Here is a 144,179-nt window from a genome sequence, read left to right on the forward strand (position 1 = left end):
AAATTTCGGAACCAATTGTTTCATTATCTTCAGCTAAACTATCAGCTCCTCTGTTTACAAAGTCTTTGGATAGAGTTAAATTTGGAAAGCAAAAAACAGACAGCGATCAAACTACAAATCTAGAGGACAGCAAGGAGGTTAAGGACGCGGAGAAGAATGGTGGATCTAGCCATGTGTGTAGTGTGAAAGAGGTGAAGAACTTAGAAACTCGATGCCCTTCGAATCCGTTTTCAAAGTTACCTAATATTCAGGAAGGAAAGAAGGTTGAAGAAGCGACGCGATCTCAGTCCGAAGGTCCATCAAATAAGTCCTCAAATGAGGAAGCAAAGAAGGTTGTAGGAGAAGTAACAGGGAAACAATGTCAGCGACCCAGTAATCCATTTTTGAAGTCTAAAGTGAAGTAAAAGTTATTTGTTAGTTTTACTGGAAGCAAGGTCTGGTTCAGGCAAGAAAGGTGAAACGGGCATATCCTATGAATTCCCATCCTAGGAGTTGTTTTGATTAATGGTATAACAGCAAGTGACATATTGTCCGTTAAATTAAAGCAGACATTGTTTCCTTGGCTAACTAGCATCTCATAAATGTGATTATGTAATTTTCAGATATGCTTATTGATACCATGTAAAAACCTTGTCACTGCTAAATATCCAGACATGAAAGACAAAATAGAATATCTCACAACTTGAGAAAGAAGACAAGGAGTCAGTGAAGAGAACAAGTTTTTATGTGCAACAATCGCTATGCCATAAGCTTCAACCTAATGGTTTTACAATGCTGACATAAAGTTAAGGTTGGGCTAACTCCTAACATTCACCTTGCATTTCTTATTCTTTTACTCTTGTTGAACTTCGTCCTTCGTACACAACGCTGTCGTAGAACAGTCAAGAATGCAGAGGTAAGAGGCTTAGTGAGCATTAGTAGGCATCACCCTCTCACATACAAAATACGAAGCTTCCATCTCTACATGTTTGGTTTTAGCATGTAGACTAGGATTGGCTATGACGTCCAATATTATTGGTTAATTATTTAATTATTACTTTTAGAAAGATAAGCTTTTAAGATTTTTTTCTTAAATTAAAAGTATTTAGAGAGAGATTAAGAATCTTTCTTTATTTAGAGTGCTTGTTTTAATTTACTTAAACTAAGTTTTTTTATTCAAATAGTTAAACATATGTTAGGTCAAGAGGTTGATCGCTAATAATAAATTTATTTCAGAATTTATTCTAACATTCAAATGCTTAAGATTCTCTCTTGACAAGCCTATGGTTTGAAATTTTTTTCGATAAGTTTCACTTGTTCATTTAATCATGAATTTTAAAACCCTCTTTTAGCTTAAAACACACATCACATCATATTTAAACTAAATGGCAAATCAAGCACTTATGGTAACTCAAAAGAGGTTTTATTTACAAATCAAATTTACATATCTCATATTCAATTTAAGTCCTTGGATACATGTCATAATTCATGGACAATCTACAACAAGTATAGATACAATCCACCCTAAAACCTTAAACCACGATGGGATGCATCCAAGCCGACCCGGCAAGATCTTTAACCTACACGCTTTAAATATGAACTTAATAAATATACAAGGATAATCTAACTTATCATATATCGCTTTTGAACCCCTTAGTCATATCTATAACAAAATTTACTCATATCACATTTTAAGGTTGTAAGCGAATTCATATTCATGATTCTCATTGAGGGTACCAATATTATTTAATCCAAATTTTATTGCCTTTATAGCCTTCGCCTCCTAAAATATTTGCGCGTGAGTTCCACTTGTGGTCCTTAGTTCATTATGCAAGTCATATATTTCTTTGCTCGGGCATACAAAATCATAAGTTTTAATCTCAATATTATGTTTTATGACTCATAATTTAATCTTGTTAAACACATAATCATTTATTGGCTTATCCCAAATTTCATTGGTGCCACAAATTGTCAGAACTTAGTATCACTATAGCTCAAGCATATATTCAATTTTATTTCAAATTATATTTAATCTTAACCATCAAATTCTGATACATACACGAAGGTGAAATTTATTAAATTCTATTCATCGAAATTGTCACTTTTCAAGTTTAAAAAATTAGTCGATTTGCGATGACTTTTTGAATGGGATCTAAGAATTTTTGGGTTGATTTGTCTTTGTAGAGTTTGAAGATCTATCTCTTATCTTCAAAATCCACTTTGAATCACTTGATTTTGAGTTCGGGAGCTCAAGTTATAACTATTTTAGTGAAGACTGCGCGAGCAAATTTTCTAGACGGGATTATTTTTGGGATTTTAATTCGAGTTTAAATCATATTGAGTTAGATTTTGTTGCTTAATGTTTATTATATACGAGCCCAATATTTTATTTACTAGGTTTTATTATTTTATTATTTATTTATTCCAAATTTTGGATATTTTTTAAGTATTTTAAATTGTTTAGGAGCTTTATGTTTCTTAGTCAACAACATAATTTAATTTAAAACTATTTCTTGTTCAGATTAATTAGAGTTTTAGTATAGTTGAGAGTTTTAATTGGATGTACTTAGTTAGCCTATATAAATGTCTATTCATTATTCATTAGAGACAATTGTTTTTATTAATAACGTTTTCAACTCTAGAAGTTAGTTGTTTTGTTCAAGATTTTTTTATTTTATTTTTAGAATTAATTTTCTTCTCAAATTTCTTGAAGGAGTCATGAGAATTGATTCTTCATCTTTCAAACTGCTAATGAATTATTTCTTAGAGGGTTGATTAAAGCTATTACTTGGGTTTGTTGAGGTTTATGCCTTAAAGGGTTCAATTGGACACTTATCCATCATATCCATCGGTTTATTTGATCCATCTTCTAATTTTTTTTTCATTCTATCTTTTTTATTTAGTTATTATTTTGAATATTTATTCTCTATTCTTAAATTTCTTATTTTTTTTTAATTTCTTTGTTTTTCTTGTTTTCCTAAATCTGTTTGGTTTCTTCTTTTCAAGTCAAATCCGAATATTTCTTTCTTGAGTCGAGCAACTTGAACACGATCTTGGTCTATTGTTTTTATCATTTGGTATCAGATTTGAGCATTTTTGAGTTGTTTCCTTGTGCTCTATAAAGTGTTTTTTTTATCTATTTTACTTAAACAACCTCTAAAAAAAACCATGTTCAAAATCATGTTCAAGTTGTTCGAGTCGAGAAAGAAAGATTTGGATCTGATTTGAAAAGAAGAAAAGATAGAATAAAAAAAGTGGAAGATGGACTGAATGAACTGATGGATATGATGGATAGATGGATAAGTGTTCAATTGAACCCTTTGAGGTATAAACCCTAACAAACTCAATTAATGACTCTTATCAACCATCTAAGAAATAATGCCTTGGCAAATTGAAGGATGAAGAATGAATTCCCACGACTCTTTGAAGAAAATCGAGAAGAAAACTACTTCTAAAAATCACAAGAAAGAGATCTTGTACAAAGCAACTAACTTCCAGAGTTGAAAACTTTATTAATGTAAACAATTGTGTCTCTAATGAATAATGAAGAAACCTTTATATAGGCTAATTAAGTACATCCAATAAAACACCCAACTATACTGAAACCCTAATTAATTTAAACAAGAAATAGTTTTAAACTAAACTTTCTTGTTTACTAAAAAACATAAAACTTCTAAACAACTTAAAATACTTCAAATATATCTAAAATTCAGAATAAATAAATAATAAAATAATAGAACCTAATAAATACAATATTGGGATCATATATAATAAAAATAAGTCTAAAAATTAAACCCAATATGATTTAAACTTGATTTAAAAGCTCGAAACTTGTAATTGTCGTAATAATCCCGTTCAGAAATTCTACTTATGTAGTCTTCACTAAAACAGTCATAACTTGAGCTCCCGATGTAACACCCCAAACCCAGCCTAGACGTTATGGTCGAATCTGGCGTGCCACATCACAGTGTCTTTCGAAAATAGGATTTGTTGGTAAAAATTCGTTTTCAAATAAAAAAAACCTCTTTGTTAGTGTTTAACAAATCATTTAGTCAAAAAGTTTTCCTTGTTATCTGCTATTGTTATAAAATGCTGATCTAAAATCGCGGAAGTTTTTGAAAACTTTAATGTTTAGATTTCATATTTTTGAAAGTAGTAATTATTTTGAGAATTCGTCTTCTTCTAAACTAGCAGTTTAAAATAAGTAAGCAAAAGCCCAGTTAAAAATTTAAACAAACATAAATAGCCTTATTACATAAACAAAACCCAACACAAACTTTAAACTTAAAATAAAAGCAAGTGTAAAACAGCTGCAGTTGAGTGGCCACCTCCGAGTCCCTCGCAGCACCAAATTACCTATGGCTGAGGATTACTTGTATAGTTAAACAGAGGGGTGAGTTTACGAAAACTCAGTGTGTAATCCCTTAACAAGCAAACAATCAATTAAACAGTAGATAAATACAGTTTGGACCTGAGCCCGTTACAGTAATAGTCCAGTTCAGTATGGGCCTAAGCCCTTTCTCGTAATAATAAACGATTGGGCTTGAGCCCATCACAATGCCAGTAATCAGTAGGGACTTTACTGAATTTCAGTAATAGTATCAGTGGGGCTTTGGCCCATAACAGTAACAGATATCAGTCATGCAGTGAACAATATGTAATACCATTAATCAGTGCAGATATGCTGTTAGAAATCCTACCCAATCCAGCCTCTACACACCACTCCGTCTCGCCAAACACACCATGTGGGGATAAAATCGACCCACCTAGCCAGACACACCAAGATTAGCACCGGTTGCGACACTAAACAGTATTGCAGTAAAGCTACCAGTAAAAATAAATGGCATATAGCCATCAGTCTTGGGCGACCCGTGCAACCTTATTAGTACGATACACTTACTCCAAATATAACAACCCATCCCCATGCGATATATTGTGACATAATATCATACGTGTATGCAAAATGTCATGCTCAATCATAGTCATACATATCATAGAGCAAATCAGTCATACATAACATAAGGCCATAACCGTCATTTCATCTCCTAGGGGTATAACAGTCATTTTATCCTGAGGGTATTTCGGTCATTTTACCCTAAGAGGGTATTCCCATCATTTTACCTTATGGGGGTATTTAGGTCATTTTACCTTATAGGGATATTTCAGTTATTCGGTCATTTTACCCTATGGGGGTGTTTCAGTCATTTTATCCTATGGAGGTATTTCAGTCATTTTACCCTATAGGGGTATTTTGGTTATTTTACCTATTTTAGGGTCTTAGTGTAGATATCGACCTCTCGAAAGGTCTGCAGTTGCCTCGAGCAACTCAGGTAACCTAAATGGTCATAACAGCGTAAATGGGACCAAGACCCATTACTCGGCCCAAGTAGACACACATGCTCGTGCGGCCCGTTTATCCCAAATTTCGCCACGGCTATGAGATCTACATAGCCCAATCCAGTATTTTCCAAAAATTACAGATTTCAACCGTGTGGGGCTCATGAGCCCATTGAGCCCACATGGCCTATTTCGGCCCAAAGTAGCCCATTACGGCCAAAGCCCATGAAAATGCTCATGGAAGCCTCTACAGTCTATCGCCCATGGTTCGTGGATTTGGCTTATCACATGAGCGATGGTCTCAAATGCCGTATTTTTGGCTTTTCAGCTTTTGCCGTTCTACAGTTACAGTAGGGTGTTTACACACTTGATTGTGAAAATGCACCAAGATCCACAAGCACCAAAACCTACATTCATACAAAGGTTCCCATTAGTCGCTGAACAATAGGGTTAATCTTCCCCTTTTGACACCTTTAACCAAAACAAAAATTAACACTTGCCTCGATTGTCAAATATGGCTTAGCCCACTTATACCACTGACGAAGGTTAACTACAATTTCTTTGACGGATATCTGCATTACAACGGATTCATTAAACAGGATTGTATACTCATGTGGTTTAAAACCACACATGATATTTTACGGATCCACAGAAAAAACTCGGCCTACACTTTAGAATGCTAGACCACATATTTACCTTTGATCGAGTGATGGGAGAAAGGTTTTGACAACTTTAATATTACTTGATACTCCTTCGCTCCTCGAGGAATTCAAATCGTCAGAGAATAGTTTTCAAGTGAAAAACAAAATTGAAGAGATGAAAAGAGAGAGAAGGGCAATATTCGACAAACAGTCGATCAAAAGGGTTAAAGGAAGAATAGCAATTCGGACGAAAGATGCACACGAAACTTCTTCAACACTATTCGGTCTAGGTTTGGAAAAGTAGAGGAGAGAAAAGAAGCAACAAAGAGAAGAGCGAAGAGAGAAGAGAATTCGGTAGAGGAGGGAACCAAAAAGCTATTCGGTCAAAACAAAAAAAATAAAAGGAAATAGTAACAAAAGAAAACCCGAGAGGTACACGAAATCTTAGCAAAAATTTGGCACCAAAAGCAAAAAGGGGGAAAATATTTACACAAATCGAAATGAAAAGTATACCAAAATGAGTAGTATACCCCTCTGGTCGAATTTCCTGAGTATCAAAGTCCACTTTCGGCACACATCTCCTCAACCCTCACTTCCCTTGATTTTCTCCTAATATCTCTTCCCCTTATCCCTCCTTGAATTACTCCACCGATTTCTCCTCAACTCCCCCAACAACCCCATTCAAACTCCCCTTAGCTGTGTTTCAGTCTAACTCCACTACCTATACAACTCAAGCAAAAAAATAAATACTCCATTGCATAACCCAAGACTTGAACCTCAGATCTCATAGTTACACAACACACCACCTTGCCACTAGACCACAAGCTCTTTTTGTGTCATAAAACAATCACTATTATTTATAAGGCCTATATGCCAGTGTCCAGATTCATTTAAAAGTAAAACTAAAAATTTTGCAAAAGCCAATACTTGAACCCAGGCTTCTCAAACACTCCCAAACACACCCAAATCAATTAACCACTGAAGCAAACAAGTATTTGTGTCACTTCCTTGCACAACTAAATATTTATGTGTAGTCTCCTAACTGTTCCTTTGTTCAAAACCTATTTATTTTAGGCCCAAAATTCGGGGTGTTACACCCAAAATCGAAATCAAGTGATTCAAAGTGTGTTTGAAGATAAAAGATAGATCTTCGAACGCTATGAAGACATCTCAACCCAAAAATTACTAGATGTCATCCAAAAAGTCATCGCAAGTCAACTAATTTTCCAAACTTGAAAGTTGATAGCTTTGGTGAATGGAATTTAAGAAATTTTACGCCATTCGTGCATGTATTAGAATCTTATCATTAAGATTTTAAATTTTTTTTGCTTTTAGTAAACTCTAGAAAAGAGACTTTTAATACATGGGGCTCCTCCATAACACATCCCCCTAAACACACTAGAAAGCACCAAAGTGCTAAGCCTCCAAAACACACCAAAGATCACCAAACTGCTAAGCTCGAAGGCAACAGAGAGTGCACATAAAAGGTGCAAAGCCCAAAGGCAATAAAACTCCAGATGGAACTAAAATCCTGCCATAACAGAACTTCATATCTAATCCCTATTGGCATTGATAAGTGCCAAAAGTAACATGTTTTAATCTCATTCTTAATGCAATTTTGGGTGATTATTCAACGTTAATGGTGAACTTTATGCTCCTAATCTTTTAAATTCATATTTTTATGCTTAATAGAGCACTTGGGGGCAAAAGGAGCGAAAAACAAGCAAAAATAAAAAAATTGGAGCATGTTACAAGAGCTACACAAGCTGACCCATTCCACACGGTTGCGTGACCCACACAGACTACCACACGGCCATGTGGTAGGCCATGTTGGTTGCGGGAATTTACACTCTGAACATCGAAAAAATGCGATTTTTAGGTTTTTTGGGCATTTTAAGACGCATATATGATAAAAATAAGAAGATAGGAGAGAGTCGTCATAGAATATTTAAGAAAACAACTCAAAAAACACCATTGAAACTGATTCTGAAATAGATTTTCATCAAGATTAAAGATTCCTATTTGATTCTTAAAGAGATTATTGTGAGTTTCTTTATTTTTTCTGTTATATTGTGTCTTGGATGTTTTTATTTACAAGAATGAACTAATTTTCTAAGTACCTAGGGGAAATGAACCCTATGATGGATTCTACCATTTGATTTTTACTTTACGCAATAAATTCTCAGATGTTGTTCTCAATTATGTGTGCTTAATTCTTGGTTTAATATTTCTAGATTATTGATCCATGTTTGATGTGCTTAAATAAATGAGGAATAGACCCTGTTTAAGAGTAGATCTTATGTAATTGAGTGGAGTTGCATGCAATCCTAGACATAGGACGACATGAATCTACCAAATTAAAGCCAAATCTAATAGGGGAATCCGTAGATCGAGTTAATGCGATAATAAGGATTTTAATTAGAAATAAATTTCAATTAATCAACCAAGAGTCAGTTGGTCTTACTCTCGAAAGAGATATTAGCATAATTTAGGGATTTCTATAGATCAAGATACTAAGTAAAGAAATTACGTGATTTAGATTGATAATGACAGATGAAATCCAGGTGAATTCTTTCCTGGGTATTGTTTTGCTTCTTGGTTGTTAATCATTTATTTCTTGATTTATTCTTTGTCGTGTTTATTAGTTAATTAAATTAGTTAATTTTAGTTTTTAATCAATTACTTGAATTTATCAGTTAAATAATAGAAAGATGATAATTACTAGTACTTTTAGTCTTCATAGGAATAGTATCTGTGCTCATCGTAGTTATACTATTAATTGATAGGTGCACTTGCATTAGTTAAATTTTTAGTTAGTTTACGGCGTATCAGGCTTGTTAATCGTATCTCAAATATTACACTAAGTTTACTAGGGAATATTAAGTTTAGAAGTAACTTATTACTAAGACATCCCACACCTGAGTCGGTTATCAAGTTTGAATGTGAGACGTCACATTACATTGTCGAAGCAACTTAGACAATCACAACTCATTGATCGGAACAATTAACTAATAACATAACATAATGCATTCTTATTTGAATTATACATTTCAAACATAAGCAGTAGATGGATTTCATTCTTATTTAAATGATTACAAAGGTATAAGGGGTCAAATTTAGAGTTAGGACACGAATCCAAACTCATCTATGTCTTGAAACATGAGGGTCATGTCTCAAGACATGAAAATTTTAATTTTTGATTCAATGTTTAAGTGTCTCGAGACTTAGGCTATAGTGTTTAGAGACAAGTCTCAAGACACGGCTCCCTTATTTTAGGTCACTAGCTTTGATGTTTGGATGTCTCGAGACTTGCTTGATAAGTCTTGAGACCTAAACCAATGAAATGTACTAGATAGGCCATTTTGATATTGAGGTCCCGAGACATGTTCTTGATGTCTCGAGACACTAATGTAGAAATGCCTAAAATGAGAATTTTAATGCAATCTAACATCAACCACATCATAAAAAAACTTTAGAAAACATTCTAAGAACCCATGAACCAATAAACCTCAACCACACATAACTAAATACAAGATTTAACCATTAAAATCATGCAAAATCATTCACTACTCAAGCATTAAAATTCAACTCTTGAAATATTTTAGGCACTTACTAGCCAAACATACCAAATTCACATCCAGTCACAATACTCAACCTAGATGCATGTCATTAACTAAATACATACATACAAAAGGGTACATGTAACAGCCTGATTTTGACCCTAATCGGAACAGTAGTTTCAGGACCAAAAATATGAATCTGAAAAATATTTCAATATTATTTTCTGTGTTAAATATGTGTGAAATTATATGTGTGAAAGTTTCGTGAAATAATTTTATTGTTTGTGTGCTTAATTTGAGAAAATACTTAATCGCGTAAAGTAAAAATTTGAGGGTTAAATATGAAAGTGCTTAATTGTTGTTGTCTTTATACAATGGAGGTTTTATGTGGAAATTAGGCCATTTTAATGTTAGTGGGTGGCAATGGTCAAAATTAGCCTTATATTATATGTTATAAATATTTATTACTAAAAGTTAATTTTGTAACTTAGTTAATAAATTAAGTTATAATAAAATAAAACATAAAAGATGGCTATTTTCATCTTTGTTGGCCGAATGGAGAAAAGAAAGAAACCGTCCATGTTTTCTTTAGGTTTCGGCATTATCTACCTTGATTCAAGGTATGTTTTACTTTACTTTTTCATAATTTTTATGTTTTTGAGATCCTTGCTTCGTGTTCTTCAAAACTCATGCCTTAATTTTGTGAATTGATGGTGATTTTGAAATGTTCCATTGATGAATGTTTGAGATTTTTGTTGTTTGATGATGAAATATTAAATATATGTTTTAAATTATCATGTTTTGTCTTTGGATTTTTGATGAATTTGAGTAAATTGGACTAAATTGTGAAATAAATGAAATATATGGAATTAGATGAGCTAGAGTGGTATTCGGCAAAGCATGTGTATTATGAAATTTTGTGTATTTTGTGTTTTATGCAATAGGGACTAAATTGTAAAAAGTGTAAAGTGTCAGGGAAAAATTGTAAATTTCTCATTTATGTGTTTTTGGATTAAATTGAATTGAATTATGTTTAAATAAGTTTAATTTGAATATGTTTAGATCATGAACCAAAGAAAATGGATTTGGATCGGGGAAAAACAAAAATAATCGAATAGTCGTCTATTTCGTCCGTCGATATCCGAGGTAAGTTTATAAGAAAATAAACGTTGTTAATTTTAATTAAATGTGAATTATATGTGCTGAAGTGAATATGTGAATAAATATATGTATTAGTCGAATGTGTACAAGCTTGGCAGCTATGTTTATTAATTCGTTTCGACTGAGTTACGACGTCCGAAAACCCCGTATGAGCCTTAGGAATAGTTAGGATACATATGTCATGACATAGGATTTCGATATGTGTTTTCGTGAAAGACCACGTCTGGGACGTTGGCATCGACTTGTGTTTACGTGTAAGACCATGTCTGGGACATTGGCATCGTATTTGATTTGTGTAAGACCATGTCTGGGACAGTGGCATCGATATGTGATTACATGTAAGACCACGTCTGGGACGTTGGCATTGTACGACTCTTCCGACTATCTGAGTATCCTTTTTAATTCCGAATGGTTCAACAGACAAAGATAAGTTGTGTACGAATGTATATATCAGGCTAAGTGACCAGGTATGTGATAGTTGATTACCTATTTGAAAATAAGGTAAGTTGTATACTTGAATTGATGATATGAAGTTATGTGAAATATGAATTATGTGATTGTATATTTGAATATATATGTATTCAGCCTTTGATGTATATGTGCATTGAGGAAAGTGATGATTGGTTATATTAATGTTCAATTGATTATTCGGTAAAAAAGGAAGTTATTACAGATTATATAAGTTTTGATATATAAGTTGATAAATTGAATTATATGTGAAATTATAATGGTTTATTACTAATTTTCTAGCTTAATTTACGTAAATGGTTAAATGTTTATTTGCTTATGACTTACTAAGCTTCAATAGCTTACTGTGTGTAATTGCTTTCAATTTTATAGATTTTGAAGTTGGTTAAGAGCACGGGGATCGTCAGAGAAGTCTATCACACTATCGACTATTTTCGGTATTTTACTAAGTTTGAATTTAAACTTATGGCATGTATAGTCTAGTTAATATGTTTGATTTTTGGGTTGTAAATATGAGCCATGCGAAAATGTCTTATTTATTTTGTTAAGCATGGTTTTTATGCTTTAGATCAAGTGATAGATATGTTGATTTTGGTATTTCGGCTATGACATATTTATTATGTGAATTATGTTTGATATGTTTTGTTAAGAAGGTGGTAAAAAATTCAGCATAGGTGAGCTTAGTTAAAGCATATAAGTGAAGTGAGTTTGGTATATATATGTTATGGTGTTTTAGTCATGTGCTTCGGTAATGAGGTAAATGATATTCAAGCTTAATTAATCTTGGTTATGTGTTATATATATATATATGATATGTGTGATATGTTTGGCTTTGGTCTTGGTGTTTCGGCTATGGTTTATTTATAAGTAAATATATGTGAATCTTGTTTGATATGCTTTGTTAAGGTATTGTTACGTAATTTAGTAAGTAAGTGAACTCGGTTATGGCATATAGGTGAAATGCTAAGTAAATCATAGATGAAATGACAGTTAAATTTGGTTTGTAAGAGTATATTTGCATTAATAAATTGATTTGAAAGAAACTAGTAATGTGCATATGTATGTACGGTTATAAGGTATGGAAGAATATGTGTATATTTGGTCATGATCTAGACCTGTTTTGGAAGTGTGTTTTATGCTATAAATTGGTGTATGGATATAGATTTGGAAAATGTGAATTGATATGTATAGTTTTATTATTTGAATCGATATGGTTTGATTAGGAAATGGCATATTTTGACTTATGATTTAATGGCTAAATCTTGTACAATTTATGAGGTTATTTATGGATGCCAATTTGTTATGAAATAAATTAGGAATGTGGAGTATTTAATAAAGGTACGATTTGCTTATGCAAGTGGACTTAATATTCGATTTTATATTTGTAAAATTATATGAATTGTATGGATTTTTGGATATGGCTAAAATGGTGTATTCATATGCGCAAACTTGTAATAGATAAATATGCATGTTTTTGGTATTTTAAATGATATATATATATAAATGATTTTAAAGTAGACTTAAAATTTATGAATAAGATACATACAAATTTGGGTAATGATAGTTAAGTGAGTAATACAAGTTTGAATTTAGCTTTTATAAATTTATTAGATTAGTCGATTAAAGGATAATTTGATTTGTATTGAGCGTGTATAGTTTATGATTGAATGATTTCATTGAAATGGTCATATGTGTATAATATAATGACATCAAAGGTATGTACGTCCATAATATAATGTTACTAATGTTGTATATGTGATTGGACATTAAGTTGTATACATATTGATTTCATTATGTACATATACAGAAGTTATGAAATGCAATGTTTGATATTTAAATAGTGAAATTATGTACGGACATATTTTCTGTATATGAAAAGTAAAGATATATGCTTGAATATGATTTAATTATGAAAATGTCATTAATACGATGGATTTAGGGAAATCGAATATTGAAAGTATTATATAATTTAATATGACTCTGATGTATACAAGTCTGGTTCGAATTTGTTAATTATAAAATATGTTCGATTGAGCTTTGATGTATGTTTAAATTGAATTAGTTTGAATTTTGAAATGTGTTTATTTGTGATAAATGCTTAGTAAGGTATGATTGATTTGAATTGTAATTATCATTTATATATTTGAATTTAAAATAAGTGAATTGAGGATATTCAAGTTTGATAATGTTATAAATGTATCGTTATTCTTTGGTGTATGAAAGGTGATAAATGACTGTGCTAAATTGTGTCTTGTTCGGTAATGCCTCGTAACCCTAATTCGATGACGGATACGGGTTAGGAGTGTTACATTTTATTTGGTATCAAAGCTATAGTTTAGTCGGTTCTAGGACTACCATAGCGTATGTGAGTCTAGCTATACATGCCATATTTAATCTGTGATGGTGTGATATCTTCCAACTCTGATGAAAATTTGTTTTGATGAGATAGATAAGTTTTCCAACTGAGCTAATTCTGATAGTACAGAAGTAAATACTCAAATATTTGAGTGGAAATGTGTTGGTGATGAGTTGAGACTCATAAAGGTAAGGATCAAATTGTATGAAAATTGTTATTGATAAATGTTGTAATTATATGAGCATATGAGATATGGTATTTGAGTTATGATTGTTATCTGAAATGCTCTGGTTGTGAATTAGTGATTTGAGTTGACATAAGAACAATGTGTTAAGAATAAAAGTGATTAAAAGAAAAAGTGTATTAAATGTTTTGAGAATGTGAATTTTAAAAATGAATTGGCTATTTGTGATAATATATGTTATGTGCATGTATGCGTAAATTAAATTTGAGGCTTTACTATCCTCATCCCCTTATCAGTGAAAGGTTATAATGAAATCTGTAATATTTGGATTGAATAAGCTCACAAGTGTGGAGTTATAGAAGTTCGTGTTTGAAAGATTAGTAATATGGTCAGAAAAGAGAATGAATCAGCAAATAAAGACAATACTAAAAGAGATATTGGATAGTTCTAAAGACTATTCAGATTATGCAGATTCATTGGTAAATAAGAAGTTAATTCCGACTAAATGACGTATTCAGGTATGTTATCTAAAGAAAGTATTAATTGGAAGTTTTCCTAATCGATTTCTGTTAGTGATAGGATAATGTGAAAAATTTCTGATGACAGAATTAGATAGTGGATTAATGATTGAATTGTTAGTGATAGGATAATGTTTATAGTTGGGCAGTTACTATGATTCTTTCTGGGTATTCTATGTGTACATTTATCTTCATAAGTATATGTGACTGTTTAAATTCAGAAACAAAATTCTTATCCTGTGAGAACACTAACTAAATGTACTATTAGATGAAAGCATGGTTGATCTGTTTGGTTGATACGAAAGTCGGTGGTAAAATCTGTATGAGATCAATATTCTGTTTCTATTGGTTATCGTTCTATTGAATATATGCGAAGATTATATTGCTTTTGTTACTGTCTATTTCAGTATTTAAGAATAACATCGTTTTTTCTGGACATTTTCTGGGATATCATTGGAATCTTATATCATTCTATATGGGTTGTAATTTATTTAGATATCCTGTGTGACTCCATATGCTGAAATTTCGCTATTCCAATTTTCTTATGATTCCACGTGATTATCTGCAAAAGATCTCTATTTGACAGAGAGGACTATGTCTATTATTTTTATCTTCTATTAACTAGATGCAAGTATAAGTACAAGTATGCGGATTAATCCCCTAACACTCCTCAATAAGCACTGAAGTGTTGATCAGGCATAAACGCACTGTTCCTCCAAACACTCCACAGAATGAATCACACCATAGTGCCAGAAAGAATTCGCACCAAAGTGCTAGAATGAATTACATTGTGGTGCCAGAATGCTCCCACCGACAACATATACAAATCCTATGGCATGTCAAGTATACCCTGACTATGTCTAGCATCGTTTAATAGGGCGATCCTCATTATTGTTTATCATCCATGTAAAATCTAATTCCAAAACATAATTATAGTTTCACTCTTACTATATGTCATAAGTGCATTCACCAATATATGTATCATTCCATGAATTTACTATCAAAATCATTAAGCTTATCATAAAATCATTATAATTCTTATCATGGAATATGCTAATTTTATACATCTGCATCATCTCAACTTCTACCGATATAACATCATAACTATTTCATGGCATAGAATCCATTCATCTCAATACCTGTGATGATAACATTACAACTTATATAGATTTCAAAAACTATCACTATTATTCTATAATTCAGATCAAACTTCATATTAATTCCATTCACATGTACATGTACTATTTATGTATAATATGTATATTTCTTTTCATTATCTGCTATATTAACATATTAACATGTATCATTCTTTATAGTCAAGTGAAACAACTTAACAATCAATTTTGATTCCAACAAGGTATCGGGCATAATTACTTACGTTGTCATAAACTGTGCTTGAGATTATCTCTTAGCATTTATACTAACAATTGACATAAAATCACAATATGAGCAGAAACACACTTGATATTTATATTTTATATTAAACCCACGAACTTAATATTAATTAAAAACATGAATTGAATATACATATGTAAATATATATACATTAAGTTAGCACAAACCAAATTAACTATCTAACACCCGAATTTCTCTTTTCCCTTCAACGTTCTGACCTCATCTCAGCTACATTCAATATTCATTTACGAAAAAGTGTTAATTTCACAACTAATTAAAACATAACCAAAACCAAAAATATTTGTATGCTTTACAAATAAGTCCATCTTTAACTTTTATATCTAAAATGCTTGAATCTCGTTATTTACTCGATTGAATCAAAATCTGACTTCGTATTTATTCTCTAGGGACCTCAAACTATCAATATATAACATTAACATTTAACAACTTTTATTATTTGCAATTTGGTCCCTAATAACATAATCATGGCTTCCTTTACAATCACTAAATTTTAACTTAATCACAACTTTACCCGCTTTAATTCCAACATGTAAGACATATAATCCAACTTTAATAAACAATCTTCATGATTTCCAACTCAATTTACCTAAGTTTTCATTAATGGTAACTTCATCAAACTCCAATAATCTAAAAATTCAACTAATGGTTTGGTTGGACCAAGCTTAATATATTGGAACTCTATAAACATCATTCAACAATAAGTTTTCTTACTCCTAATCTATGGCTGATTATGAAGAACACAAACCAAACTTTGCTCTCTTCTTGGTTTCAATTAGAGAAGAAAACAAGAATGGATTCTTTTTTTAATTCTTCACTCTCTCACTATAACATGTAATGGATATTAACTCAAGTATATAAATAATAATTACACTAATCTAATGGCTATTATTTACGCTTGATGTTATTAACGAAAATTGATGGATATGATCACATTAATCCACTATCCATTAACTTATTATGGTTTATTAACACTTAGGTTCCTAGTAAATTCACACATTAAGGGCTTCTTGAATCTTTAATCACTTTCTTTCATTTTACTCGCCCTGCAATTTAGTTCATGTACTATACACTTATCAACTTATTCGATATAATTACTAATTAATTCCATTTCTAATTGTCCTATTCGACTTATTAATTTTCTCGGTTTAACTTTTCGGATGAATCAGCTTAACAAATTCAATCTAGAAATTGACTTGTTTTACATCGATGAAAATTGGGTCGTTACAATTACAGTTAAGACCATTAACATTTTTTATCAAGTAGGTAGAAATATTATAAGAGTTTCAAAGATTGTTTAGACAAGCTAAACCCATATAATGGAACACTAAGTGCCTTGCATATATACATATTCCATGAATATCATCTTAGGTCTTAAATGCACATTCATGGTTCTCATTATGTTTCAAATGAATAATTCATAAACATTTCTTTCTTTTACCAACATTTTCATGGCAAATTCTGAGATTAATCTTTATGGCCTCACATGAAACCAAATTTCCATTTATAAGCAATACAAACATTGTCACATACCAAAGCTATTTAATGAAAAAAATTAGTTATGACAACTTATTAAACATTTAATTAGTTTAGGTGAAATTGTACATGTTTTTCCTTATTATCAACAATTTTCAAATAATTCACAATTACCAAGTCATATTTATCATTCAATTCATGGCAACCAAAGTTCATAGCACATCATTCATTAGTACGACACATGTAGCTAAATTTCACTAAACAACAATAACACAAATCACTCATTTTCAATCTTTCAAGCCATGAAATTTACACACATTCATTACTTAATCAATTTCATATTCATTGCACAATCTTATCTTTTTCCTAAATTGGTTAGTATAGGAAAGTAAGAATATCCAAGGGTAATTACCTTTTGGATGCAAATTTACTCAAAACTAAGCTTCCAAAGACATGATTCCATCTTTATCCTAGCTTGAAATATCAATATCCATCATTTTCTCATTTTCCACACACAAAGACGTAATTAAAAATTAGTATCTAAGCTCTCGATGCCTTCTCATAACAATTCATGACAAATAGAAAGTTAAGAAAGGTGGAGAACACCATTATCAACCTTTATGAAACTTTCTCTCTACCTTCAATTTTTCTTTCTCAAGAACCATCAAAACCCTTGCTAAAGATGATGCATTTGATGGTGGATTCAAGCTTATTAAGGAGTTTTCTTGTAGGTTTTAGCAAAAACTCAAAATGGGTGTTGAGACTTTTGAAGATATTTAGAGAAAATAGGCAGAAAATGGAGAATGGAAGAAAGCTTCCATGGAGAGAGAGTTGCCAATTGTAACAAGCTAGTCGGATGGGTTTTCTCATCCTTTTCCCTTTTAACCGATTAAAAAAAATACTATGCTAAGTCAAAGTAACACTTTTTTTTAAATGTGTGGTGCACAACTCATCTCAGTACATAATTCTCAATAAATTGTCCAATTAATTCCAAATTCCAAATATCTTATCAAAATAATATTTATAATATCTACTTCTTGAGGATTGACCAAAATGTCATCTTAATTGACAAAATTATCATTGTATCCTATTTTACCATTTTTGCTCAAATCTTCATAACGGATAGTCATATACCAATTATCATAATTCACATTTAATGCTTAATAATACATCTTGTATGGTGGAAATTAAACTTTTATTCTCTTCTCAACTAAATGAAATATTTATTATTTAGAGTCTGTATTTTTCAATCTTCCCAATTTGGTCTCAAAAGTGATTTTCATCACACCATTATAGTTTCCAACTTTTTATTAAGCCAATTAATCAATACTAACTCACTTTTTCTCATTTTGGTCAAAATTTCAATTTAGTCCTCAAGCTTTTTGAAATTTTTAATTGAGTCCTTTTTGCCACATTTTTGCTTCTAAAATTCTTTTCATTGATTCTCATTTCCAACATCAACTTTGCTTTGATAAGAATTATTTATATGACTTATTTTTCAAATTTCCTCGCAGTTTCACTATATCCAATTTAGGAATAGTGTCATGTGTCTTATCAAAATTTTTGGGGTGTTAAAGGAAAAGCCATATTGAGTCAAATGTTTTTCTTACAAATCGTCCACTGACTAGATCCATAACTTGGGACTATAATAGGATACTAGAGCCACACCAGGCTTTAAGAATTTCTCTCAACTAAATGCCAATTTCCTTAAGCATGACAACCAATCATATTACTTCAAATGTAGTGTTCGTTACGCTCATATACTTAGCCTTTGCAATAGACTTAGCTATCTTTTTTTTTTTGCTTCTTAGAACTCCATTACACAAGTTTGCTACCAAAATAAACATATTAGCTTGACATCGACCTATGGTTGTCTAGATTAATCCCCTAGTCAACATTAAAGAAAGCCATCAAAGTTAATGATTGTGTTGGCATGAACACAAGTCAATCATCAACAGTTCCCTTTAAATTCTTTAGAATCCTTTTGATTGATTTCTAATGTGTGTTCAAAGGTGCTTGCATTAGCAACCTTATTAACACTAAATGAGATATCATGTCTTTTATGACATATGTATTGTAAAGCTCATATACTACTTTTTATAGCCTATGATATCTTCAATGGGTCCTCTTTCATACTTATTAAACATAGTTGTTGTCATTATCGGTGTGGAGGCAGACTTTTCCCCTTTTCAAATTTTTTTATCTTCGTGACCAAGTACAAGTTGTAATCGTGGAAAATTCATGTAAAAACATAAATAGGTGAAATTTAAGGGTTTTTAGGTTTTTCTAGTTTTACTTTATTTTATAGTTTTTTAGCTATTTAGCCTTTTAGTTCTTTTGTTTTTTAGAGTGATTGTGTTGAAGATTTGCTTGTGAATTCAATTAACTCTTGGATCAGATTATTGAAGAGACTCTCGCTTCAATCAAATAAATTTAATTTTTTTCCTTTATTTTTTCCTTTTGTGTTGATTATGTTTTGTTTGGCGTTAATTTGAATTTCACTATCAACTAATTGCTCTAAGAGGTGAAGAAATTGTAAGTTATTAGATTAATATTTGAAATAGGTTAAATAAGGTTTTATATTATGACTAGATTAATTATTCAATTCATTTTTCATAATTAACCTATGTGACAGCTAGGTTAAAAAAATAAACAGGGGGAGAGTGTAGGAGATATTGGCTTAACCTTAACAATCTAATTGAATAGTTGCCCAACTCACTATTATCTGTGAGGCTACTTAATAAGAAATACAATAACTTAGGTAGTGGGGGATCGATGATAGTGACGTCAAACAAATTAATTAGTCCCTTTAAGCTATACACCAACTTAGGAATTCTCTAGATGTTTGTAAGCTATACACCAACTCAAAATACTTGCACAATGATGACCATCTTAGTTATGAACCCTAGATCCATTGATAACTGAAATATATTATTAAGTTGCATTAACTGAAGATTTCTTCACTACTACATCTCTATGAAGTTTCTTTAACAGTTACCTTTGCTTTGCTTTGATTGTTTTAGTTAAATTATTAATTTAAATTAGATTAATTTGGTGAAAATTCTTTTTCTTTAATTTGGTTAATCTTAGTTTTAGATTTAGTAATTAATTTAATTCTTAAGTTGTGATAGTTATTTATTCGATTAGATTTCTAATCTCTCTATGGGTTCATTTCTTGAAATACTTCCTTCAATGTAATTATTTCATTGTAATTTTTTATTTTCCAGTGATCTCATATACTTGCAAGTAGTTAAGGAAAGTGGTAACGATTTTGAATTTTAAAATTACTTATTTTGTTACTAATTTCATCACCACTTTTCACATATTAACGAAGAAAAAATCAATTAAAAATTTTGCCACGTGTCACAATTTGATTCATCCAAGATGACACATGTTTTTAACGAAGTTGTAGTCTAGGGATCAAAATGTGACAAAATGAAAGGTTAAATTATGCTATTAGTCCTTGTACTTTATGAAAGTTGTTGATTTAGTCCATGTATTTTAATTTGGTAATTTTTAGTCTCTAAAAATTTAAAAATTTCAATCCTTACCAAATGATAGCTGTTAAATTCAATAAATTTTTGTTACTTCTAAAATTTGATGGGCCGAACATATTATTATATTTGTAATATGCTTGCTATTTCTACATATTACTCACTAAAAATCTAGTTAATGAATTAATAACTGCCATTTGTGTTAAGACTAAAATTTCAAAATTCGAAAAGGATAGACTTAGAATGTTCCAATTGGAGAATGTTGGAAAAGTACAAGACTAGTAACTGACGTGTGTTTTTCGTACTAACTAAAATTTACGACAAAGGCAAGCACACCTATCGAACAATAGTATAGTTACGATGAGTAGAGATATCGTATCCACGAGAACTAAAATTATTAGTAATTACCATTTTTTTATTTAGCCGACAATTTGGAGTGATGAGTTTTAATCTAAAATTACTAAACTAATTTAACTAAGAACGCAACAGATAACGAATCAGGAAAGAATCCACCTAGACTCCTATTATTATTAATCTGATTTAAACGATTTATTCACTTGATGTCCTGATCCGTAGAAATCCCTAAATTATGTTAAAATCTCTTTCGAGAGTAGAAGCAACTGACTCTAGGTTGATTAATTGAAATCTCTTCCTCATTAAAACCCCTATTGTCACATTAACTCGATCTATGGGTTCTCCTATTAGATTTTGACTCTAATCCAATAGATATATGTCGTCCTATTTCTAGGATTGCTTGCAACTCCACTCAATTATGCTAGATCTACTCTTAAACAGGGATTTTTGCTCCACTAAATTAAGTACATTAAACATGAATTAATATCCTAGAAATATTAAAACAAGAAATAAAAACACATAATTGAGAACAAGAATCAAGTATTTATCGTGTAAAACATAAATTAAATAATAGAATTCGTCATGAGTTTCATCCTTCCTAGGTATCTAGGGAATTAGTTCATAATTATGAATAAAAACATCTCAAAGTCAGAAAAACCACAAGAAACAAAGAAACTCATAAAAACTTCAGAAGAAATTAAAAGGATGTCTTCGATCTTGATGGAAATCTGCTTCGGAAGTGGCTCTAATGGTGTTCCTTGAGTGTTTTCTTCGATCTTCTCTGATGGCTCTTATATCTCTTCTTCTATTTTGTATTTATAGACTTTAGAATGCTTTGAAAGCCTAAAAATTGTGTTTTTCCTCGTGTTTGGGAAGCAAGGTGCGAAATCAATAAGGGCTGGCACATGGGCGTGCGTCCAGCCTGTGTGGCTCACAGAGGTGTGTGCCTAGCCCGTGTGGCTCTTGAAATTTGCTCTTTTCTTTTGATTGTCACTCGTTTTTTGCTCCTTCTGCTCCCAAATTCACCAATTTGATTCAAAGGATTAGGAGCATCAAATTCACCAATTTGCATAAATAATAAAAAAACGCATTAAAAATGGGATTAAAATATGTTAGTTTTATCATTTATCAAATACTCCCACACTAAAGCGTTTTCTTATCCTCAAGCAAAATTCTCAACTCACATTAAAATTAATCTTTCTCAACTTGTAATTCTCATCTATAATGTTTTGAAAAAATTTACAAATAATCATGCATTGGCAAGTCAACTAAAAGAGTACTAAATATTCAAACAATCCAAGTTGAAAATTTTTAAAGCACGAAAACATAAGTATCTCCCATTATCTAAGTAAGTTACCTTTAATTCAAAATTGACAAGAATTGACATCCTCACTAAAGATTCACTCAAATCACTCAAAGTGTTTAAGGTTCAAGAATAAGCACTCAACAGTCAGACAAGAAATATCATTACCATAAGCTTGCTTGAAAATCAAATCTCCACCACTATAAAATGATATGACACACCAATCAAAAGGTTTTTTTAGAGGTTGTAATAGGGCTTAGGTTAAGGGTGTGGAGAAAAAGGCTAAAAAAGTTGTTTATAATCGAGATCGAGTTGATAAATTACCAAACTAGAAAAAATAAAAAAAATTGTTGAATTAAAAACAAGCGCATCAATCAAGAACTATTCAAGAACAAAATGAGCTTCTTTTCAAAATATGAATTTAATTGTTCAATCTCAATCAACAAATAACTAATTAATAATCAATATATTATTTTTTATTTTTTATTTTTTTCAAGAACAATAAGAAATAATTCAGCAAATCAAACAGAAACACATAGCTAGGTAACTAACCAAATCAAATATCGACAAAAAGGGACTCAAAAAAAAGGAAAAAAAAACACAAAAAAAAACTGAGTCATGGGTTAAAATTAAGGGTTTAATCAAGAAACGGTATGTTAGGCTCAACGGGGTTCAATAAGGGTTATTTACAAAGGGTAGGCTTTTTATGGGATAAGTGGGTTAAAACCTAAGTGCTTTTATCATCTCAGTTTATCAAATCAAATGTGTGGTCTCGATATGCATAATCGAAGCAAGTTCTAGAATAACAAATCAAGTCGACACACTCATAACCAATAAGAGAATGAGCATGAAAAATGTATGCTCTAAAGGCTCAAAATCTCACAAAAAATTATGGTTTTGATGTCAAACTTTGCAAATTTCAAACTTGAAGATAATACATCAATTCAAGGAAACAACTTAAAATTTTTAATTCTAAAAATAACTTATCATGCTTGATTCTCTCATGTCTTAAAGTTTAAATCAACCAATGCAAAAATTTCTACAAATTAATCTAAACACATCAACAAAAATCCCAAATCGAAAAAAATTCATTCTAATAGAAGTATGAGAAAATTACTTAAATACAAGACATAATTCAGGGATTTTCTAATAATTACATGAATAATCTCCCCACACTTAAGATGTTCATTTTCTTCAATGTACAAACAGATATAAGCACAATAAAAGCAGAATATCATAAGAGAGGGAGAAAACTAAAACTGCCCTGAATATTGGATGAAATTGCCAGAACGGTGAAAGACGGAATTGTAGGCAAACATAAATGTAGTGCATGATTCCGAGCAAACTAATAAGAAAATAAACACAAATAGTGAATAAGATTAAAAGGTTACAACTCAATTAGAAACAACCATCAAAACAAAAATATAGTTTAAAAGATAATAAACGAAATAAGCCTAAGAAAATAAAAATAAAACAACTAAAAATAAAAATAAACATAAACATAAACATAAAATAAAACTAAAACTAAAACTAAAACTAAAAAGAAAACAAATAAAATCAATGATCCTTAACGTTAGAGGCATCCGTATCGTGAGTCGTCGGCGCTAAAGAGGAAATGTAGAGGTGTTGACAGATCTGCTGCAAGGTCGCATCAATATTGTTGAACCGCTAAAAGCAGTGCTGCTCGAAGCAAGTGAACTACTCAGAGATGTCCGCTAATGTGGTAGCAGATGTAGTAGGACGGTGACGCTAAGATGGAGAATGAGGTGGATCCTCGTGGTGGAAAGGTTATCATCAATGAAGTCTGCATGCTCATCATGAGGGTTAGAATGAGATAATCGGTATTGAGGATGATCCACTCCACGAAGTCGCTCGATCATCCTCATGTGGCTCATATTGGATAATCCCTGCAAGGACATCTGCCCAACTAGTGTAAGGGAGGAGGACTGCTTCGGTGTGTCGAGGAGACCGTAGTGACGTGCGAGTCGAGTCACATAAGGGCCTAAGTAGATAGGACCCGTCCTACTGCGCTCTGTCTGATGGCGGACAACTAGGGCGATGAAATAAGCAAGATCAAAGGTACGCCCCATGGCCATGCTCCACAAATAATATGTGTCGGTTGTATCGACGAATTCGATGCTCTCTCTCCTACTAGTAAATATGCGAGCCAATATAGCATGAATGTAGCGTAAGGCTGGAGGAAGAGAAGTCGTCTTCGAACGAATCAGGTCATAAGGCATCGTACTCACCGTGAGATCTACCCAGCAAAGAGATGGCGAGTAATGGATGTGCCAGTATAATCGGAGAAACCCTTCGGCACCCATGAACTCCTCAATGTATAGTCCCAATGCAGCTCCGAACTCTAGGATGCTAATATAACGCTTCGTGCCGCCGAGTCTAAAGGTAATAGTGTCCGACTCAACTTGTGTCGACATCATTTGTTGTAATAGGAATGTCGAACAGAACTCGAGAGTAAGCTCCAAGAATGTGGGCTCAATGATAAAGAAAAACCGGTCCCAATGGGCTATAGCAAAGGGGGCAGAAACTATATCAACTAATTGGACCTGCTCTAATGCGGCCCAATCAATGCAATGGCCTAATCTGACTAGTCTCTGTCGAAGATGCTGATATAGGTCCTCTTGAGGACCCTGTGAGAACCAGAGGCATGGATGTCGTGCCTCGGCGGAAGCGCCCGATGAAGAGGTTACGCCAGGAGTCTTTCGCTTTTACGAAGTGGGGACAGTGACCTTAGATTTGCTGTGTGTGTTCTTCACGGTGCACCTGAAAGATAGAATAATCCAATATGAGAAAAAAACAATAACATAAATAGCACCATTAAATAAACAGATGCGCCGACAAATCAATGTGCAATTAAAATACAAGACTAGCAATCCTCTTATCAAAATGCAATCTTCCTAAATAGAAAATTTACTCCTAAAATAATAAGTACTAATACCTCATCATGCAAAAACTATAAACTTAAGCTACAATGATTCCAACTAGAAATAATAAAAACAATAATGAAAGAATAATAAATAAAATAAACTAAATGAGAAACTAAAAGACAAATAATGAAATAATCATAATAATAATAGTAAAAAATAATAATAAGATAATAATAGTAATAATAAACAGATAAAAAGACACAACTAAAATAATAATAAAAGGAATACGAAAATTAATAATAACAATAGAAACAATAAAACTAAGTCAAAAAAAACTAAACAGGCAAATTAATAATAAAATTATTAAAAAGAATAAAATAAAAATTAAGCATAGGAATAAAATAAATAAATAAAATTAAAATAATAAAATAAAATAAAATAAAAAATAGGGCAAGGAGCAAATGGTGAGTGATTGTGGCGCACGTGGCGGTGGTCGACAGGGGAGGAACAAATAGTGTCGGCGGGCGAAGGGTTGGTGCGCTGAAGAGAAAGAAGGAAAAGGGCTTGGTTAAGGAGGCAGGGTGCGGTGAGGGGAGGGTTGTGGCGCCAAGTGAAAGGGGTGAGAGGGAAGGGTCGGTTTGTCGGAGGTATGGGAAGGAGGGGAGAGGAGGTTTGGTTAGGCGTCGGGGTTGTGAGGAGTGAAAGGATGGTGCGCTGCGAGGAAGGGGGTTGGTTACGAAGGGGGAAGAGGCTAGGGGTGGTGGTATTTTGTGGAAAGAGAGGAGAGACAAGGGGGAAAATGAGAAGGTGGCTCATAGAGGAAAAAGAAAAGGGTTTGGTTAGGGGGAGGACTGTGATGGGAAAGAGGAAAAGGAAGGGAAAAAAGAAGGACCAGAGAGACATGACGTGAGAGAAGGCGAATGGGGGTGATGAACAATGGGGAAATGGATGGACTAAAGGGTGGAAAGTCAGACGACGTCTAGGGTGGTTTGGGAGAAGAAGACAAAGTATAAAGAAATTAGGGTTTTTAGGGGTAACAAAAGAGACGATAGTGTTTAAGCCCGTTTTGGGCCACAACTCGTGTGGGGCTTCACCAACCCGTGTGTAATTCAAAATTTTAGCCTAGTCTTCACACGACCTTAGACACGTCCGTCTGTCTAGGCTGTGTGGCACACATGGTCGTGTGTCAGGTTGTGTGTGGTTTCCCTCGCTTCTCCCACACCCGTGTGCGAGCCTGTGTGGGGCACATAGTCTCACACACGCCCATGTCTCGTACCCGTGTAACTTTCTAACTTGAAATTAAATTTGAAAAATTAGCTCCAGTACTCACACGACTTTGTTTCCAGGCTGTGTGGACCATTTTAGGTCGTGTAAACGTCGAATTTTGGAAAAATTAAGTCCCAGTACTCATATGGCCATGTCTTCACATTGTGTAACTTTCTGTCAATTGCTTTAATATGCATGCGGCCAAGGACACGCCCATGTTTCTAGGCTGTGTGGGTTGCACGGCCATGTCGCTAGGCCGTGTGACGCATTGTCGATTCCCCTATTGTGCACACGGCCTGGACACACAGGTTAAAAACATATTTTTTCTTTTTAATTAATTTTAGAATAGCATGCAATAAAATTAAAAGAATTAGCAGAAGTTAAGCACTCGGTTTGCCTCCCGAGAAGCGTTTATTTAGAGTCTAAGCTCGACTTAACTTGTATTCGCGTAGTAACGGTGGTTCGCGAAACTGAAGCTCCTCTTTCTTGCTATCAATTCTATTACCGAAATAAGGTTTGAGGCGAGTATTGTTTACCTTAAACGTGTCAAACTCAAAATGAATTACCTCGACTGTACCGTATAGAAAGACATTTAGTACTATAAATAGGGTTGATCCATTTGACTTGAGCTCCGAAAGAGCGATTCGTGGATCTATTTTGTCCAGCAGTAATTTCTCCCCAACTTTAAATTGGTTTATTCCATCCATATACTCATCATGGCGTCACTTTGGCTCTTCATCGTACTTTTTCAGTTTCTCCTTGACATGTGTTTGTCATTCATCTAGTTCATTGAGTGGTAGCATTCGCTCTCCGTATGTTGTTCGATTTCTGTCACTTTGATTGTAACATGGCTCCATCATGTTTTCTTAAGGGATTTCTTGTAAAGAAGGTTAAGCCACTTGGTTACTCACATTAACAGAATATTTAAAATCATCTCGATCACTAAATGTTCTCATAGAATTGTGTGCTTGGAGAATAATTTTCTCATCACCTACACGAAGTACAAGTTCACCCATATGAACATCTATTATAGTCCTAGCAGTTGTTAAAAAATGTCATCTTAAAGTTAAAAGTGTCTCACTACCATCATCTATGTCTACCACAAAAGTCAATGGGGAATATGAATTTATTGATTTTAACAATCACATCCTCAATAACACCCTTAGGGTATCTAATGGTTCTATCCGCTAATTGAATACTCATCCTAGTTTGTTTGTGTTTCCCAAGACCTAGTTGTTTAAACATTTCGTAGGGATTGACATTAATATTAGCTCCTAAATTAGCCCAAGCATTATCAATATTTAAACTACCAATGAGACTAGGAATAGTAAAACTCGCTAGATCTTTGAGTTTGTTTGGTAGTTTATTTTGTAAGATGGCCGAGCAAACTGCATTGAGCTCAACAGTCGACAAATCGTCTAACTTTCATTTTCTTTCCAACAACTCCTTTAGAAATTTAATATAATTTGGCATCTGCGAAAGAGCTTCAACAAATGATAATATGTAATTTTTTAAGAGCTTGAGAAATTTACCAAATTGTTCATTCATGTGGTCTCTCTTTGACGCGTTAAGATATGACACGCAAGGTTTATATTCCTTGACAACTGGCTTTTCCTCTTTCCTATCTTTCATAGCCTTCTCATTATTCACCACAATTTCTTGCCTTAGTTCTTGTTCAAATTCAACTAACCGTTCTTCGTGGCTTTTGCTCTGTCCTAGCCTCTCCCTTGGGTTAGTTTCAGTATTGCTAGGCAAGGTACCTTGTGTTCTTTCCGAAATTAACTTAGCAAGATGATCTATTTGGTTCTCGAGCCCTTGAATTGATGCTTGTTGATTTTTTAATGCTGCTTCAGTGTTTTGAAAACGTGTTTCCAACACCGAGATAAACTTCGTCAATATCTCCTCAAGGTTTGACTTCTTATCTTGCCGATAAGGTGGTTGTTGGAAGCCTAGAGGGGGTTGTGCTCTCTGATTTCCTTGACCACCTTAAGAGAAATTGTGATGGTTCCTCCAACCTACATTATAGTTTACTAAACGGGTTATTTTGAGGCCTAAAATTATTACCTATATAATTGATTTGCTCGTTCTCTGTGCTAGGATCGAAGGGTAAACATTCTAGATTGTTTGTTCCACCTCCATTTGTATCACATTGCATCACCAGATGTACCTGCATATGTACCTGTGTAGAAAGATATAAACCATCAATTTTCTTATTTAATACCTCTATCTGGTTTGATAACATGGTGACTACATCTAAATTAAAAACACCAGTTGCTTTCATTAGTTTCTTCCTCATGACTTGCCACTGATAATTATTTAGTGCCATCTCCTTTATAAATTTATAAGCTGCCTCAAGTATTTTATGGTTAAGTGTACCACCAGCTGTTGCGTCAATTAACTGTCTCGTTCAGGGATTCAAACCATTGTAGAATGTTTGAACTTGTAGCTATAAGGGTAACCCCATGGTGAGGGCACTATCTCAATTGATCCTTATAACTCTCACATGCATCATGTAAAGTCTTCAAAATCGATCTGCACAAAGGTAGAGATGTCATTCCTCAACTTGGTTGTTTTAGCCGATGGGAAGTATTTTAGTAAAAATTTCTCGGTCATTTGAGCCCATGTAGTGATGAAATCATGTTGTAAAGAGTTCAACCACTATTTAGCTTTGTTCCTCAACGAGAAAGGGAATAACCGTAAACGAATGGCGTCTTCGTGTTGTACCATCTGAGTATTGGCCAAATGAGTATTTGAATCTTTGTGTTGCAAACTATCGAACTGAACAAACTGTTGTACCATCTGAATAGTGTTCGTTTTCAGTTCAAAATTATTTGCAGCAATGGTGGGTCTCACAATACTCGATTCAACCCTAGTTTAAATGGGCTTGCCATAATCATACATAATAGATTAACAGGAGCAGGAGCTACAGGAGGTAGTTGAATATTCTGATTATCACCCATCTCCTCAATAATAATAATATCCTCTTGTTTGTCTACTAAATTCTGTCAACTCTACCTTGCTTCTCTACGGTTTCTGCGAGTAGTACTTTTAATTTCAGTATCGAAGAGTAATGGTCCCGGCGGGTTTCTCCTAACCACAAACCAAAAGAACCTGCCAGAATCAAAGAAAAAAATAGAATGTAAAAATTAAACTAAAAACAAAAATATATAAAAATAAAATAAAATTGGCTAAATTAATAAAAATAAAGTGTTCCTAATATTTTAGTCCCTGGAAATGGCGCTAAAAACTTGATGAGTGTTTTTCGTACTAACTAAATTTTACGACAAAGGCAAGCGCACCTATCGAACAATAGTATAGCTACGGTGAGTAAAGATATTGTATTGACGATGACTAAAATTATTAGTAATTACAGTTTTCTTATTATTTAGCTGACAATTTGGAGTGATGAGTTTTAATCTAAAATTACTAAACTAATTGAACTAAGAATGCAACAGAGAAAAAATCAGGAAAATAATCGAAAGATAACCAATGAGAGAGACAATACCCAAGAAAGAATCCACCTAGACTCCTTCTATTATTATTAATTTGATTTAAACGATTGATTCACTTAGTGTCTTGATCTAGAGAAATACCTAAATTATGCTAATATCTCTTTCGAGAGTAGAAGCAACTGACTCAAGGTTGATTAATTGAAACCTCTTTCTAAGTAAAACCCCTATTGTAGCATTAACTCGATTTATAGGTTCCCCTATTAGATTTTGATTCTAATCCAGTAGATTTATGTCGTCCTATTTTTAGGATTGCATGCAACACCACTCAATTATGCTAGATCTACTCTTAAATAGGGGCTTTTGCTCTATTGAATTAAGCTCATTAAACATGAATTAAAATCCTAGAAATATTAAAACAAGAAATAAGCACATATAATTGAGAACAAGAATCAAGTATTTATCATGTAAACAGAAATTAAATAATAGAATTCGTCATGGGTTTTATCCTCCCTATGTATCTAGGGAATTAGTTCATAATTCTAAATAAAAACATCACAAAGTCAGAAAAACCACAAGAAACAAAGAAACTCATAAAAACTTTAGAAGAAATTAAAAGGAGGTCTTCGATCTTGATGGAAATCTGCTTCGGAAGTGGCTCCAATTGTGTTCCTTGAGTGTTTTCTTCGATCTTTTCTGATGGCTCTCATATCTCTTCTTTTATTTGACATTTATAAACTTTAAATGCTCAGAAAGCCTAAAAATTGTGTTTTTCCGCGTGTTTGGGAAGCAAGGTGCGAAATTGACACAGGCTGCACATAGGCGTGTACCCAGCCTGTGTGGCTCCTGAAATCTGCTCTTTCTCTCCAATTATCGCTCATTTTTCGCTCCTCCTAAATGCTCACTTAAGTATAAGAACATGAATTCAAAGGATTAGGAGCATCAAATTCACCAATTTGCATAAATAATCATCCAAAAATACATTAAGAATGAGATTAAAATATGTTAGTCATATCATTTGTCAGTAACTTAAATTTTAAAGTTTAAAAGCACAAAGAGTAAATTTGATAATTCAAAAACAAAAATTGATCATATTAAAGTAAAGGGACTAAGTCCATAAATTTCACAAAGTACAAAGACTAATAATAGAATTTTAACTCAAATTATAGTTGAAGGGCCATTTTATTATTAAAACATAAAAAAGGAAAACTAGCTACTGTATGCATAGTGTTATACTTTTTTTCATTTCCTTTCCCATAGATTAAAAAAAAAAGGAAAACAATTTAAAGTAGTGTTTTAGAAATAAATTTTTGGCATTTGATCCATAACAGCGGATTTAATGAAAAGTTTGTGTAAAAAGAATAGATTATAAGACAAGAATGTAATTTCCTTACCTAGAACAACTCCTGTTTAATGTTACCTCTCTCGCCATTAGAATGATGCCGAAAACGTAAGATATTACAATATTCAATTCAATCCTGTTTTTTTAATTTTATTTTTCTGGTTCTCTTCACTTACAAAAAAAAAAATCATAGCGTTGGTAACTTTCCTTCACTTTCATGACCTAGAAGATGACCTCGTTCGGGACAACCATTATCACCATCACCACGAACAAACCCTCACCCTTGATTCCCTTCCTTATTGGTCTCGTGATTTCCACTTCTTCTCTTCCCCCGAAGCCGATCTCCCTCACCCACACGACGGCGTTTCGCTCCCCGATTCCCTTATTGTCAACGGCCCCGATCTGTTCGATCGCCGCGAGAACCAAGTCAACTTCGTCATCGATCTCTTCCACCAATGCGTCGAACAATCTCAGGTTAGTTCCGATAATACCCCCAATAACAATTCCAATTCTGGTAACGGAAATGATAATAATACTAGCAATAATGATGCCGCTGATTTGGTTTCTGATGCTTTGAGTGATTCCAGTTTCGGTGTTATTGAGGGAAATCATGAGCTTGATTTAAGGTTGGACTTAGGTTTTAATTCTATGGATACTCATGTGAGTGATGTTGAGATTGATATTGGTGGCGGTGAATATAAGAACAACCATTTCTTTGTGGAAATGAGGGTTTCAGGGTTGAGTGCTAGTGAGGTCGCTTCTAATTTTAGTGGCATTGACAGGTTTGGGGATAGCATGTGGATTGTTGGGTTTAGATCAGATTCGGAGGGTGATGATGAGGATGAGAATGATAACCGAGCGCTCACATTTGATTTGAATTCTGGGGATGATTATAGTATTGATGATCATGTTAACGATTGTTGTGATGTTGGTGCTAATGATGATGTGAGTGTTAGTATTCCACTTTTCTGGGATTCGCTTCAGTTGGAGGATCGTTGGGAGACCATTGAAGATTTTGAATGGGAGGAAATGGATGGTAGGGTTGATTACAATGCTGGAATGGAATAAAGTTGTAATTTAATTATTTTATTGAATGGAATGGAATAAAGTTGTAATAGTATTTTTGTGTTTGGTTGAATAGAATAGATTTGTAATAACATTAGGAAAAAAGCTAAATGACCATAGTACCCTTAGTAGAATTATCTTTAGATAGATGATTACTGTTATTAAATTTTAAGAACATTATTATTAATTATAAGTTAATAAAAATAAAAATAAATAATTTAATCTTATTTTAATATAATTATTATTACATATAATTTAATAAAAATAATATATAATTTAATAACATTCTTAATATAATTATTTTTATATTAAATTATATTAAAAGATTTTTTATTTTTATATTAAATTATATTAAAATATTTAATTTACTACCTTTTAAAATAATACACTATTATTTGAATTGGAAACAAAATTGTTTGTTTGTCAAAATAATAAACTACATTTTATTTTTCCTTTTCCAACTAAAAGAAAAAAATGTTTGTTTGTCTACATTATAGAATTGGAAAAGGTGATGTTAATGAGACAACTTTGCATTAATGATTTCTTTAAAGGAAAGAATTAAAAAAATTATACTAAATGATACAACCCCTAAGGCCCAAGATTTGACTTCTCTTCATTTCTTCTAACAAATGAAGAATTTCTCAAAATAATAGATCACAAACAAATAAACAAAAGGTCCATTAGAAAATAAAAACCCTATTCTCAGCCTCACTTCCTCAAGACCAAACTCCATCTTTATCTCTATTGCTTGAATCCATTCATTACTCCAACCCCAAACACTCAAATGCACATGCCATTGCAAAAACTGTTAAAGAATAAAAAAAGAACAATTGCTCATTAGAAGCTTCAGTGATGAATTTAAACCTTGCAAACTGTTTTGGGTCCCAATTGCGGAGTATTAGATGCCTATGATCCACTTCAAAAGTTCTAAGAGCAAAAGGGATTCACATAACTACTAACAAAGGACAATCAATTCAACATTGAAAAGATGCATAAAAGATTAAAAATTACAACCATGTGCAATTTGCAGCTAGTTATATAGAGATGTAAGATAATATGTATTGGATACAATAAGGAAAATAAATAAGAGGAGCAAGCTAAATACGGCCCATACCTAACTAATCTCCAACTCTTTCTTTGTCTTACATGGAGTTTTAAGGAAAAAACACACTTTTTCTTACACAAGAAAATACACTCCAAAAGGACAACACAAGATATGTCATCTTTACTCTCTTTTAACCACTTTCACAATTAATTGTTTTGAAGCCTTCTGTGGGTCTTTAAACTTTTTTTGCAATATCAATGGCTTCTTGATTACTCATCACCTGGATTAAGCATATGAAAAAGGAAAAATAAATCCTATAAAACTATTTCCAACTCAATAAGGAGACATCAAAGTAAAGTGTTTTACCTTCCAAAAACCATCACTTGCAAGAATTAAAATATTTGTTTTGTTATCTATGTTGGTCCATTGAATGTGGGGATCTGATCGTAGATGCGATTTAAGGCTCTTGTCACTAGAAGCATGTGAAACTGCCAGTTGCCCATTAACTCTAGGAACACCTCTTGATAGCATGCACAAACAACAAATTTAACAATATTATCATATTAGCAAATTAGAAATGCAGGGTCTACTTTACGTAAGGAATATGATGCATATAAATCAACCAAATTAGAACCAAGACCTTAATTCCACTCAATAGTCTAATCTTGAAGTTTTCAAGCATCGATTTCATTCTTAGTATCTCCACCATGTAGGGCCAACAAATAAGAATCAAAATGATAAAACATATACAACATAGTGGTGACTGGCACTTTCCTTTTTGGTTAGTAAGACCAAGATTTTGAATGTAATGGAATAGGACATTTCAAATTTGTAGTGTCTTTAACATGCCTGATGCATTTGTACTTCATAACAAACACAAAGACATGCCTTAATAGACCATTAAGTTGTTATACAAAAAGGATCAGAAACATAAAACAGAGTGCAGAACTTCACCAGTGATTGATATGTGAAAAAGGAAAGACAAAACATTTTATTGTTTACTACAAAGTTAGAAAAGCTAATAGAGATGATCTCTCCCTATGATTGCAAAGAGGCTAAGAGCTAAATACAAGCATTAAGTATTAGAAGCTGCAAGACCACTTAAAAACACTAAGCAAATATGACCAAAAACATTCGTTTTTGTTTGAAAAGGACGAAACATCTCTGAAGTTGTTAGTCTAAAGAATACAATGAACAATTCAAAACCATGAACCACCATAACATGTAAACATAAACAAACAGGAAACAAAAAGGTAAAATAAAAAAGCTTCTTCCAAGATAAGGGAGATCAAAATTAAGATAAAGTGACCATAACCATATGAATTGTAGGTTTGTTCTTGTTTGAAATTAAAAGTTGCCAGAATATAAAGGTCTTTTCCCTTTTAAGTGTACAAGAAAAAACACCATTCAATCAAGAAAATCAAAGATGTGCAACTTTAGACCACTATTATTAAATTGAGTCATCAACAAAATGAAACTAAATTAAAATTGTTACCCTCTAAAAGTAGATACTTGTTTATTTTCATGAATATGTAAATTGATGCTTGTGCATGCAAATGCAAAAGGTAGTAGATTTATTTTACAACTTTACCACAACCAGAAGTTATTAACCATGATATTAAATTGATATACAAGAAATTAAAAAAAAAAACCAACACATCATAAACAAATAAATAACAAAGAAAACCAAACAAAATTTTCACAAATGCAACAAAAGCTTTTTTTTTTTAATTTTCATGGACAATGTTCAACAATTTTCACGTATATGCTTGCAAAGCATTTGTGAATTTGACAATATAAACAAAATATCTACTCTATCTGAAGTTACTGAATTATGGGATACTTTAACAAAAAAAAAAACATATTGTGTAGAATAATATGCCATCTTTGGCTGCAAAAGAAAAGAGAAAGAAACTTTATGAATGCAAAAATTTGGCACACAAAAATGGAAATATGATTTTTAGTAAAAGAAGTATATGCTTTAAACTTCTTGATGTTGGTCTTTGAAAAATCAAGATTTATAAATTACACCTCACCAAGTTTACATGAAATCACCATAAAAAAACCATTGTCATAGTAGAAATCCTTATTTATTAAATAATTACCATCAGAAAGTAAATATATTAAACCCAGAAAGACTTTCATAAACTAAATATAATAAAAACCCACAAGCGCAATTATACAATTATTTGATTGAAATCAACTTTAAAAGCAGTAATCCATATACACAGTAAAAAAATAGTGAGATTAGAAATTTGGGTTAGAATTAGAACTTACCAAATCTTGGATCCTGCGAGACCACCTGAAAAATGCATCACTTCTTTTGTTCAATGGATTAAACTATTGAGAATTTTGTAAATATATTGAAGAGAAAAAAGTTCTGGTTTGCAGCACAGAAAGGGTTGGGAGGAAATAGAATTAAAAGAAAGGGTTTAAATTAAGTGAAAAAGAGACGAAGTTGGAAATTTGTTGAATAATTATAGTGGAGGAGGGAAGAAGCATGGAAAAAGAAAAGAAAAGAAATTCAAACGTGGGAAAGAAGGGAGGATGGTGCTAATTTGTTAATTCACCCATTTCCTAAATCACCATTCAATGGGAAGAGTACCGAATGCTATTTTGTATTTGATGATTATTGTTATTGTTATTAAATTTTAATAAGATTATTAATATAAATAATAAATAATTTAATCATATTGTAACATAATTATTATTAAATATAATTTAATAAAAAATATAATTTAATAAAATTCTTAATATTAAATATTCTTATATGAATTTACTAAAATCATAATATATAATACTATAAAATATAATTTAAAATAATTATTAGTAAATATAATTTAATAAAAATATATAATTTAATAAAATTCTTAATATTAAATATTTTTATATGAATTTACTAAAATTATAATATATAATACTATAAAATATAATTTAAAATAATTATTATTAAATATAATTTAATAAAAATATATAATTTAATAAAATTCTTAATAATAAATATTCTTATATGAATTTACTAAAATCATAATATATAATACTATAAAATATAATTTAAAATAATCATTATTAAATATAATTTAATAAAAATATATAATTTAATAAAATTTAAAATAATTATTCTTATATGAATTTACTAAAATCATAATATATAATACTATAAAAATAATATATAATCTACTTTATTATTTTTAAACTGCAATACATATTTAATGTGCTAAAATATTATTAGTGAAACAAATAATTTAATTATTCTACAATAAAAAATATTAGCAGTAATAAATAACTTGAGAATTATATTTTGCATAAACATAACATTCATATATTAACAAAAGGTTACATGAAATTCATGAAATTCTATGTCATAATCCATATGTTATACAGTTTACAACATAAAAAAGTTAGAACATTGTAATGACATACCATCCCAAATATTACAAACAGAAAAAGTTATGAAATTATCATCAACAGAACCATGATTTTTAATGGTCAGCAAGAAATTTTCTGACCCATTCCAACCACACATCAGAAGATAAACTAAAGAAAATGGGCATTTGTGTTGGATGATCTGAAATTTTGCTCAATGCTCGATAGCGCTCATCCACAGTTAAACCTTCTATTTCACATAAGGTTGGATATAAATTTATAGCTTTTTCTTTGATGATTTGGAATTCTTCTGACTTTTGTTGAACTACCATATCGGAGGCAATACTCCTACTGATTTGTTCGCCAATGGCCCGCATGTTTTCAGCCAATAAAGTGGCAGCATCATGAAATGAAGAAAAAATATGATCACTTGCATCAGAATTCTTTTTTTCTTCTTTGAAGATGTGGAACCCCCTTGGTTTCTATCTGGTTGCGGTTCCGTAGCAGAAACATCCATGTCATCCAAAGAGACATCAGCTTCACAGTCATAGAATTCGTTTATTTCTTCATTAATATCTGTAGTATGTACATCCTGAACATTTATTTCTTCAATAACATCAGCGGCTGTTTGAGCATCTTTCCCAGTCGCTCGATCTCTTGCGTAGATGGCAGTAAGTTGGTCGTAGTAAGAGAAACTACGATGTCTGAATTGACCGGCTTCTTTATGACTCTATAAAAATGAGGAAATCATATTAGTTATAAGTTTTGTAAAAATAAGATAATAAAGACTTGAAATAATTCTTACATTTAAATAAGAGTTCCAAACCGCATCTTCAGCAACAACGAGCTGCCTATGCTCATCCCAACCAAAACCGCTATTGTTTTGGCCATTAAGCATATCATACACGATTGACCAATCCCTTTTTAGTAACCTAATCCTCGATTCAATATTAGGTCTAGCCTTCAACATTGCATTGGGTAAAGCCTTTTCTAACATTTTTTCCAACTCGTTTAAATAACCGACTTTGAACCCCGTATCAGCATTAAAGGTTCCAACATTGTGCAAGTCCACCATACAGGAAACCAATGCTGCATCTTCTTCTAGAACCCATTTTCTTTTGGTTCCTCGAGAAGCTTGGAAAGAAACATTTGATTCTAAAACACCTGACATAATTATCTTAAGAAAAAAAACAAATTAAAATTAAGTTTAATATCATGAATCAAAAGGTGAACACTTTATAAAATTAAAATTAAGTTCAATATCATGAATCAAAAGCACAACACTTTATAAAATTATAACACATGATGAATGAAAAGAAATTAAATTATAATTCAACAAGTTTAGTACAATACAAAAAACAATTCAAACACCACCAAAGTTTCACAAACTAGATACATAAAATAACATAAACAAATTAACTCAAACTCATTTTGTCCTTAAACCTAATTAATTTCTAGATGCTTGCCATTCATCGAACGTTTGGTTGGCTAGTTCCATCCTTCAAGTAGCCCATGCATCCGAAGGATGAATATTTACAATATTCGGTTGATCGTCATCTACCACATTACTAGGTAATCCTTCTCCCACCTCTGCTTCAATAGGATTAATACTCATATGGGTTCGAATAAAATTATGGAGCAAACAACATGCAATAATGATTCTATTGTGCACCCTTACGGGATAGAATGATGGACTCTTAAGTATTCCCCATCTAAGTTTTAATAACCCAAAGCATCTTTTAATAACATTACGTGTTGAGGCATGTTTCATATTAAAAAATTCTTCCGGAGTACTTGGCTGATAACCCTGACGCCACTCATTCAAATGATATCGTTGTCCTCTAAAAGGTGCAAGAAATCCCTCACAATTTGTGTATCCAGCATCAACTAGATAATAACAACCTATAATTTTTTTAAAAATGATTAATTCCTCAAAAAAGTTTGATCTTAATGAATAATTTAAAATCCTCTAACTTTCCACTTTACCATGAGGAACTTTTAGTGTAACACCTCTAACCCTTATCCGTCGTCGGATTAGGGTTACAATGCATTACTACATAAGATACAACTTTCAAACAATTCCGAATTTCATATAATCATAATTGTATTTAAATAAACATGTCACAAAGCCATACAAGAAAATGTACATTAAAATCTTAAGTAAGAATTATGAATTATCACATCGATTCAATAAAAATTCCTGAATAATTAAATTCCTTATGTTCAGCTGTTCACATCAATTTATATTCACACCTTGCCAGTTACCATGTACTCTATTCGACTAACCTATTTAAACTCATTTAAAAGACAAATATACGTCATTATAAAAGAACAAAGCTTGCGCCTAAACTCCTAATGAGCCATTTCCAAATAACCATATTTCAATATCATCACCAGGCTAAGAAATACATGTTCGGTCATTATAATACATTACCTATAACATATTTATACTTTATTGACATTCATCAATTCGCATACTTATCAATTTAAATATGAACATCAAACCGAATCATATAATCACTTATATTTTCAAACCAAATATATTTTAAAAGCACCACATGAATTTACGATATTTCTAAGTACCTAATTATTACATAGCATAATTAAAATTCAACTAACATGTCAAAACTCATAATTAAATATCACCTTAATAATTCATTCGATTGCAAACTCAATTCATGCTCCAATATAATCAATTTCCATATAAAAATTTTACTCATCAAATATCCATTCAAAATCACATAAACTCAACTTAAACAAAATGATCATGGATAACTCATTTTTTTATTCTCTTAAAAAAAAACAAACCGAACCTGTATAACCAAGATATACCCAAACATATTATCAATACAACCCAAGTCAAGTTATCCTACACTTCCAAAATTTAATAACATGCAACTCAATTAATTACCAATTCCATACATTCCACTCATATTATATATCATCTCATTCACCATATTATCAACAAAACATAGCTACCGTATTTTACATGTAAATAAGCCATAACCAAAATTATAAAGTTAAACACTTAATCAAGAACCCATAAGACAAAAACCAAAACAAATACTAATGATTAAAGACAAGCCATTTTTCGCATGGCTATATACATACAAGTTCCAAAATCAATTATTTTATCCAGACTATACATGCCATAAGCTCAAACTTTAACTTAGTAAAATACCAAAGAAAACAGTCGATAGTGTGATAGGCTTGCTGATGATCCCTGAGCTCGTACACGATTCCAAAATCTATAAAATCGAGGTAAACAAAAACACACATAATAAGCTATTAAAGCTTAGTAAGTCATAAGCAGAAATTCATATATATATTTTTATATTAATACTTATTCTATCATTAAGTTAAAATAAACCAAAGATCCTAATATTTTGTATCATATAACGCTTTAAATAAAATCACATTAAATTTTCATATAAACAAACCATGTGGCCAAATACACATAAATATTTAGCAAAGCCAAATATTCAATAAATCATTATGCCAAAATATATTTATACTCAAATGGTTAACTCATACTTTATATTTCATTTGAAACTATTATAAATTTAAAAATAATCAACTTACCTTAACACTAATTAATCAAATGGCTAACACATACCTGAATAATTTAGCTTTCTTAACACATTTATTTGCTTTTACTATTGCTCACATAAGATTTATAGAACATAGAGCCTTGTATAAAACACCGGCATAAAGCCTGCTAGGCACAAAGCCTGATACATTTCACCGGCACAAAGCCTGCTAGACATAAAGTCTGATATAATTCATCGGCACTGAGCCTGCTAGGCATAAAGCCTGATGTAATTCACCGACATCAAGTCTGCTAGGCATTAAGCCTGAAAATCTCAAATACAAGGATGATCTTATGTATAATTCTTTATGTTTACATAAGTTTTACTCACTAATTGTATCTTCGTAAGAATTGAATTATATTCAATTCTTCATAGCAAACAAACATTCGATCACATATGTATAATTTACAACATTAAAATTCAGCTCAAAGGATTTGTAGCCTATATTCGAACCACATATGTATGTGAAATTCATACATTAAATTCAGCTCAAGAACTTGAAATATATATCTATTCGAACCATATGTATGTAAAATTCATACATTAAATTCAACTCAAAGAACTTATATCATACATTCAAACTTTATATATATAATTCATAACTTTAAATTCAATTCATGAAATTAAATCTTACATTCGAACTACATATCCATGTAAATTCTACTATTAGTTTCATATCATTGAACTTAAAGCATACTTTAATTAATATACATGTAATTTATACCGTTAATTTTAACCTCCCAAAATCAATTTCTATGTTCGGCTTTCACATAGAAAAATCATCAAGTTTTATTCAATTTATATACTATTAGTACCATCTTACTAAATGTATGATAGATATATTTATATAAATTCCAATTTAATAACATTTAAATTGCTATTAGACTTACCTCGGTTAACAACGAACACAGTCGACTACTCGACTACTTTTGACTTCCCCCGATCCAATTCCGTTTTCTTCGTTTCTCGATCTAAACATATTAAAATTAACTCTTTTATTCAATAATTCATTTAGTTTAGTCCAAAAACACACAAATGGGCAAATTACCAATTTGCCCTTGACATTTCACACTTTTTACAATTTAGTCTCTATTTCAAAAAAATATAAAATTAACAAACTTTCATTGTACCATAGCTTAGCCGAATATTCAATAAGCTCATGTAAGTCCATGCATGAGATATATTTCACATTTTAGTCCCTCAATTTACACTTTTCTTAATTTAGTCCTTAATACACATTTTTATTAAAAATTACTAATTAAAACATGAAAAATCTAACAACATATATTTATTTTCCATCATCCAATAACAAAAACAACAAACTCTCTTCAATGGCATATCACAAAATACACAACCAATTCAACAATTCAAGCATGAGCTTTAAAGATAACTTAGCAACGATCTCAAAAACGTAAAAATTATCAAAAACTAAAATCAAACTAACCTTGAATTGAAATCCCTAAGATGGCCGAATGTTAAAGCTTGAAGAACAAAGTTTCATTCTTTTGTTTTCGGTCATAAGAAGATGAAAAATAATGAATTATATTTTGATATAATTTAACATATATTAACATATTACTAGTTTACTTATTTAACCTTTGTTTATAAATTTTTATACCTTATAATACAAGGTCATTCTTGACCAATATCACCCACTTACTTAATAGTGGGCTAATAACCTATTAAGGACTCCATATTAAAAAGGCATTAGCAATTTAACACTTTACACATTAACTAGCCTTTTTATTTTTTTACGCGATCAAGTCCTTTTTCTTTAATTAAGCACTCAAACCATAATATTAATTCACGAAACTTCCACACATGCAAATTCACACAAAATATACACCAAATAAAATACTAAAATATATATATTTTTTTAGACTCGGATGTGTGGTCCCGAAACTACTATTCCGATTAGAGTCGAAACCGGGTTGTTACATTTAGTCCATGTCTCCTACTAATGGCATCTCGAAGAACCCGTCCATCAGCAACAGAACCCTCCCAACCAGGAAGAACATAAACAAATTGCATATCAGATGTACAAACACCTAGCATATTTGTTGTTATGTCACCTTTTCGCGTTCGATATCTAGGTTTATCAACTGTTGGAACCCTAATCTTGATGTGGGTTCCATCAAGAGCACCTAAGCAATTCTATATCACATGTTATAAAACCTTAAGTTAGGATACTAAATTTAAATCTAAATCAACTAAATTATGTACAAGCTATATATAAAACTCAGTCCAATACTTTAAACCATTTCCACATTTTGTTTGAAGAATTAGCTGTAATTGGCTCTACCTTTTTAAATAACACATCTTGTAAGCGTATGATAGCATTTAAAACACTATGAAATGATCTGCTAACAGTTTCCTCAGACCTATTAAAGTAATGCTTGATAACTCGATTTTTAAGGTGATGGGAAATGATATGTAAAAACATTGCCACTTGCTCATCAACAAGTATGTTCCTTAACGACTTCAATCCCCCTAACATTTGTAACATCTCACATAGTTAAAAAAAGGAAATTCTATTCATCCTAACTTGTTCAATACAGGTCTCGTCACTAGCATATATAAGCCTTTTTACATAATCTCGTTTTGCATAAAAATCTAAAATATAGGACCTAATCCTTGGTCTATAAGTATGTAGGCTATGGCTGGCACCCAATGTAAGTAAGAACCAACTCGCAATTCTACAGATTTGCAACCATATTGTCAATGCAATACCAATTCTTTTACGCCTCACACTTTGTGTAATTAAAGGCAGATGAGCCATTACTGCAAGATATTAATATGTTATATATCTTCAAATCGTAGTAAAAGGGTCACATTTCTCCAATCATAATTTCAATAACAGTAAAATAAAATAAAATAATTTAATTGCCAAAGAACTTACAGTGATTGTGTGAATACAAGATGCTGAACTGTGGGTGGAGGAAGCAATCAAGCAAGCCAAAGAAGAAGAGGAAGCAATAACACACTATCAAAGAAAAATGAACAATACAAATTTAGAATCTTTACGAAGCAAAAAATAGAAATTAAAATTATCTTTGCAACTTGAAAATCATTTATTTATCAAATTAGTTGTCATAATATAAAAGCACTTTAGGCCTCAATAATACAATCACAGATGGCATGCCTTAGTCTATTAACCAAAACCTTATGTAGAATTAGACTATCCTTGTGAGGTGAACAAATTTTGAAAATAGTCTAGAGCAATTTGCATAAATTCTTCGTCTTCAAAATCTTTGACCATATTATTATGTTGATGCTTTGTAGGTATATATATAATTGAGCTAAAATTAAAATTTCATCTATATATTGAATTAAAATTAAAATCATATTTATACAATTGCTCCAAAATAAAATTTTTAAATCACATTCTACATCAAATTAAAATTTAATGTAATTTTAAGATTGTTTGAAATTTTGTTGTCACTAGCATTTATTCTTAATATTCATTACAGTTAATTAAAACAATATTTTGTTAATTAAAACAATTAAAGACTTTGTAATTATTAAACCGTATTTAATAATTAAATATATAATTTAATTATTTTTATTTTAATAAATTGGAAAATTAAAAATAAAAAATATTAAAAATAAAAAATTTAATTTAATTTAATTAATTTGTAAATATATAATTTAATTAGTTTTATGCATTTAATTATTTTTATTTTAACAAATGAATTATTTAATAAATTGGAATATTAAAAATAAAAAATATCCAAACTTTACTTGAATTAAAAAAATAAACAAATGCATTATTTAGTAAATTAAAAAACAATTGCATAAAACCAATCCATAACAATAAAATTAAAACTTGAATAATAATTGAAAAATAATAGTTAAAATTAAAAATAATAAAAATAAACTGTTTTGCACTAACTATTACAATAGTCACTCAAAACTGATTTGCACTAACTATTACACCACCTTAGTCAACTAAACAAATAATCAAACAAGAAATGAAACAAACAAGCTAGTCGAAACACTAGTTGCGCATATTCTCAGTAGAAATCAACTCTTAAAACTTGATCAATCCCAATTAATCATCTGCTAATACTTCCATGCTTATCAAACAGTTTACTAGTGTTTACATTCTTGATTAAAACATATTACTAGTAACCAACAAAGAAATTAGAGCTGTTACGTTTTCATTGAATAGTCATAAGAGCCCTGGCCCTAATGGATATATGACTACTTCAAAATTGGTTAAATGTTGGCTGCTTTTAATGTCACTTTGGTGCTTAAATGCCTTAACCCAATATCTATAAAAGAGTTTTGACCAATATCATACCATTTTGTATTTTATGTGTATAACCATGATTCATGCTAATAGAATTCAAGCTCATCTTCCAAAGGTTGTTAACAAGAACCAAAATGGTTTTTCATCCCTAACATACAGGTGAACAGCCATATGGAGGTAGGATCTTCCAAATATATAGGAAAGTAATAGAAAAAAATTTAGCATGCCTGTGCTGGAAATACAAGTGATGACAGAAATTAAGGGTAAGTTTTGATATTATCACTGAAGATCATGTCTGAGCATCATGGAATTCCCCATGACCAACCTCTTCATCAATCCAAATAACTTGTACACACAAATAAACAAGTCACATATAAATGCTTTATTACATGTGATTCAGTTTAAATCATTAACTAATTGCAGGTAAATGATTCTCATGGATGCTAAAAACAGAGACTTTAATCTTTTCGTAAATTCTACAAGGAAACCTCTCAAAGTCTAAACCACCCGGCATGGACTTTGATGTTAATATGTCTGCTTTATGCCCAAAATAAGAGGCAAATATAAACTATCATTTCGTATATTATAAGATACCAATAAAAAAACTAGTCATTTACAAGGTACACAATACAAAGAACAGACGAGCATGCAAATTCTGAAATTCAATCTCAATCTGCTTTGGGCAAAACCCAAATGTTATACATTTAAAGACCTTAGAAAGTAGAGAGAACCAATCAAATAATCATGAAGAAAACACCAAATGCCGAGTATATAAATACTAAATGAGTAGATTAATCCAGGACACAAAAATAAAAAAATTTGATCTTTTTTTATCAGCCAAGGGGTTGACAAGGAGTGAATTTGCAATTGTGATTCTAACTTAATTGGCTTAGCTTCCATTGATAAGGCAGTGACACTCGGGGTTAATGAGGACTGAATTCGTAATGGTGATTCTATCTTATTTGGCTTAGCTTCCTTTGGTAAGATAGCAACACTCGAAACTTGCATGAGTAGAAAGACAATAGACTATATTAACCCAACCGGTGTAATCAACTAAGCTTCAAGTGTCATTTTCCCTTATTTGGAAAACAAACAATCATAGCTGAGTTGAAATTCTACATTACCTGAAGCCTCAACCTACAGTCTCTACCAATTTCTTAACTCATTCAACCTATGTTACTTGGATTCGTGTGTGTGAGTCAGATTGGGTATATTCCGACAGGAGTATGCCCATTCCCCTCAAAGTTTTTCCATGTATTTGAATAGTCATTGAAGGATTATATCCCCATACCCATATCCCGATATTTGTCGGATACAAATGCTTCTAACAAAATGAAGAATCTGAGCAACATAGAATCTAACAAAAACCATCTTCATTCTACTTGAAGACCAACAAGCATCAGTCGTAAGAGTTAGCTCTTTCCTAGCTACCTTCTAAATAGCCTTAACTTAGCAACACAAACTTTGTCAAAATGTTTAATTGACAACAAAAGTATCAGTTTCATAAAAGAATAAAGGGAAACCAAAGTGCCTTATCAACAGAATCAGTCAAACATGCAATAGAATAAACAAGTAATAGAACCACATTGAAAAAATTTTCATCTGTTCAATCGAACATGCAATAGAATCAGTCAAAGAAAAGCCGAATGAAAATCATAAGAAAGGAATCAAAATTAGGAGAACAACAAACAAATATTCCAGATTTGAGCAAAAGCAAAACTACCTGTAAAATAAACAGGGAAAGAGTGCTACCTGCTAAAAGAGTGATGGTAATGACCTGTCACCCAAAACTGAAGAGTTAGAAAATAGAAAAAATAAAAATGAAATCGGTTTTACAAAAAAGAAAAGAAAAGAAAAACAGGGAAAGAGTGTGAGCATTTTTCGTTCTTGATAAAATAGAGAAAAGAAAAGAAACGTAAATAGAAGAAAAGAAAAATACGAGAAGAAGAAGCAGAAATCGATGGAAGGGAAAAAAATTACCTCTGCAATATCGATGGAAGAAGAAGCAGAAATCGATGAGGGCAGAAAATGGAATAAAAAATAAGAAACGCTGAATGGGGGAATGACTATTACAGCCAATGGGGGTAATACGGACGGAACTGATTCGAGCTGTAATAACATTACAACCAACCAAACGCCTGTTTGGTGGTGGGCCCGCAAAATAGGGTTTCCCCCAACCAAACATGTCCTGAATAAAGTCGTATGGAATAGGATTGTAATAGCTTATTACAACCAACCAAACAATGATTCGATGATGTACCCACTGAATTAGGAAGTAATACATTGTTATTGCTTCCAACCAAACATAGTGTTATACTCTTCTTCGTTTCCTTTCCCATAAATTAAAAAAAAAAAGGAAAACTATTTAAAGCCGTGTTTTAGAAATAAATTCGTGGCATTTGATCCGTGACAGCGGATTTAATGAAAAGTTTGTGTAAAAAGCATAGATTATAGGACAAGAATGTAATTTCCTTACCTAGAACAACTCCCGTTTAACGTTACCTCTCTCGCCATTAGAATGATGCCGAAAACGTAAGATATTAAGTTCAATCCTTTTGTTTAATTTTATTTTTCTGGTTCTCCTCACTTACAAAAAAAAAAAAAAAATTCATGGCGTCTGTGACTTTCCTTCACCTTCACGACCCAGAAGACGACCTCGTTCGGGACAACCATCATCACCACCACCACGAACAAACCCTCACCCTTGATTCCCTCCCTTATTGGTCTCGTGATTTCCACTTCTTCTCTTCCCCCGACGCCGATCTCCCTCACCCAGACGACGACGTTTCGCTCCCCGATTCCCTCATTGTCAACGGCCCCGATCTGTTCGACAGCCGCGAGAACCAAGTCAACTTCGTCATCGATCTCTTCCACCAACGCGTCGAACAATCTCAGGTTAGTTCCGGTAATACCCCCAATAGCAATTCCAATTCTGGTAACGGAAATGGTAATAATACTAGCAATAATGATGCTGCTGATTTGGTTTCTGATGCTTTGAGCGAATCCGGTTTCGGTGTTATTGAGGGAAATCATGAGCTGGATTTAGGGTTGGCGTTAGGGTTTGATTCCATGGATACTCATTCGAGTGATGTTGAGATTGATATTGGTGGCGGTGAATATGAGGACGACCATTTCTTTGTGGAAAGGAGGGTTTCAGGGTTGAGTGCTAGTGAGGCCGCTTCTAATTTTAGTAGCGTTGACAGGTTTGGGGATAGCATGCGGATTATTGGGTTTAGATCAGATTCGGAGGATGATGATGAGAATGAGAATGATAACCGGACGCTCACAATTGACTTGAATTCCGGGGATGATTATGGTATTGATGATCATGTTAACGATTGTTATGATGTTGGTGCTGATGATGATGTGAGTGTTAGTATTCCACTTTTCTGGGATTCGCTTCAGTTGGAGGATCGTCGGGAGACCATTGAAGATTTCGAGTGGGAGGAAGTGGATGGTAGGGTTGATGAGAGGGATGTTTTAAGCGTGTTTGTTGATGGTGATGATGATGTGAATTCTGTTTCGCTTTCCATTTCCCCTATGATAGCACCTGAAGATGCGGTTAGTTTCGAGAGGGCAGCTGGGTTGGAAACTTTGGAGTGGGAGGTTCTGTTGAATGCTAATAATTTGGAAACAACCCCCGAAATGGGTGAGAACGCTGACCCATTTTTTGCTGATCGTGATGACTATATTGATACTGCTGAATATGAGATGCTGTTCGGACAGTTTGCTGAGAATGAGAATGCATTTATTGGGAAGCCTCCGGCTTCGAAATCTGTAGTTGAGAATCTTCCTTGTGTGGTCGTGACTCAGGAGGATGTTGTGAATAACAATGCGCTTTGTGCGGTTTGTAAGGATGAGGTTAACCTTGGTGAAAAGATGAAGCAGCTGCCATGTGCTCATCGCTATCATGGAGATTGTATTATACCTTGGCTGGGAATAAGGAATACCTGCCCTGTTTGTCGTCATGAGTTGCCAACAGATGATGCTGACTATGAAAGGAGAAGGTCCATAAGAGCTGGACGTGCACTTTAAGGGTAATGTATGGTCTGGAGTGATTTTGAAGCTTTGTTTAGCATTAGGTTGTTAAGAATGTAGATATTGTTTTTGGGAAGTGTCAATATGGATTTTTAGGATCTTGTCATTCTTCACAAGCCTCATAAGTATTCTATATGTTCTTTTAATCCTTTTCGTGGTATAAGAATGTTCAATGACTTGATTATACCTTCAGGGTTCTTTTGGTTGGAATAATTATCTATTATCATTTTGCTTCAATCCTGTTTTATTCGACCCTAACTACCTCAGATACATGATTGTTTAGGAATTAGGGATTTTGTGTTATTTCTTATTATTTTAGCTATTACCATAGTTCACATGATCGTTCATGAACCAAGTTTGCTGGAGTATATCGGATGATTTTTGTAGGTGATCAGCTGAAGAATTGCATGGCTTGTTGTTAGTTAGTCTGTCATACATGATCAAAATGGGTATTTTATAACTCAATGAGAGAAAACAAAAGATTTCGGTGGTGTGGTATCGAGAAGTCGCAAAAGAGAATAGGGGTTGGGATTATAGAACTCGTTATAATGCTTGAACATGATTGATCTCATTGTTTTTATTGGTTGTAGTAACTCTCCGGGTTTTTAAGTATAGTGAATCTTTTAAGTTGGTTTCAGTAATGCACTCTTTATGCCTGATATGTTTACTTCATTAAGTTGCAGCAAGTTTATCTTGCATTTGTGACCTTTATTGATTGGGAATGCCATCTTGAATTGTGATGAAGTCCTTACAAAGGATGTGCGAGTATGATGAAGAAAGGAGAATGATAATAGATGCTCATAATCAAATCCCAAACTTAGTAATTCAACGTTGTAAGAACCAATTCAACTAACATTTGGGTTTTTGCATAAGTCCTAGATTCATGTTGTATTGCGATTTTGAAAATTTATTCCAGAAGTGCTGCGAAAAATTATTATAGGTTGAGACAACTTGGAGTTGCAGCGAAGTGACGTGAAAAGGTTGCTTAGACATCCTAGGCTAGTTTCACTTGTTTGAAGCAACTTCATATTTCTTGTTGTGCTCTTGGCTCCACTTGATGGGGTCATGGATGAGAAAACTTTCGGCTGTTCTGTTGGAAATGACTCTCTACAATTAGTGAAATATTATTTTTATTAATAAAAATTATTATTTTGATTTATATTTAAACTTTTAACTATAATAATATGTTTTATATTTTACCTTATTTTAAAAAATAAAAAATATATTTTTTTATTTCAATCTACGAATATGATGGATTCCTCATCCTCACTTGATTTATTAATAAAACTAAGGCTTAATTCTTCTTATTTGTATTGTTTTTAATCAATTTTTCATTTTATTTTAGCCCGTTACCCTAGTCCGTTTGTTCCTTAAAAAAATGAAAAATGAAAAATTAATTAAAATCCAAAAAATGTTAAAAATCAGAAAATTATAACAACTAAAAAGAATCATAATCTATTTTCTAAAATTATAAAATATATATTTTTTTAAAATTATAAGTATCCGAAAGTTTTTTAAAAAATTATTAAAAATTTAAAAAAATCTAAAAACTTAGAAATTTTTTTAAAAAAATCAAATCAAATCAAAATAAATCATAATATACTTTTTAGAGGTGATCATGGGTTGCGCTACCCGGCCCAGCCCGATGACCCTCTCGAAAAATAGGAGGATTCGTGTAAAAATATAGGCCCGAAATATGGGTTTGGGCAAAAAAGTAACGGGCCAGGTTTCGGGTAAAACTTGTTGGCCCGGGCCCGGCCCGGCCCGAATTATATATTAAATATATATATTTTATTGTTAATTAAATATACTTTTTAATCAAATACATATATTAAATATATATTTTTTCGGTGATGTAAAATTTTATATGGGTCGGAACGGGCTCGGGCTTAACAATTTTCTTTTGGGCCGGGCTTGGACAAATTTTTAGGCCCATATTTCGGGTCGAGACAGGCCCGAGCCTAGAAAACGGGCCTAAAATTTTGTCTGGGCTTGGCCCGAACCCGACCTGACCCGGCCCATGATCACCTCTACTATTTTTGAAAACTATAATTTTTTTTTAAATTATGAGTATGCGAAACTTAAAAAATACCATAAAATTATTTAAAAGACGGGATTAAATGTCTAATTCATTTGCTGATTTATCTATTTTTAACATTCTAATTCCATACATTACAATTTTACACAATAACATAACTTTTAATTAATCATTTCTTTATCGAACCATACGAATTGAAAACTTCTTATACTAGTGGTACTATATAACTACATCTATCCAATTTTTAAAGAATTTTATTGTAGCTTTTACTGAAAAACTCAAAATTCCTTAAAAATATAAAAAATTCATAAAATCCCTAAAATTTTCAAAAAAATATCATAAAATTTTTAGATTTTTCTAGAAAAACCTAGAAATCCAAACCTTTTATTAATTTATTAAAATTTTAAATAAATTTAAAATTTCGCATACTTATAATTTTAAAAATATTTTTTTATAATTTTCAAAAATAGATTATCATTTTTTATAAAAATTTTCTAATTTTTAAGGTTTTCTTTTTGGTTTTTAATGACTTTTTTTTTTAATTTTCTTATATATTTTTTAAAATTTAAGATTTCTCCTTTGACACATGGCAGCGTGCCATTGGTTGATTTAAATTTTTTTAACGGAAAATATATACAAGGGTGATGGGAATATAAGGGCTAAACTGAAAACGAAAATAGAGTGTAGAGGGCAAGCTGATAAAAAGAGATAGTACAGGTACCAAAATGATAGTTGAACTATATTACAGGAGCCAAAAGAGGCATTAAACCTTTAAATTTTGGATGGATTAGTTGTGGGTTTGAAAACTAAAGTGGCTTTATCAGCAGTTGGAATAATGTTGTATACAATAACACAAATAAAGGGCATATCAGAAAGCTACTTCCGATTCATATTTCATTCCCATTTCACTTGGACAACAATCACATCACTGACAGGATAGGATTCCAACAACTTTGAGGTGAGGTGAATTCATTTCACTTCGTGCTTAATTTTCTGGATTCAAACTTCTTCTCGGCTTTAATTTCTCCAACCACTCTTGCTTTAATTAGTACCCCTGTATCTGAATGTTTGTTTTGGTTTAATATTATGATACTAGATAAGTTTTTACTTGAAAACTTTTGATCTAATGCTCTACATATTGCACATAAACTAGAAACCATCGGTTTTTACATTTGCCCAAAGCTTAAAAACATATCAAAAATGGAGTTGTCAAGCAAAAAACTCAAATAGACCCAAGGGTGAAACTCAATGGTGGGAGTGAGGTGCTGGGTTAGATCGATTAATGCGCATTTTATCACCATTTGGTAAAGACCAAGATGTGATGACACAACTTCAACAAGATGGAAATATTTCGGAAACCTCAATACAAATTGAAAAGATTTCGGATACTGCTCCAATCAATGGATGGCGTAGTTGGAATTCCTACAGCACGACCACGGATACAGGTTTGCAGCAGCTGAAATTGTTTGCAAGTATCAAAACTGAAAAACTTGGGAGGCAAGGCAAATGACTAAAAGCCATTTTTTAATCTCTTAGCTCTCATTGCCTCCTGACAAAACCAAGGGAAAGCACAGCATAAAGATATCATAGAGAGGGGAACGAGCTATATCAAATGGCTTAGAAAGAGGATCAATGAACTTTGTGCCTTAAGATATGGGTTAAAGAAGCTTCCGAGTGGCTTTTTCGAGCTATAACGACTATAGCTTGAACGTCTTGTGGAAATTCAAACGGATTCGAATGGAGTTGATGTTATACAGCATCATGGCTTGGAGGGGCAAGGTTTCACCATTTCAAAGGTGCTTGATGATTTTTCATGTTCTTCTACCACAATTGATTCATAACATCAGATCCAAGGTTGCACCCATTTGAAATTCACTTGATCAAAAGATTTCATTCTCTCTCTAATGTCCCTTACAATTGGCCAAAATTTTCAATTACCACAACCTCTAACTCTGTTAATATCTTCAATCACTATTTTGGCATCAGACTCCACCTCTATTTTCCTAAAACCCATATGTTCAGCCCTCTCTTAACAGCAAACGCCTCAGTTTTAATGCTAGATGAAGCCATAACCAGCTCATTATATTCATCCATCAAACTCCCTTGGCAATTACGAATCACAATACCAATACCATGACTGCCATTAGAATAGCAACTACCTCTATCACAATTAATCTTCACCCAGGTTTCTTCCATCTTCCTATATTTTCCTTTTTCTGATCAGCACTCTCCAACTTTCTTTCACTATCAACAATCATCATTCTTTCCTGCACTGTCTATTTTATTCTACAGACAACTTTCTCAAGCTCAGACATTTTTTCTTGCCTAATTACTCTGCACCTCTCCTTCCATATAATCCAGTAAGTGTAGGCAATTAAAACAAACAACTTAGTTCCATCCGCTTTTGTACTCAAAACCATTTTCCTAATATCAAGCAACCAAGAATCAAAACAAGTTACCTGATCCTTCTGCACCTTGTAATTTATATCAAGACCAAACCATATAGCTCTGGTCCGGTCACACTGCTGCAAAACATGTTCAATGGTTTTCTCCTGCTCTCTACAAATTTGACTGAGAGACTCTGTTACAATCTTCCTTCTACCTAAAATCTTATTCTTAGCTACAACCTTAGAACAAACTCCCCACACAATCTTTGTATTTTTATTTAACAAAAATAAAATAAATATATTTATATGAATTCAGGACCTGATTTAATAATTGAAAAATTGTTTATAAGTTTGAACCAAAGTCACAGCCAATGCATTTAAAGTTTTGTTGGGTAATCTTTTCTCGTATGTTATTGATAGGAGTGTTTGGGTATTTATACATGTTACAGATGTTATTACAGCTCATGATAGTATCCCACTATTTTGTCTTGACTCCGCTCCTCTAGTAATGACATTCTTTACAAACTACAAGTTTGCTAGGCACATGTCTACGGAGCACGCGGTCCTTTCTATTCCTGGGACTGACATTTTAGGTGAGCTCCGTACCTATTGAACACGTGTTTAGAAGGCCTGCGGAGCATGCAGCCCCTTTTTGTGAGCTCCCTAGGTCCCTGCGAGCTGGATCTATGGCCTTACATTGCGAGCTAAGTCTGTGAGCTCGCTTTGCAAGCAAGGCCTGCGAGCTCGCCTTGCTGTCCTCTCGTGGCTTGCTTTGCACTTTATCTTCTGGTGGGACCTATCTAGGTCATGGGTTGAAGACCAGGATCCCTAGTAGGGCTCGGGTCGGTAAGTACTAATGTATAACAGTCTATTCCCCCTTTAGCAGGCCTAATGGGTGCTACAAAGTGGTGCGCCTTAGGTCTATCATGTCAAGTTTTAATGCAACTTCCTGATTCAAAAGTTATATTCCATTCCTTTAGACCTATCTAATTTCTTGTACATTAGTACATTTAGTGGCGTGTTAGGACATTTTAGTAGTATTTTTATCATTTGTATTAAGAGTTTAAACTGTGTTTACATGTTAAATACTTTTAATTGCGTGTGAAAGGGTTGTGTTTGGTGGTTTGACAAGTGCAGAATATGGAGAAAGAAATAAATGAGTGAAGGTTTACCGGGGCAAAATGTTGGACAGTTTGCCACATTGTATGCCGTAGTAATTCAGGAAGATGACCAAGTCAACACTCAATGCATACCAGTCTTAGCCCAACTCTGCTTGTACTAGAAAAATTTGCCTAAAGAAGAGGAGAGGATATCGTGGGTTGTTGGAGCTATCCTAGGAAGAAATTTTTATAAAAAGCTAAAGGAGGAAACCCTAAAAGGTGAGGAGATCCGGAGGCAACAATAGAGGGTAGCGGTTGAGTAGAGACGGAAAAAAGAAGCTGAAGGCAGTCCTCTCAGCCACCACATGACACTGTGTTGTTGGATTGTGGATTGGTTTGGTGACAACCATATTCCTAAGTTCTTCCATTATTTATTAATCCGTTCACCTTTGAATTGAATTGATAAAAGCGATGTTGGATGTTTTTTTGAACTTGAATTTTAATCGCCAACCCATGAAATTAAATCTCATAGGTTTGAGATTATATGATGAAACTTTTATTTTCTTTAATGGTTGAAACATATATTTGATTTAATCCACTGTTTCATTCAATTGCTTTTATTTCCTAATTTTATGCGTACATTCCCTAGACATAGATGAGTTTGCAGTATGCCCATAAACTAAATCTAATTATGAAAAAGTTGGATTAGTTGGATTGAAATTGAATGATACAAGTGGGTATTCGATTGAATACCTACAGTAGACTCTAGACATAGAGAAGCGTTTGTATAGAATGAAGACAAAATAGTGCAGGGTGCCGTGCTAAGACCTATAGACAGAGACCAGGTAACTTGAGATCTTGTTTTCGAAAGAAACAGGTCACTTTAGGTCTCTTCTAAGCAGTAGGTTAAGTATGATTTTGCTGAGGCATTATTGAAAGTAAGGGCAAATTCTTAGTAATCCCAACCTTCCAATCAACATCGTAGACCTTCTATCCTTTATTGTAGTATCTTTGCCATAACACTTTTACTTATTTATTTATTCGTTTGCATTTTATTCACCTAATTATTCTTGTAATTTCCAGTGCATTTTTACTCTTTCTTTGTCTTAACATTTTCCAATATTAGTCAGTATACATTTTGTACTTATCCTTATTATTTTAATTTACCACTGTGTACTTAATTCGGTTTTGCCATAATATTAATCATTATCATTACTTGACCATTGCTATACCTAATCCGATCCCTGTGGAGACGATCTCACTTATCACTTTATTACTTGCTTCGACGTGTATACTTGCACAATTCACATAGCATATTCACATGCAACAAGTTTTTGGCGCCGTTGCCGGGGATCGAAAATTTGGTGTAATTTGGTTTGGTTATTTTAATTAATTTGATTAGTTTATTTAACTTAGTTTAATTTAATTTCTATAGGTTTGCCATCAGTGCATGAGAAGAGGCATTCATGCTAATAAAAAATATCTTTTTGACCCAGAGATTGAAAGAACTTTACGAAGAAGGCAAAAAGAACTGCGAAAATTGGCTAGGAACAGGAATGATCCTAGCCTCAATGATAATTCGAATGGTCAAGATGTTAATCCTCCTATTCGTAGGGTGATACTTGGTCTGAATGATAATTTGAATGGTCAAGGTGCCAATCCTCATGTTCGTGGGGTGATAGATCGAGATAGACCAATTCGAGAACATGTTGTGCCAATTTTTGATGACCTGAATCCAGGGATAATCAGACCACAAATACAGGCTCAACAGTTTGAGCTGAAACTAGAAATGTTTCAGATGTTACAGACAGTAGAATAATTTGGTGGACTGTGTTGGAATGCCATCACCCCTACGGAGTAGCGGAAAAATATAACATCCGGTGATCCTAACCATGGATCCATTTGTAAGGAACGAATCGAGGTGAAAAAGGGTTTCGAAATTACCGAATGGTGATTCTGAGTAGACAGCGATACCTCGACAATGAGTAATCTGATCTACTATCTAACCAAGTCGTAATCTTTGATGACTCCGACCTCTATGTAATCCACCCAGTTGACTATGAACGGAAAGAATCCCCAAACAGTTTTGGAGAAGACTTTGCTTTGACGACTGCTAGACTCACCAAGCAAAGAAAAACGAGATTTTATATCTTATTGTTTTTTTAGGGTTTCTCAAAATTAAATAAATATAATAATGTTTAAAAAACCAAAAATTATAATTACATTAATTATAATAAAGATTTCGGTAAACTATATTTATTTATATACGAACCAAAATCATATTCTCATTATGTGTACAACAACCTTGTACATATAGTGTGTTCAATATTTGATTACCCAATTAAATTAATTCTATAATTAATTTAATTCATGCGACAACCAAACACAATACCAATTATGTTTTATTCTGTTCATTTCAACTATAAGATGTGACCCTGTAGGTTCTTGTAACATTAGCAGTAATGTTAGAATGATTCCAATGTTACAAACAATGAGTGGCACCTAGCAATGCATCATTGCTACCTAAGTCACAAGAAATCATGATTCGACATAACCTTTTTATGATTAATCTTTTCATGCACTAATCCTTAAGTCTTTTATCTCTGGATTGAACACAAGTCATGGAATAGTCACACTTGTATAGTCCATTCCATGTTCCTTGATATCTTAAGTAGACTATGATATACAAATAAGTATGACATCTCATATCAGCTTATTTGAGCATGGCCATGCATTTCTAGTCTCACTCAATCAAGTGGCCTAAGATATTACTCCCATTATGTAGGAGGGACTTATCCTATATTGATCAACCATATCCCTCTACATAGATTGTGGTATATCCAACATCAGCCTTTATAGAACAACAAATTACGGTGTACGTTTGACTGTATCAAAATATACAACTCACGATGTTGGGATTATGATGATCTCAAGTCTGAGGATCATATACATATTAATCACTATGAGTAATGTCATGACAATTACATAATAATCCAAGAAACATACTTATAACGGGTCAGTCCAATATGTTGTTCACTAGCACACATATTCATGCATCGATTCTGTCACTCCATATCAATGACAACTCTTTATCATTAATCAACTACATGTTAGTCTTAATGTGTTATCATTGTCCTATCCAACAATAATACTTGACTAAGGACCTTTTAAGAATAATCATATTATTCTCAAGACATTATTATAAAACAGTTTATTTATACACACAGAAAAGAAACTGAAATAATAATGGTAACGCCTTATATTAATAAACATGATAAATCAAGTATGTTATTACAACCATCTCATGATTGATCTTTGGGCATACTCTAACAGACTGCCCACTAAAGATCCAAGACTGCATGTACAACTTTTTCTAGAGGTTTGTGACTCGTTTAGACAATTGGGTATTCCTAAAGACACTCTACGACTTAAACTTTTTCCATATACTTTAAGATATCGTACGAGAAAGCATGGTTGAATGCTTTAAATTCGAGACCGCAAGGAGCATTACCAAGTGATACCGAGAATTTGAGATCCAAGGGAAAGATTAGTGCATGGCCATCACTCTTAGAAGCGGAACTTAGCTTGATGACATTGCTCAAGATGCCACGGCAGAAGAGGATGATTCGAAAAACAACCGGGTAAAGATCTTAGAGTCATCTGAAAAACATACTGAACCTAAAAATGATAAGCAACAAAATACTGTGACAGAATCAGAACATGTTGTCAATAAGAATGTGACAACAAAACAATATCAGCAACCTGAATTACGATCACATTTACATTTTCCTCAGCTATTTCATAATTCCAAGTAGGATATTCAATTTAAAAGAGTTTTGGAGGTTTTGAAGCAACTCTATATCAACATACCACTAGTTGAGGCTTTGGAGCAAATGCCCAACTACGTGAAATTTATGAAAGATATATTGTTAAAGAAGTGCAGATTGAGAGAATTTGAGACTGTCGCTCTCACTGAAGGGTGCACAACAATGTTGACGAATAAATTACCTCTGAAGTTGAAGGACCCAGGGAGTTTCACTATCCCATATTTAATTGGAAATCATTATGTTGGTAAGGCGTTATGTGATCTAAGAGTAAGTATAAATCTAATGTCTATGTCTATTTTCAGGAAGCTAGGAATTAGAAAAGTAAGACGTACTACGGTTACGTTGCAATTGGCTGACTAATCCTACGCGCATCCAGAAGGTAAAATTGAAGATGTGTTGGTAAGAATAGATAAATTTATCTTTCCTGTGAATTTTCTTATTTTAGAATGTGAAGCTGACCAATAAGTGTCAATTATTTTTAGAAGACCTTTTCTTGCTAATGGTAAGACTTTAATTGATGTACAGAAAGGTGAATTGACCATGAGGGTAAATGATTAGCAGGTTACCTTCAATATGTTTACTACTTTGATATGTGCTGATGTTAATGATGAATGCCACGCCATTGGGTTGATAGAAACAATAGTGGAGGAATTCACCAGATATTGCCACATCAATTTTAGTAGTGACGAAGAGTCAATTGAGTAGAGTGATACAGTAAGTTTTGAGGAATTTAGTGAATTTATGAAAGCCAAGCAGATAGTAGATAGATCAGGGAAGAGGTTTAAACCCTTGGATTTATCAAATTGACCTTTCAATCCTCCTAAACCTTTTATAGAGGAACCTCCTATACTGGAGTTAAAACCTTTGCCGCAGCATTTGAAGTATGCATATTTGGGCAAAAATAGTACTTTGTCGGTAGTAATTTCTGTGGAGCTGACACCCGAGCAATAGGCAAGGTTGTTAGAAGTTTTTTGGCAATTTAGGAAGGCATTGTGATGGACCCTGGCTGATATAAAGGGAATTAGCCCTGCATTCTGCATGCAGAAGATTTTTTTAAAGGATTGTCCTAGCAATTTCATTGAACAGCAGAGAAGACTGAATCCGATCATGAAAGAAATTGTTAAGAAAAATATTATTAAGTGGCTTGACGCTGACATCATTTACCCAATTTCAGACAGCTCATGGGTGAGTCCTGTGCAATGTGTACCTAAGAAAGGAGGTGTCATAGTGGTAAGTAATGACAACAATGAGCTTATACCAACTCACACTGTCACGGGATGAAGAGTATGTGTAGATTACCGCAAGCTTAACAAGGCAACTAGTAAGGACCATTTTCCCTTACCATTCATTAATCAAATGTTGGATAGATTAGCTAAGAAATTTTTTTACTATTTTTTGGATGATTATTCAAGATATAATTAGATTGTCATAGCCCTCAATAACCAAGAGAAAACAATTTTCACATGTCCATATAGTACTTTGGCATTCAGACGAATGTCATTCAAGTTATGTAATGCCCCAACAACTTTTCAATGTTGTATGATGACCATATTCTCTAACATAGTGGAAAATTTTCTTAAAGTCTTCATGGATGATTTTTTGTGTGTTTAGAATGATTTTAAACATTGTTTGAAAATCTAGAATTAGTTTTATGCCATTGTGAAGAAACAAATCTTATTTTAAATTAGGAGAAATGTCATTTCGTGGTTCGTGAAAGAAATTTCCTGGGGCATAAGATATCATAGAGAGGAATTGAAGTAGACAAAGCAAGAATTGAAGTGATAGAAAAATTACCACCTCCCACCAGTGTCAAGGGCATTAAAAGTTTTTTAGGTCGTGTAGGTTTTTATAGAAGATTCATTAAGGATTTTTCAAAGATATCTAAACCCTTGTGCACTTTGTTGGAGCAAAATAAACCTTTTAATTTTGATAAACATTGTTTGGTAGCCTTTAAAGAGTTAAAGAAAAAACTTATAGCAGCACAAATTGTAGTAGCTTCGAAATGGGCATTGCCTTTTGAACCCATGTGTGACGCTAGCAATTATGCTGTGAGAGCCATGTTGGGGAAAATAAAAGACAAAATGCTATGGGAAATATACTATGCTAGCAGAACTTTATCGGAAGCACAACTAAACTACATCACCATGAAAAATGAGTTATTGGCCGTGGTGTTCGCGTTCGATAATTTTCGTTCTTATCTAGTTGGTATAAAGGTCATAGTCTACACAGATCAATCTATTATTAAGCATCTAATAAATAAGAAAGATGCTAAGCCGAGGTTGATTAGGTGGATATTGTTGTTGTAGAAGTTTGACTTGAAAGTTATAGATCGGAAAGGGATTGAGAATCAAGTGGTTGATCACTTCTCGAGGTTAGAATATGGAAGTGAAGGTGATCATGATACAATTATTAAAGAAGAATTTCCAGAAGAGCAGCTGTTAGTTGCCATGGTATTACCTTGGTATGCTGACATAGTGAACTATTTAGTGAGTGGTGTGTTGCCACCCAATCTCAATAGTCAGAAAAGAAGAAAATTTCTTCATAATGCCAAGCACTATTATTGGGATGAATCTTTCTTATTTAAACATTGTGCTGATCAAATAATTAGGAAATGTATTCTTGATGACGAAGTACATAGCATTCTACAACATTTTCATTTAGCTCCATACGGAGGACATTTAGGAGGGATGAGGACTGTTGCCAAAGTACTTCAGTCAAGATTTTATTGGCTAAGTTTATTCAAGGATGATCATGAATTCTATCAGTCATGCGACCATTGTCAGAGAACATGAAATTTATCTAGGAGACACGAAATGCCATTGCAAAGTATATTGGAGATTGAGTTGTTTAATGTATGGGGAATAGACTTTATGAGTCCATTTTCACCGTCAGTGGGCAAGATGTACATACTATTAGCAGGGGACTATGTCTCTAAGTGGGTCGAGGTTGTTATCCTTCCTACTAATGATGTAAGGTCAGTAATGAAGTTTTTATACAATAATATTTTTACAAGAGTTAGTATACCTAGAGCCATTATTAGTGATGAGAGGTCTCATTTTGATTGTAAGTTGGTAGCTAACGCTTTGCAACGATATGGGGTGAAATATAAGATTGCTATAGCATATCACCCCAAAATAAATGGACAAGTTGAAATTTTGAATAAAGAAATTAAGAAAACTTTAAAAAAAGTGGTGAATCCTACTAATAAGGATTAGTTTACCAGATTAGATGAAGCTTTGTGGGCGTATCGCATAGCGTATAAAACGCCATTGGGGATGTAACCTTTTAAGCTTGTCTATGGCAAGCCATGTCACCTTTCTGTTGAACTTAAGCACAAAGCATTTTGGGCTATTAAGAAGCTGAACATGGATTGGGTTGCTGCTAGCCATAAAAGGTTGTTAGAATTGAATGAAATAGAAGAGTTCCAAGCACAAGCATATGTGAATGCTAAGTTGTACAAGGAAAATGCCAAGTGTTGGCACGATAAAAGAATCATGCCGCAACAATTTGAATCAGGACAACAGGTGTTGTTATTTAACTCAAGGCTCAAATTGTTTCCTGGTAAATTAAAGTCTTGCTGGTCAGGTCCTTTTGAAGTAGCCTAAGTGTATCCTCATGGAGTTGTTAATACCAAAGATTTGAAAATGGGGGCCACATTTAGAGTTAATGGGCAATGCTTAAAACACTATTAGGGTGCCCATGAGGATTGAGACAAGCACTCCATTGATCTCTGAGATGTTTGATCTAACAAATTCTTTTATCTATTTTTTCTTTAATTGCTTTACTTTTATTTTTAATACTTATTTAATACTATTTCCATTTCTATTTTTATTTTTGAATTGTTTTTTTTCAGAGACAAAATAAAGAATGTGAACTGAGCAGGTGCGATAGTAAGTGAAGTTTGCCGAAGTATTGTGACAAATTGAGAAATGGGTAACGTGAGGATGACCGATCAGATAAGACCAAAGGGAGAGATTTTTTTTTTGTTAGCTGGGCCAATTTTTATTACTTGACGAGCCCATGGAAGAGCAGTTAAACTTTTTGTTTATGATTAGGGCACTTCACATTCTCCCCCAAAATCCTCTTAATTTTCTTTTTTCTTCCTCCACGTTACACAACTTCCTTAGCACATTTCACTTTTGCTGAACTGTTATCACTATCTCTCTTATTTTTCTCCCCTCAACTACTCACGTCTATTAAGTTTCCCTTAACGTTTTCTTTTTTATTACTTTTTCTCTTCAATCTCTCTTGCCTTTTCTTCCACTACGTTCTCTAAGATTTCTTCCAGTTTTCTATAATTGCTTGCGTCAAAATTGGCTCCAAAACTACTGAATTATCAAGGGCTGGTGCTATTCAGGCAAAGATATTTTTTAACAGTATCACAACCATGAGATACAATAGCAACATTGCGAAACGCTTTTTTTGTTTTGAGCTAGGGTTCTTATTTAAAGATAAGCCATATATGAGATATGATGAATCTGTGTCCTCCATAGTAGAAAAACATGGGTGGAATATTTTTTGTTTGCACCTCAAGGATGTTTTAGAAAATATTGCTTGAGAATTTTATGCCCATGTCAACTTTCTAGATTCCTCTTTTATCTACATAAGAGGTATTTCCGTTCCTTTTGATGAAGATCATATTAATGCACAGTTTGGTGTTGTAGGTATATAGGACGAACACATGCCGTTTGCTGAAAGTATTACTATTGAAGGTTTAGCCCAGGTATTGGAGGATTTATGTATCGAAGTGTAACACCCCAAACCCGGTCTAAATGTTATGACCGAATCTGGCGATGTCACATTGTAACACCCCTTACTTGTATTCGACGCCGGAATAGGGTACGAGGCATTACTAGAAGACATACATTTGCATACGTATTAAACTTAGTTACAAAATTTCATCCGAATTAAAAATTTTAAATTATTAACGTTCTTTTATAATTCTTTACAACATATCCTCGAAATATTATATTCATAACAAATAGGGAAACGTTAAGGAAACCCGATATTTACACATGTAATTCAAAGCTTCATTTCTATTTCATTCAATTCACAATTTCTCATGTTCACAATTCAAATCAATTTCTCAATCCAATATATATATTTCAATCATCTAAGAATATAATTAAAGTTACACGAACTTACCAGGCTAAATTGCAGAAATATCAAAATTCAGGGACATTTTAGTAATTTTCTTTTTTCCTCGAATTTCTACTCAATCTTGATATAAATTAATATTTCATTCAATTTATTAATTTAAATAATAAGACAATTAATTTCATGCAATTTGGTCACTTTTTGACATTTTTACAAATTTACCCTTAAAATATTACTTTTATTCAATTTAGTCCCTGAACCTAAAACATGCAAATTAGCCATTTTTAATGAAAACTCATGCTAGTTGAATAATCATATATTTTCCTCCTCCTCCTCTCCATTCCACATCCTTAATGTATATAACATGCTTATATGTAACATTATCTATAATTTCACTATTTATTTATTTGTTCATTCAAAGTTGTCCACTTGAGTCATAGTCACAAAATTATTTATATCTTGAGCTAAAGAACTCCGAATGAAGGTCCGTAAATTTTATATAAAACTAGACTCATATATATTTTTACCATAAAATTTTCAGAATTTTTGGTTTAGCCAATAAGTACAGTTTATTCTTTAAATTCATCCCTATTCTGCTATCTGATAGTTTTGACCCTTCTTCACTAAAAATTAATTATCTCCTCGTACAAGATTCAGATAATGTTCTCGTCTATTTCTATTGAAAATAGACTCATTAAATATTTTAAACATATAAATTTAAGCCCCTAATCATTTTTATCCAATTTGTTTATGATTTTTCAAATTCAGAATAGGGGAACCCAAAATCATTCTGACATTATCTCACAAAATTTATTATAACTCATGATTTACAATTCCATTGCTTACACCATTTCTTCTATGAGAAACTAGACTAAATAAGCTTTAATTCCATTTTTTTCATCTTCTAATTAAATTTTCATGATTTATGGTGATTTTTTAAAATTAGACTACTGCTACTGAACAAAGCTATTTTAGTGCAAAATGTTGATTACTAGGTGTATAACTCCCTTATTCCCTTTCTCTATAATATTTTCCATCGCTTTCACTTATTTTTCTTCACTAATATATCAAGAACATAAGACCTTATGTAAGAAAACTCTACTATAACATTATTTCCATGCTTTTTCAATAATATCAAACTTAAAAATATATTGAAATCTTGATGTTCCTACCTTGTGCTATTGATTTCAATCTTTAACTTGATTTTCTCTCTCCTCCAGCTTCTATTTCTTGAATCTAACTTGATATTCTAGCTCCCCATTTTCTCCTTGCTGTTTTCTCTCTTGGAAGCTATGGAAATTCTTTTGATTTCTAAGTGAAAATGGTAAATTTTTGGTGGAAGGACCAAATTGTAAAGAAAGTAAAACTTTCTTTCTTTTCCTCTCTTCTCACGTTGGTTGCATGGAAGAAGATGAAGATTCTTCATCTTTCCTTCCATATATATACTAAATAGAATAATAATAAAATAATAAAATATCATTTAAAAATTAAATTAAAATATTAATAAACTAATATTTATTTAATTAATCTAAAATATCACCAACATCATCATTGCCTTCTAGATTTCTCTCTCTTCTAATTGACCATTTTGCCCTTCATAATCTTTAAAAATTCCATCATTGAGTCATCATTTAATTTGATACAATTGTGATTTAATCCTTCAAAATTCTTCATCTTTTCAATTTGGTCCAACTTCATCCATTTTCCTTAGTTTCTAGATTATTCCACCCTTAAAATATTTACACTATTGGTCCTTCAAATTTTTCGTATTTACACTTTAACCACTCAAATTTTGAGTATTTACTCTTGGGAAACAAAACTTTTCTCACTTTTGCGATTTAATCATTTCTTGAATTAATAAGTCATAATATAATTCCCAATGTTGCCATAACTCAAAATTTCCCTTTTTGTCACTTTATTTTCTTATTTTACTATCAAGGATACCTACTTTCTTACTGTAGTAATTTTCGGGATATTACACGAAGGAACATGATGGACTATTTCCAGTCAGGAGTGTTATATTGTTAAAAGGGATTTGTTGAAGCCTATTGGGAAAATTTGGTATCATTTCCTGAGGAGTCGACTTATGTTGTCTACACACAATACAACTGTTTCGAAAGAAATAATGCTTTTGCTGCACTCCATTATAAAAGGGAGAAAGATTAATGTTGGGAGAATCATTTTTCAAGAAGTACATTGGTGTGCTGAGAAGAATACTGGTAGTTTGAACTTTCCCTTACTTATTACTACTCTATGTCGAACTGTCTGAGTCCCTCTCAATGTGGAGAAAGATATCACCCTTAACAAGGGTGGGCTAACCAGAACCATCTTTTCCAAGATCTAAGGCATTGATGTTGTCAGGGCAACTTATCATAGCCATGCCAACACTTCTTTTGCTGCGCATACTTTCACAATAGCACCTCCAGTTTCTTGTAGCTCCCTTGAACAGCAAATAGTGTATTCCTTGAAGCAGTTAGAGCAGAGGATGTCCCTTTTTGAAACCCAACAGTTTCACTTGCTGATAAGATGACACAGGCTCAATAGCAGCAAGCTGAATATTGGGCTTATGCGAGGAGTAGAGATTTGGCTCTAAGGAAATCCCTGTAAAAGAATTTTACAAAGCCAATGCTAGAATTTTACCTTGCTCCCGTTTGCTGGTGCTGCCAAGGAGCGAACTCAAGTTGCTGCTGAAGCATCCACTCAACCTGCTGTTAGGGCACCTACACAAATTTTTGCGGAATATCTCGAAAAGATGACATCCCTAAATGTTGAGAAGGAGGAAGAAAGAGAAAAGGATGATATTGCCACCACCAAAGGGAAATACCCTGTTCCACCTTCGTCACCAGCTCCCGTATTTACATAGGACCGTGACATTGATTGCTTGATCGATGAACTCACAGAAATTGAAAAGGAAAGGGAAGAGATGAACACTAAAAAGAGGAAATGACGGTACAAAGTTAATGCTCGAAAATCCACTCGTCGGGCAGAATGAAGAATCTACATGCTAGTCCAAGCCAACTAAGTTTTTTTTTCTTTCTTTATGCATATTGCATTTCATACTTTTGCTATGGCATTTGCTGTAAAAATTTCTCTTTTGATTTTTCTCTTATATATCTGATTATGCATTGAGGACAATGCATCCCTTAGGTTTGGGGGTGTGTTGTGCATTTAGGTTGTATGTTATATTTAGTATGTATGATCATTTTAGTATAGTCATTTTAGTTTAGTTGAATCTATTTTGCCATGACAATGTAACTATTACGTATTGTTTGCCTATGAGGAGTACAATCTGTACTTATGATGTTCCTTGATGAGCTAAGATTCTTCAATACACCTAGAACATGTGACAGTGGATTAGGTGAATTTAGCCTAGGATTGGTTGCTTGAAAATTAATTTCTAAAAATGAAATGTCTTATACTTAGTTTTTTTGGGTTGTAGTGAGTCTCTTCCAATGAACTTAGGGACTTTTGAAGCCAATATTCAGTGATTTTACCTTGGCATAATTAAATAAAGGACAGTAGGCACTCCAATTCTTAGAATTGCCGAGTAAGTTAGCACTAGTTTATTTTCTCGATCATGTTCATTAGAAAGGTGAGTTTGAGTAAGAGTGGGTAATAGAAAGTAAATAAATTAGGGGCACTCCAGTAAATAAATTAGGGGCACTTCGCTGCAGTAATAGACTGAGTAGCTAAGGAGATAGTTGTTTACTCCATCCATCTTCTAAGTCAAAAGCTTTAACTTCAAGAGTGATTTCTGTTTAAATTGTGACATGATTGAGTACTAGGTAATTCGATGTATGATCAATTGTTATTATCAAGTCAAAGAATTTTGCGACATGCTAAATCCCCTAATATACAAATATTTAATTAAAAACACACAAATGTAAATGGTTTATACAAGTATGATTAGAGCAAGAGTGACTTGAGTGTAGATAACAAATGAACTGAGTAAGTTAGGAGATATTTTGCTATGGCCAGAACATACATGGAACTTAGAAAATCTTATTTTTAGGGAGTAATTTTCTGCACTACCTTTGTTAAATCAAACCTTTGAAAAACTTGAACAGGTTTTTAACAAGAGAAGATGGCTGAGAACTGATGTATATATTGGTCTTCGAATAGATTGATAGTACAAGATGGGTATATATATTGGCAATATATATTGCTGCTTACATGCATTTATGCATATTTTGCTTGAGGATAAGCAATAACTCAGGTTTGGGAGTGTGATAACTCTTGAAAAGAGTTATATTTCATTCTTTTAGACAGAGCTAATTGCTTGTACTTAGGTACATTTAGTGGCATGTTAGGACATTTTAGTAGTATTTTTATCATTTGCATTAGGAGCTTAAACTGTGTTTACATGTTAGATACTTTTAATTGCGTGTGCAAGGGTTGTGCTTGGTGGTTTAATAGGTGTAGGATGTGAAGAAAGAAATAAAGGAGTGAAGGTTTTCTGGGGAAAAAGTTTAGATAGTTTGCCACCTTGTAAGCCATGGCAATTCAGCAAGATAAACAAGTTAACACTCAACGCATACCAGTTTCAGCCTAACTCTACTTGTACCAAAAAAATCTACCTAAAACAGAGGAGAGGATATGGTGAGCTGTTGGAGCTATCCTAGGAAGAAATGCTTATAAAAAGCCAAAGGAGGAAACCCTAAAGGTTGTGGAGATTTAGAGGCAATAATAAAGGGTAGCAGCTGAGTAGAGACAGAAAGAGTAAGCTAAAGGTAGTCCCTCTCGGCCATTACATGATATTGTGCTGCTGGATTGTGGATTGGTTTGGCGACATCCATCTTACTTAGTTCTTCCAATTTTTCTTAATCTATTCTCTCTTGAATTGAATTGATCAAAGAGATGTTAGGTGTTCTTTTGAACTTGAATTTTAATCACCAACCCATGAATTAAATCTCATAGGGTTGGGATTACATAATGAAACTTTTATTTTCTTTAATGGTTGAAGCATATATTTTATTTAATCTACTTTTTCATTCAATTTCTTTTATTTCCTAATTTTATGTGTACATTCCCTAGACATAGATGAGAATGCAGAATGCTCATAAACTAAATCTAATTCTAAAAAGGTTGGATTAGTTGAACTAAAATTGAATGATACAAGTGGGTATTCGACCAAATACCTGCAACAGGCTCTAAACATAAAGAAGCTTTTGTATAGAATGAAGACAAAATAGTGTAAGTTGCCGTGCTAAGGCCTATAGACACATGCTAGGTAACTTGAGATCTTGCTCTCAAAAGAAGTAGGTCACTTTAGGTCTCTATTGAGCAATAGGTTAAGTATGATTTTGCTGAGGCATTATCGAAAGTAAGGGCAAATTCTTAGTAATCCCAACCTTCCAATCAACATCGTACACCTTCTATCCTTTGCCGTAGTATCTTTACCATAACATTCTTGCTTATTTATTTATTTGCTCACATTTTATTCATGTAATTATTCTCATAGTTGCCATTGCATTTTTACTCTTGATTTGCCTTAACATTTTCCAATAGTAGTCAGTATACATTTTGTACTTATCCTTATTAATTTAATTTACCACTGCATACTTAACTCGTTTTTGCCATAAAATTAATCATTATTATAACTTAATCTTCCAGTGGGACCTATCTGGGTCATGGGTTTGAGACCCGGATCCCTAGTAGGGCTCGGGTCAATAAACAATAAATTTTTTTCTAATTTTTCATTTTTTTAAATTCAACCAATCATGTTTGTTCATTTATAGAAAAATAAAAATGAAAATAAACGGAGTTTTAATCTCTCCCTTGATGTTTTGTTTTTCCTGTGTTAAATATGACTCCTATTTCAGTCAAATTTGAGAAATAATCTTCTAGTTAAACTCTATTTATTTATTTCAATTAAACTTTGATTAGTCTAGATTATTTTATTATTATTTGACCCATAAATTTAGCTATAAATAGGCTTTTTTATAACTTTAGAAAATACACTCATTAGAGATTAGAACTCACAACACATTTAGAGAATTTTTTGTTTACGTTTTGATGGTTCTTTGTTTTCGAGTTTTTTAGGGTTTAACTTTTATCTCCATCTTTTGTACTCTTCATTCTTTTTCCATTATAGTATAATTATCTTTACCTGTGGTTTTTTATCATCTTTGGAAGGGTTTTTCCACGTTAAATTTGTGTATTCAATTTCTCAATTTCTTTCGCTATCTTTACTTGTTTGTTGCTTAATTGGGGTTGATCCTCAACAAGTGGTATTAGAGCAAGTTCAATTTTCGTAGATCAGCCCGTTCAGAGATGGCAACAATAAGGTTTGACATTGAGAAGTTTGATGGTGTCACAAATTTCAATCTATGACAAGTTCGGATGATAACAATTCTAGTTCAAACCGACCTGAAAAAGGTTGTTATTAGGAAAAAGTCTGAGAATCTAAATCAAACAAAATGGGAAGAGCTTGATGAAAAGGTCTTGTCTGGAATCCAGTTGTGCCTCGCGAATACTGTATTGCAGGTGGTATTGATGGAAAACACCTCATCCGCCTTTTAGAAAATGTTAGAAACTCTTTATTCAACTAAGTCTTTGTCTAACCGTTTAGTGTTGAAACAACGTTTATTTATGTTTCGCATGAACGAAGGTGAGCTTCTTAGAGATCACATTAGTCAATTCATTACTCTTTTAATTTATTTAAAGAACGTTGAGGCTGAGATTGACAATGAAGATCAGGCTATGCTATTATTGTGCTTTTTACCCCATTCACACAAGTCTTTCAGGGAGACCCTAATTTATGGCAGAGACACTCTCGTTAAAAAATGCGAAGGGTCATTTATTGAGTAGAGACAAACTCGATAACGAGTTTGGTTCAGATAGCAAGGAAGATAAGCAAGCTTCCATTTTGGTAGCATCAAAGAAGCGAGATAAAAGGTGTCGCTATTGTAAAAAGTTAGGTCACGTCAAAGTAGATTGTTATAAACTGTGAAATAAAAGAACTACTGAGAGTAATAAGGAATATGTAGCTAGTGCTAATTTGGCCAATGAAAGCGGTGATGATTTTTTGTTAGTGTCAACGAGCGATAACTCCAAGCTTACGTCCGAGTGGATCCTAGATTCGGGATGTTGTTTCCACATGTGTCCCAATAGAGAATGGTTCTCTACATACAGTTTGGTTGAAGGTGGAGTTGTGTGCATGGGAAACGATTCATCTAGTAAGGTAATTGGTATTGGTATTGTTAAAATTAGAATGCACGATGGGATGATTAGGACACTTTCAGATGTCAGGTATGTACCTGATTTATGAAAGAATCTCATCTCATTGAGTATTTTAGACTTGAAAGGATGCACAATCAACATCGAGTCAAGCAGCATTAAGGTATCTCATGGAGCTTTCATTTTGTTAAAAGGTAAAAAGACTGGCAGTCTTTATATTCTGGAAGGTTCTACAATGACCGGTAAAATCAGACGTCCCTCGTCCATTACGGAGTCAAAGTCAACTCGTTTGGAGCAAAGGCAACTTGGTCATAGGAGGGAAAAATGTATGACTGTTTCGTTGAAGAGAGGTTCTCTTTTTTATGTAGGTTTTGAAAAGTTAGGGCACTGTGTTCGTGAAGATCAGACCTAGGTTAGTTTTGATTTGGCAGTCTACAAGTTGAAGGCTAGAAGTCTTCTAGTTTCTAAGCACAAATTGGACTCAGTTAATTCCCTGCATAGTTCAAGATTAGCCCGTGGCGAGCTTTGGCAAAGATGACGTTGTGGAAACATGAGTCAAGGTGGAAATTTGTTAAGTATGACTCCTATTTCAGTCAAATTTGAGAAATAATCTTCTAGTTAAACTTTGTTTATTTTTTTCAATCAAAATTTGATTAGTTTAGATTTTTTTATTTGACCTATGAATTTAGCCTATAAATAGGCTCTTTTACAACTTTAGAAAATACACCCATTATAGATTATAACTCATAACACATTTAGAGAATTTTGTGTTTACGTTTTGAGGGTTCTTTGTTTTCGAATTTTTCGGGGTTTAGTTTTTATCTCCATCTTCTGTACTCTTCGTTCTTTTGCCATTATAGTATAATTATTTTTGCCCGTGGTTTTTTATCCTCTTTGGAGGGGTTTTTCCACGTTAAATTTGTTTGTTCAATATCTCAATTTCTTCCGCTATCTTTACTTGTTCGTTGCTTAATCGGATCAATCCCCAACATCTTGTTTTCTACGCAAGATTTCCTAGTTAATGGGGTGTCTTTCACTCAACTGAAATTCAAGAATTGGCTATGGAAACTCATGGTTGGCAACAACTTTCAAAATCCCCTCTTTTCTCTTTTTAGGTGCTGCACAGATTGGTTTTAAATTTTTTTATTTTTTTAAACGTTGTTTAATAAATTGAAAAATTAAATATTAAAAATTTAAGTTGATTTAATTTAAGTTTAGTATATGAATTAAAAGTAAGCATGAGATGTTTGATAAATATAATTTTTAAAAATTTAAATGTAATGTATTTAAAAGAATAATGTTAAAAGAAAATAAATAACTAAAAAAATTACTAAGTGATAAATAGCTGTTATCTGCTTATCATTTTCAACATTTTTTTATTCTTATTTTTTTATTATGGGTTATCAAATATGTTAAATTAATTTTAAGTTAGATTAATAGGTTATCAGCTAATTAAAAAGTCTTGAAAATCCATTTCTTTGCATTCAAGGGTTTAGATCTTCCTGGCTATCACTGCTCTTCCCCACTATTTAAGTTTGTTCATGGTTTAATTGGTCTTGGTGGTCCTTGAAAAATCTTTCTTTCCTTAAAAATAAATTTGCTCAATTGTTAAGCCGCATTTAAGCACCGCTAAAATTATTTTACAGAGTTTACTTTATTCTAACTCCAATAAAATTTATTTTGCTACTCGTTCTCAAAAAATTCCAAGTCATTAATTTTTCTATAGCAACGTATGTATGACAAAGCAAATTTTGAGGCGGTAAAAAAAAATAAAAAATCAAAAGTTCAACTTCTTCCTTATTCCTCCAATAGAAATGAAAATATTGAATATTTTAGTGAAAAACAAACTTGCATTTGAATCAAAGGATTGAAGTTGAAATAGCATTAAGACTTTGATGATTTCTGAAAAACCATTCGTGAAAATGATGATGCCTCCAACAACAATTCCAAACTTGGAATTTTGTGGGAAAATTCTCCTCCATGAAATCTTATTTACCCATTAATTTTGCTAATCTTACAATCTAGTCCGTTTAACTCTAGCCAATTTAATGAATCACATGCTCAGATCTCTTGGTTTAACGATTTTAAAAAAATCATACCAAAAACTGAATCAGGGCTTTACAAGTTTGTTCTTTCCTACAAGTTCATCACTATCCTTAAAAGTCTTTTGTGATTTTGATTGGGTTAGTTGTGTAGACACAAGCAGCTCAATCAAAATTCTCTTCTTAGATGGAAGGCTAAAAAATACGGTGTTCTTCCATTTGGTGCTTCACTTTACATTTCAAATTGTAGCAAATCCAAGAATGAACCAAATATATTAAAATTGATTGTGAGAGAGTTACCATACCATTGATTGTTACATCGTTCCTTGACATTATATCTAAATTGGGTAATATTCAACATTGCGAGAGACTGTTAATTGATAAATCTATTTAATTTTTATAATTTAAATTATCCTACCATTTAATCAAATTTTATTAGGATCAATTAATTTAAATATTGTTAGCCGATAAATTTAAATTTGTATTTTAAACTATTATTAACATAAGTTAGCTGCTTATTCATTCCTTTCTACTTTTATATATGCTTTCCTATAGATCCAATTTCTCTACAAAAAGCAACCATATGTCAATAATAGGCACATGGACAAGTGTCAGACAGATACCTCATTAAGGCATTTTTTATTATAATAGTTTTTTTGAAAAATACTCGATAGGATTTTATTCAAAATGTAAAAAAACAACATAACCTAAAGATAAAGAAGCCAAGCTAAAACTTGTGCAAATACTAAATTGGCCCAAACACAAACAGCGCGTCTTGGCCCACCACTACAAAAACAAAACCCAAAAAAGATTAGATATTTTCCAGTCAGATACACCAACTAGCACCCGTTTCCGAGATAATTTCTATCTTATCGATTCAGACGGTCTAGTTTCCAAAAATCCACAGCTTTCCAAAATCAAACCCTATCAGTTGCCACTTTCTCTTCCAGAACATTCTCACAACAACCATCCCTCAGTCAAGTTCTCTTGGTCTCCTTTTACCCATGGCTTCAACGACGAAATCTAGAACTCCTCCTTCCAGGTAATCTTCTCTATCCCTCTTTTAACTTTCAGTGGCCAGAGAATGAGCAAGAGTATTCGCTGATCTAGGCACATGCTTAAAATAGATCCTTTGAAATCCTCCTTTCATCTGTTGAATTTTTCGAATGATAGCTTCTACTTCTGATTTGTCTTGGTGATCTGTTTTACATTTTTTTATTATTGTCATTGCATCACCCTCCACTATCACTATTGGGAGCCTTAACTGAAGTCCTAGTAACAGCGCCTGGAAACATGCATGGCCCTCCATTGCAAACGGGGACGCAATTGCCCTATGGAGAATCGTTTTGGAGGCAACAATCTCACAGAATGAGTTTCTAGCAACAACCCCCGAACCCGGTCTGGCTTGGGTTTGATTGAAGGAGGCATTGAAGTTGATTTTGATAAACGAGTCTAGTAGAGGATTCCACTCCTCATTTCCTTTAAGTCTGGTAATCTTTTTGTCTTTTAACCCTTCGAGTTCTCGGATATATCGAACTACCCACTCGGCAATTTCCTTTCCAGTGGACTGTTTCCTTTCATGCAGTAATTGATTCCTGTTTGTCCAGATAGCCCATATGGAGCAACAGAACGTCCTACATTGTTTGTCCGGACACTTAAAAATCCAGGTAACCCACTCCCAATAATTCGTAACTGAGTTTGATAAAATCCAATTAAGATTTAAAAGTTCCCATACCTCCACTGTTGTAGGGCATTCTTGGAAAATACGGATAAAGTCCTCCACTTTTTCACTGTATCTGGGACAAAGTGCATCCACCACCAACCTTCTAGAAAATAGATTAGCTAATGTAGGAAGAAAATACCAAGAAGTTTTCCGAAGCATAATTTTTATTTTAGAGGGGACCTGTAATTTCCATAATTTTTTGTAGAAATTTGTGCTATCATCTTGTGCAGAATTTGTAGTTGAGAAGAAAGCATTTCCATGTAATAGTTTATAGGCGCTTTGAACGGAAAATTCCCCAGATGACTCACCCCTCAACACCAGTAAGGCCTCGTTCTTCTCCACGTTTAGGACTTTTTCAATAAAAAGTCCTCTTAAACGGAATGAAGAACAGCCTCCTTTCAGGTAAAATTTTCACCATCAGAAAAGGGCTTCTCTCTAGATGAAGCTAAAAATTTCTCTTTTTCTTCAGCTTGAACTGCTTTTGGATGATAATTGACCAAATTAACCTGTCTTCTCCCCCAAACGTTTTTTCCCCTCTGCTGGTTCCCCAAACGTTCTTTCCCCTCTGCTGGTGAAATTGGAGCTTTATACCTAATTTTTCCCCCATTTTCGGCTTTCAAAGCTATTTCCTATTCTTTGTTCCTCTTCCCGCAGGTGAGAGTTTCTTTTCTTCTTCTTCTTCTGTTTAATTAGTTCCTCTTCTGTTTAATCTCTGTCTAAGAACCTATGGGGTTTTTCGACCTTAACATTCCATACACGGATTCCACGCCACTTAGCAAGGCGAATTCCACCGTCGCCAAATGATCGCCTACAACCGTACGATCAGGGGCGTCATGTCTGATCGCGATCGGTGCTCGATTCCTCTTCTTGGTCTTTCCTCTCTCCTCAATGTTGCCCCCTTTCTCTCCTCTTCCATAAGCTTTCTCCGAGACCTCCTTGGGGTCCCTCGCTCCTCTCCATTCTGCCAGTACACGCGCCTCACCGTCTGCATTGATACCGCGTCGCAGTCACAAGCTTTAAATTCGGGAAATCCAATATTGAAGACGTACGACATTGTTGCCGTTAGGCCGTTGAACCAAAAATGCATTTGATCATGCTTGCGAAAAAGCCGAGGTCATTAATTGATTCAAATTTCAATGGAGAAAATTTTAAAGATATAGGTTTTAACTTTTTTTTTTGTGATTTAGGTGGATATAATTTCAATTGATTTCTCAGAGAAGTTGCCGTTTCGATTGAAATTGCCTATAGTTAAAGCTGCTATTAAGGTTTGTTATTGACTTGATTTCTATACTCGTTCAAAATTGAAAATTTGATTTGTTTTAATGAATAATTTCATCTTGGGGTCTCGCAGCGTGGGATATATTTTGAAATAACATATTCTGATCTTATTGTGGATGTTCATCAAAGGAGGCAAATCCTATCCAATGCTAAGGTGAGGAATTCAGAGCTTGTTGCATTGTTTTTGAACGGTTGTTTCTTTCTTTCTTTCTTTTTTTTTTGCTGTGTTCTAATAATTCTTGTGTTTTAGCGCATTAAAATATAAATTTATAGCTGATGAAATGGTGATGAACTAGGATATGAACAATTGGTGAGTAGCAGAAATTGAGAGATTCAGTTATGATTTTTTAGTTGCTTTATAAGATGCAATTTTGGTTGTTCTAGATAGTAGTGGATGCTGTCAATGTGAACTAATTATCTGTAGCATACTTTCCAGTTGCTGTTGGATTGGACTCAAGGAAAAAATGTCATACTTTCTAGTGCTGCACCTTCTGTATGTGAAGTTAGAGGGCCTAATGATGTTGCAAACTTAGCATCTTTGCTTGGTCTCTCTATGGAACGAGCTAAAGTAGCTATTTCCAAAAATTGTAGGTATGCTAATTCACAGAACTTTTTAGTTTTTGCGAGGGCCGTAGTTAATGTCTTATTCTGTGTGGACCTCCTTTTGTTTCATCTTTCAAGAGCCTTTTGACCAATGCTTTGAGAAGAAAGCACTTTTTCAAGGAGGTTATCAGAGTTGAAGCAGTGTCCTCCAGTATAAATCTTTGGAACTTGGAAATTAGCAATCAAAGTTCCAATATTGTCAATGTAAAGCCTGCAAACATGGAGGATCTAACTAGTAAGCCTATTCTATTTTGGTACTTTAGTCTGTTGCTTTCACTTCTTAAAGCATATGCAAGTTCAATGCTGTTCAATATATTTGCAAAAGTAATGGTTATTGTAATGTCTATCATTGCAGAGGTTATAACATCAGCAGAGCTTCACCCTACCCACTGTAATATGCTAGCATATAGTAGTTCAAAGGGCTCAATTCGCCTCATTGATTTGCGGCAATCAACTTTGTGTGATTCTCATCCTTATTGATTCTCATCCTTATTGCAAGTGTTTTACCCTTTTTAGTTTCTTTTGTTGAATTTACTGAGATTTGCACCAAAATTGAACTTTTGTTATTATCCTAAAGTTTAGATTTAAACAAAATATGTTCTGTGAAAGTGAGGCTATTTCATGTATTTGGTGGGTCTTCAGAGAATCATATCTCTTTACTTATATTTAACTTATATTTAGATATGTATTGGACGCAAATAGGATATATTTCAGTTTCAGTTATGTTGTGCTTTATACAATATTATTTATAATTATACTTGTAAAACTTCTTAAAAAAATATTGGCCACAGGTATTTCAAACCATCAAGGTCTTCCTGTTGATATTGTGCTTAAAAGTCTCGGCTAAATATTAGATAAATTTTGTAGCATTGAAGTTTTGTTTGTAGCAAATAACTCTAATCATAGATCAATGCATTTCAATTGTTGATGTCTTAAATTGCATTCCTTTGTTTGATTTGGATCTAGAATATAATTTAGGGTTAATGACAGTGAATTAAACAATTCGAGTGGTTTTGAAATGGAATTAATAAGAGATACTATAGCTTCTAGTTTAATGAATCCACTTTAAATTGTAAATATTATTGTAAAATTTTTAGTATTTATATTTGGTATATAAATATTATCCCTTTTTAAAATTTTAATCCAAATATATGTAATATTTTAATTTGTTAGGTTTATGTTTTCTATGTTATGTTAATATCTAATATGAGTTATATATTCAAATATATTTTAAAATAAAATAACACAAATCTGTTAAAAGCATTAATTAAAAATAAAAAATAATTTTTATAGTAATATAATTGTGTCAATATCTAACTACAAATATTTAATTATTATATTTAAATATTTAAATATTTAAATATAATTTATATATTCTAATTAAATTTAATAAATAATTAATATTAATTACTTAGAAATATTTAAAATTAATATTATATATTAAAATATTAACAATAAGTTTAATAAATTAATTTTTATATTTTTGTTAAAATATCATAATATTAACTAATTTGAACATTATTTAAATATATATTTGTTACTTTATAATGTCATGTCAAAAATGGACATTTTATTCTTCAAAAGCACCTTTTGACAGCAATACCAAACACTCAAATTTTTCAAAAGCACTTCTCAAAAGTACTTTTCTACAACACTTTTCAAAAGCACTTTTCAAAAGTAATGAAGAACTAACCCTAAGTCATCATAAACTTCTTGTGCTAAAGGAATTCGAAGGATCCTTGTTGCAACTTCTTCTGAAAAGGTACTATTTATTAGATTTGGTTTCCATTTTCTATCAATATTGTCTATTAAGTCTGATACCTAAACTAATTCCTCATTGATAATTGACTCATGTATTTTGTAACAGGCAGAACCTGGAAGCTACGCATCACTTGGAATAGAAATTCTTTCACCTAAACCCACTCTCCAACATAGCCCATTTTGCAAGAGTCCCTTAGTTGCCCAAACGCATTTCTAGGTAAACGAAGGAAAATCACCAAACCGTGTATGCAAAAAGTTTGACTTTGGAAAATATTTCGCCTTTAATGCTCAGGCTAAAAGAGAACCGGGATAATTAATAATGCACCAACCCTGCTTAGCTAACAATGTGATATTAATCTTGTTAAATTGCAAAATCCCATCCCCCCATAATCTTTTGAATCACATAAATTTTCCCAACCACATCAATTAATGCCTTTTTTATCAAGACCTTTCTGCCACCAATATTGTAACACCCTAAGTGTAGCCTAGGCATTATGGCCTAGTATGGAGAGTTACAACAACAATTTCTGAAAAGTCCAACTTAAATTACTTAGAATTCAAATAGTCCAAAAACATTTAAATAGATCTAAGAAACCATAAAAATCTAATCTCTAAAAACAACAATCTGAAAGGGTTGCAATAGTACAAATCCAGATAATACAGTAAAATAACCAAAACGGACAATGATCGAGCTCCTAATACGCCGACTTGCCCATGACTGGGGGTTACCTGAAATTCAAACAAACATATAAAATGACCTACAAGTTTAGTGTGTAACATATGTAATCAATTAAGCAGAATGATATCATACATGTTTTTGGGATTTCATTATTTAGACCATTCTTAGAAGAAACGAAAACACAAATAGAGTATGTAGATGTAGAACATATCAAATACAGATTCAGAGTCTTACTTCCATCTACTACACATCATCTCTGTCTATCCTTACACACCATATAGGGTATCAAGTACCCACTTATCCCTACACACCGCATAGTGACTATGTGTCATATTTAAGAGTAATTGCAAACTAGTTGCCATATCAGAGTGCGTTAAGTCACTAGAACATATATATATGTGGCTTAGCCACCAGAATTGATAGATAATTAAATTGCCTACACTTCCTCCTTTAACACAAATCTCACCCCAATGCAAATGCAAAATTAATAGATATCAGGGTCGTATATGTAGTGATACAGATTCAAATCGTATCCGACTAATACAGATTATACTTTACTCAACAGACATCACATCAGATATATATAACAAATTATACAATAACAAAACACCAGATATCAAATTTTACAGCTTAATTCAAATTATACGGGTCCTACGAAAGACCTACGTTCGATTTGAAAGACGTTTATGGCCATAAGGAAAATTTTAAAATTTTGGGCCATTCGTCCATGTGGATTCACAAGGCATACATGGCTGGTCTGTGTAGCCCACACGGCCTGGCACACAGCTGTGTAGCTCATATCAGTGCCTCACATGGATTGTCACATTGTCGTGTGACTCAAGTAAAAGAGTTACACGGTCTGGCACAAGGCTTGACACGCTTGTGGGACTCCAGTCAGAGAGTTACTCGGTCTAGCGCACAGCTTGACACACATCTGTGTGACTCAAGCCAGAGAGTTACACGGCTTGACACACAGCCTAGCACATGGTTGTGTGACATCGACAACCCCAATTTTGGCTTTCGCCGTTCGCTAATTTGTCAGATTTTTGTTACACACTTGATACGGTGTTGACGTAGAAACAATAGAGATGATTTTGGAACCTAAAAACTACATTACATTGACCAATCAGACGAATTAATCACACTGATTCGCTAAACTAACAATCGAAACCGAAACTACGTCGAAAAATGTCGAATCAAAATTTCGAAACGAAAATTAATGCTTAATCTCATACAAAACTTAAAATGTTGGAGGATCTTGTGTTGGATCGCCGGCACCCCTACGGCGCAGCGGAAAAATAAAAATTCGGCGACCTTAACCACGGATCCATGTGTGAGGAACGAATCGGGGGGATAAAGGTTACGAAATTATCGAATGTTTATTCTGAGTAGACAGCAACGCCTCAACAACGAGTAGTCTGATATGCTATCGAACCAAGCCGCAATCTATTGTGACCCCGGCCTCTACGTAATCCACCCAGTTGATTATAAACGGAAGGAATCCCCAAAACAATTTTGAAAAGAATTTTCTTTGACGACTGCTAGACCCCAGCAAAGAAAAAACTGGATTCTTATATATATATTTTTAGGGTTTCTAGAAATTAAAATAAATATAATAATATTTTAAACCAAAAATTATAATTACATTAATTATAATATAATTTCGGTAAACCATATATTTACTTGAATTTATATACTAACCAAATTCATGTTCTCATAATGCGTACAACAACCTTGTACATAATGTGTTCGATATTTGATTACCCAATTAAATTAATTCTATAATTAATTTAATTCAAGCGACAAGCAAACACAATACCAACTATGTTTTATTCCGTTCATTTCAACTATAGGGTGTGACCCTATAGGTTCCTGTAACGTTAGCAATAATACTAGAACGATTCCAGTGTTACAAACAATGAGTGGCATCTAGCAATGCATCATTGCTACCTAAGTCACAATAAATCATGATTCGATATAACCTTTTATGATTAACCTTTTATGCAATAATCCTTAAGTCCTTTATCTTTGGATTGGACACAAGTCATGGAATAGTCACAGTTGCATAGTCCATTCCATGTTCCTTGATATCTTAAGCAGACTACGATATACAAATAAGTATGACATCTCATATTAACTTATTTGAGCATGGCCATGCATTTCTAGTCTCACTCAATCAAGTGGCCTAAGATATTACTCCCATTATGTAGGAGGGGCTTATCCTATCTCGATCAACCATATCCCTCTACATAGATCATGGTATATCCAACATCAGCCTTTATAGAACAACCAATTACAATGTACGTTTGACTGTATCAAAATATACAACTCACGATGTTGGGAATATGATGATCTCACGTCTGAGGATCATATACATATTAATCACTATGAGTAATGTTGTGACAATTACATAATAATCCAAGAAACATACTCATAACGGGCCAGTCCAATATGTTGTTCTCTAACACACATATTCATGCATCGATTTTGACATTCCCTATCAATGACAACTCTTTATCATCAACCAACTACATATTAGTCTTAATGCATTATCGTTGTCCTATCCAACAATAATACTTGAATAAGGAACTTTTAAGAATAATCATATTATTCTTAGGACATTATTATAAAACAATTTATTTATACACACAAAAAAGAAACTGAAATAATAATGGTAACGCCTTATATTAATAAACATGATAAATCAAGTATATTATTGCAACCATCTCATGATTGATCTTTGGGCATACTCTAACATCTTGATACGCAACCTCTTTGCCTATAAAAAAAAATCAATCGAATGCTTAACAGAGAGTTCGAAACAAAACAACAATAATGTTAACCTTATCAAGGAACAAACAAAATCAAGCAGCAAGAGAAGGAAACAATGACAAAACTTATGCTATAGCCTTTCAATCGAATAAGAACAACCCAATTCTTCGACAATTCCAGTAGCAAAATTAATAAAAGAAAGTAAAAGAAAAAACATAGGAAGGAGAAAGAAGAACGATAGTAATAGAAAAGAAAGGAAAGAAAAACAATTGAAAACGTGAAAGAAAAGAGAGATTTTGGGAAAAAGAAAAATCAATTAATAAAACAAAAAAAATAAAACTTATTTCACAAGTAGCATAAAAATACTTCCCTATCGCTTATGCAAAGACTCGAACACAAGTCCAAAGGATAAGCTAAAACCTTACCACTAACCATTAGGTTCATCGTTGACACAAATTGACGCAAGATTAAAATTAAGTCGAAAGTTCAAAGACACAAGTTGAGTCAAAAGAAATAGCAAAATATTTCCAAAAGTGTCTGAAACACAATTAAGGCTTTAAACCACTGAAGTAGATACTTAATTATTAATAGAATTTAATAAGCAAAATTTTAAATTTTTCGGGCGTTTCAACTCTCTCCCCTTAAAAAGAAATTTCGGACTCAAAATTTACTTGATTTAAACAAATAAGGGCATTTTTGTCAAATTGAATCCTTAGGTTCCCATGTGGCTTCCTCGGTGTAATGATTCCTCCACAAGACTTTAACCAAAGGAACAATTTTCCTTCTAAAGACCTTAACGCCTCAATCCATAATTTGAACAGGCTCCTCCTCAAAGGTTAGATTTAGTCTTACCTCTATCTCCTCAACAGGAACAATATGAGATGGATCAGGCTGATATCGTCTCAACATAGAGACGTGGAACACATAATAAATTCTTTCTAATTCTAGAGGTAGCTCTAACTGATAGGCGACCGGTCCTATACATTTCAAAATTCGATAAGACTTAATGAACCTCGGGCTTAACTTGCTTTTACTTCCAAACCGGAGAACCTTTTTCCACAGAGATTCTTTAAGAAAAACGTAGTCACTCATAGAATACTCAATGTCTCTTCTCTTCAGATTTGAATATGGTTTCTGCCTATCAGAAGCTACCTTAAGACAATACCGACTCGTCGAAACTTATCTTCAGTCTCAAAAGCTAACTTAGGACCCAAAACCCAACGCTCACCTAAATTAGTCCAACATAGAGGGATACGACATTTACGACCATACGGAGCCTCGTACGAGGCCATCTGAATACTAGACTGGAAGCTGTTATTATACAGAAACTTAGCTAGCGGTAGAAACTCCTTCCAACTACCTTAAAAGTTGATCATACAACTTTGTAACATATCCTCTAGAATATAAATCACTCTCTCAAATTGTTCATCGTTTTGAGGATGGAATTCAGTATTGAAGTCTAATCAAGTACCTAATACCTTGTGGAGTTTCTTCCATAATTGAGAAGTGAAATGAGGATCTTTGTCAGAGATAATCAAAAATAGAACCCTATGCAATCTTACAATTTCAAAAACATATAATTTAGCTAGCTTCTGCAATGAGTATTTAGTCCTGACAAGTAGAAAATGAGCAGACCTAGTCAATTGATCTACGATGACCCATACATAATCCTTCTTTCACTAGCGAAGTCCATATTCACTCGCTCTCATTTCAAATGGGAATCTTAACAAATTTTAGTAGATTTGAAGGCAGTTGGTGCTTAGCCTTAAACATAATTCACACTTGCTCAGCTTAGCATAGAGCTTTTTCTCACGGAGCATCTACAAAACTACTCTAAGATGCTCATCATGCTCATCCTTAGTCTTAGAGTATATCGAAATATCATCGATGAAAACCACGACAAACTAATCCATATACAACTGGAACACTCGATTCATCAAATCTATAAATGCAGTCGGAGCATTTGTCAAACCAAATGGCATGACTAGGAACTCGTAGTGCCCATAACGAGTCCTAAAAGTGATCTTAAACACATTAGCCTATTTAACCTTTAACTGATGATACAATGAATGGAGACTGATTTTGGAGAATACGGATGCCCCACAAAACTGATCAAATATGTTGTCAATTCTCGTAAGCTAATACTTATTCTTTACTATCAATTTATTCAACTGACGGTAATCCACACACATTCTCATCGTCCAGTCTTTCTTCTTTACATATATAATGGATGCTCCTTGTAACACCCCAAAATAGGGCACATGGTATATCGGTAATGTTTTCGATTATTGTTTTTAAAAAATCAAATCAATTTTTGAAAAAGTGTTTTGGAAATCTTTTATTTTAGAAAAAGGACTGATTTGTAATGGAGACAAAATTATGAGCATTTATGTTGCAGTTGTACCAATTTTTAAAATTGAACCTAAAAATCACCCCCACCTACAGTTTTCACATTATTTCTTCTCTTTTGTTTGTTAGTGCCACCGCTTACTCTCCCAACCTCTCATCCTTGATTTTCTTTGTTAAATCTTCACTCTCTTGGTTTCCATCATTCCCCAAGCATTAAATCTTCAAGAAAACATTCCAAAACTCTATAGATTTCATCATCTTTTTCACGTGTGAGTTTTTTGGGTTTTCAAAAAATCTTTAGTTTTCTTCCATCAAAGGTAACCATTCATCTACCCATTAGTTTTGAATATTATTTAGTCTTTAAAATCAAATTATTAGCCATTAAATCACATGTTTTGATTAAAAGCTGAAAATAGAGTCGTTAATGGTGAATTTCAGGATTTTAAGTAAAAATATGGTTTCAAAGTGTTTTTCAATTAGTATTGACATGATTAAGAGGTTTCTAAACTTGTTTTGAAGTTTTGATAAAGATTTCTTGAGTTTTAATAAATTTTCAAAAAATAGTCATAAAACATGTTAAAAGAGTCGATACCATGAATTAAGTATTTTATTGTAGTTTAAATGTTGGGCATTAGTCGTAGGTGATTATAAGACGAATGAAATTGATTTTAGGCAAAAATACTGATTATAGATCGAGATATTTGAATTTAAAGCTTGTTATGTTAAAGGTTTCGATTACATGAAAACTTAGTTTATGCTTATGTTTTTGATTGCTTGTGGTGAGTCATTGGCTGAATTTTGAATGTATTGTTGTGTTAATTTATTGTGTTGAAATTTCAGATTTGCTAGGACTATCTACGAGCTAGGAAAGTATAGATTGAGCTTTTGGCTTCTCAGTGAAAGCGTATTGGTGAGTGTTTGGAATTGTTGCTTGTAGACATGAGTCATATGTTATTTGAGAATTTAGTAGTAGCCTAAACCCCTATTCTAAATTCTAAGTGTAAGCATTCTCATACCTATTTTTATCTTGTGAATTATGTGCTTATATAAATGTGAATATGTGAGTTGGAATGAAATGTTATAACATGTCATATGTGGTTGTGATATTGTGCAAGTGCAAATGTGTACATGTTATGTATATGTTAAATGTTAGTGACGGCGTTTTGCTAAAAAAACAAATATACAGTGGTAGTGCACGGATAATCGGTAAGTAATATGTGTTTGGTTTTAGATATTTTGGCCTTGTGATCTTGAAACCATTGGATATAGTTGGCATGCCATAGGATTGTGAGTACTCACCTATATGTACAGTGATTTTGGGCATTGAGGACCTGAGACATGTTAAAGGGATAAGGAATGTGGGCTAAGATCAATTCAATGAGACATATGAGGGGAAATAAGGAGAGTGTTAGCTATATGCTTCACGTATGGGATATGTTCGACTCTATGAGTCATTTGGTATGATTAGAGATCCGTGTATCCTATATGTGGTGATAGTGCCCACTTTATGTTTCATACCTCAAGTGCCAATTTACCATTATAAGCGATTGTGTGAAATGTGTTATGTGATATATGCTTGAATGAGTATGTAAATGCTATGTAGATGAACTAATAGATAATGCATGAATAGGTATTATATAACTCTAGACATAAGAATACTGTAATTGTATATATATATATGGTTGTGTTGTGGATGCATGATGACATGTTTGCGTAGTGGTTATTCTAATCATTCACTAAGCTTGTTTAAGCTTACTCACTCTTTTCAACATACACAGATTAGTGACGTTTCGGTGTGGGCAGTGTGGTTTTTCCGAGGGAATGATCCAAGGAAGACTTGTTAATATTTTGTAGGTGTTCATCATATATTTATTTACATTTTAGGGAATAAGGCAATGTGGTAGACTTGTTTATAGCCATGTTAGTTCTGAACATTTTGCTGGTTATTGCTTTTGTTTATGAGGTTTATGAGTTATAAATATGCTTAGGTTTATGGACATTGATGATGGCATGATGTTTCTTGCTTGGACACATTTCTGACATTTTAGACTGTTAAATTTAGTCGTTTGGATGATTATTTATCGAAGTATTTGATGCATGATGTTTAGGAACTAATTTGGAATAGACTAAATACTTTTGCATGCTGTACTTTTGTGGTCTGAGGTAGAGATATCGATATTCGTTTTCTAAAAATGATACCACTGTCTTTTAGAACGCGTAGGAAAGTTAGTATAGAGATTTGGTATCGATACCTTTACTCGAGTATTGATGCTCGGAGTAAATATATCGATACTTTATGACGGGCACTAATAATTTTTTACAGTATTATTTTTGTGCAATAAACAAAATGCAAGTTTGGTATCAATTTTTCAGATGATATCGATACCACTTAAAGAAAATATCGATACCTTAGGGTTAGTATCGATACCTACATGTTTGACTTTAAAATTTTGCTAAGTCCAAATGCTTAAATTATTAACATGCTAAGTTACATTGATGTATGTCCAGCATGATTTAATGATGATTAATGTATGTCTTAAAACCTGTGAAAATGCGAAGAATAAAATGTGTCAGCTTTAATAAAATGAACACTGTAATATACAAGTAGTGAAATAATGGTGTGACATCTTTATATTCGATCTTTATGATCGGGTCGGGTATAGGGTGTTACATTTGGTGATATCAAAGCTCTAGGTTCATTAACAATCAGACCTAGGTGATTATTATGTGTTTGGATTTTTGAAACTCATGGTTCTAAATCTCTCTATTTTCTTAAAATTGTTGACATAATTCTGATTGAATTGCATGTGGGGTAGGAACAGGAACACATAGCCTTAATCCTAATGTTTTCTTGTTGGAACAAGAATTGGATCTTCTCCTCGCCACTCACACCGTTTATTTGTTTGTCTGTATGCTAAATTATTAGATATGCCTTTTAGACGTGTTAATGTTAGGGCTAGTGCTCAAGAGGATGGTACATCTTCTGTACCTCCTCTTCCACCGTGTAGGGAGAACTTACATGATGATGGTGTAGGCCTTATGATGGATGCTATGACAGGAGCGCTTCAGCAGATTGCTGGTGCTAACTCTGCTTCTGCACTTGTTAACCAAGGATTACCGCTTGAACATCTTCGGGCGTTGTGTGGAAAAGAAATTTACAGAATGAAAGGTACTAATTCAATCTTAGCTGAGTACTGGGTGGAAAGAGTTGAAAGGATCCTCGAGCAGATGCCCTGTTTTGACAAGGAGAAGTTGGGTTGTGCTGTGTCGTTACTCGACAGTGAAGCTCATCGTTAGTAGAATACGATGAAGAGAGGTATTGTTTCTAATAGATTGACTTGGAATTACTTTTTTAAGACTTTTAAGAGAAAGTTTATGGGCAAGTAGTATATGGAGGCTCATAAGCGTGAGTTTCTTGATTTGGTTCAGGGTGATTTGTTAGCGGCTGATTATGAGGCTGAGTTCGTGTGACTTAGTCAGTACGCTCCTGAGATGATTCTTTTTGAGAGGGATCGATGTAAGAGGTTTTGATTTGGGCTTAATTGTGAGATTCGAGTTTACTTGGTAGCTCAGAACTATGAGATATTTGATGTGTTAATTGAGAAAGCCAAAGCAGTTGAGGAGACTTTGGCTGAGCCGCCTTGTTCTATGGTAACTAAATCGAGTAAGAGCACTTTTGACTGTGTATTCACAAGATTGTCTAAGAGAAGACCTGATATTCAGGCCGCTGAACAGAATTAGAGGGACTTGACCTCTCTCTTAGTCCTTCTTCTCGCGCTCAGTGTGCTTGACTTCCTCAGCAATCTTTGCCTTGTCCACCAAGATCTCAAACACTCGCTCCCTCTAAGGAGCGATCAGAACCTTCAAATCATATATTAGTCCTTCCTCGAACCGAACACTGTTCTCATAATCAATTGAAACCAAACCTTGAGCATATCTGCTTGACCTAAAAAATTCAGCCCTATACTCAACCATGATCCTATCACCCTGAGTTAGGCTCATAAACTCGTATCTACGAGCCTCCACATAACTCGCCTCCATATATTTACTTTGGAAGGCGGTCCTGAAGAAACCCCAAGTGATACGTTCGGGCTAGGTGCCCTCCTCTACGGTTAGCCATCACTGGTAAACCTCATCTCGAAGTAGAGACACTGCACCCCTCAATTTTTTTTCAGAAGCGCAGTCAATATCGTTCAGAATACGCTTGGTGGCCACTAACCAGTACTCGACCACTATCAAGGCGACTCTTGTGACGCCCCTGAACACCTTAGCACCATTCGACTGGAGTCGTTCAGTTATCAACCCTCAGCCTCCAAATCCAGAATGGATCCTAGTGGCCCTCTCTAACACACGAAGCATGATTTAAGACAGTGCGTCGTCCCCACCCATTGGAGTTTGAGACCTGGTCTCAGTAGTAGGAGTACCATCTGTCCCACTAGTGTCTAGATTGGGCATACTACCCATAGAGGATGATTTAGCTTGAGCTCTTCCTCGGCACCCATGTGTACCCCATCCATGACTATCACGCGAACTCATTGTACCTACTGATCTACAAATTTTAGAAGTTTACGAATCAGTTGGAAGTTCTTAGCAGATACCTTATGTCACAATTCATATCAAAATAATTTCAAGTGTTGCTATAGTCTTTAACTAAAGCAAGTAATTCTAATCACTATAGTGTTTTTCTAGCTAAACAGTATAGCTAAAGTAAAAGTACTTATACGTTCAGCGCCAAATACTCGGTCTTTCAAAAAATCAGGTTTCAAAGTTAATCAGAAAAATATTTTATTCAAAAACACTTTTCATAAAAATCGGAGCCCAAAAATCATAGCCCAAGTTTTGAAATCTGACTATGATACCACTAAACGTAACACCCCAAACCAAGTTTAGACGTTATAACCTAGTTTGGAGAGTTACAACAACAAATTTTGAAAAGTCCAATTTAAATTACTTAAAATTCAAATGGTCCAAAAACATTTAAACAGATATAACAAACCATAAAAATTTAATCTCTAAAAACAACAATCTGAAAGGGTTGCAATAGTATAAATTTAGATAAAACAATAAAATAACAAAAGTAGACAATAACCGAGCTCCTGATATGTCGACCTACTTATGACTGAGGGTTACCTGAAATTCAAACAAACAGACAAAATGAGCTGTGAGCTCAATGTGTAACATATGTAATCAATGAAGCAGAATGATAACAAATATGTTGCTGGGATCTCATTCCTCAGACCATTCTCAGAAGAAGAAATAGAAACAAAAATAGAGTATGTTGATATATATTCAGAGTCCTACCCTATCCGCTATACACCATCTCCGCAAATCCCTACACACCATATGGGGTATCAAGTACCCATCCATCCCTGCACACCACATAGTGACTGTGTGTCACATTTCAGAATAATTCCAAATCAGAGTGCGTTAAGTCACCAGAATCAGATATATATATGGCTTATCCACCAGAATCAACAGATAATTAAACTGCTCACACTTCCTCCTTTAACACAAATCCCACCCCAATGCAAATGCAAAACTAACAAATATTTGGGTCATATATACAGTGATACAGATTCAAATCATATCTAGCTAATACATGTCATACTTTACTCAACATACATCACATCAGATATATGTACAGGTAACAAATTAGACAGTAATAAAACATCATATATCAAGTTTTGTAGCTTAAGTCAAATCATACGGACCCTACGGACAGCCTATGTTCGATCCGAACGATGTTTACGGCCTTAGGGAAAATTTTAGAATTTTGGCTCATATTAGTGCCTCACACGGATTGTCACACGGCCTAACACATAGTCATGTGACTCAAGTTAGAGAGTTAGATAGTCTGACACATGGCCTGACACACGCCCGTGTGACTCAAGTCAAAGAGTTACACAGTCTAACACACGGCCTGACACATGCTCGTGTGACTCAAGTCAAAGAGTTATACGGTCTAGCACATGGCCTGACACATACCCGTCTAACTCAAGTTAGAGAGTTACACGGTCTGGCATAGGGCCTAACACACGGCTGTGTTGCGCCGGCAACCCCAATTTTAGCTTTCACCGTTTGCTGATTTCTTGGGTTCTTGTTACAAACATGATACGGTTTTGACGTAAAAGCAAGAGAGATGATTTTGGAACCTAAAAATGACATTACATTGAACAATCAGACGAATTAATCGCACCGATTCACTAAACTAACAATCAAAACCGAAACTAAGTTGAAAAAATTTGACTCAAAATCTTGAAACAGAAAGTAACGCTTACCCTCGCACAAAAACAACAACACGAAACTTAAAACATTAAAGGATCTTGATACGCAACCTCTTTGCCTATAAACAAAATCAATTGAATACTTAACGGAGAGTTCAGAACAAAACGGCAATAATGTTAACCTTGACAAGGAACAGACAAATCAAGCAGTAATAGAATAAAACAACGATGAAACTTACGCTATAGCCTTTCAATCAAACAAGAACAACCCAATTATTCGACAATTCCAGCAACAAAATTAATAAAATAAAGTAAAAGAAAAAACAAAAGAAGAAGAAAGAAGAATGATAGTAACGAAAAAGAAAGGAAAGAAAAAAAATTGAAAACATGAAAGAAAAGAGAGATTTTGGGAAAAACAAAAATCAATTAATAAAACAAAAAACTGATTTCACAAGTAGCATAAAAATACTTCCTTATCGCTTACGAGAGACTCGAACATAAGACCAAAGGATAAGTTGAAGCCTTACCACTGAACCACTAGGCTCATCGTTGATCCAAATTGATGCATGATTAAACTTAAGTCGAAAGTTCAAAAATACTGGTTAATTCAAAACAAATAGTAAATGTAACACCCCAAACTCGACCTAAACATTAGGGCCGAATCTGGTGATGTCACATTGTAACACCTCTTACTCGTATTCAACGCTGGAATAGGGTACGAGATATTACCAGAATAAATACACTTATAGACATATTAAACCGAGTTATAAAATTTCATTTAAATTAAAAACTTTTAAATTATTATCTTTGAGTTGCTAATTAGGGTATACGAGGCCCAATACATACCCATTCATATGCTCAATATATTCGTTAAATCAATCCAATATTGAAGAATCCACTTTATGTCAGAATCAATATTAATAACAATCATAAATCTTTTCATGTTAATCTCATATATCACTTACCGAATTTCGAATGTTAATTTACAAATATGTAATTCACTAACACATTCTAGTATACACGATGTTTAATTGATGAAATCATTTAATTGAGCTAAATTTCATGTTCATTCCAAATTTTCTTCTAAATCCATAAATGCTTCCACTTACCATTTACCTAATCAATTTCTTGAACCAAGCTATCACACGACAATAATACATCACCTGTGCTTCATGAATTCAATATTCGATTCTTATCACCATCAAATCCATCTCATTTGAATACTTAAAGTTTATTCAAGCATATATTATTATGTTTCATATACCAAGCATATGTCAAAATTACGAATACACAATCAATTCATTTGTCATTTATTTGACTAGCAAATTAACCTCAAAATTTATAACATTCCATTACTTAAGATATGCCATAAAACACTCCTTTAACATAAACTAGCACCATGGCCAAATTTTTATTATGCTATTTATTACTTTTTTTTCCGAATCACATAGCAAAATATTACAAATATGCATATATTTGAATACTATAATTATGCATCAACTTACCAACATGAGTTAATTCATGAGTCACTCATGACATCACTTCATGCCAAATATACCACACACATATGCTATGAAACTTTATTTTCTCTCATGAGCTTACCATGACAAGTAATGCACCACTATAAACATCACTCCTATTTCAACGTTTATCGATTATAATCAGGCATATAACCAATTATACACAATTTATTCATATACTTTATTGTCCTCCTCCTCCTCTCCATCCCACATCCTTTATGTATATAACATGCTCAAATAGCATTATACATAATTTCACTATTCACTTATATTTAAATTCAAAGCTGTCTATTTGAGTCAGAGTCACTAAATCATTTTCATCCGGAGCTACAGAGCTCAAAATTAATATCCGATAATTTTCCCTGAAACTAGACTCACATTTCTTCTTACCATAAAATTTTCAAAATTTTTGACTTGGCCAATTAATATACTTTATTCTTTAAAGTCATCCCTGTTTCACTGCTCAACATCTCTGACCTCTCTGACTTGGCCAATTTTCATTTTTTTCCTTTGAAAATAGAATTATAATTCATAATTATTTTTGTACAATTTTCAATTATTTTCCAAAGTCAGAACAGGGGATTCCGAAATCAATCCGACCCTGCCTCACTAAAATTCAAATATCTCAAAATATATAACTCTTTTACTTGTTCTGTTTCTTTTATGTAAAAATAGACTCATTAAACTTTCATTTCATATCTTATTCACTCTCTAATTCAATTTTCACCATTTTTGGTGATTTTTCAAATTCACACAACTATTGTTGTCTAAACTGTTTTGTTGTAAAATGTATTCTTTCATAATTTCACTTTTTCACTATATCAATTCCATTGATTTTTTCACATCTCATTCCAATAGTTCATTTCAATTCATATACAATTCATTCAATTTATCACTATATTCAATGCAATCCAATTTCTCATTTCCAATTTCAAGTCAATCTTCAATTCAATTCGACATATATATTCATCACTCAATTACACTTAGTTAATTTCCCGATGAACACTTCGGAATAATAACAGATACACGGTGGAATCAACACATAGAAACCACCTTATAATAAATGATACCCGGTTCACATAGTAGCCTACACATAGTACTACACATGTGACCATTTTCATCCGATACATGTAATAGCCTGCACATAGTACTACACACGTGATCGAAGCTATTTGGTACGCATAGTAGCCTGCACATAGTACTAGACATGCGACCTATCATTCCAGTACATGTATTAGCCTGCACATAGTACTACACACGTGACCTAGCAACTTCACTCGTATCTCTTTCATTCTGAAGGTTCAATCGGGAATTTTTACTTTTTCTCACTTTTTTTTACCAATCAATGTAAATTTCTCGTCTTTCTCGATTTATAAGAACATATTTAGCTTATATAACATTCACATTATTCAATCCAGTCCAAAAATCATATTTTGGAAAAATTACATTTTTGCCCCTAAAGTTTCACAAAATTATGATTTTGCCCCTAGGCTCAGAAATTAAACTTTATTCCTTTTTCTTATGTTTTATAACATGATGAAAATTTTTCCCTTCTATAACAACATCAAATTCTTGCTCTAACATGCACTTATGAACAATAATAATTTTTACCGATTATGCCGTTTCACTTGTTTTCACTGAAAATCGCTTAGCAAAAATTGTTTAACACAATTTCAAGCTTCATATTATACCATGAAACATCAAAATAAACACATTTCACATATGGGTATTTTTCCAAATATAAACCCTAGGTTAAATTATTGCTAGAATAAGCTATAAATTAAGCTATTGGGACTTCAAAAACGTAAAGAACATTAAAAACGAGGCTTGGAATCACTTACTATGGAGCTTGGAAGCTAGAAAACCCTAACCATGGCTTCCCCCTTGCTATTTTCGTTCATCATGGAAAAGATGGATAAATTTTTGGCTATTTTGGCCTTTTTAATTCTTTTAATTACTAAATGACCAAAATGCCCCCAAATTAAAAATATCCTATTTCACTTATCTGTTGTCCATTTTTGTCCAAAAAGTTAACCAATGGTATAGTTACCATTTAAGGATCTCCAATTTAAAATTTCATAACAATTGGACACTTCTAACATGTAGAACTCAACTTTTGCACTTTTTAAAATTTAGTCCTTTTGGCTAAATTGAGTGCCCAAACGTCAAAATTTTTGAACAAAATTTTTACGAAATCATTCCGTGAAATTGTAGACCATAAAAATATAATAAAAAATAAATTTTTCCTCGTTGAATTTGTGGTCCCGAAACCACTGTTCCGATTAGGCCTAAAATTGGGTTGTTACAGTAAAATTTTTCCGAAAGTGGAACTTGAACCCCAGATCTCAAACACACAATTAAGGCTCTAAGCCACTGAAGCAGATACTTAATTATTGACAAAATTTAACAAGAAAAAGTTTAAATTTTTGGGACGTTACAAATATTTTTCCATATTATTCTCCAACTCATCGCAAAAAGACTTAGGAAGTAAAAAATGTGTCATCAAGTAAGTAGGGATAGCTTGCAAAACTAATTTTATGAAAACTTCCTTGTCTCATTGGGATAGAAATCTAATACTTCAATTTTTTATCCTCTATTTAAATCGGTTTTTAAGAAACCGGAAAGAGGCCTTTTTACATATTCCTACCATATTGGGCAACCCTATATATCTTTTAAGGTTATTAGAAAACCTTATACCTAGAATCCCTAACACAACTCGTTTATCCCCCTCAGTTGTATTTGAGCTGTAAAAGATGGTAGATTTATCAAATTTTACACATTATCCTAAACATCTTTCATACTCCCTTAGCACCCCTTTTAACATATGCGCTCCCCTAACAGTAGCTTCTCCAAAAAGAATAAAATCATCTGCAAATAACAAGTGTGGAATTTGAGGTCCACTTCTACCAGCCTTAGCTTCTCTTAGCAACCCATCTCCTATTGCTAACCTCATAAGAGCTAATAGACCCTCACTACAAATCAAGAAGAGAAAAGGGCTAAAATGATCTCCCTGCTGAAGCCCTCTACTAGGTCTAAATCTCTCACCCATTTTTCCGTTCACAATGACCGAGTATAAGACTGAAGATATACACCTCATAATAGTTTCTATCCATCTCACATCGAAACCCATGCATGTCATCATCTACCTTAAGAATTGACATTCGACTATGTCATAAGTTTTGGTCATATCTAATTTCAAAGCCATAAAACCTTTTTTCCCCACTCTCTTTTGTTGAAGAGTATGCAAGATCTCATAGGCTAAAAGCACATAATCATATATTAACCTCCCAAGAACAATAGCACTTTGAGCACTACCAACACATAACTCCAACACATCTTTGAACCGATTAACAATCATCTTAGCTATCAACTTATATAGAACATTGCATAAGCTAATAGGACTATAATTAGCCAAATTTGTTGCACAAGGACTTTTAGTAACCAACACTATATTAGTAACATTCAATGATTCAAAATCCATACCTTCATTTAAGATTTTCAAATAAAAGCTTGAGACGTCACTCCCTATAATATGATAGAACCTTTGGAAGAATAAAACCGAAAAATCATCTTCTCCAGATGCCTTAGGTGAGCCCATTTCTTTTAAAGCTGTAAGAACCTCATCCTTCGTATAACTTGACATAGCTTTTGGTTCACTTCATTTGAGATTTATTGCTCAACCCCTAAAAGAATATAAGTTGAATTTCCAACACCACCCAAGGAGAAAATATTTTGGAAATACCTTCGTCTATTTCATCCATTTTCCCTCATCTTTCATTTCCCTCTGGAAACATGAAAATATACACACTTTTTCATGCTCTTTTTAACTCAAATTCATACAATTTCGGTAAAATTCTTGTCGAAAACTATATAATTATTATAAAATAATTAAATTGTACTTAAATTATTAAAATGTTTAATTTTAATTAATTTTATAATAATTTTTTTTTAATTTTGATCATTTTCAATAGATTCGCACAAAGGGGAAAATTGGCTCAGCAGACACTGCTAGAAGTGTAAAACTGAGAAGCGATTTTGAAGCATCAAGGTAAATTAATTTTTTAGCATAAGACTATCCAAATTATGAATATTAATTCATAATATAATTAATTTTAATTTTAATCCAATTTACTTTGGGTTAAATAAATTATTATTAATTAATTATGAAAAAAAGCTCAGTTGAGCTGAACCGAGAAAACTGATCAAACCGAGCACTAGGCTGCCCAAAACCGTCCCAAATGCTATCCCAATCAGGTTCTTTGGCTGATTATTTGGCTTGAAAAATGACCCTTAAAGACTCTTTCAATTTACATTCAAACCCCTTCCACTATTTATGCCTTCCTAGATTTGTTCCTACCTTAAAATAGCAAGTTTGAAACCTTCAAAATTGCCACATGTGTGGCCGGCCATGGGGGACTCTATGGCCGTTGATTTTTTCTATTTTTAGAAGCCTACTCAACCTATAAAAACCTCCTTGGCTGCTCACTTCAAACACATCTCAAACCCTCTCATCCTTTCACTTCTTTCTCATTTTCTCTCTTCAATCCCCTTCCATTGTTCTTTATTTTCTTCCCCATTCCTTTGCCAATTTCACCTCTTGAAAAAGAGTCCTTCAACCACCATTTGAAGCAGCATTCAAGTGTTCGTGGAAGCATCGGATTAACAAGAACAAGCGGAGAAAGATGAGCGTAGCAAACTAATCAAGCCTCAAAGAAACACCAGATTTGATTCTTGTTTCTTATCATTTTAATTTTATTATTATTGTAATTAACATGTCAATGAATAATTGTGATGTTGAAATGTTTAAATTAATTAATATGGCGTAAATTTAATTCATGTTGGGTTGATTGCATTTTGTCCACTTAATTTATTAAAATTGTGTTTGTGTTATTATAAGCCTTGGTAAGATGTTTGATTAAGTACAACCATGACTAAGTTATTCTTGCATTACACTTGTAAGGTAACTAATGAATTAATTATTTAAACGGATTGAAATTGTAATTAATTGACACAATACTTAATCAGTGCATGTTTAATCATCTAAGGTAGCCGAGGGTTAAATTAGCAATGGTATCTAACGATACATTAGCCTTGCATAACTTGCAAGATTATTGTGATTAAACTATTTCAAGGTAGGAATACATTGTTACCTCACGCAATCTTTTATGTGCTTATAAGATTGAATTAATTGTTGGAATTGGCATAGAGATATGTAAAAGAGATTATTTTTAATTTCATAAGTATGTATATGCATTAACGCATTTGCTTATTAAAATTTGTTTAATTGGTTGAATTGACATAGAGATATAGTCAAGAGATAAATGGATTTTGGTAGGTGAGTATGTTCATAAGTTAGCAAATTGCCAAGTTTCCATGAATTTATTCATAACTACATGAACATGAGTTTAGTAATTTTAAGCTAAGAAATGTAATTAATCTAACAAGATTATGTCATATTGATTAAAATCATCTTTTGAAATTGTGCATTGGAACTTTTATTTTTATTTTATTTTACTTGGTTAAATTTTAGTTTTTAATCACTTCCTCAAAATCAAAATATTTTTCGTCACCAAAGTGTTTTTAATTGCATTCATAAATAATTCTTTTCACAGTCAAGGTACGATATCTCGACATTTTCATCATTCCACCCTCCCATCCTCATCTTTCAAACTTCGAATAGAGTTTATGCGTACGATATCTCGACATGAAGCATAATTGAGAAAGAAAGCTGTATTTTTGTCCCCCAGTTTTAACCAACTTGCCCTAGCTCTTTGTTCCCAATACATTTCGTCTTTATCAATCTCTAAGTTTAATTGGACCTTCGTATCAATAATTTGAGCAAGATTCTCATCATCTAACTCTTCTTGTGCCAACTCTTCTAATTTTTTCGTTAACTTCTTTTTGAGACCATTTCTTTTAGATTTTATTGAACCTGCCTATTTGACCAGCCCATTTTTCAATCTATCAAGCTTACTAAATAACTCACCCGATGTAGACTCCCATAAAAATTTCACTTCTTCTTTAAAAGAGTCCTCCATAACCCACCAAGCCTCAAATCGAAACTTGCTCCTTACCAGTCTGTTCATTTCTTGTTCTGTACAAATAATGAGAGGGCAATGGTCAGAGAAAGAATGCATGAAGTGCTGAATCATTGCGCTAGGAAACATTTCCATCCGTTTAGAATTAGCCACACCCTTATCCAGTCGCTCTCTAATATTAGTATTAGGAAAATCCCCTTTTCCCATGTGAACCAAACCCTAGAATATCCAACATCCATCAAGTCACAATCCTCCAATTCCCCACTAAAAGCTTCCATTCTCCTTTCATCTCTTGACACACCTCTTAATTTTTCAAAAGTGCACATAATCTCGTTAAAGTCCCTTAAAACCAACCAGGGAAGTTCCTGAGTGTGCCCTAGACTATGCAACAAACTCCATGACTCATCTTTATTCCGTGCGTATGGTGACCCATAAAATCCCGTTAACCTCTACCTCAAGGTCTCATCACATTCCTCCACTTCAACATTAATGTGATTACTAGAATAATTTGTAAGACTGATAAAAACATTCTCCATCTATGATAGACAAAGCCCTCCTCTAGAACCTACCGCTGACACATCAATACCATTCAAGAAACCACAACTCCCCCGAACATTCTCCATTTGTGTATTACTTAGTTTAGCCTCCATGAAGAAGACTACTTCGGGATTATACACCTTCAACACATGCCAAAGTCTTCTAACGACTTATGGACTCTCTAAACCACGAACATTCCAACTTATAATTTTCATTGCGATTGGTTGGCTTGCCCCTTGGCACTCGCCAATAAAAGGTAGTTTCGTCCCGTCACTCTCCATTCTCTAACCACTAATAACCCAAAATTCATCTCATCATTACAAACATCACTATCTCTTCTGACCCTCTTATTCCCTTACCCCTTTAAATAGCATATTCTTCTGAATCATGGTCCATGTCTGTTTAACCTTGAGATTTTGTGGACTCTCCGATAGAAAATGCTGCAAAACATAGATCGTCTTTCAAATTCAGACCCAACATAAGGTCAATACAAGTAATAGAAATTCCTTCATCCCTTTCACCTTATTTCCGTCGTCCAGAATTATACCTCCCAAAATAATCTCTCCTTTTCTCATTTTTTCCTTCCTCTCTAAGCCACATGCTATTCATGGCCAAAACATTTCTAGATTAGGCTTTTAATGATAGCTCCCAACCCATCTCTGCTACCTCGATCCCTAGTGACATTCTAGCTTGATAAAAAGAATCACTATGCCCTAAACGATTGCAAAAGAAGCAGAATAGCATCAATCTTTCATATTTAAAAGGCTTAAGGGTGTAAAAAGTCCTCAAACTTTCAAAAAAAAGAAGAAGCAATTAAGGCCCTCCTTTTTTTTGCACTTAATTGAGCACTTGAACTTTCAAAATGCATCAAAAAGGCCTTCAAGCTTCTCCAAAAAAAGCAATTAAGCCCCTACTTTTTTTCCCCCACTCAATTGGGTACTTAAACTTTCAAAATGCATAAAAAAGACCCTCAAATTGTTTCAAAAAAGCAATTAAGCCCCTGCTCTTATTAAAAATTAGAAAATAATAAATAATAAATTTTAGAAAAATTATTAAATTTTAATAAAAATATAAAAAAATAAATTTTGTTAAAAATTATAATTTTTTTGTAAAAATCGTAAAAAAATAAAAAATTGTAAAATTTTATAAAAATCATAAAAAATTAATAACCCTTAGTTTTTTTCAATTAAATTCATCACATATCGCAACATAGCGTGACATGTGGCGAAAAATGATAAAGAAAATAAAAGTCAATAAAATTTATAGAAAAATTATAAACTACTTCTTTTGGTACGATAATTTTTATAAATTTTTTACGAAATTTATATTTCTTTACATTTTGTATAATTTTCTTATGACTTTATAAAATTTTATAATTTTTTTATATTTCTATATATTTTATAAATTTTTACGACATTTATAAATTTTTAAAATATTTATAAATTTTTTAATTTTTAATAAATTTTTAATATTTGAATTTTTTATTAAAATTTAATAATATTTATAGCTTTTATTGATTTTAATTTTTTATAATTTTTAATAAAATTAAGGGATTAATTGTTTTTTGAAAAAGTTTGAGGGTCTTTTTGATTCTTTTTGAAAGTTCAAGTACCCAATTGAGTTCTAAATAAAAGTAGGGGCTTAATTGCTTTTGTTTTTTTTTTCAAAGGTTTGAGGGCTTTTGTGATACATTTTGAAAGCTCAAGTACACAAATGAGTGCAAAAAAGAAGAAGAAAAAAGCAGGGGCTTAATTACTTTTCTTTTTGAAAAAATTTAAGAGTTTTTTGCACCCTTAAGCTTATTTAAAATTAACATAACCACAATTTTCTAGGGAGAAATAACCTTCTTTTTCCTTTTTAATGGTCAGCGAACATCCAAACAAACTCTAACACATAAGCAATTCTGAAATCCCCTTCCCAAACTTGCTCAATCATACTTCACAAAATTTCTAAGGAAGTCGCCTAGTTGCCTTGCCAAAGATTCATTAAGATTCATTAAAAGTTCGAGGAGTCCCATTAATAACAATCTCCATATCCATTTTATAAAAAAATTTAAACCAAAACCTTTTCTCTTAGATCTGAGATCTGGAACCCTCTAACCAGATGCCAAAGATTTGTTATTGTACTCTTCATTGTTGGAAGGTGGATGACACTAGCCGCCAAAAAACACTCCACCAAACAGAACTCAGTATCCTCAATCACAAAATCAACTCATCTTTGTGCCTGTAGAATCTCTTCCTCCTTATCATCTAATGACAAATCAGCCAAATCCTTCTCCATTCTCAATAAACAAAACACGCTATCAACGATTGAATCAAACAACACTACTCCAAAAGTCGTCGATCCCAAGAAAAAATAAACACAAAACCTAGAAACAATAGAACATGCTAGAAATAGCAGACCAAAGGCATGCTAAGGTAGTAGACTAAACTAAAATTTTTTATTTTAATAGTTAGATTAGTAGACTATTAAATGCCAATTGATGACACGTGTCCCTCTTAACCATTAAACTTTTTTTTATTCTTTTCTATTGTCATAGATAAATAAAAAGAGAAATAAATTGTAATTCAAATTAAATATTCATACAATATAAACTTTTTATTTCACTATAGTTGTAAAAATATTCTATTTCTTTATTTTCTCCTCTTTATGCATAAATGCAATTATATAAAAAATAATTTATATTATATTTCAAATTCCATTTTTGAATTAAATATTATAAAAATATAAAATATTTTTATCTTTTTATCTCGTTTATTTTCCTTTCCTCTTCTTTATTAATAAATACAATTTTAAAAAATAGTTAATATTTTTTAATTTTCTATTTTTATATAAAGAAATTAATACTAAAAAAAATGAATTGTTGTAGCTACTCTCTTTTGGTTAATTAATTAACATTTAAGACTGTATACTCCTTGGGATGAAACAAGTGATGATGACATGTTTGGCAATTTCAAGTTCCATAATTGGTACATCTCATCTCAAATCTTTTATAATTTGTTGCTGTCAATTGGATCTGGAAAAGTCAAACATAACCAACTCGCTTGTTGCTGCTAAAGAATAACTCACCATATGCATATTACATGTACTAATTAAACAAAGAAAAAAATGTCCTACTAAAATAAAATCTGGCGAAACTAATTAAAAAAACTTTTGGTGGAAAACAACGTTGTCAGGCTATGCAAAGGGAAGGAACAGCCGTGGAGCCCGAAGTGAGTAATGAGATGGGCAGTTTGGAAACTCTGAAAAGGAAATAGGCATTGCCAAATTGGACAAGTGGTCACATGCACTGTAATCACCTTATTAATTGATGATAATATTTCATTCCATTGCAAACCCAAGATGCATGTCTCTTGCCTTCTTTTTTGTGCCATCGATTAAGACCCGACCAATTCCTGTTCTCATTATTTTGGATTGCCCTTTTTCTAACACTCTGTCCCCCAGCTTGTCGCCTGAATTTTTCATGTTTGATCTTTAATCTCACTTGGCTGTCATGGGGCAGTGGAGGAGATGATGTGTTTCGGAACTGGAGTCCGTGTTGGGGGATGTCGAACGGTGTTAGCTCTCAACCACCGTGAAAGCTGCTGGGGCTCTCCATTGAGGTATTCGTAAGCACAAGTGGTGCTTAAGTAGAGGTTGAGGTTAGTAGACCTGGTATAGAACAGTGGGGTGCACTACAACAATTAGCATTTAAAGTCATCACTAAAACTATAAAAAGTCATCAGATTTAAAGTCGTTAAAAATACTTCCGTCAGTATAGTATTTGTGGTAATTGTTGTAAAGTCGTCACAATTATGTAATTTTTTTGTGCCTAAATTTTTGTCACTAAAATTGTAAGCAATTGTGGCACAAAAATGGTCACAACTTGTTGACACTAAAACTATCGTCACTTATGTTATTTCAAATGTTTTTCAACTTGTGTGTATTGAAATAGTGTCTCATGAGTTGTGTAATAACCAAAATTTATCCAAAATTAAAATAATATTTTATGATAAGTCTGATCCCGGAATAGGTTTTAAAGTTCATAGATATATTGATTGATTGTACTTGATCAAATTTGGGTAAAGAAAGGTGGGCATAGCGATAAATAGTCCATTAATTTCTAAATTATAATATTAAACATATGTTGCTATATTTTTATTAATTAAAAGTTTCAAAAAAAAAGCATAAAAGTTTAAAGTAAAATAAAATAAAATGAGAAAACTAAAAAAAGACCCCTAAAATTTTGCAAATAGTACAATTTGGTCCTTAGGACCCTACACTTGATAGTCAAGTCAGAGTCACCCAAACACTACTGGTAAGGGTCATGCTGGAAAAATTCAATTTAGAAAAGGTTTTTCAATCACAATGGAAGTTTAAAAAATTTGAAAACCGAGCCGATTTGTGATATTTTTAGCAATAAACTTTTCCTAAAAAGTACTTGTGCTTTGTTTGAGACGGATATGTATAGTTCTTAGCTTTCAATCGAATGATCTTCTCTGCTATCCTCGTACCATTAATTGTATCGAGTGTGGGCTCAAGCAACACAAACCAAACACAAAACAACAAACGATTTAATTACTTTCAGTAAGAAAGTAATTCTCACAATAGAAACCGATAGAAATTATTATTTCTAGAAAATAAATTTATTCTAAGAAAATAAAGTTTCACTACTTTCTGGCAGAATAACAATATATGAAATTTGTGTGTAAAAACTTATGTTAATAGCTTTATTAGTGCCATCTATTTATAAGGAGAGATAGGAGAATCCTGATTGAATGAAGGTAACACAAATAATATTTATTTAAAAGAAAACACTCTCCCAGTCTAGGGTTAGGCGACACACCCTAGTAAAATATCACTAGGGTTTCCTCCCTTTCATATTCATGAGGGGTAGTATTGGGCCTCTCATGTATTGAGTTCAATTATGCGTGCTTCTTGAACTTTTGACCTAGTAGTTTATAATTTAATCCAACCTAATATTTGTTTTCTATTCCCAAAATAAATATTAATTAATTAAATTAACTAAATTAAATTCTCAATTAAAGAATTTTATCAACCTAATTCTGATTTCATTAAAGTTATGTCAACTTTACTGTAAAAGAATTTATAAGGAAATATATTTAATTACAATATTCAATGGATTCATGATGACTAATTAATTTAATTCCATATTTTGAACTTCAATTATTTAATATAATTAAATGATAATTTGAAAATTTTAAATTAATTCCCAAGTCATTTCTATACTTATTGAGAAAATGCATTCATTTGGAAATGTGACCCATTATTCTAACATCATCATTTTCATTCATTTCTATTCAACTGTTTCTACATGCAATTCATTTTTGGTTTTAATGAGCTAGCGGAGAGATCGATTGGACAAAAATAATTAGGGCTAAGATAATTTATAATTAATTTCCAAATTTTTCCTTATTAATTATAAACTTATTTAGTTACGAAGTCATTCCACTATAGTATTGTAAATGAGCTCTCCTTGATTACACCATTAGGAAAACTACTTAATTAGTGTTCATCCAATGTCATAAGTGTGTTATACTTATAGGATATCCTTAATCTCTTTGGGATAAATCCATTTTCCCAATATGATCCTATTTTATCTCATGGTAATCATTACATCTTTTTTTGTTTTGAAAAGTCAATTACTATCAAATAGTAATTAAGTCATTCAGCACAAAGACAAACAACCCGTAGTTACGTTTGCTTTTCATCTATCATGTAATGCCGATGAGAAGATATTATTTACCCTTTAGTGTAACACCCATATCTTGTCTCCATTGTCGAATTAAGGATTGGAGTGCTACAGAACCAAACAGAACAATTTATCTTAAGTCAAACATATATCAATTCACAGAATAAATATTCACTTGGGACATAATCCAGGTTTATGGAGCCCTAAAATTAGTTTGAAAGCAATCAGGGATCAAAATGAATCAAAACATAAATTTTAGGAAAAACTTGAAAATTTGGAAAACAAGGGTCACACGACCGTGTGACACAGCTCAGACTGTGTGAGCATTCAAAGTAGGGACACATGGACAAGTCTTAGCCTGTGTCATATACTGTGTAACTCATTGACGTGAGACACACAACCATGTATCAGCTCGTGTCTCAAACCATGTCAAACCTGCACTAAAACTAACAAAGTGCATACGACCGTGTGGGGTGACCGTGTGTGACTCATGGCTGTGTGACAGCCCTTGTGCTTTCAAATTAAACCCCTTAAACAAGCTAGAACTTACACATCAATACACACCATTTTCACAAACATTCATAAGACCAAAACTCATTATAAACTTACTCATAATATACCAAATCAATCATCCTATATGTTCTAACCAATGTACCAACAATAGGTACCACAATTACAATCAATTTTGAACCTATTCAACAATATAATTTCCATCATTTAGCATACCGTATACATACCAAAAGGCCATATCACAAACATATCAAACAATCTTCTTCCTTCTACCTACATGGGAGTATGCATAGCTACAATAATCTCATATGAATACACATCATTTATAAACCTTCATCGAAAAGACATAAACCAAAATGAACTTGGCATCATTCAAAAACAAACCAACCACCAAAACAACACTTAAAACCTTATTATATTCAAATCATACCAAAATAACACACAATCCTATACATGCCACTTACAAAAAATTCAATATATTCAAAAGCTACCAAAGTGGATTGATGGATAGTTTGATCATGCTCCGACAAAGATTCCAACCGTTCGAGCTTTTCGATGATCTACAAAATAAAGAAAACAACTATATAAGCAACTAATGCTTAGTAAGATCATATAAAAGAACCTAAACTTACCAATTGCATCGAATTAAACCACCATAAGAAAACTCATTTAATCATAGGCCAAATTTCCTTTTCCTATACATCATACTTCACAAGGTTAATAGGTGAAGCAATACACATATAAATCTAGCCTAAACAAGGCATGTAATATATCAAACATTTTAATTTCACCATTCATTTATCATATGAGTACCATGTATCTTCGTCTTCTTTTAACTAAGCTGATCATAAATTTCATATTCTTACGTTAAATCATAGATAATTTTATATATTCATATATTCTGTAAAGCTTTAATTACACGTTCATACCATGAAAAGAATTTCACTATATAAATCATTCGTCCATATAACTCAAATGTTACCTCTTCAATCCAAATACATAAAAACAATCTTCATTTCGAAGGACTTTATCATGCCATAAATCACATATTCTCAAAGTAACAATCCATACATGTAACAAATAATCTCATTATAATATCTTTCACTTACCATTTCTATGATTATGCCATAATAGATAAGCACATAAATAATTTGCAATTCAACTCTTTCCATATCCCGATGAACTAGAAATTTTAACTTGAGTACTTGAGTAACCACACCAATTCCATGTAACAACCCATATAATTTAGTCTAAATCATTAGTCCTCGGTTCATATACTCGATCATCACTCCATTTTCAGGGGCATCATAGATGCAGAACAGGGGTAATTACGTGCAGTCAGGTGCACATACGTGCAGTCAGGGGCACCGAAGTGTGAACAGGGGCACAATCATGCAAACATGGATACCAAAGTGTATATAAGGGCACTGAAGTGCAAATAGGAGCACAGTAGTGCAAATAGAGACACTGAAGTGTATACAGGGGCACCGAAGTAAGAACATGGGCATAGTTGTGCAAATAGGGGCACTTCTTCATTTCTGTATACAATAAAACTTGTTATATTCACAAATAATTAATATCACATCCAAGAATTACTACTAACAATCACTTCTTAATAATATACATGTATCATACTTTCTATTCTTATTGTTATATAAATAACCAAATATATCTCAAATATAGATATACAATTCCATTAACTAGAAACAAAATTACAAAAACCGAGTAAATTTGTAACACCTCTAACCCGTATCTGTCGTTAGAATAGGGTTACGGAGCATTACCGGAGTTTACGTTTCAAAACTATCAAAAAATTTAAAACATTTAATTCATACCATCAATCACAACAAAACCAATCAATAACATACGTATTGTCCCTTATACGAGCCCTCGAGGCTCTAAAAACACATTAGAAGCAAGTCGGGACTAAGTTGGAAACATATAGAATTTTTTAGAAAAAGATGAAAATTTACAAACTCCAGGGGTCACACAGCCATGTGGCTAGGCTGTGTGACTTACACAGCCAAGAGACATGTCTGTGTCTTAGGCCGTATGGACATTCGAAGTAGGGACACACGACCGTGTCCCAGCCCGCATGTCTCTTCCCGTGTAGATAAAAAAATAGGTCATTTTCAAGCCATTTTTCTCACCGAACCTAGCATGTACCTACTAGCACTTTTTCACATATTACAAGCCTTATAAAATGCACCAAAACCATGCATAATCAAACTATTCAAATAAGGTATAACAACATACAACCAATATGTCCAATGACATCTCAAACTCATTATCTAAACATGTACCATAACATATTCAAATTAGCCAAATTGTTCAACTAACTTTTTATTAAACTTGCAACAACAACAAACCGTTTACTTTACCTAACAAAACATACCAAATATACCATTCAACAATTTGCACCAAAGATCACATATGTCATTTATAAGAAATGTACCAAATTACCACATTCATACCAACCATAAGACATTTATAATTTGCATACTTAATCAATCATTCTAACTTAAACAATTTTAGCAGAATAAGCTATGATATCAACCAATTTAAGGCCATTTATATACATGCCAAAAAAACCAAACCTTTGTCAACATTCAAAATACCATAATCACAACCAAGTTACCATAACACAAGCCAAACCATATGGCTATTCCAACAACCAAAACACATAGGTCAAACATTAGGCAAAAATGCCTATACATGCCATTATAACCAAAATCAAAACATCCAAAAGTACTAGTAGAATGGATGGATAGTGTGATGGATCTCTGAATAGCCCCCAACCCGATGGAGCTTCCAATAATCTGAAAAGTAAGGAAAAACAACCACGTAAGTAATGAATGCTTAGTAAGCTCATATAAACTTTAGTCATATCAATCCATTTCAAATATGAAATTTATATATATCAAGAATAATCCTATACCGATACCGCAAGATTCAAGAAGCCATATTCAACAATTCACAAAGTGAATAAATCCACAACATCACTTATACATATCATCCCTAGCATAGTAGGATTTTAAATAACTTTAAACCCTTTCAAATTTTCTTATTTTAATTTGCATTTCATTACTTTCTATTGTATTTACTCTCATTAGCTCAAATAACAACATCAATTTAATTCTTTATTCCCTTTTTCATCATTCTACACTTCAGGTATGAACTTACTATTTCATTACCTTTCCACACCCGTTACATATGCATAATACACAAGACATAAACATATCATTCAACCATAGTACAAGCTAGTGTATGTAAACATAGGTCATTTTGGAATTAGCCACATGGTAAACCATTTCATAAGAAATTACATAATTTAAACCTTACCCCTCTTTCATGAACACAAACATATTTCCATTTGAGCACTTACCATTTCAATGCAACTTATAAGTTTAATGTGGCATAATCCAACCACAACTTGGCCAAAGCCTAAGCATGTACACTAAACATGTTAACCAAATAAACATATAACATAAGCATTATAAACATGGATGAACACAACATTTATTCATTTATCATATACATATATCATCCATTTCCACTTTCAATATACCATGTAATACCATTTCAATGAAATTCACATGTATCTATATCTTATTTCATATCGAACTCTTACCACTTCATATCCAAATAATGCCCGTTGAACCATTAGAATATCGTTAGATACCCGAGATAGCTCACACATAGTGTGCTAACTCATATAACTGTAATCCATCAAATCCTGTACATGTATGCTCATATGAGCTGTGAATTGGTATGCTCACTATGCTCTCATGAGCTACAAAATGGTATGCTCACACGAGCTGTAGATCGGTATGCTCTCAAGAGTTGTGGGTCGAAACATAGCTACACGATACTGCTCACCCAAGTTGTGGAGTATCCGCACCACATGCAGAACCTCAACCATCGTTAGGACGTTCAGGACCAGTACCCAAATCATGTAAACCTTAATGACATGTCATTTGTATCCTACGAATTCCTAAGGTTCAAACGGGGCTCGGTAATCGTCGTACATCATTGGATTTACGACGTTTCATAACACAGTAAATTGCATACTAACATATATATATTGGTTTAATCACTATGTAATCACATATTAACATTCAATTTAATCAAAATTATACATTGTATAGTTCATATGAACTTACCTGGCTAAATTGCAGAAATACCAAAGTTCAAAGGCATTTTGATAATTTTTCATTTTCCTAGATTTTTCACCCAGTCTTGATCTAAATTAATAATTTCATTCAACTTATTAATTTAGGCAGTAAAAAAATGTATTTCATGCAATTTGGTTACTTTTGACATTTTTACAAAATTACCCCTAAAGTTTTACTTTTATTCAATTTAGTCACTGAGCCCAAAACATGCAAATTAACCATTTTACCCAAAATTGAGCTTATTCAAATGTTCATGGTATCCAAAACAGCCCATTTGAGCAACAATTTCACATTAAATCCTTATACTTTTATTAATATAACAATTTAGCCCCTAATAGGTAAATTCATAAAAATCACTTAACAAAATACTTTTAATTATCAATCAGTGTTCAAAATTCATCATTTAACATAAAAAATCACAAGATTCATCAATGGAAACATTCAAAATCTTTAACAGTTTCAAAATCGAAGGTACGGGCTAGCTGAACCTAGTTGCAACAATATCAAAAACATAAAAATTATTGAAAAATGGGCTAAAACGGACTTACATGCATCGTCCAAAGGTAGGTCGAAGCTTGAAGCTTCTCCATTTCTTTCTTTCCATGGTCATTCGGTGTTAAAGAAGATGATGGCTTATGTTTTAATTTTATTAACCTTTTTTATTCATTATTTTATCTTTATCATATAATAATATAAAACATTATAATAAAAAGAAATTTAAGCAATCAATCGTCCCATTATCTTTAGTAATTAACGTCCTAATTTCAAAAATTTGGAAAGATTTTAAAATACGATCCTCTTTAAAAACTTGAAAAAATCAAATTTGATGTTAAGACCTCCTTGTCCCGAAGTAATAAGATGTTACATCCAGTAGGTTAGGATATGACATTTTAACCCTCGAAACTAAGCTTGTCTCATGTATTAAATTTTAAACAGCATATTCGGTTATTTGGATCAAAAAAATCGAAACCCAGTAAGTTAGGGCACAATTTTCTCAAAGCTCAAAAGTACCGAATATTGCCTTATTTTTAAAAGTTTTCTTTTTTAAAATTGGGGAAAATTGACGCAATATTAAAACGATTCGTAAAAACTTTGATTAAAAAACGACAATATGAAAATACAAATGAACAATTTATAAGACATCAATTATTTAAATACTAGCATCAATAATCAAATACCAATGAATTTAAAACAAATAGTATAAAATAAAAAAAAGGCAAAATAAAATGTAAACAAGTTTAAAAATAATGAATTTGAAAATGAATAATAAGGGAAAAAGAAATTTGAAATCAACAATATACAAATCAATAAATAAATTATATATATAAAAAGTAGGTAATATATGTATAAGTTTGGAATAAATAATATATAAAAAATGAAAATAGGTAATTTATAAAGTAATAATATATAAATGAGTTTAAAAATAAATATTGTGTAATAAGGAATTTAGAACAACTTATACACAGAACATCTTAAAAATAAATGGTATATAAAATAGATAGTATAAAAAAAATTTGCAATTGATAATATATGGAAAATAAATTTAAAGCAAATAATCAAACAATTTAAAATGGATGGTTTATAACACGAGTTTTTAAAAAATAAACAACATGTGTGACATAATATTAAAAACAAATAAAGTATATAATTAATGGAAGAAAATAAAAGAATGATAAGAATGGTTAAATGAATGAACAATATGTAAATAAGAAAGTTGATGGATAAATAAACGAATAAAAGTAAAAGAATAATTAATGATTAAACAATTAAATGGATAAATAAAAAAAGGTTAAAAAACGCTTAAGTCAGCCTAACTCTCACAATATGAAGACTCAACGAAATTCCTCCACCAAAATCCAACTAAAATGAAAGCAACTTAAAAAGAAACGAAGATGAACGAAGAACAAAATAAGAACAAGCCATAGAAAATAAAAACACAAGAGAGGGAGAAATTTGAGTGAATGCTCTTAAGAATTATTATTGCTTCAAACGCAAGTGTTTTACAATAAAGGGAGAGGCCTCTATTTATATTTGAGTCTCCCTAAATCCAACGGTACAGATCAATTACATCAACGGCTAAGATTAATGGGTATCTACAAATTAAATCTCTAAGATTACAAAATCATATCTTCTAAGATAGCATATCATATCTAAGATTGCATATCCTTGAAGATTATGTTTCCATATGCGTCAAGCTTGTAGATGGACCTTCAACCTTTTCAAGTAATGGGTCATTCTGATCGGGCCAAATGATATAATTTTAGACTGGACTTGGTCTTCGTTTTATTATTTTGGGTTTATTATTTTTTGTGAGCCCGGGCTAAATTGGCCTATTACAAACATCATTTAACAGTTAAAATTCACAGAAATTAATCAAGATAATGAAGGAAGAATTTCAAAAAGCTTTCGCCAAATTAACTCCCAACTCCAGTGTTGCAATATTGTGCAAGAACCAAGGTTGAATCCTTCGGCCCCTTCATTGCATCTCTACTCTGTGCTTTAGCTACTACCCTCTCTTCTTTTCTTCAGATTTTTCACGAGAGTTTTTTGGAGAAGAAAAGCAGCTCTTAAATCCTCATTTAAAATCCCGTGTGTAGAATTCTCCTCTCTTTCCTCTTTTATAGGGTAGGTCCCCTCTCTCAACACACACTTTTCTCCCTTTTTTAGGTGGATTTATCTAGTACACGTCCAACTGGCTGAGAGTGACGAGGACTGAGTGTTGCGTTAGTATCTTCCTGGAATTGCCATGGCATTTATCCTGGCAATCTGTTCAACCTTTTGCCTTAACAATACTTCACTCATTCATTTCTCTTCTTCCTTCCTACACCTGCTACAAACACAAACAATTCCTTTCCTTCCACCAACAAAAGTAATATATAGTAACATTGAAAGCACAACCCAAGTTTCATGATGCAATGTTATAAAAAATCCTAAAAATGCAAATATATCCACTTAAGCAATATAACTCTTTCCAAGAGTTATCACACCCCCAAACCTAAGCTATTACTTGTCCTCAAGCAAAATATGTATGAATGCAAGAATTTCTAGAACACATAATTACCTCTTGTACTACCAAATCGTATGAAACATATTCCTTTAACCTCCATTCTCAGCGATCTTTTGTCTCCGAGAATCAGTTCAAGTTTCATGATCTTATTTAGCAAAGTAAGTGCAGAAAATATTGCGCTAAAAATAAAAAATCCTAATTGCTCAAACAATTTCAACTATATCAAGTACCTTCTAATTTACTTCATTTATCTTTCATCTAAACTCAGTTTCTTTTTCTTATTCATTTTTTTAAATCTAGCCTTGCATAACTCAATTACAAGTATTTTTACTAGGGGATTCATCTTGTCACATGGTTTTTCTCTTAACAATTACAATGGAGCATACACTAAATTGCCAAGTATTCCATCATGTCACAATGATTTTAACTTAGAAGATGGATGGAGCAGACAACTACCTCATTAGCTACTCAACCAAGCACTACATTGGAGTGTCCCTAAATTGCTTCTTTTATTACTCTTACTTAACCTTACTTTTCTAATCAACAATATAATGGAGCAAACAAAATATTGCTGACCTACTTGGAAATTTCAAGCATTAGAGTAACTTATGGCATTTATTATTATTATTATTATTATCATTATTATTATTATAAATTGAGAATTACCATTATCCTGAACTTAGCCTTAAGAATTTCTAAGTTTTTTAAAAGAAACCTACTATAGACTAATCGTAATTGGAATTAGGGCACTCTATTTTTAGAGGTCAATTCTCAAGCAACCATTCTAAACTAAACTCACCTAATTCGATGTTACAAATTTTTGGGTATGCCGAAGAATTAAATTCCTTATCGAACATCATTGGAAAAAATATACTCATTGCAGTCTAATAGTTTTCTGGCATTTGTGTGTCATGGAAAAATGAATGAAAAATGAACAAATACTAAAACAACTATCTAATGCACAACACACCCCCAAACCTAAGGAATGCATTGTTCTCAATGCATGAACAGACAAAAATAAAAAAAGCGAAAAGACATATAAAAAAAATGAAAAGACAACAGTTATGAATGTATGATGAAATGATTGGCAACAAGTTTAAGCGAGTTTGAGCTTGGAAAGAAATTACTGTTACTTCAGTTTGAGTGAGTTGTTTTGCGGGAAACATGTTTGTAACATTAGTTCTATTTCAAGGAATTGATTGGCAACTTGTCTTCCTCATCATCTGATTTGGTTAGATCATCAATCAAATTATTAATCTCATGATCTTGCTCTGATATTGGCACAGTCGATGGAGGTGGGATAGGTGTAATAACAGGTTCAGTTGGTGTAGAAATTGGGTTTGTTTCTTCTCATTCCTAGTCAAATTCAATGTTCACAGATTTTGTCTTCTCTTTCTCTCCCTCTGGTCCTTCTTCTTATTGGTAGTATGGGTGGTGGTAGGTTCGGCTGCATCAGCTTAGGTTTCATCCTCTTCCCCTTCCTTTACCTCAGATAACAGTTCCTTAGGAAAGTTGGGGAACACAGGCATAGGCTTGGTAAAATTCTTTTGAAGGGATTTCTTGATAGCAGCATCCCTCTTCCTTGCATTTCCCCAAAAGAGAGCCATCTCTTTTTGTGTTCTGCCTAGGTTTGTGGCAATCCGCACTTGTTGCTTTTGAAACATAATGAATTGCTTGTACAACTTCTCAAGGGAATTGAGCACACATTGCTCAAAGGCATTGTGAGAAGTGGAAGGGGTTGCTAGGGCACAAGTGGGAGTGGGGGATGTAGATACAGAACCAGGGGGTGGAGAACGTGGAATTTCCTTCCCTAAAAGTCTTATAGCAAGTTACTTTGTGATGGCCCCTTTGCTTGGAATAGTATCCTCATTAGCTTGAACAGGAACATTAACACGCTGACACATTGTCATGATAAGAGACAGAAATTTGTGTGCTTTTGACATTCTTCTAGGCACAGTGGTGGATTTCTATGAACATATTTTTTTCCTACATTTATTTTCCTTCCTGTCAGAATGGAATGAAGCAGTAGCATCCTTTCTTTAGAAATCGTGGAGTTGTATGTCAAAGGGCTGAGGTGGGATTTAAGGAAATGATACCATACTCGACATTTGGGGTTCAACGATGTTCTTTCCACGGTGGAGCAGTCTTGTCGTGACACCATCCATTTGGTTCCTTCAATACAGAGTTCTTGCACAACTTAAGTTAGACCAGCTGTGGTGATTGTAGCGGTAAATTGGGTGTGTTCATCTTGTTCGTCGGGCAGGGCATATTGGGCATTAATGGAGTATTCATTAAAAAGCATTGAAGCTCCCCTTACATAGATAAAAGCATTTTTGGGAGACGTCAAATGGGCATAAAACTCCCTGACAACCTTTGTTAAAACATCATCAGGATGGACACAAAAAGCTTGCCTTCTAGGCTTTTCGATAATTGACAATATAGAGTAATCATACCCCATGAAAGGTTCAGCTTTAAAAATGAATCCTCTTTAAAAAAAAATGATCGCTTAAAGATATTATGGGTAGATCTTTCTTTTGTTGCTTGGTTGAAAAAGGTTCTTGGTGGTGCAATAGCCTGTGGAGGAGGAGCATATCGAGCCATTCAAAACAAGATAGAGTAACTGTAAAAAGAAAAAGGTAAGAACTTTGCAGTTATGGAATAAACAAAGAAAATGTTGAAAAAGAAAGAAACTAATAGTAACAATGAAAGAAGATGAATCGATTAGGGTAAACAAAAAAGAAAAATCAAACCTTAACATGGGTGATAAGAAGGGTGAAATTATGGTCTAACATGGTAAAAGAAAGTTTAGGTGGAAAGGTAAAAATTTTATCGAGGGGTAAATAAAGTAAAACTGGCAAGTATTTCTAATAGGCTAACTACTAATCTATCAAGCCCAATCCTTAGTATACCTACAAAAGAAAAAATAAAAAAATAATTATCCCAATCAAATAAAGAAAAACAAATAAAGCAAAAACGATTAAATCAAAAAAACTAATGCAGAGATGGGAACTTAAGCATTTCAAAGAGCAATAAAATGTTTATCTCGAGTTATAGAGGCACCCCAATAATGCTTCAATCATTGTCCATTGACTTTGAATGTAAGTCCAATCTTCACATCTTTGACCTCCACAGCTCCATGAGGGTAGACATGAGCTATTTCAAAGGGTCCTGACCAGCGAGACTTTAATTTTCCAGGAAACAATTTTAGCTTAGAATTGAACAACAGCATCTGTTGTGCAGGTTCAAATTGTTGTGGAAAAATATTATCATGCCATCGCTTTGTCCTTTCTTTGTATAGTTTGGCATTCTGATAAGCTTGCGCCCTGCATTCCTCTATCTCATTCAGTTCTAGTAGTCGGTTATTGCCAACATTAATCCAATCCATGCTCAATTTCTTAATTGCCCAAAATGCCTTATGTTCAAGTTCAACAGAAAAATGGCAAGGTTTTCCATATACAAGCTTGAAATGCGACATTCCCAATGGTGTCTTGAAGGTAGTACAATATGCCCACAAAGCTTCATCCAGTCTAGATGACCAATCTTTGCGGTTGGGATTGACTATTTTGTCCAAAATTTTCTTAATTTCTTTATTGGAGACTTCAACTCGTCCATTTGTCTGAGGGTGATATGCCATGGCAATTTTATGTCTAATCTCATATCTATTCAAGGCAGTAGCAACTAATTTGTATTCAAAATGAGAACCTTTATCACTAATCAAAGCACGAGGAGTACTAAACCTAGTGAAAATATTCTTATGCGGGAACTTTAGTACCTATTTGACATCATTCGTAGAGAGAGTGACAGCTTCAACCCACTTCGAGATGTAATCTACTGCTACAATGATGTATATATTACCCCAAGAGGGTAGAAATTGACCCATAAAGTCGATTCCCCACACATCAAACAATTTAACTTCTAGAATATTTTGCAATGACATTTCATACCTCTTTGGTAAGTTCCTAGTTTGTTGACAACGATCACAAGCTTAACAAAATTAATGAGCATATTTAAACGTGTTTGGCCAATAAAAGCCAGATTGTAGAACTTTTTTCGTAGTTCGCGTTCCCCTAAAGTGTCCTCCATATGGTGTTCAATGACAGTGGTGTAAAATACTCTGAATCTCATCATTCGAAACACACCTCCAAATTATTTTATTTGCACAATATTTGAATAAAAATGACTCATCCCAATAATATTTCTTTGCATCATGGAGAAATTTCCTTCACCTTTGACTGTTAAGCCCAAGTGGCAGCAATCCACTTACTAAGAAATTGACTATATCGGCATACCAAGGTAATGCCGTGGCAACCAACATTTGCTCATCTGGAAAATCCTCCTTAATAAGTTGAGTATTGTCGTCTTCATTACCTACTTCAATTTTCGACAAGTGATCAGCCACTTGATTCTCGATTCCCTTCTTATATTGAATTTCAAGATCAAATTCCTGTAGCTGTAAGATCCACCAAATTAGCCTTGGCTTGGCATCTTTCTTGGTCACCAAATACTCAGTCGCAGAATGGTCCGTATAAACTATAAATTTGGTACAAACTAAATAAGATCTGAATTTGTCAAATGCAAATACCACAACCAATAGCTCATTTTTAGTACTTGCATAGTAATGGAATGAAACACTTTATCCTTTCTTTGCCCAAACACTGCTCCTACAGAAAAATCACTGGCATTCTGCAAAAGTTCAAAAGGTAGTGTCTAATTTGATGCTATGACAATCGGTGCTGTCACCAGTTGTTTTTTTAAATCTTCTAATGCTTTCAGGAAAAGTTTATCAAAATTAAAGGTTTTGTTGTGTTCTAGTAAAACACATAGGGGTTTGGATATCTTCAAAAAATCCTTAATAAATCTTCGATAAAATCCTGCATGGCCTAGGGAACTTCAAGTACCTTTAACGTAGTAGGTGGTTGCAATAACAAACCATGAAATGGCATTTCTCCCTTTTCAAAACAAGGTTAGTTTCTTTAGAGTGACAAAAAACTAGCTCCAAATTCTTTAAACAACTCTCAAAAGTATCACCAAACATAGAGAAGTCGTCCATGAAAAATTCTCAGAATTTTCTCCACCATATTTGAAAATATTGCCATAACACAACACTGAAATGTTGCTGGGGCATTGTACAACCCAAATGACATTCGTCTAAAAGCAAAGGTTCCATACAAACATGTTGAAGTGCTCTTTTCTTGATCAGTAGGAGCTATGGAAATCTAGTTATACCCCGAATAACTTTTCCATAAGTAATAAAAGACTTTTCCTACTAATCTATCTAACATTTGATCGATGAAGGACAAAGGAAAATGACCCTTCCGAGTTGCTTTGTTAAGCTTATGATAGTCCATGCATACTCTTCATCCTATGACAGTACGAGTTGGGATGAGTTCGTTGTTGTCAGTGCTAAATACAGTGACACCCCCTTTCTTGGAAACACATTGAACATGGCTCACCCGCGAACTATCGAAAATATGGTATATTATTCCAGCACCAAGCCATTTAATAATATCCTTCTTAATGGATTCATTCATAATAGGGTTCAGTCTTCTCTACTGCTTAATAAAATTTCCATGGCAATTTCCAATAAAATCTTATCCATACATATAGCATAATTGATTCCCTTGATAACAGTAATTGTCCACCCCATTATTTTCTTAGATTTTTTCAATAAATATGACTACTGAAAAAATGTTGTTGTCTCTCAAGTAGGCATACTTTAAGTGTAATGGAAAATGCTTCAACTCCAAAGTAGGAGGGTCATCTATGGAAGGTCTAGGAAGCTTAAAAGAATGATTTGACAAATCTAAAGATTCTAAACTCCTCCATTGTCGATACTCAAATTGCTTGGTCTCTAAATGTTCACCAAGTTCACTAGTCATTTCTACTTCAGTCAGTTTAAATGCCGCTCCATCATCATTAGAATTACTGTGACAAAACTTTGTAAGCTCTTCCTCTAATACTAAGTTGAGAAATCCAATGGCGTAACATTGTTCATTTTCATCTACATACTTCATGGCATTAAAAACATTAGAAGTTATTTCTTTGTCATTAACCCTCATTATCAACTCACCTTTCTGTACACTAATTAGCATTCTACCTATTTCTAGAAAAGGTCTCCCAAAAATAATCGACACTTCTTTATTAGTTTCACATTCTAGAATAATAAAATCTGCTAAAAAATTAAATTTATCAACTGTTACCAACACATCTTCAATCTTACCTTTCGGATGCGGATAGGAGTGATCTGCTAGCTGGAGCATGACTGTGATGGGTCTTGCCTTCCCAATTCCTAACTTCCTGAAAACAGACATAAACATTAAATTTATACTTGCTTCTAAATCACATAATGTGTTGTCAACATGATAATTTCCAATTGAACAAGGGATAGTAAAACTCCCTGGGTCTTTCAGTTTTCATGGCAATTTGTTCATCAACATTGTTATGCACCATTCAGTGAGAGTAACAGTTTGAAATTCCCCTAATCACTGGTTCTTTGAAAAGATATCTTTCATAAACTTAACGTAATTCGACATTTGCTCCAATGCTTCCACCAACGGTATGTTGATATGAAGTTGCTTTAGGAGATCCAAGAATTTTTTGAATTGAAAATCTTGCTTAGGCTTTTGGAATTGCTGAGGAAAGGTGGCAGTGGCCTTTCTTCAACTTGTTGAGGTTCCTTTTTCGTGGAATTCTTATTGGCAACACGAGTTGGTTCTGCTTTAACATTTTTTTGTTTGATCTTCTCCATTGTAGAATGCTCCATAATGGTTCTAAATTCATTCCATGTGTAAAATCTGAACTGTCCTTTTCAAAAGCGACATCATTAACAACTCCAGGTAGCTGAGAACCAATTTTAAGTGTAATGGCCTTGAAATTCTCATTCCATTAAGATCTTGAACTTTCAGTATCACCCGACAATGCTCATTGGGGTCTCGAACTTAACGCATTGGCAATCTACCCCATTTGATTTTCTAAAGCCCTTAAAGATGCAGATTGACTCTGTACTACAACATCATTCTTGGTCATGTATTCCTTTAATAGAGCTTCCATAGATGAAGAAGATGATTTCGAACTTTGTTGAACATTTTGCCGTTGCATAGGTTGATTATATCCAGGTGGTGTACTTGTGACATTCTGTTGAGCAACATTATTGGAATTTTCTAATCCTTGATTACTCTAGTTGAAGTTGGGATGTTGTTTCCACCCTGGATTATACGTTTTGGAATATGGATTATTGTTCCAATTGAAATTTCCCATGTAATATACTGAGGCTAGGTTCGATGGACATTCATCAAAAACATGATCTTCCCTACAGCAAACACATGTTAGCTCAGCTACTTTCATTTCCTACACTGCGACTGGTCTCTTCAATGTTTTAATCATATTAGCTAGGGATGATACTTGAGCTGTTAATGAGGTGATTGCATCAAGCTCTATTACTCCAGCAACTCTTTTGCCTATTTTTACTCTTGTAGTCGGATATTGATAATCATTGTTGGCTATCCTTTTTAGAATCTCATACACCTCATTATATGATTTATCTAACAACGTATACGTTTAATCCATTGTAAAACATTTCCATCTGTGTCCAATGTTGGAAACTATTCATCGAGCATTTTCTAAGTAGTTCTTTGAATCTCTCCCAAGCTTCATACAATGTCCCATCCTCGGATTGCTGAAAATATGTAATATCATTCCTTAATTTCGCATTCATATTAGAAGGATTATATCACAACAAAAATCTTTGACAAAGATCATTCCAAGATGCCATCGTTCTTGACAGAAAAGCATTTAACCATGCTTTGGCACGATCTCGCAATGAATAAGAAAATAACTTGAGTTTCAAGGCATCTTCAGGAACACCTTGTTACCTAAAAAAATCACAAACATCCAAAAAGAGTCTTAAATGCAGTTGTAGATCTTCAGTAAGTAATCCACTGAACTGTCCTACTGTTTGTAGCATTTGAAACATCACTGGTTTTAACTTAAAATGCTGAGCTTGAATCTGTGGCCTGAAAATCCTTGGATTCAAATCATCCAAGATAGACACTACATGTTCTCCAATGGGTCTGTCTCTATCATCTATCATACGAGGAATATCAGCATCCCTACCATTCAGACGTAAAGGATCTACTCTGTCTAAAACATTTCCAATCCTTGCCATCTCTCGCAATTCCTTTCTCCTCCTCAAGTTCTCTCAATTTCAGGATCAAAATAATACTCTTCATTTTTGGGAATACCTCTACCCATAAACTAGCATCAGACCTGAAAAAGAATAGAAAAATAACTAAGTAAGTTAAAACTAACAAAATTAAATCGATAATAACAAACCAAAATACACCAATTTGTCGATCCCCGAAAATAGCACCAAAAACTTGTCGCGTGTAAAATGATATGTGAATGTGCAAGTGTACACGTCGAATCAAGTAATAAAGTAGAAAGTAATATCATCTCCACGGGGATCGGTTAGGATTAATTTGGTTAAGTTATCACTATGAACTATAAGAATCAAGCTATGGCAAAAACAAAATAAAAAATTTGTAAAGGATAATCACGTATGCAATATTAAAATAAGATAAATAACTTAAAATGTTATGGCGGTTTAATGAGACAAAGTTGAGAGAAAGTATGCAGTTGAATGAGAACATTAGAATTACTCAATTGACATCCTTATAAAACAATAATGCCATGGCAAAGTTTAAACTAGTCTACTGTTTATATTCTAACTACAGTAGTCTGCTTCTTTCGAGAGTCAAACTTCAAGCTACTATTCCTAAGGCTTTTTATGTCTACAAGCTTCAAGGATGATACCTAATATTTTTTTCCTTATTTTGTACAGAGCGCAGCTCTATGTCAAGAGTGCTATGAATATTCTTTCGATCACTCACTTGTACCATTTGATCACAATCCAACTCATCTAACCTTTTTAGAATTAAATCAAGTTTGTGAACATACCATACATCCACCTATGTCTAGAGATTGCATGCATGCTTTCAAAATAACATAAATCAAATGAAACAATAAATTTAATAAAGATAATGTCTGGTCATTAATGGAAATAAAAATTCATCAAGTAATTCCAACCCAATGAGATTAGCTCATTGGTTGGAAATTAACATCCAAAATGAAGGTATCATTCAACATCATCATTTAACAGTTAAAATTCATAGAAATTAATCAAGATAATGAAGGAAGAACTTCAGAAAGCTTTCACCAAATCAGATCCCAACTCCAATGCTGCAATATTGTGCAAGACCCAATGTTGAATGCTTCGGCCCCTTCATTGCGTCTCTACTCTGTGCTTTAGCTACTACCCTCTCTTTTTTTCTCCAGATTTTTTACGAGAGTTTTTTGGAGAAGAAAAACCTTTCCTAAATCCTCGGGTAAAATCCCGTGTGTAGAATTCTTCTCTCTTTTCTCTTTATAGGGTAGGTCCCCACTCTCAGCACACACTTTTCTCCCTATTTTTCAAGAGGATTTATCTGGTACACATCCAACTGGCTGAGAGTGACGAGGATTGAGTGCTGCGTCAATATCTTCCTAGAATTGCCATTGCATTTATGCTGGCAATCCATTTAAACTTTTGCCTTGATAATACGTCACTCATTCATTTTCTCTTCTTCTTCCTTACACTTGCTACAAACTAAAACAATTCCTTTCCTTCCACCAACAAAAGTAACATATAATAACTTTGGAAGCATAGTCTAAGCTCCATGATGCAATGTTATAAAAAATCCTAAAAATTCAAATATATCCACTTAAGTATAGATAATTAATCAACTTTAGAAGCATGCAATATAACTCTTTTCAAGACTTATCACCTATAAACTAATTTAATTCTGAAAAGGTTGGATTAGTTGGACTAAAATTGAATGATATGAGCAAGTACTCAATAGATACTTGCAGTAGAATCTAGACATAGAGTAGCATTTTTAACACCCCAAAGTTTTAATTTTTGCTTTGTTAAATTCTGTCATTAATCAGTATATGCTTCAGTGGTTAAACATCCACGAGTCTTGAGTTCAAATCCTTGCATGGGCGAAACTGAATTTTTTTTTGTGTGTGTGTTGGCCTTTAGTGTGCTGTCCAAGTTAGGGGGTGGTTGAATTGTATTTAAACTATTGCAAAAAATTGATAGGTTGCCACGAAGTTATTTGGTTAGGATTTGGTTTTATTTTAAAATGCTAATAATATATTATCTTTTAAAGATTTTATTTTTTATTGTAATATTTTCCCTAGGAATTTACCACTTTCTTCATTTTTTTATTTTTTATTTTTCTCTATTTGTTGTTTGTTCCATTCATTCTTTTTGCTACTTTTCATTTGTTCCCTACCAAAGATTTAAGTTATGTCTAGGTTCTTGTTCGACCGATTGTCAATTCAATTCTGTTTGTAACTTTATTCTTTTCCAATTCCATTTCGTTGTTCTATTTCGATAAGTAGTAAAGATTTTATTTTTGTGCTAGTGAATGTGAAGATTGGGGTTTCTTTTTTCTTCAAGAAGAAAAGTTTATTGATTGTGTTTATTCCTTGTTAATGCCGATTAGGGGGAGAATCGTGAGACAATGTTTTCCCAATGACTTTATTGTCGGGGGTTGTTGTTCCAGAGGGTAAGTAATTGAATTTGTTGCTATTGACGTGAATTTTTTGTATTGAAGATTAAGTGTCATGTTTGATTGTGTTTTAGCACTTGGAATTTTATGAAATTTAGTTAATTAATGCGTATGATCGGTCGTTTTAAATATTGGACTGTTCATTCTTAGATTCACATCGAAATCAGACTAGGTGTGTATGAGAAACCCGAAAGTTAGCGAACAGCGAAAGCCAAAAAACAAAATTGTCGATGAAACATGGCCTAGCACACGGTCGTGTGGTAGGCCGTGTGCGACACACGGTCATGTGTTGGATCGTGTGTCATTGGATCGTGTGAGACACACGATTTGGGCCATTTGGGCCGTGTGGATCACACGGGCATGTAGGTCACACGGACATTTGTGAGGCCATGTGGGCCACACAAGCTGGCAATTTGGGCATTGTAGGCCACATGAGTGTATGGGGCCAAAATTCAAAATTTTTCCCAGGGCCGTCTACGTTATCCTGATCGACCATGAGCCATTTTTAGGTTCGATATATGATTAAATATACTATAAAACATGAAATTTGGTCATCTATTAGAATATTTTCTACTATCTACAAGTGTATTTAGGGATGTCATATTATAAATAAAATCGAGAACAATTTTATATATGTGTTTTGTATCTGATATGTTATGTATGATTTCTGCGCTAATTATATCTGATTTTGGGATGAGATATATATTATTTGGAGGAAGTGTTTCTGGAAGAGGCGACATCTCACCCACTATACTAGCAGCACAGCTGCAAATATACTGTAAGTGTCTTAACGACACTAAGTGGTTGTAGGGTTAGGTAGGTGTTTCAAACCCCATATGGTGTGTTGGGATGGTTGGAGATGATTTGTAACAGTTGGGGGTAGGAAATATATATATTTATCACAGCTACTCTATTAAGATTCTATACTGTTAAATTGTCTGTTAATAATTATTTGTTTGACTTGTTTGTTACACTCTAAGTTTTGAAAACTCATATTATGTTTTACTGTTATTTTCAAGTAATCCTCAGACTTAGACGGATTGGCACACTCGGGATCTCGGTTAATACCGTATTTTTCTTAAATTTGACTTATTTAATATTTTGGTTTGAGAGTTTTGTAAATTTTGGACTCTTTGGACATTTGGGACTATTTTGGGTTTTGAACTTTATTTTCCATTTCTGTATAATATTGTTCAAATGTTTTATCGACAAAGATTATTTTCTGCAAAAACAACGGGTTTCAATTAACAAACTGTGTTTTCAAATATACATCTTTTTAAGGGTTTCAGCTACAAAACCATAATTTCAAAAAATATAATCAAACATCACTTTCAAATAAATAGTTAGATAAAAATATGTTTTTAATCTGGGATTTTAAAAGTTTGCGACAAGTTTCAAGATACACGAAAATCAAATTTTCAATTATTTAACGTAACAACTCTAGATTTGGCCATAACGTCTAGGTCGGGTTTGGGGTGTTACAGCATTCATACAAACGAAAAACAATACCAGGTACCATATTAAGGCCTATAGAAACGAGCAAGGTAACTTGAGGGTTTTGCTCTCGAAAGAACCAAACCATTTTAGAACTCTTCTGAGTAGTAGACTGAATATGATTTTCTTGAGCCATTATTGACAGTAAAGGTAGATTCTTAGTAATCTCGTCCTTCCCAATCAACATCATATATCCCTGAATATTTTCGTAGTATCTTTGTCATTTCATTCTTAGTTATTTACTTGATCGTTTACATAATATCCCCGTAGTAACTCTCATAATTGCCATTACATCTCTACTCTCATTTTGCCATAGCATTTCCAGTTATTCATTAATTCCACGTATTGCTTACATCATTACTCCTCTAACTGCCACTGCATATTTATCATTGACCTTTTCATAGCATTAATCACATTTTATTATAATAACTTGACCACTTTTGTGCCTCAATCCGATCCTCATGGGAACGATACTCACTCATCACTTTATTACTTGAATTGACGTGTATACTTGCACAAATAGCATACCATTTCACATGTGATAGTGGCCAATGGATTTGATAACAATTATACACTTGAAGTGTTAATTTCCTTGCGACGTAATTTAAATTGTCACAATTACTTCATTTGAAAAAGTAAATTTTATAGTGACAAAAAATTATCGTCACAAAAATGATTAATGATAGTGACTACTAGATATATAGCCACTATAATATCATTTCTTGGAAAATAAATAACTTGGCATCAATTTTTAACATTTCAATAGTAATGAATTGGTGGTGACCAATAGATTTGGTAACAATTACACACTTATAATGACGATTTACTTTTGATGTAATTTAAATCGTCACAACTATTGTCATAATGGAAAAATGTTATAAATCACAATTACTTATTTTACTAGTGTCAAATGCAAAATTCATCACAAATAATTGACTATTTATGACAAAATTCTTTACTGTCACAATTACATTGTCACTACAAATCTTAATTGTTGTAATGGTGAGGCATGACTCATGAGGTTAGACTATATAAGTAGGATGCCCCACGGATTACCCTACCGATGATCTAAAGTGTAGCTTGGGATCATGCAATGGTGGTATGGAGGAAGGAGTTGGTGGGGGACAAATTGAGCTTTGGGAGCGTCTATTGTTGTTATAGTTGTCCAACTAGTGTTCTAGGCATGACAGAAGTGGACCTGTGCTTCCCTTATAAGGACCCCAAGTGTTCTAGGCATGAAAGAAGTTGGATTTAGTTGGAAATTTTGATAACTTGTAAATAATTAATAATTTTGTTGGGGCATGAGAATATTATATTTTCGTTTTTTAACACATGTCATTTTTATTTAATATTTAATAAATTTATATTTTATTAAATCTTTAAACATAAACAACTTTAATTTAACATTTTTTAGAATTAATTTAACATTTTTTTATGTAACACATATTGCACGTGAATATACACATTTAACTATTATTATTTTTAATAAAATAATTTAATTTTATATAATTAATGTAAATAAAAATTATTAAAAAATATTTTGTTGAGGATGAGGATATTTTATTTGTATAATGTTTAAAACATTAACATATGGGAGATCCATACTTTAATCTTTATTATTTTGATAATTGAAAAATCGATGTAAATAAACTATTTAAATTATAAATAAGTTGAAAATGCTAAATAACTTTATTATTTTGTTATTATATGTGATTTAGTAATGCTTTTGCTTTTGTAGAATTATATCTGAAGTAACTTTTTAATATGCTATTTTAATTAATATTGCTAATAAAATAATTATAATTATTTTTAGTTTAAACATTATATTAATCATATTTATAACTCTTTTTAGTTTTTTATTTTAAAGATTATATTAATAGTAATCTATCATATTTACTGAAAAAGAAGTGTGAAAGTAGAAAAAGTTCTATTAAGAAATTAATATCAAATAAATATGACATTTTCTAGAGAAAAAAAATTCAGATTAAATTTTTATTATTTTGAAATTTATCGAATTATACTTACGGTATCTTTTATGTTAAATATATTTAATAATGTTTTGTTTTTACACTTTTAATAATTAATAACATAATAATAAGTATTTTAATCAGATATATAATTTATAGGATAAAGATTTAACTGTGATTTTTCCACTTATAACTTTTTATAAAAATTAATTACTATATTATATTTTGAATTATTCAATACATTGTAATGCAAAAAATTTTTAAAAAAAAGAGGTGATAAAAACTATTAATATTTAAATATAATATAAAAACATTATTGTTTAATTAAATTTAAACAATTATCGGTAAATGATGGGTGTCGAAACCACCAAATATAAATTCCTACAACAAAATAATAGTAAATAACAATAAAGAGCAATAGGGTCAAATCCTTAGGGACTAACTATCTAATTTTGCCTTTTTCCGTGACCAGAATCGCTGTTGCGGTCACAGTCGTGCCCACAACCTGTGCGTAGCAATGCTAAAAAATATAAAAAAATGGGGAGGGGGTTTAAATTGATAAAGATAATAAAATAAGGAAATACGAAGTGTAATAAAATAAAAATAAAAAATAGGCTCGAAATTACAAAAAAAATAAATTTAAGAAAATAAAATAAATGAGTAAGTAAAATATTTTTAAGCTTAGCCTCAGCCTCGGTGTACTTTAATCTTGAATTGATCCTTAAAATAGATTTTCCCTTCCAAAAATAAGCTGGTTATAGCGACCAAAAACATCCCGACCGCCAACTTTATCTTATGTAGTCATCCCGGTACGACCTGCAAATCGAATTTTGCCAAATTTCTAACTGCGATACACATGTTCACAATTTAAGATTTCGGCAGCCTTACGATCTGAAAAGCCCAACTCAAATCAACAGCCTCAACCGCGTGGGTCGTTTAAATCCGATATCTATTTCCCTTGACGGAATCCAACTGGCTTTTTCCACCTAGACATGCCAATTTGTTTGCTGGAACTTGAACACAGCACGACCGATCTGACTTCCCAACTGTATGTCAAACAACTCCAACCCAACGTGCACTTTGAATCGAAGTTGAATCAACTTTAAGGGACAAATTTGTACTACCCCATGTACCGAAGAGATAGAAAATACTGCGTTGAGAGGTTGTTTTTTTTAAGCAGGTTCGTATCTCACGATTGTTTTGTTGGAGCAATTTCTGGGCTAAAACTAAAAAGGGTTTAGTTAATCATGGAGAAAATCATACTTTGAAAATGGAATGGTAGAATTGTGGAAGATGGAAAGGGGAAGGGCATAGGAGGAAAGGGGAAGGGCATAGGAAACTAATTAAATCAGGAGAAGGTTGAAAGTAAAAAAAAATGAATGAATGAAACAGTATAGAAATCGCAGGATGATAATGACGCAGGAAAGGGAAGAAAATAAAGGATTTTTTATTAATTCTAAAAGGTAAGTGTGTGTTTAATTGACTGTAGTTAGTAGGTATTTATACACACTTCTAGTGCTAAATTTTAGCTAGATTTTTCCTAAATATTATCACTAAATAATCCTAAATATTATCACTAAATAATATAAAATTTAAAAATCAAATTTAAACTAGAAATTAAATTTAAAATAATTACAGAATTGTAACAATATCAAAAATCCTTCAATCTTTATCTAGCCACTTTTTAAAAAAATCTTCAACCCTTCAATCTTTATTCAGTCATCTTTGTATCTTCAATCTTTCAGTCAAGCCCTCTTTTTTGCTTTTTGTTTCAATTTAGCCCCTTTTTGTAAGAGTTTGAATTTTCACCAACTTCATTCTTGATAAGAAAAATCTAAATTTAATAGCATTTTATCCGATAATTGCCAAGAATAAATATATTAAAATATGAATTTATCTTGCTATCAAATTCCTCCCTATTTCGCTGATGCTTGTCCTCAAGCATACTATCCACTAAAAATAATTTATCAATCCTTTTCGAAATCAAAACCCCCTTTCCTAGTCAAGCATACTTGAAACAATTAGGTGAATAAAAAATAAACAATTGTTAAACTTAATCAATAAGCAATTTATAAAATCTCGAACAGTATGTCAAACCCAACTATTTCACTAAATTTAGGCTTAATCAAACATGCAAAACGATCATACCCAACATATACTTTTATCTATATATATATTTTTTCAAACGTAGTCAAGTTTTTTGACGCGAAGTGAGATGACAACCCAAGCAACTCACCCTGGTTACTCAACCTGATATGTTCTCCTTATTTATTTATTTCTAATGAATTTGAGACATAATCAAACATTTTGACGCAAAACGAGATGACAGCCCAAGCACCTCATCCCGGTTACTCAATTTCACATGTCCCTAATCGATTTATTTCCCCTTTCTTAAGGCAACTCGGTTAGAGGAGTGTTACAAAATTGGGCTCGTCACCAAACCTTTTGACGCGAAATGATATGACAACCCAAGCACCTCACTCGGGTTACTCAACTTGGTCACATTTCTGAATCTTCACTCTTAACCAAGCTATTATCAAATTTATTTATTTATTTAAACGAGTACTTTCACTAGGCAAGTCCAAAAGCGCCAACAATTTTCATGAAATATTGACTAAGGCATAACATTTTCAATTCTACAAAATATTCATTGATCAAGCAGGCAATAGTTATTCATGATTCACTAACTTATTTAAATAAACTAAACATAAGAATTAGAGGTTTATTTCTTAAACGAATTAAGAAATTATTTATAGCAAAGCAGATGCAAAGAAGAAAGTATGGCATGATCCGCCACGCCACTTAGCCTATATTGCCCACAATATGCAAAAAGAATAATAAAAGTTGAGGCAAAATGTACTCCCCGTATATATTCAAGGGATCAGAGGACGATGGGAGGGATCGCTTTGTAGTATGTTGAGGATGCTTAAGATGTTGGCTTCTATTGTTTCGAGGTGAGCTTCAATGCGATGAAGTCGTTCATCTACAGTAGAACCTGGTTGCTCCTCTTGTTCTCTAGTAGCCAGGTCGCGTCCTCGTCGAAAGACTTTATTGCTTCGAGCAGTTCGTGTACCTGAAATATAATGCAAGAAAATGGATTAAACAATATTTTATTTAATTCTCAAATTTTATTGCTTCGAGCGATTCGAGCGGTACTTAGGAATGGTCTCCCGAGTAGAATACCGGAAGCATTTCTTAAGTTGTCGTCCTCCATATCAATGATGTAAAAGTCTGTAGGAAAAAATAGTTCATTTACCTTAACGAGGACATCTTACAGCACCCCTTCTGGATATGCGCATGACATGTCTGCGAATTGAATAATCATCCCTGTTTCTTTCAAAGAACCTGTGTTTAGCAATTTAAAAATAGATAAAGGAATTACATAAATAGAAGCCCCTAAATCACACATGGCTTTATTTATGCCAACTTTTCCTATTTTGCAGGATATAAAAAACATACCTTGTTCCTTACACTTAGGTGGAATTTTCCTTTGTAGTACTGCAGAAACATTTTCCCCCACATTTACCCATTCGTTTCCTTGGAGTTTCTTTTTGCTGATACACAGTTCTTTTAAAAAATTTACATAGTGTGGAACATGTTTAATTGCATCAAGTAAAGGAACATTAATTTCTACCTTCAGAATGTCTCAAGGATTTCTTTTTTCTCTTATTCCTTTTTAACTTGGGTGAGCCTTCTAGGCTATGGGGGAGGTACAATGGGTTATAAGGTGCTGGCTTAGTAGGAGTTGCTGGTTCGGGTTCCTGTTCAACGTCGTTGTCATGACTCATGCCAAACATTAATTCTGACTATGTTTCATCTTTTACGATCACAGAAGTCGCATTTTGACTTGGGTTCAGCTCGATTTGAGATGATAATTTTCCTTGCTTCTCCAAATGACTAACCGTAAGTGCTAACTTACTTATTTGCTGTTCAATTTCTTGGAAATACGCCTCAAAATTTTGTTGGAGCTTTTCGGTGCTAATGGTCAACCTCTCTACTATGGCTTCAATAGATGACTTTGAAGGTTGATACTGTTGAAGAAGAGGTGGTCTTGGTTGATATGGTTGATTATATCGAGGATTCGATCCATAGCTCAGGTTTGGGTGATCCCTCTACCCTGCATTGTACGTGTTTGATTATGGATCGTAACTCTTTTGAGGTGGCTCTAGGAAGTTCCCAACGGCATCTACTTGTGCAGTCGTGTCCTAAAGTAAAATCAGGCATGAGTCGGTAGGATGATCAGGCTTGGCACAAATCTCACACAACCGAGCTGGGTTCGTTTTTCCTGCAAGCATATTTCCTTTGCGGCTTGGTAAATGTATGATATCAGTCATGTTTCATGCTAGAATAAGTGATGATATATGCTTATATGTTTTGGCATGTGGACTATTATAAAATAAGGTATAAAAGGTAGCTAAATTAACGAATTGTTGGAATTGACATATTTGAAAGTGATTCTTGGAAGTATGTTTGTTTTGGTTCAAGATAAGGTCATATAGGTTCTGTAACTATTTGTAACGTGTTTACGCAAGTGTGCGTAGTCATTCAAGTAATAAGTAAGGAAAAATATGTTACCGTCTCCATAGGGACTGCATAAGCTTAAACAATTGATTGCAAAATTATAATTATCAATTTGATGTAAAAAAACTCAATAAATTTAGATAGTGATGATTAGATTAATTAAATACAAGAGTGATCCCTAATGCAATTTCTAACCTAACTGCAATTTACCTAAATGTATGAATGAAGGCTTTAGTAAAAAAACAATCAACTTTAAATAGGCTAGGATAATTATATTATTCAAATCAACTTACTCTCATCATGCTAATATGTTCTGAATTATTTCCATGGCAACTTAATCTCTTATGGGTTTGGAAACCAAATGAAGTCCTCACGAATCTTTTACTTAGTTAAATATGCATGTTACTGATTATATTAGATTAAGGGTTTCTTAGCATTTATCAAGGTCACAGGGACATTTACGTTTGCAATAGTTTAATTACATAAATCTAAAAACCATGCAAGATAATAGAGCTAACTAAAGATATTATGAACCTTAACTTAGTCAGTATTAGTGACTTAAATTAAGCAGTGCAGTTTTCAATTATGTGCCTACTAGTTGTTGTTTGGTTAGGATCACTTAGCTAATTTGAATGCTCCTAATCACATATGAATGAAATGCATCATAATATTAATTGGAAACATAATTGACTGAGGCACAAAACATGTTAACATGAATTAAATAAATCTCATCAATTTAATATAATCATCCTAGAAAATAGGATTTAAAACTTCATAGTTGATGTCAAAAAACATAAAACTCAAAGCAAACATGTTAAAATAAATAATAAATGGGAAACAGTAGACTCAGTTAAGCAACCTTTCGGATCTATTCTAACTGAAGCGCTCATTTGTTCTAATTGAAGCTTCTTTTAGGGTTTAGAGGGAATCTGACTAAAGAGTGATTTTGACAACGCTTTTGAGGCTAAAGATTGGTAAGGGAAAAAGGGAAAAGGGATTGAGAGAAAACTAGAGTGAGTGAGAGAGGAATGTTGAGTAATGAGGGATGAGGGATAAGTGAAGATGGCAAGGTATTTATAGGTAAAGGTGAGGATTTGAGTTTACTAAAAATAGGTTTAAATTTCCTTCCTTACCTCTCTCATAAGGAAAATGGATGACCAAGTCTTCTCAATTTGAATTTGAATTTCAAGCTAAAGATAGCTATAGAGTGGACGATTTCAACAGGAAAGTTGTTGAACTGAATTCTGATTATTTTCCAACAGAGGGACCTTCAATTAAATATCCCAAAACACGTTATTGGGCAGCCACATCAAGTGCTAAAATTAGGCTTTTAATTCCCCTTGTTGGACAGTTCTTTTGTCCAAAACTTAGCAGACATGTCCATCAATTAACACCTTTCTTACTGGATCAAGTAGTCAACCCCATGCCCAAAATTGCATGGTCTTGCCGTCCACATGGATAATTTGTGCATGGCCATCTTTTATTTATTTAAATTATGTCTCCAATAGCCTACCTACATAGTGAAAAATACATACATTAATAAATCAACATGAATTCATATAAAATATGTATGAAATTCATGTAATTAAGCATAATTTCACATATATTCCAAATTCATGTCCAAAATTACTAATTAAGTAAAATTCTCCTATTTCAATAATAATTACTCAAGATAAACACAATAATTAAGTAAAAAGGTGATAAAAATATATAGAAAAACCCTATATAATTTCGAGTTTATAGGTTCATAGTGTACAAAATAAAATGGATAGGTTAGTTTGTGGAAGTTGAATGGCATGCCTTATTATGTTTTGGTATAGGTAGATTTGGCATTTGAATGAATGTAATGAAATAAATTGATTTTGAATAGTTTGAGCTCATGTTTCATTTGGTTTTGGTTGGAATGGTTAGGTGATTTGTTTAGCATGAAATGATATGAATTTAAGTTGTTTTTAACGGTAAAAAATTGTATGAATCATATAGGTAATTTTGCAGATATTGAATGGGAATCAAAATGGCATTTTTTTTACCAAAAACAGGGTCTTCGTCACAACCTCCAACTCTCAATGTCGCAACATGGTGCCAAAACAGGATGTCGTCGCGACGTTGGTATGTATGAAGTCCCAACGTGACATATTGAGAAGGCGACATCGCGATGTCAGACTAAAAGTTTTCAAACTTTACAGTTTGTTCCTAATTCATACTCGAGTTAATAAAAGAGCTTTTGTAAGCTTGTGTAGGAATTGGGTAACATATTATGTACATGAATGCTATTTGTTTACATATTTGAATGATTATGAGTTGCATAATGGTTTGAATTTACTCAGTCGGTAGTTGTAGCATCTCAAAGCTCAAACCCACAATCGGGTCAAGTATGAGGTGCTACAACCAGTATAGATGGGAGATGCCATGAAACATATACAAGTAAGAAATCTTGGATTTATTTAAGAATTGAAAGTTTAAAATATTTTTATAAATTAATTAAAATATGTTTTAGACAAGATTTAGAGTTTAAAAAAAAACTTAAAATCATTTAGGATTTATTTGGAGTTAATCAGAGGTAATCGAAACTTAAATTGAGCTCTAGAAGGTCAAAACAACTTAAAATAGTGCAATGTTGAAAATAGGTGTGCTGTCTCGACAAGAAAGATTTGATGTCGTGACATGAATGACTGAGTTAATAAGGTCGCAACATGAGAAAAGAGAAGTTGTAACATCGGGCACCGAAACTACATTTTCCAACATCACTGTCTTTCGAGTCATTATAGTAGCCAGGGATAAACCTACTTATCTTAGTCCTTATTAATGTTGAGTCGGTCTTATGGATTTCATGTTAGTTTCATTCAAGTCACATTTTAGTACTATTCATTGTTTCATTTTGATTTGCCAAAGTGTAAGGACTCAGCTTACACATTAACAGCCTGTTGACCAATTCATTTAATGAAAATATCTATTTAAGACTCTTAAGTAGAGTCCATAGTATCTTGACATGCTCTTTCACATTTACCATTTATAGTCATTAACCTTTAAATGATTCATATACATCATATTTATTTTTTTTAACTATAGCATGCTTAAATAATCAATTTCCTTAATATCATTTAAGGTAAGTTCACTAGGCCACACACGATTAAAGCTCATTATCATGTGAAATTCTCTTTTGCTTACCTATTCATTTACCTTATTTTCGTATCTTTTAGTTACAAGACATTTAGTTCATGACACTTAATCTTGCTTTTAGCCATCTATAGTAACATTTAAAGTTTATTAACAACATTTATCTTATTTTTTTCCCATAGTCTACTCTAGTAAAACCGACTCAGATACACAATACTCTTCCACCATACCAATGAGCATCAAAGTGCTAAACTGAAAGATAATGCAAACATACCTCCATCTCACTAAAGAGTTCATAAGATCATAAACTACACTACACCAATATGCACTTAAGTGCATGGCCCGAAGGCGATATAAAGTGCAATTAAGTGCAAAAACTCTGACAAAACTCCAATACGCTATAGCCTCTAATTAGCATACCAACCATATCCTAACATTTCACTAAGTTTAGTAGGGAATTTTTCAATTATAATTAACAAGTAACCAACAAGGCCGTGTCTCCACATATTCATGTCAAAATCATATTAATAAAGGCCTTTTGAGTATGTTCATCTCCACATCTAGGCTCTTGGAAAAAATCTAGTTCGAAATCAGTTTTCTTGCACAATAGAAAATTAAAATTATTTAAAATTGAGTTGATTTGTGATATTTATAGCAATAAACTTTACTCAAAATTGCACATGTGTCTTCAACTACACAGACCTTGTCATTCTCCAATTTCAACTAAAGACCTTCTCCACTATTCTCGTATCACAAATTACTTCGAGTGTGGGCTTGAACGAATTTGAAGCAAACACAAAACCAAAAATTATTTACTTTACATTCAGTGGGAAAACAAATCTCTCTTCAATAGAAATCGGTAGACTTGTTATTCTGAAAAATAGAATTTATATTTAGAAAATAAATTCTCACTATTTTCAGGCAGAATAATAATATTTCAAAGTTGTATTTTTAGCCCTACCCTTGCCATCTATTTATAGAGAGAAGAAGTGAAACCCTTATTGAATTAGGAAAAGTTTATTTCAATAAAAAAACAAAATCCTGGTTCAACTAGGAGAGAGGGGCAGCAACACTAGTTAAATATACCAAGGTTTTCCATCCTATGTATTAGCATGAGTGGCTTTTGGGTCTCTCCTGTACCAGGTCCAATTATAAATATTTCCTAGACTTTTAACCTAGCACTTTATAATTCAATCCAACTCAATACACGTTTTTCTATTTTCCAAAATAAAAATAAAAAATTAATTTATATAAATAATTTAATTTCCCAATTAAATAATTTTCTTAACCCAATTCTAATTCCATTAAAATCATAGCAACTTTACCGTAGAAGAATCTATGAGATAATATATTCAATTCCTATATTCAATGGATTCAAAATGACCAATTAAATCAATTCCATTTTTGAACTCCAATTAATTAATTATCCAACGTTACCATTTCTATCCATTTATGTTCATTTGATTTAACATGAAATTCATTTATTGTTTCAAAAAGCTAGCGGAGGGCCCAATAGTACATATCTAATTAGGGCTCAAATGATTTATAATTATGAGTCAGCTTTTCACCTATTAATTATAAACTTATTTAGTCATGAAGTGATTCCACTATAGTGTCGCAACTGAGCTCTCCCTAATGACATACCATTACGAAAGAAACTTGATTGGTGCTCATCCAATAACTTTGTCATAAGTGTGTTACCCTCATAGGATATCTTTAATCTCTTTAGGATAAATTTTCTCTCCTAATATGATCTTGTTTTATCTCATGACAACCATTACATCTTGATTCATGAAAAGTCAATTACTATAGAATAGTAATCAAGTAATTCATCAAAAAGATGAATGACTCGTGGCCACATTTACTTTTCATCTATCATGTAATGCCAATGAGAGGATATCATTTACTCGTGTCTTGGGCTATGAATACCACTATTGTGATTGACGCTATATACTGCAGAAGTCATATACCAAACACACCAGCTTTCGGTTCCTTATTTATTTGAACTCAGGATTTTACTTACATCAAAGTGTATGAGTCATGCATAGATAGTCCATCATCCACTTAGGATTAAGGTATGCCACACTTTGAATGTTATAAGTGAATAAATCCATAAACACATTCAAGATCTATTCTTCTTAGCTCTGTCTGATGTACTGTCAGTCCAGTTAGTCACATATATGTTTCTATCTTCTGGAAGTCATCTGCTTCGATGCCTAAGACAAGGCATCTCCCCAATTGGTCTTCATAGACGTCATATTAGTCTTTTAATAAGTTTTATCATTTTTATTAGACTAAGGACATGTTTTGGTTCATCTACTAATATAACTTGTCTCTTCGCATTACAATCCGACCACGTAATACCGCTTAGTATTAGTTTAAACATTAGACAGCTAGTGGGCCATTATTTGCTTCTATTTTATTTTGTATGCAAAAACCACATGATGACATTATACAAAGTAAATTAATGCAATCCATGGATTATTTTATTAATCAATCTATCCCATGCCATAATAATAATAATATAGTTTCAAATAACCAGAAATATAAACTAATTAATCTAAAATACTTTTATATAGAAATCAATATTCCGAGTCGAACCCTCCAAATGTGGAGTCTGCATCCTAACTTTGTGGGTTAACTAAAAAGAAGGAAAATAAAAATGGGTGAGCTATGAAAGCTTAGTGTGAATTCATTTACAATAAAACCAATATAAATTGTTAATAGGATACATAATAAATAACATTGCTCATAGTTAACATAGATAGCAATTCAATTCAAAGCACGGCTTTTCAATACAACTAATATTTAAGCATCATAACATATAGTTAAATATATCAAATAATCAATTCTCAAATTTGCACATAAATACAAAATTCATATATTCATAAATATTTATATCACCATTCATATGCACGTAAATCTCGTAACATAGCTTGTCTCAAGTATGTTCATGATATCGAAGATGTTATTCAATTTCAAGTTCATATGGACAAAATCCTACCCTACCATGACACTCCATATGAGCGTTCCCCATAACTCCCTTCTCCAGTCACTCTAAGATGTGGATAAACCACCATTAATTTGCAATTTTCACTGCCAATGGTTGTGGACACATAGCAAACTGACGCAGTTTGGAATCTGCTCTGGCTATGGGTACACAACAAAATAATGCAGATTAAACCTTCCACTGGTTGTGGAAGCATAACATACTTGCAGATAAAAGCTGTTAGAGGGTTGTGGTTGCACAGTAAAATGGACGCAATGGGAATTTGCTTTTGTTGTGGATACACAGTGCACAATTAAATGCAGATATATTGCCATATACTTCCTTTGATCATAACGTCTCATCCCATGCAAAGCAATACAATCAATTTAATGAAATAATATATTGTAACATTTAATGTTCTACAACATGGAAAATCAGTAACAATCTCAAGTATATTCATGCATTCGATACGACAATAATTTAACGCATATTATTCATACGATTAAACAAATATATTAGGTAATATATACGAACATTAGTTCATGCAACTATTCATAGATACAAATAAATACGGCATTAATTTAATCATTCATGGATTCTAGCATGTCCTATATAATCAGGGACCTAATTACATAATTTAATTCTTTAGAAATAGTGCGGAACCTATTTAAGGACTAAATTGATCAAAACATAAAATTCTAGGTTAAAATTGTAAAATTTAATAAAAAGGGGCACATGGTTGTGTGGTTAGGCCATGTAAGTCACATGGTGCTATAGGAAGGTCCAAGTCGTGTGGTCTGGGCTGGATTCGATTTAACCTCGATTTTTTCGTAAAAGAACACACTTGAATTTCAGGGTCTCGTACGATGATCCTCGTATCTGAATCTGATTCGTGTCACCTATACGAGTCTTTTGATTGACAAAAATGTAAGAATTAATATTTACCTTTAAGATTTATCAAAATTTTAGCAAGACTTTTGGGAAAACTCGAAAAAGATTCGAAATCTATTTGAAAGGTTTTCAATAATGGTGTTATTCCATAATCCTAGGTTCTATGGAATTAGAAACAAGATTGTTTACTGATTTTGGCTCATTTAGACACGGATTTGATGAACGGGGTTGATTTTGATTCAAGATTAAAATATAAAAGTTCCAGCAAAAGAAGATAAAGATTTATGAAAAATAAAAGTAGGAAAATAAAAGGAAAAAAGATGTATTTAAAGAAGAGAGAAAAGAAATTCTAAATAAAAAAGATAATTAAAATTTTATTATGATTAGGGAATGAGTTAAAAGGCTAAGTTATGCAATTTTTTAGGGGTTGTTTTGGCAAATAAACCCTCCAGCCGAAATTTAAAACAAAAGGAGGATAGAGTTATGTTTCACCATTGGGTTATTTCCCATTTCTTGGTTACTTTCTACAACATTTATTTCTTATACTAACTTGAATTTGTTTCTTAATTGCTGAAAAATAAAATAGAAATGCAAAGAGAAGGGCTTGAACTTTGATTCTTAAGAGGTTTTACTAATCTCTTAACCACTAATACTAAGGCTCAATTCATGATAATTTTATAAATTCTAACCCTCTAATTTTTTGGGTGTTACAAAATATCGATTTATTATTCCTAATATTTTTAACTATAGTTTAGCAAGGGAAAATATGTTATTTATTTATGTTTTTAATAAAAACTAGGTTTATGCATACTAATTATTAAACGTAACTTGATATCCTAAAATTCAAATTAGATTTCATGCAATATGAAAACAAACCCAAATCCTAAGTCCCAAGCCATAGTTTGACATAAAGTCATAATACAAACTTTGAATAATAATAATTGAAATAAATCAAATAATGAGCCTAAAATAATTTTATAAATAAAAAACAAAGTCAAGACCCGCCAAATGTTGTGCTTGTGTCCTAACCTAGTGAGTTATCTGAAAATATAGGAAAATAAAATGGAGTGAGCTATGAAGCTTAGTTTGAGTTCCATCACAAGATAATAAGTGCAACCAATTAACATACGAAATCACATCACATATAATAATTCATAACAACAGATTTTAAATATCATATTGACAGATCATCATCATACTCATATATACATATATATACCATATTAGAAATCTCAAAATCATTTGCACATACTTTTGTGAATGCAACAGAGATATAGATTTAACAGGAAAGATTCTACCCCGCTGCTACACACCATAATAAAAGTTCCCCAAAACTCGTTCATCCCTACACATCAAGTTGTGGATAAACCATGAAGTTGTAGGTTAATACGCTGCCAAATGGTTGTGAATACACAACTTAATTGCAGATAAAAAGACCAAATAATATGTGAATAAACCACCAGAATTGCAGATTAATATTCTGCCAAAACTTCCTCCTTTCAAAACATCTCATCCCATGCAATAAAATATGGCATGCTTATAACAGAATAAAGCAGAAATGGCTAACATGCTTGTAACAAACTGAGAATGGCAGTAATAAATATACTATCAACTAATTGATACAACAGCTAAAACATGTACTTTTCAAGGGTTCAATTTGACGGTATCATAAGGTATGTTGTACGAACAATTCACAAATACAGATATAATAGACATGCTTAACCACAATTCATACAATCATATAAATATAATATTAATTTAGACAATCAGACCATGGATTTTAGCATTACTCATATTATCAAGGACTCAATTGATTAAAATAAAACACTAAAAATAGTTTAAGAATCATTCAGGGACTAATATGCACAAAACATAAAATTCTAGGGAAAATTATAAATTTTGAGAAATAGAGGCCACACAATCAAGTGACTGGACCGTGTGGAAAGCTTGGACTGTGTGGAGGGGTTAAACGGTCGTGTGGCTAGGTTGTGTAACAGACTGAGGCTATGTGGAAATTTCAAAATCAAGGTGTAGGGGAGACACGATCGTGTGGCAAGTTGTGTGAAGGGTCTTAGGTTGTGTGAGAATCAAATTTCTAGGGTGTTTAGGGGAACATGGTCGTGTGGCTCTCATGCCCATGTGGCTTTATCCTGAGGCACAGTTTGCCTCGATTCATTTTTAAAGAAACACAGACCTATTACCGAGAGACCGAGCGATGTACCTCTCGTTCAAACCTTATCTGGGGTACTAAACTGGGTCCTTCAAACAATAGTTACGTAAGAATTAGTATCAGGTCTCAAGACAAATCAAGATTTCGGGAAATTTTTGGCAAGATTCTTAAAAGATCGTTTAATTGCTCGCAAAATTAATGTGGATAGAAATTCTACAGGAATTTAAGATTTAAACATAGAGTTCGGAAATGTTCTTACCAATTTTTGGCGAGATTAGAGAGGAATTTGACGACGATTTGCTAAACCGATAACAACACAATAGAACGGGAGATGATTTTATTTCAGGAAACAATAATATTTCACAGCAATGGAGAGAAAAATATTTGCAATTAAGAGAATGAAAAAGGAAAAAAAGGAAGAAGAAATGGAGATAAAAGAAATAAAATTTTGTTTTGGTTGGGAAAAGGAACTAGAATACAAATATAATTAGGAAAAGGATAAATACCTAGGGTTTCCAAATTTTAAGGGGCTGGATTTCAAAAATAGAAAGGAAATGAAGGAATTGGCATAAATTGAATTTGGGATTTCAAGAAAGTAAGAAGAATACTTAACCATTGGGCTACTACCCACACTTGTTAAGTTTTCACTCTAAATATTATTTATTTTGGTATGGTTTTTGTCATGGTTTGCTGAAATTAAAAAGATTTAAAAAAATGGAAAATGTGTGAATGGAACCTAAGACCTCTAAGAAAAAAGAGTAATACCTAACCATCAAACCTAATCATTTTCTTAATTATTTATTTCATCTAATCCTTTATATTTGAGGTGTTACACATTAAAGTCAGAAGGATAAATGAAGTTAATCATGATTTAAACAAATACTCATATCTATATAATTAAAATATTCATATTTCATATTAGGTTAAAATATGTCATAAGTCTTTGTACTCTTTGTAAATTTGGAATTTAGCCCGTGTACTTATATTTTTGGGAATTTAATCATACTGTTTAGATTTAAAAATCCAGGTCCAACTATTAACATTATTAGAATGATTTTGTTAAATCTAGGTTCATTATAACGTCACTGTTTAAGTTACATGGCTACCAAGTGAATATTTTTATTTAAAAATGTCCCATCAGTAAAATTAACAAGAAAATGACAATGTTAATTGCACTTGAATTTTGAAATCTGAAAAGTACAGAGACTAAATTTCAAATTTATGAAGAGTACATGGACTTATGGCATAATTTAACCTTTATACCATAAAACATTTATTATTAATATATTTATAATTTTAATATATATTTATTATTAAAATATTAATATATATTTCAGTAATATATGAAGAATATTATTTAAACTTTAAAATTATTATTTTTAAAATTTATTATTAAAATAAAATCTTAAATTAAATAATTTATTAAAATAACAAGTTATCTTAATAATTAAATATGTATGTTTAATAACATTTAAATATATATAATCTATGTTTTTAATATTTTAAATGTGACCTTCCAAACCCGGCCTATACGTTATGGCTAGATTGAGAAGGCTACATTAGCTACCGAAATGGCTAAGCTAACTTACATTATTTTCGAAAACCTAAAATAAACTCATTTTAAGGAAAACTATAGTTGTACTTTGAGTTAGCTTAAAAGCATTCATTCATTAGGTCATGTATACTCAGGATTCATTTTATTGTTGATAGTGTTGTTTTAGAAAAACCTTTTTCTTGTCTCTCTTCTTTAAGAAAAAAAAACTCGATGTTAAACTAATGCAACGAAAAAACCATTTTTCAAGTCATTTTGGAAACTTAGTTGCCTTATCGATTAATTTTTCAAAAATGGTTCCTTTGCAATGCAGTGGAATCTAGGGAACAATATAAAATTTTACTTAAGCCCGATATCATGCATTATCTGATTATTATGCTTGAGTAATACATACATGCAAAAACCCCCCAAAACAAAAGTTACCAAGCCACAGACTAGAAATAAATTAAAAATTACAAACCAAAACCAATAAAGACTTAATAATACTTATTAAGAATAGTCTGAGGTCCAAGGAGATTCTCCGTATGTCGAGTTCGGTCCTAATTTTGAGGTTTACCTAAAAAGTTAAAAACTATTGGGGGTGGGCTTATGAAAAGCTATTAAACAAACAAAAACATAAATATCGAATACAGTGAAACATATTAGCATTAACAAAAAAAAAATAGAACCATCATAGGAATTTCTAATCATTACATAGCCATTATCAATATCGATGTCAAATTGTGTATGAGTATGGGACATCATTCATTCAAGTTACAATCATTAATTTTGATATTATTTAATACAAAAAAATACAATACGTAGCATAAATCAATAACCTTCGAATATGTCGTGCACATGATGCAATGCAAAAAGGTTCCTACCCATACCATCAACTACACACCACAAGTTCCCTAGAACCCGTCATCCGAACTCCAAAACATTTATGAGTGATAAGCTGTAAAAGTAACATATTTTAATGTCATTTTGAATGCATTTTTGGATGATTAATCATATAAATTCATGTTTCTATAAAGTTGTTTCCAGTATCCATACGGCCTGGGCATTCCCACACAAGCTACCCACACGCCCATGTGTCAGCCCGTGTCGATATCGCACCTTGTTTCTCAAACACGTGAAAAACCCCAATTTTTAGGCTTTCTGAGTATTCTTGTGACACCCCAAACCCGGCCTAGACGTTATGGTCGAATCTGACGATGTCACATGGTAGTGCTTTTCAAAAAATATGTCGTCGCTAAATCCCCTTTTTCTATTTAACCATTTAATTTCATTTTTTATGTTAATTTCAAATCGTGTCGTTCATTTCCAAAATATTATTCATTTACAAATCGTTACTCAAGTTCCAAACTTTTTTTATGGCGGAAGCTTTTAAACAGTTTGCGTATTCGTGGTATTTTTTATAAAACATTAATTTCATTTCAAAACCCGAGTTTTACCTAACACTAGCATATTTAAATCATAAAACCGTATAGAATCCAAGTTTAAACCAAAATCTGTAAAGGCCATAATTACAGCAAACTACTCCCAAATAAAAGTAAAATCATATATAGGTAATAAACAATTTAAAAGAAGTCGTATGGCCACCACTGAGTCCTCCGTCCCACCGATCTGCCTATATATGGGGATTACCTATACAGATTAAACAGAAGGGGTGAGTTTACGTAAACTCAGTGTTTAATCTCTATACAAATGTACAGACAGTAAATAGATAATCACAGTCTAGGCTTAAGCCCTTTTCTGTATCAGTATCAGTCCAGTTTGGGTCTTAGCCCATCTCAGTACAAATATAGTCATACAGTAGGGCTTTAGCCCATCACAGTATCAGTAGCGGAAACAGATATGCAGTCACAAAAATCCTACCCATCCAGTCTCTACACACCAGTTCCGTCCAAACCTACACTCCATGTGGGGATATAATCAACCCACCAATCCCTACACTCCAAGTAGTACTGAATGCGACACTAGACAGTAGTTTGCAGCTGAGCTACCAGTAAATTAGGCTCGAGGCCTTTCAGTACACTTCCTCCGAACAATATAATCCCCCAACCCAATGCAATGCAATATACAAATATGACATGCTTTAACATAATATCATGTATGTAAATAGGGCATACAGTCTCAACTCAGTGGGACATAATCATGTTTAATCATATCAGTCATACAGTCATTTCAGTCAATTAAGGGTCTAGGTAAGCTTACCGACCCTGCAGTAGGTTCACAGTCGACTTGTGCGACCCGTGCAACCTTAACAGTCAAACAGTGAAAATGGGCCTACAAGCCCATGATGTTCACCTGTGTGGGCCCACACGCCCATGTAGCCCATATGACCCAAATTATCCTTGGCCTCGTGATCCATTTTAATGTAACCCGTGCTCGTTAATTATTCATATGTGTTTCCACTATTTACTCATATGATCCTTCAAAGCTGTCTACTTGAGTCACTATTACTAAATTATTTGTATCTTAAGCTACAGAATTTTGAATTAAGATCTGCAAATTTTCCCTAAAACCAGACTCACATATATTCTTACCATAAAATTTTTAGAATTATTGGTTTAGCCAATAAGTACAGTTTATTCTTTAAAATTTCCCCAGTTCTACTGTCTGACAGTTTCCACCTCTCTACACTAAAAATTAATTATCTTCTCTTACAAAATTCGGATGATGTTCTTGTTTGATTCTCTTGAAAGTAGACTCATTCAGGATTTTAAATATATAAATTATAACCCATAATTATTTTTATAAAATTTTTAATAATTTTCCAAATTCAAGATAGGGGATTGTGAAATCATTCTGATCCTATCTCACCAAAATTCAAATATCTCATAATATGAAATTCTTTTCCTTACTTCGTTTCCTCTAAGAGAAACTAGACTCAAATATATTTAATCCCATACTTTTTTCATCCTCTAATTCAATTTCCACAATTTATGGTGACCTTTCAAAATTAGCCTACTGCTGCTCTCCAAACAACAAGCAATTTCAGCTTTTCGACGAATCCCTTATTTTTGTGTTTCGGGTACACACCTAGTCTTGTTTGAATCTAAAACAGTCCCTGAGCACTCCAAAGCCACAAAAACTTCAAATCAGTATTTTTACAAAAGTCACGATGAGAGCCTTAATCCTCGCGAAATGTGAATTTGCACAAGTGTTGCTTAACGCTACGAAATCAAGAGGAAAGAATGGATTAGGGGAAACAAGGGAACTTCGGCAGTAGTAGAGGAAAGAAGAGAAAACATAACCGAGTAAGAAGCAAAGAAAAAAGAAAAATTTGACAAAGATGGGGGGAGAAACCGTCAGAACAATAGAGAGAAAAACGACTCTCTTTTTTTTTAAAAAGGAAAAAATGATCTTATTTTGGATATAGTCCCCTATAATCCTCTAATTCACTCCTAAAATCACTCCCCCACTTCCCATTACACATCCACCACTCAGAAACCTAGTTCAACACAACTCTTGCTGAAATTAGGAGCAAAAAAATACAACCCATACCGTCCCAAAGATTCGAACCCATGACCTCCACCATAATAACACACCATTTAACCACCAGACCAGCAGGCCCGTTCTGATGTAATTAACCCAACAATAAAATAAAAGCCTACTAAACAAGAGTAAGGCCCAATTCATTCAAAATACGAAAATTTACCCAAGCGAATGCTTGAACTTGGGACCTCCCAAACACTCTCAGAACACATAACCACTAAAGCTGATAGATATTTGTGTCATATTATCACAATAACGAAATTAGAAATTTTAGGGCGTTACAATTCTACTTCTCTAAAAGA

The 144,179-nt window shown here is 32.7% G+C and overlaps 6 protein-coding genes, 1 long non-coding RNA gene, 1 other non-coding gene and 1 pseudogene across 11 annotated transcripts in view; 5 read left to right on the plus strand and 4 right to left on the minus strand.

Moving 5' to 3' along the window:
- LOC107949761 (WD repeat and HMG-box DNA-binding protein 1) overlaps positions 1-601 on the plus strand; it is a 5,390-nt gene extending 4,789 nt beyond the window's left edge. Inside the window, exon 12 of the mRNA XM_016884512.2 lies at positions 1-601. This exon is cut by the window's left edge and continues 79 nt beyond it. Coding sequence (XP_016740001.1) covers positions 1-404 — 404 coding nt within the window. The 3' untranslated portion in view covers positions 405-601.
- Positions 602-28,852: 28,251 nt separating this feature from the next.
- LOC121215673 (small nucleolar RNA R71) lies at positions 28,853-28,960 on the plus strand. The gene has a single exon (XR_005911649.1). It is a non-coding gene; the product is annotated as a small nucleolar RNA R71 (small nucleolar RNA).
- Positions 28,961-31,042: 2,082 nt separating this feature from the next.
- On the plus strand, positions 31,043-32,303 carry LOC107949760 (uncharacterized). Its single transcript, XM_016884511.2, has 2 exons — positions 31,043-31,660; positions 31,774-32,303. The coding sequence occupies exons 1-2, from the start codon at positions 31,416-31,418 to the stop codon at positions 32,252-32,254; spliced, it is 726 nt and encodes a 241-aa protein (XP_016740000.1). The 5' UTR covers positions 31,043-31,415; the 3' UTR covers positions 32,255-32,303.
- A 917-nt stretch (positions 32,304-33,220) lies between these two features.
- LOC107949759 (uncharacterized) lies at positions 33,221-35,885 on the minus strand. The gene is made up of 3 exons (XR_001697884.2): positions 35,574-35,885; positions 33,663-33,816; positions 33,221-33,576 (listed from the first exon to the last, which is right to left on the minus strand). It is a non-coding gene; the product is annotated as an uncharacterized lncRNA (long non-coding RNA).
- A 747-nt stretch (positions 35,886-36,632) lies between these two features.
- LOC107950834 (uncharacterized protein At2g29880-like) lies at positions 36,633-46,687 on the minus strand. Of its 4 annotated transcripts, none has more exons than XM_041090107.1 (7): positions 46,485-46,687; positions 46,257-46,281; positions 43,152-43,235; positions 41,143-41,223; positions 39,844-39,910; positions 37,468-37,839; positions 36,633-37,392 (listed from the first exon to the last, which is right to left on the minus strand). In XM_041090107.1, the coding sequence occupies exons 6-7, from the start codon at positions 37,831-37,833 to the stop codon at positions 36,988-36,990; spliced, it is 771 nt and encodes a 256-aa protein (XP_040946041.1). In that variant the 5' UTR covers positions 37,834-37,839; positions 39,844-39,910; positions 41,143-41,223; positions 43,152-43,235; positions 46,257-46,281; positions 46,485-46,687; the 3' UTR covers positions 36,633-36,987. The 4 variants fall into 4 exon arrangements, with proteins under 4 accessions (XP_040946041.1, XP_040946042.1, XP_040946043.1 ...); XM_041090108.1 differs by having other exon boundaries at positions 46,228-46,281; XM_041090109.1 differs by lacking the exon at positions 41,143-41,223.
- Positions 46,688-46,732: 45 nt separating this feature from the next.
- LOC107949757 (uncharacterized) lies at positions 46,733-48,779 on the plus strand. Its single transcript, XM_016884509.2, has one exon. The coding sequence runs from the start codon at positions 47,115-47,117 to the stop codon at positions 48,537-48,539; it is 1,425 nt and encodes a 474-aa protein (XP_016739998.2). The 5' UTR covers positions 46,733-47,114; the 3' UTR covers positions 48,540-48,779.
- Positions 48,780-73,038: 24,259 nt separating this feature from the next.
- Positions 73,039-76,535, plus strand: LOC107949756 (protein GAMETOPHYTE DEFECTIVE 1-like; annotated as a pseudogene).
- LOC107949907 (uncharacterized) lies at positions 73,276-74,094 on the minus strand. The gene has a single exon (XM_016884671.1). It carries the CDS (start codon positions 74,092-74,094, stop codon positions 73,276-73,278), a length of 819 nt encoding a protein of 272 aa, XP_016740160.1.
- A 20,225-nt stretch (positions 76,536-96,760) lies between the features above and the next one.
- On the minus strand, positions 96,761-97,782 carry LOC107949906 (uncharacterized). Its single transcript, XM_016884670.1, has 3 exons — positions 97,729-97,782; positions 97,196-97,378; positions 96,761-97,057 (listed from the first exon to the last, which is right to left on the minus strand). The coding sequence occupies exons 1-3, from the start codon at positions 97,780-97,782 to the stop codon at positions 96,761-96,763; spliced, it is 534 nt and encodes a 177-aa protein (XP_016740159.1).
- Between the last annotated feature and the right edge of the window lie 46,397 nt (positions 97,783-144,179).

This window comes from Gossypium hirsutum, chromosome D03 (assembly GCF_007990345.1).
Source record: "Gossypium hirsutum isolate 1008001.06 chromosome D03, Gossypium_hirsutum_v2.1, whole genome shotgun sequence".
In the NCBI taxonomy this organism is placed as follows: Eukaryota; Viridiplantae; Streptophyta; class Magnoliopsida; order Malvales; family Malvaceae; genus Gossypium; species Gossypium hirsutum.

Bases quoted from the DNA above. Each gene is read 5' to 3' on its own strand.
- LOC107949760 (XM_016884511.2), top strand. From the start codon at position 31,416: ATGACCTCGTTCGGGACAACCATTATCACCATCACCACGAACAAACCC. The intron at 31,661-31,773 runs GTTAGTTCCGAT...GAGTGATTCCAG, and splicing joins AATGCGTCGAACAATCTCAG to TTTCGGTGTTATTGAGGGAA.
- LOC107950834 (XM_041090109.1), bottom strand. From the start codon at position 37,833: ATGTCAGGTGTTTTAGAATCAAATGTTTCTTTCCAAGCTTCTCGAGGA. The intron at 37,393-37,467 runs GTAAGAATTATT...TCATTTTTATAG, and splicing joins TTTGGAACTCTTATTTAAAT to AGTCATAAAGAAGCCGGTCA.
- LOC107949757 (XM_016884509.2), top strand. From the start codon at position 47,115: ATGGCGTCTGTGACTTTCCTTCACCTTCACGACCCAGAAGACGACCTC.
- LOC107949907 (XM_016884671.1), bottom strand. From the start codon at position 74,094: ATGCTTCGGAAAACTTCTTGGTATTTTCTTCCTACATTAGCTAATCTA.
- LOC107949906 (XM_016884670.1), bottom strand. From the start codon at position 97,782: ATGGAGAATGTTCGGGGGAGTTGTGGTTTCTTGAATGGTATTGATGTG. The intron at 97,379-97,728 runs GTAGGTTCTAGA...TGGATATTCTAG, and splicing joins ATGGTATTGATGTGTCAGCG to GGTTTGGTTCACATGGGAAA. The intron at 97,058-97,195 runs GTAAGGAGCAAG...CTGGTCAAATAG, and splicing joins AACAAGAAATGAACAGACTG to GCAGGTTCAATAAAATCTAA.